The sequence below is a fragment of the Scomber japonicus genome, chromosome 11, assembly GCF_027409825.1.
Source record: "Scomber japonicus isolate fScoJap1 chromosome 11, fScoJap1.pri, whole genome shotgun sequence".
In the NCBI taxonomy this organism is placed as follows: Eukaryota; Metazoa; Chordata; class Actinopteri; order Scombriformes; family Scombridae; genus Scomber; species Scomber japonicus.
Window position 1 is genome coordinate 26,849,472 of NC_070588.1, and position 144,179 is coordinate 26,993,650.

The 144,179-nt window shown below is 39.8% G+C and overlaps 2 protein-coding genes across 2 annotated transcripts; both read right to left on the bottom strand.

Moving 5' to 3' along the window:
• Positions 1-46,781: 46,781 nt before the first annotated feature.
• tbx15 (T-box transcription factor 15) lies at positions 46,782-83,115 on the bottom strand. The gene is made up of 8 exons (XM_053328008.1): positions 82,929-83,115; positions 75,394-75,601; positions 72,523-72,624; positions 63,467-63,638; positions 57,429-57,596; positions 57,035-57,099; positions 51,244-51,341; positions 46,782-47,696 (listed from the first exon to the last, which is right to left on the bottom strand). Exons 1-8 carry the CDS (start codon positions 83,113-83,115, stop codon positions 46,861-46,863), a joined length of 1,836 nt encoding a protein of 611 aa, XP_053183983.1. The 3' UTR covers positions 46,782-46,860.
• Positions 83,116-89,607: 6,492 nt separating this feature from the next.
• Positions 89,608-116,616, bottom strand: wars2 (tryptophanyl tRNA synthetase 2, mitochondrial). Its single transcript, XM_053328014.1, has 6 exons — positions 116,503-116,616; positions 102,332-102,592; positions 97,452-97,532; positions 95,360-95,442; positions 93,651-93,769; positions 89,608-90,456 (listed from the first exon to the last, which is right to left on the bottom strand). Exons 1-6 carry the CDS (start codon positions 116,614-116,616, stop codon positions 90,008-90,010), a joined length of 1,107 nt encoding a protein of 368 aa, XP_053183989.1. The 3' UTR covers positions 89,608-90,007.
• Between the last annotated feature and the right edge of the window lie 27,563 nt (positions 116,617-144,179).

Here is a 144,179-nt window from a genome sequence, read left to right on the forward strand (position 1 = left end):
CACATAAACAATTATTTGAGACAGATCGCTGCTTGTGAAGACAAATAACATTGGTTAGGGTATAGGAGTGAACTGAGGCAGGTCATTTTTGAGTTGGAGGGTTACTAAAGTGAAGCTGGAGCGTGGGCTTAAATGATGACATTTCCAATTTTTCTCAAAAAAGGAAGTAGACTCAAAATCAACATGTAACATGTATATAAGAGTAAAGCAGCCGAGGAGAACAGAAGAATATGAACATCATATTCTCAGTTGTAATAACAGTGAGGGGTTGACAGTGCACACAGATGTATTATATACAGTATGCTCATGCAGATATACTGTACATGCAAAAGACATGCAACACAATAGTCCTATGAAGTTTCCTGATGACAACTTGTTCTTAGCTTATCTTTAACTCTGTTTTATTCATTGCCAGTTTGAAACTGAGCTAGTCACTTGGCATCATGTTGCTGTTTTATATTTAGTTAGTTATATTCACTGATAGATATTGTGGTGACTCTTTGGAAATAGAGACGCAGCCAAAAGATGGGCATCAACAAGACAAAAAAGAAAGAAAAAAAAGAGGCATTGAAGCCTTTTGTCAGATAAAATGAAGCTCTTGGGAGTCCCAGGCATTAGAAGTGTTATTTCCTAAACTTTACTGTTTGATGACACACTTTAAGGATCATAAACGTTATTAACAAATAAAGAATTATATTTGAAAAATATTTAACTTTTTACAAAATGTATATATTTTATTTATGTTTTGCAAATGAAATATATATACTGATAAAACTGAGTTTCCATGAAGGTATGATTAATCATATTTCTACTGCATTTCAAAACATGACTCCTTAGCTATGTCACCTCTCCTCCTCTCAAGAGGTAATAGTTGTGTTACATGATGCATGTACAGTGGTTGCCACTAGGGGGGAGGTGTGAGTCTTCTGAACTCTCTGCAGGAGCGTCTGATGCATCTGACTCAGGATGAGAGAGCATGCCAGGAAGTGTGTCCCATTAAAATTTTGGGGGACAGACTGAGAAACTACAAAATACTGTCTTGTTTTCAGATGGGATGCCACACATCTCCCAGCGTTCCCAGGCCTTGGGGCGCACTGGTAAGGGTTCCTACCACTGCTGGTAATAGCAACCTCAACTAATTAACCACAGGCATTTAATTTGAGCCAGAGGAGACTTGAGCCTCACTCCTAAATGTCCCTGGAGGAAACAGGGATGAGGGAGAAAGGCAGAGGAACCAATAAAACAGGCAGGATTTAGGTTCAGGGGGCCATGACAGAGGTTTGGGCCGGTGCACCTGTCACAGCCTTGGAGCAATGAATGCTATTGATGAGCCGGGCAAGGTCAGCCCCGACCGCACCGGGGGCCTCCACTCAGCCTCTTCGGATCTCCGGCGCAAAGCCAGGGGGATTGTTGGACACCTGTCAATCAGAGCGGGGAGGGAAGCAATCTGGACTTGGCTACTGTGCCTCAGCTGTAAGACAGCTAAGCCGGCCCAAGGCAAGCTCATGACATTCTCACGGAAACTCCTGTAACAAGATAATGAGCTTACAATATTACACCGACATTGAGAAACATTTTGCACACTAGCACATTATGAACGGTGAGATGAGTAACATACTCTCAGGCACTAAACAGACTATTGATTGTTTGCGGGGCTTTTGTGGGGCAGCTGAGCCATCCCACCAACAGCGGGTGTGTGCTCGAGTATGTGTGTGTGTGTGTGTGTGCTTGTGAAGAAGTGAAGAATGAAGGGAATACAAGCACTACATGGGCAAACCCATTTTTATTTGAAAAAAAATAAATCAATATATAAAACACATCAAATTCAACAGCTAACTTAATAAAGACTAAAATTAAAAAACAACATAAACACAAAACAATCCTCTCAAACTAAAAACAATTACCTCATTCAAGGAATCTGTCTAGTTGGTTTGAACCTGTGACTTTTGATCAGCCACGAACTGTGAAAGTCCATTTTGTTTTTGACATCTTGATAAGGGGAGGAAGACGATACTGCGCATACGGTATTTTACTTAAGGTATAAAAAGGCACAGTCATCCTTAGTACCAAGTACAGTAATCAGGAGTATGCCCATTGATGGTTAGGAATTCTAATAAATACTGAAATCATCAAATAGAATAGATAGATTAGATAGACTAGATAGAAAGATGGATTGATAGGATAGATGGACTTTATTCATCCCCATAAGGAAAATATATACAAAAAACCTAAAAGTTAAAAGTAATATATACAATAAACCAAGCAAAACAGGTGTAGACACAATCAAGGTTGCCCTACATACCCCACATGGTCCACACAGGTGTTACGTATTTTTGACTAACATCTCTTTGCACTTGCTACATAAAGAGGAATTACACCTTACTCATTCTTATTGGCTCATGACATTATATATATATATATATATATATATATACATATATATATATATATATATATTTAGTGACATTAATTACTGCATAACTCCACCCAACAACCACATGAGCGGAAGTCTAATAAGGTGTAGGAAGTGAAAACACCTGTGTAGGTATGCAGAGTAATCAAAGACTCTATCTATTCCATGCTCAGGTCAGTGTTTTTATTTCTCAAACCATCTGTTATTCCCATCCCTCACGCATGCTCACTCACTATTGCCTTGCTGTCATTGCCTGGGGTCATCAATTGAGACATCAGCTGTTCTCATCAGCTGGTCTTATCTAACTAATAGCACAGTGACACACCTTCCATTGTCAGCCTATCATCTTGTGTGTCTTTTTTTAATCTGATGTTCCTCGATTACAAAATCTCCCTGTAGAGTTTTAGTGCCACAGACCTATGACAAGACTTCATCAATATCATGTGTATAATAAATGCTTCTTTTTGCTTCATTTACTTGTCTCTTCTGATTGAAGTGTAATTTATCTCTATTTTCAATGATTCAGTCTAGTTTCTACTTCTAAAGTTTACTTGTACTTTTAGATCTTAATATCTTAGCAACAGTTGTCATGGCTGTCAACTCTCAATGGACCTACAGGTGGTAATCTGGTAAAACACAAATATATCCTGTAATACACTAAACACATTTTGTCACCTGGCCCTATTATAAAACAGGTAGTCATGTCGGGGCCACCTTAAGATTATACCAGTTTTTGCTGGTATTGTTTCTATACAGGGAAGTTGCTCACTATGCCTGTTTAGTAACTAAGTCTTCTCTCTTGAGGTATGGTCAGACAGGAAGTTAACGTAAAGTTAATGGGGTGAAGCCATGTCCACTTGAGCTGATAAAAAGCTTAAACTTGAGGGAAAAATTCATGCGTATCGCAGGTCTTAATGGCCTTGTTCAGACTGCAGGCCCAAATCTGCATATCCTGATTGTATGCAAATTGATTTTACAAAGTCTGGGAAGCAAAAAAAAAAACACATGAAATGCAACTTTCTTCCAAATCAGATCCTAGTAGGTGGTTTGAAACTTCCTACAGATACATCTCAGTCTGGGTGATCTGGCTGCTCAAATCAGATTTCAAGATATCACAATGTGAGACACAGAGACCAACAGTCCGTGAACAGACACTAAAATAAATAGTCTGCTGACACTTTCGGTGGGGGGGGGGGTGGATCCCGATTTCTCATGCTTCCATGTTGGAAAGCTACGTCACCAGCATACATCGTTACTGACACATAAATCCAAACGGATCACTTGCGGTGCGGACAGTCTGTCTTACAGATCGGATTTGAAAAACACATCTGATTTGCCAAAGCTTATGATTTCATAAACATACAGAGACTAGAAGAAAAAATAACAGAGATGGAGCTCCTGTGACTTCAGGGGCGGGCTGAACTATCTCAGGAACACACACACACACACACACACACACACACACACACACACAGATATACATGCACATATACAGGCAGCTAATGTCTGTACAGATGGTACGTTGGCTTAACAGCGGTCAAATTTGAGCAAATGAACAAGGTGAAAATTTGCTTCAGTTTCTGTCTGAACACAACAGTAGCCACGATTTAATTGTTACTGTTCAGGAATACAGTATATTATCTAATTTAACTTATGGTCATACAGACTCAAACCATCATAGACTGTTTCAATATATAGTCTATGTGTGTGTGCGTGTGATGTGATGGTGGATGACAACGTGAGCACATTTCACACAGGGGAGGTCTCACAGTTCTTCTCTAGCTGTTGGCTAAGCTCCCCTTAGGAAATGGCATTAGTTCAGGGAAAAGATGGGACGCCTTGTGAAACCTGGGTGATCCCATCTGGGACTGACCCCTGACCTCCGTCTGAGAGGTAGGGGGGACAGCCGGGTTGTATTGAGATGGGGATAAGAGAGCGAGAAGGACACCAAGATGATTGAATTTTGTTTTTCAGCTCAAGGAGGGGGGGTGGGGGGGTTTGAGGATTTAGTGAAAAATAAAAAAAAAACCCTCCTCTGCCTTCTCTTCTTCCCTCTGTCGTCCTCAGGACCTTGCAGCTGTCCCTTTTCCCTCTAATTTTTCTCTGTCAGATTTCTGCCTATAATTAGCAGAAAGACCTCAGTGACTCTCCGCACACATGTGAGTGTGTGCCTGGGCAGCCCAGAACTAATGGTCTAAATCCACCCCCCTGCACATACACCCCTCCACCCCCACCAAGCCTCCAGATTGCAAGAGTGACAGGTTCACATGTAGCGACTTCAAGCTGAACTCCTTTCTCACTGGCCGTGCAGCCTTAAAGGGCAACCCCGCAGAGGTCTCCTCCACGGTGCCAAGGGGCATCTTTAAGCCCCCACCGAGTCCTTTCCCCTGCTCGGCATTCCTGGCGTGGCATGGAGCCCCCCCACCTGCTACCCGCATTGCGTTTAAAGACCTGTTTTATAGAAGCGGCTAAGATTCAGGAGTCTGTGAAGTTACAAAAAGGAAAGCAGAGACCGCCGAGCGCGCACCGGCCGTGCCTGTAAGCGGGAACGAGGGGTGGCAGGAAACGCAGAGAACTTTTTCCATTACATCCCAGCCTGAGCTCATCCGTGTCGAGTTGGCGGTTGTATAATAAAAGAGCAAGGTCGTGGTGTTATGGGTCAGCAGTTTGTCCGCAATGAGTTGACGTACCCGTCCCACTCGTGTGACTAGGCAGTGCCGTCAGACCCAGGGCCTTCCCAGAAATCCATCAACGTCACTGTGATTTAGCCACCTGTTACTATTCGGCCTCCTTAAAGCTTGAGAACACAAGATGAAAAAAAAGAAAAACAACACTGGACGTCATCTTTGTTGTAACTGACCCAGCTTAATAAATGAATTCATAAATCACTGTCAGCTGCTTTCAAGCTCCATTATAGGTGTGAGCAGGAGGAAATTAATTTTTCTGACCTTCTTTAATTGGTGATGGAAAAATATTTAGACAAGTAAAATAAGAAATAACAAGTTACAATATCACACACAAAAAAAACTTTATTACAAGAAAAAGTCCAGCATTTAAAATGTCACCTGCTTCACCGAATCCAACGGTTTTTAAAAAATGATATGAAATATCAAAAGTGAACTTAAATTTGGGGGTAAACTGACTCTAGGGGGAAATTCAAAACTGACATGGCAGTGTTCTTTAGAAGATGATAATTGCTACTAAATGACAATACATCACTCTAAACTTTATTTTTCAATCTACATGGTAAGGGTTGAAAGCTGTAGTGGGGTAAAAAGTACAGTATTTGCCTCTGAAATATAATGAAGTGGAGGTGCAAAATAATATACTGTTATAAAGTAACACTGAAGTACAGTACTTAAGCAATTACAGTAAAAATATGGAGCAAAATATCAATGATATGCATGTTGTAATCAATTAAATACTGTTATCAGGAATGATAATAATCGCTTTATGCTGGGAAATCAAATAAAAATAGAAGCTGCTGCACAGAAATCCCTTCCTTGCCAATAAACACATACTATGGGAGTGCAGTATATTTTTAATGGAAGTGAAAGAAGGTCGGCGGAATGGGGCAACAGCTTGAAATCCAAGCATAACTATTTCCAGTGTAATACCAAAGCATAAGTCAGCGTGCAAAATGAGACAAATGCCGCCCCACATTTCGTACGCAGCAATATTTCCGAGGAAACACGACACTCATCCTAGAGTAAACCGTGTCGTTAAAGGTATTACAAAGTCATTCTTTTCTCCCTTTTTCTCACACTTCATTTGGGCATTACTCTAGTTTACGGAGGCTTTCTGTGGTTATGGTGGATTTGTGTGGTTTATCAAGTTTTCCTGGCTTTTCTCCCCTTAAACCCACAACACTAAATCACACATTTGTCTAAACAGATGTGTTTTTTACCCGTGACGTGCGATATTTGCAAAGCACCTTTTTCAAGTCTTTGTTACATGCGAAAGTTTTGATCGATTGGGTCACACCGGCACCAATGGGGGGAATGCATAACTGTAATCTGTTATCATATTTTAGACAAAAGCTATTATTCATTGGCAAATTCTGAAATCCTGCTGGCTTTTAGTCTTGAAAAAATATTACGTTCCTCCTCCTTTGCTTTGATTAAGTCTAAGCTCTGAATCACAGCCACGCTTTAATGAGAGCGGAGGCATCTAAAGTTAGCAGAGAGAAGCTGTAAACAGATAAACACTATCGACCTGATCAGGCAGTGAAAACCACAATGTGAGACGCAGCACTAAATTCAAATAGGAGGTTAGTGAGACGAGCGAGAGAAAAACAAAATAATAAAAAACATTAAGTCAGCACGGTTTGATTGACAAGTTCATGTGGGGAGATCTTTACCATAGCAACATAACTTTGGTTGCTAGGAATAACATAAGCAGATGGATGGAGTGTCTGATTTTCCGTACTGACCCACAGTAAGAGACGGCATCTGCTACTGTGTTTGTTTGTGTGCGTCACAACTTGTGCACTCACATCTGAGTTTTGTGTGTGTGTGTGTGTGTGTGTGTGTGTGTGTGTGTCTATATGAGCCTGTGTGTGTGTGTGTGTGTGTGGATCCTGATTCTACATGCCCACAGTTTTGGCACAGAGAAAAAGTATTAGATTCAGGGGGACAAATAATTAACTGACATCAGCTGGTGAGGTGCTGCTTAAAGGTTGCCACTACAAATATAGCCTATTTTTTTCCCAATAAATCGTCGACGGTATAGGCAGAGGCTTCTGGATTGACAGAAAACACTGCCTGGTATTCGCTGCAGCCCTGATTAATGTGACAGAGAGGTCTTTCAAGTGTGAGCGGAAATAGAACATCAAACAGTTCAGAGAACAGCAAAACAACGTTGTCTGGACCAGCCGGCCCGCCTGATATATAACAGGAGAATTTATCTGGTGTCCTGACACGCTGGAGGACACAACAGTCCCACAAGTCCCCACATTTTTACTCTGCAACGCTCGGCTTCACAAATGAAGAATTATTATGAAGGATTAAGTTTTGAACAGTATTGAGTTTCTATTAAATACTGGCTGGTCTAATTGAGATTACTGTCTGACCCAACTTAGCTAAACATAGATAGATAGATATTATAAAGAGAAATCCACAGAGACAGTACCATACAGACAATGAACAGATACATAAATAGATAAAACACTATAATACAAAAACCTATTCCAAAACAAAAGACCTATTCTAAAATAAATATATATATATATATATATATATGTATGTGTGTGTGTAGTACAATACATATATTTTTGGCATGAAAGTATCCATTTAACTCAAATAATAATAACACATATCTAATTACTTTCAGTTTAAAGATTTTTTATAACAACAGAGGACAGAGTAGTTTTCCCATTGTACACTTATATTAATTTGCTTTTATATGTCATGAATTTAAAATCATTAAACACTATCTAAAAATGTGACATTGAAAAAAATTTACACTGAATTTCACTTTGTTTAACATTGATAGAGTGATTTGCATTTGTTCATTTTTTAAAACCTCAAAATACTGAATCTTCAAGAAACATGATTTCAATTTAGATTGGCCCTCATTTACAAAAGAAACTGTCTTTGTACACATCACTTGAGCCCGTATGTTGCTCCGTGCTTCAGGCTCTCTGGTATCACAGGAAAGAAGTAATAAAGTTAGGTGCGTACACATGCAAAGATTATCAGTTGTAAAAGTTCTCATAGTTAAGAGAGCTACTATAGTAAGCTGCTAATGAAATGCATGTGTGAAGACTGTCAGTAAACACCTCAGTGCATTAGAGTGTTGAGAGACAGTATTGAGATGGTCTGGGCACTATCAGTCAGTAGCCGGGTGACATGTGGGAAGCTGCTCAGGCCAACATCACGGACACAAGAATGACCCAAAGCTGTGACAAAAGAGTAAAAAAAAAATTTAAAAAAATGCAACACCAAAAAAAAAAAGCAATCAGCAACATGCAGCAGCCCAGTTTTTCCAATCAGGCTTATTGGTGCTTTATAGGCTGCTTTGCATATCTGTGGGTTTAAACATTCTGGTGTCATAAAATTAGCACCTTTCTAAAAGACGGGTGGTGATGTTTGGAGAGAAGCCGGCCAGCGCGATGGAGGATATTTTGGCAGCTGCCAGTTCCGTGGTTAATGACGAAGCTGATGATATTTCTGCTTTTATTGACCTGTCAGTTCTTATCAGACACTTTCTCTGTAAACAGCTGTGGATGCATGGTGGGGGTCGAGTCCCTAGAAAGATGAGCAGGCCTGCAGTGGTGACAGTATCTAACTATAGGTGTGGAAAGAGCCGTTTCACCTCCGAAAAGGAAAAAACCAAACTGTTAATGAAATTTTCGATGCTGTAAGTGTGAGCCAGATCAGCCAGAATAAATTTACATCACAGTTGGATGTTTTGGTCAACTATTGGCTGCTTCTGCTGGTTAAATATATACAACTACTGGAATCACTACTGAATTACTCTTAGTAAGCATTTTCTAATCATATCAAATCGAAGCCTTTTCTATTCTACTTTAGAAACACATCCATCATCCAGGCAGCACCTTGCCAGAGTCAGGCTCCTTTTTTCTTAAAAATGTGAATAAAAACATGCATGTTCTTACTGTACTTGTAAAAAACAAAAAAAATCTCCTTTATAAAACTTATAGAATACAATCAATGTCCACATTCTGATATATCCACAAGATGTACACCATGCCCACATGCACGGACAAGTTCACAAATGGGTTATGCTCTGTAAACAAGGTACAAATCCTGACAACTTTGCACACAAAGTTGAGCTCAATTTTAGCCTCCAAAGTAAACTATCATTCCTGGGCCAGCACTTGGCCTTCACAAAGGCCCACTGTAGTTATCACCTAAAGTGTGAACGGACTGCTCTCTCTGCTTTTTTATAAACAATGTGGACGGCCAAGAAAAACATCATAATTCCATTTATTTACTTTGAAAAAGATGTAATCTCTGGCGCTGGATATCTCTGAGTGTATCTTTGGCCAAAACAGGGTGAACTTTGGTGCCGCTCATTTTTTTTTTTACACACCTCCTCCCCACAAACCAGACCTCTCTGATTCCTCAGCGCTTTTATTTGGCTTTCGCATTCCTACGCCGTGGCTCACTGAGATTGAAAAAGTCGAGGGGGCAGCGGTAGCCTAGAGGTTAGAGAAGCGGGCTTGTGACCAAAGGGGCCAACAGTTCAAATCCTCAGAAATGTCGATGGGTAACATGGCTATAGATGGGAGAAAATGAATGGACCTGCAGTAGCTCTTGAGGCTAACAGAGGAACACTGTGGCTGTGCTGAGCCGCTCTCAGGTGTGAATGTGTGCAGTTGTGTGAATGTGAAGAAGGGAGGAGATTGTGAAGTAGGTGCTCCTGTAAGTAACTTAACACTCCAGCAGCTCTGAACATCAGCCAAACACCAGAGCTGAATCTTCAGATGGGTAAAATGAAAAAAACAAGAGAAGATAGTCCATCATTTGATGTTTTGATGATGGTGGTAGAAGTCCATCCAAAATCTCAAATGGCAACAGGTCATCCAACCGTTTAGTGACTTCTCGTGTTCTGTGAGTAACCATCTAATTTTATAATGTTTATCTGCTGACTTAATCAATGTTTCTGTTAATTTAACACCAATCAATGTAAACTGACTCCTAAGAAGCTCTGAACTGGACTTGGAGCTGGATCACAGCTGAATCTGTCCTGGATCTGATGAACACTGGAGGTGATGGATCACATCATTTAAGCACTAAAATTAAAGTTGACATATTAAGAGGACCTGAACAGAAAATGCATCAATGAGAGAGTAGCATATATACAGTTTTCTCAATTTTTCTTCAATTGATTAATTTGGACAAATCTATTATCTCAATTAGCAAGAATGGGGAACAGGTATGTTTAAATGCCTTTTGCAGCTATTGTACCACAAAAAATGCTTTTAATGTAGTTTTTATATCCACTTGTTCATCAGTCATATCACACACACACCCTCCCTGCTACACACACACAGTACCAGCCAACGCAAGAACACTGGCAGTTGTGTCACAGGTCACAGTAAGTCACCCTGGTGAGAGATTTATATGCGCTGGCGAGGAATCTTCATGTGATGTGACGATATCTGGAACTTGCAGCGGCTGCCCACCCCAGCATACCAGGGGGTCGCTCCCCGTCCTGCTTTTAGATGTCCAACTGGCCTTTAATGTGAAAAGCCCACCCGCTGTAATTTGCGCTCCGCTAAAACCGAGAAGTGACCCAATGACGAAAAAGGTTGTGCTGACCCCTGTTGCGGCACCAACAGTGCAGTATTAAAATGCTACTGACTGGGAATGTAGTAACATAAACTTTATTGCAACCGCAAGCATTCCCAATCTTGGAATATACCAAGTCAGGACAGTTCATCTTTCATCAGTTTACAGGTTGCTTCATTGAAATGTGTAATATAATATAAATAGAATGAGATGACTGATACAGTAATAATTATATAGTAATAATCCGATGAACTGCCTTCATTAGTAAGATTCAATATATGACAATGGATATACTTCTGCACAAAACACACATAAATCTTTCACCTTTCCTTCCAACTGCAAACTGTATTACTATGCAGCCTTACTATTTATATACTGTATGTATTGTACGTATGCCCTGTACCTTATGATCTATCTATATCTCCATCTGGTAGAACAGGTGCAACCTTACACGCAGTCAAAGTGTTCTGGAAATGTATCCCCATAAATCAATTTAGGTATAATTACAGACAACACTATTCATCAGTCAGCATGGGCTCATATCATGTCTTCTGAAATGATTAGCATAGCGAGCTATTTTCACTGATGGAGTGATCAAATCATGAACTACTTTGGTCTTCTTTCATCTAGGTTCAAACACTTAGGTACATTGGAACGATGAGCCAACTGTTCATTCATGTTTATAATTATTATGAGGAGGTTACTATGTGTTAATACATATACAGTAGCTCGTTGCGTACAGTAAGGTACTGAAATATCTGAATCTACCAGGAATAGAAATTAGATTCAATAATGATAAAATAGGTTATTTAAGATATTGCAAGATCTTCATAGATAAAAACCAGTGACTAGTTTCAATTACTTAATTAACTGTTGGGTTCTTATAAATTCTAGTTTAAAAAAAAGAAAAAACAAACTAATGCTAACAAGCTAGCTTCGTATTGTGTGCGATAATCCACAATTTTAAGAGAAAACCCTACTGTACACACTGTATACTGTGCATACATTTCAATATGTCATGGTTTTATTCTCTACAGGCATAGTGAAACAGTATGACACAGTCATTGCTACCACTCACAAGCTAATCTAGTCTTGATTAAACAAGGGCCATGCACAAAAAGAAAAGAGTTATGCTAAATTTAGCTATTAGCTCATTTTTTTACTTTGGGACATTGAACACAAAAGCAATTAGTATTCAACTTGGTTTCAAATCTAAACCATTCTTTATAATATTATGACTTAGTAAGTAACAATCTTGTTACTTATGACAGTGGCCTGGCAGCATTTTGACCTGACAAAGACAATCCAACTTATATCAAAATGTTGTCTATCGATTTGAAAGCAGGGTTAAACATTGCGTGACTCTACGCTTTAATTAGTGGCTCGATTGCAACAGCAAACTACCGATATAACAAAGAAAGTCACAAAATACACACCTGCTCCTGCACATCCCATTATTAAGTTAAACCTATTTTAATATAATTGTTTTGGCTGCATATGTATAACGTAAGATTAGATATACTTAATGGATAGGGTGTATTTACAGTGTTTCGGGATGTAAGTGGCTTTCCTATTGACTGTGCCCTACCAATGTGGGTCCCATGAATAAAATAGTGAAGACCACTGCTGTATATTAAGTGTGCAAACATTACTCTTTATCAACTGGCAGCATAAGCAAGCACCTTTATAACTGAAATTGCATTTTGATCCAAATGTTGCTAAATCATGATTGGTGTAACAAAACAAAAAAAGTCCATAAAATCACCTTCTTTCCAGTGGACCCCCACCCATTTCAAACAAAGAAGAGCGCAAACAAAACTACATAAACAGAAAGTCTCTCACGTGAAAACTGTTCCATTGTTGGCAAAAGAAATGATATGTTTAGTACGGTGGCCCTGAAGTGCAAAACACAACAGCAAATCAGAAAACAGGTACCTACCATGTACCTACCTTGTTGTTTGCTGTTGTGTTCTGCGATTTGCTGCTGTGTTTTGCACTTCAGGGCCACCGTAGTTTAGGCATAGCCTATTGATTGACAATATATGGTCTTCAAAACATTTAATGAAATATGTTCCTTATTAAAATGAAAATAGATAGCCTACTGGTGGTGTATGATTGCTGGGAAATCAAGTGTTTACAGCCACTTGGTTAAGAGCTGCAGACTCCCACATGGTGTGTTACATGGAAAAAGTGATCTGCTACAATGCAACACACATATTGAAACTATTATTTCTTCATAGAAATTAATTAATTTTAGGGAAAAAAAGTAATGACAGTGACTCCATTATACATGGGATAAATTTCAACATTGACAAGAAGTAAACTTAATTTTCTCCATGCAGGAAACTTAACATGTCACAGCATGAGAAAAGTGCAATATTATTGATAGTATAGTTTAAAAAATAATGTGTATGGCTCAAGGAGTAAACACCAACAGAAAGAGAGAGTATAGCATTGCAACACACCCAACCCCATAAGCACACTGTCCACAACAACAAAGATAAATCACATACTCTTTAGTTGACAATCATAAAGCCACAGGCCCAGCCCCACCGTGGTGATGGAGCGAACTTGTGTGACATGTGGAATCAGGGAGAGTGCTGATTAATTAGAAGCCAGCTAATTGGTGGTCATCTCAAATAAATGTAACGACCTGGTGACACACAGTATGAGCGGTGTAAACGATCAGGCTCATGGCACCGTGACAGAGGGGTGAGGGAGGGGAGGGAGTGGAGAAAGAGAGAGAGAGGAATAGTGTATAATATTACATCATATTTCACAGAAGACTAATTTAACAGCACCAACAGGCACACAATCTGCTGTAGATGGATGAGATCTGTCCTCAAATAGACGTCCTGTTGTTGGTGTAGTTAGATTTTAGGTTGAGCAGAACATGGAACATTAGCTGAATAATGGCCAAGCAGAGCTAACTTACATGCTATTCATATCGTTGAGTCAGAAAACACATGCATACACTATTTTTGTTGTTGTTTGGTAAGCAGCACAGCTTATACCACTGTGCTGTAGATATAAATGTAAGAAATCATCAGGAGTACTTTTTTTTCTTTGGCAAAGGTAGCAGAACAGCTTCAAGAAGGGCAATTTTTTGTATGTATCAATCTGTATGTGTAACAAAGCACAGCTGAGTAAAAACTATCAGGATTTAACTGTTCAGGTTGATTTGATAAAACTACAGTAGGGGAGACCGGGGATGGTTGTAACACTTTTTGACTCAGCTCTTATAACTTGCAGAATGTTTGTGGTAGGGCACTCAAATTTTGACACAAAGTACCCTCATTTGTCTACTACAAATAGCAATGTTCTTCTCCAACTATAACACAGAATTCATTATTTGATGTCAAATGCAAGGAGTGCCATTGTTACAACCTACCCCACTACCAGGGTATGTTGTAACAAAACCTGGGGTAAATTGCAACAGTAAGATTGAAGAACTAAAAACTGAGACTACACCACAAAATATGCATCTATATAAGTTTATTGTTCATGTGCCAACACTAAAGCATCTTCCTGTGCTTCACTACTCATCACTGATGGCTAAATGAAGAACAGTGTCAGTGGTATGGATCCTAACATTAGAAGAGCTTTCTTAAAGAACATATTCTGATAATAACTATGACTGTTACACATACAAATGGAAACCTTCAGCAGGAGGTCAGAAGTAGCTCATAATCCACATAAAATTACAGGAAGACATTTGACAATTAGTAAAACAACAAACTTGCACACTGTGTCTGTCTTAAATGATAAAACATGAACCTTGAGTGTGTGTATCTGTGTGTGTTGTCCATTTAATCAGAGTGATCTGAGTCACAGTGGTGACAGATGTATGTGGGTTTTCCAGGGGTGCAGTTTTCATGGGCCCTTGCAATTTACACATCTGATTCACTTTTCTTTGGATTTGGAATTTAATACTTAAATTTAATCCTAATCTACACCTGTCAAATGCTCAGTAGGGCTACCTCATGTGGAGTGAGTCCATAGTACAAGTCTGCTGCCTCAATCAAGTAACCAGTCAACACCTCCTCCTTTTTGACTGCTGTGATAGCCCACACTGGGCAGCTTTCTTGAACCTTGTTCTCTGAGGTTCTGCAATTTCTTGCAGTATCTGCTCAGTGTCACATGGCAGATGGAGTAGTCTTTGGCGACTGACCTCACTGTTTCCCCTGCCTCACTTCATCTGATGCAACTTTAAGTACATGTGCAGACACACCCCTATTCGTTTTCCTCACCCACTGTCTTGGCATATTGAAAAAAAGGAGCATGATAGAGAAAATATGTGAATTGTGATTATGGGGATGGTTGTAACATTTTCTTATATGGTGTTACAATCATCCCCACCCCTGTCAGCCAATGTTTAGCTAGCTGTATCAGCATGGTGGTTTGAAATTAGCATAGATGAAATGACTCACATTTTGCGTAAGAACCTACTCTCTTACCTGATACAAGTTACCTAATTCAAACTTTAACAGTATCAGTACTAATCAAAATGTAGACTTCCAAAAAATTACTTTCTTACCTGAAAATGTATGTTCTGGCTGTAAAATTGGCACACTTCTTCTCACAGCCATGCAAATTCACATGCAAGATCAAGGAGGGAGTGGTTATACATGAAATTGATAACATTTATGTTATTTCCTTTTTTACAACCATCCCAGGTCTCCCCTACAGAGTTACAGCTATGGAAAACATAGCATTTTGTATCACTCAAAATAATCTTAATGTGATAGCAAACCTGTGTTTATAGGTCTTCATGGTTGTAAACAAACACCAGATACACAGAGCACCTGCATAGCACAGCAAGTTATGCAGCTAACATCAGCTAATGTTTGGTTGTACGTTAGCACACTGCTAACATTAGCTGCCGTGTTAACATGCAGAGTCAGACAGCAGTAGTAATAACTCTACTGCTACTTTACAGCTAACATCACAATAACAGCATATCTTAATAAACTAGACAGTGAGCTGAATGTCCAGACAGGTAACATTACTGTTTATGTGAAGCATAGCAGAGCTAATGTTACTCACCTGTCCGCTTTCACTCTCCGGTCCGTCTATCCCTCCGCCAGTTAGAAAACCACCGATGTGTCTGCCGGTCCTTGTCTTGTCAAAGTTCTTGTATTTCATTTTTTGTCCTTCTGACCTTCTCCTCTCTGGATGTTTCTCGGTCACTCTTCTTCTCCACTTCAATTGTCCGTACCACATTCAGCGTTTCTCGCTCTGGCCTCCTCCTTTTGACCCGTGCCCGTCTACCTGTATTACCCAATACCTGGACACAGCTGAGAAGGCACGTGACAAAGGAAGACCCGCCTTGATGAGAGAACTGACAGATTGCATTCTCAATTTGAATTTTGGTGCAGATAACGTGTGTGGAAATTCAATCCAGAAAGCGGGGGCGCCGTCGTATTTCATTGTGTTGTTTAACCTATGAAAATACAAAGTGATGCGAGGATTGCATTGCCACTTAGCAAACTGAACTGTCAATTGCCAAAATGCATTTTCAAATTGCATTACAAAATTGAAGATTTAATTGCAAAATTGAACATTGAATTGCCAATTTGCAAAATGCATTGCCAAGGTGCAAGAACACCATGTTGAAAATGGAATTCGCATCAATTTTAATTCCTAGTTTTCATTGAGATAATTAAAACTGTATTGAAGATTGCATTATCACTTTGTATATTGAATTGTGAATTGCCAAATGCATTTTCAAATTGCATTACAAAATTGAAGATTGAATTGCCATTTTACAAAATGAATTTCCATTTGAATAAAGGTGCAGATACGCTTCCATATCCCCAAAGGATGAAGCTTACTACCTTTGGTGATCCATTGACTTTGCCCCTGGTGCCACCAATGTGACACATTTTCACTTATTCAGTGAAAAATCTCCACACCTACTGGATGGATTATCCTGGATTATTGATTTTTTCACTTTCCAGGTTCAGGTCAAAACTCTAATTTGTCAAATACTATAGTTTATGACCAAATACCTAGAAAAATAATGTAATTTCCATCTTCAGTTGTATTTTGTGTGTAGGTGCTAATTTGCAATTGTTAGTATACTAATATGCCAAACTACAATGGTGACCAGACTAAAACTAGGGCTGGGCAATATGGACAAAATTAAATATGACAATATTTTAGACCAAATGCCTCAATATCAATATTGCAACAATATTAGAGAGATGACTAAATATTTATACTATGACATTTTTGATAAATAATCATCAGTAATGTGGATATAATGACAAAGTGAGTAAAAGGTACTTAACAGAACAGCTAGAACAGTTTGGTAAGTTCAGAAAATTATATATGTTACTGTAATGCAGCATTTAAAACCAGGAAAAGACACCTCTGATGACATTGCGATATTACGATATCCAAAATCTAAGACAATATCTAGTCTCATATCACGATATCAATTTAATATCAATATATTGCCGAGCCCTAAGTAAAACCATTCAGTCCAACAGTCTGTGGACTACTGGCACAGAATCCTGTACCATGACAATAGTTAGTTACCACTTCTATAACCGTAGCCACTTCTTTTTCAATAATCTTATGTTTTTGTTTTCCTGTCAATTACCTTTTGTGGTCATATGAATAATGACTGATCCATCTCACAGAGGCTCCACTTCTTCACCCCTGCTGGACATCCCTTTTGCTTCTCTTCAGTCTGGACAACATAGAGCGTCATGATGCAGTCACTGCTTCATGTTTACTGCCAAGACGTGTTGTTCGGTGCCCTGATGCTGGATGCCTTGCAGATGGATGATGACGTTATCCACTTGTCTGTGTCTGCAACATCGCCGACCTGTTCATGTGCTATGGATAGGAAATGGTTGGGAAAGCCTTATCCAAGAAGCAGTTTGCTAGTTGACTTTGAGAGTGCATCTCCCAAACCTACAGGCAGGTAGGCTTGGACCCATACTGTGGTCCAAGTGCATTCAACACATGGGGTAGCAGCATCTATAGACTTATTCAGTGGGGTGAGTGTTGAGGACCTACACACGGCAGCATCTTGGTCTACGCTTTGTTAGTTCATAGGGTTATATCTCTTAGTTACAGTTACATGCTCTTTTTCAAGGACTTGTGAAAAGGGTGGGCAAGTGTCAGCTGTTGTACACCTGACTCTCCACCCCCAAGCAATATATGCCTGCATTCTCCCTTGATCCAAGCTGACTTGGGGAATGGGGTGTGTACCCCTGCAATAAGGCCATGATTTCACCCAGTTCATGCTAGCTGGGCCGGGTCCCCTCATGCTCTGCTTAAGCAGTTAGGATTATAAAGTGGCAACTAACCTATAGATGGTCAGGCTCAGTGTAACCAACGTTACGATATTGTAATACTAGTTCTACAAGCACAGGCATAGCCCTCTACCTATGGACCCTGCCGCTCCGATGTCGTTCACTGTAGTGGTTTCTGGATGGGAACTTTAGCGAGATGCTGCCTTTTATACTGAATGAGACACAAGTAATTTGTAGGTGTGTACATGCAAATTTCAGTAGGCAATTGCATGCATGTGATTGGAGTATATAACCTACTACCCAGTGGAGTAGGTAGTATTATCAACCTTAGTTCTCTGCCTCTGCCATGAGCAAAAATGGAAGTTGTGTAACCTGACCACAATACTGTTTTGGAGGATGTTGGGGTGAATGGTTGGGTTGACACGGAGTGTGTCATCAACTGTTAAGACGGATTTCTTCTTAACCATGACCACAATATTTTCCTAACCTCTTTTGGTAACTTAGACCCAGCCAAACCTTGACCAAAGAGATGACAGATCAGTAGTCATATTAATCAATGTAACAATCAGTTTTGGGAAACACAACAAACAATTACAATTGACCTATTTGTTTCTTGAACTTGTTGTATAGTGAATGTAGCCTTTAGTTTAAATGTTAACTGGTAACTGGTTAATTTATCAGACAGGACGATTTTGTTCGAAGTTTGAAAAAAATCACTAAAAAAGTGCAGCCAGTGCCAGTGGACATTGTATGAACAATCTCTGACCCTGAGAAACCTTGCTTGGACCAATGATGGAAAAGTAATTCTGAGGTCCCCCCTCTCTCCCTCACTCTCTCTCTCTCTTACTGTAACTCTATATCTGCAGCTCAGCCATTGCTGAAGTGATTAAAGCAGATCTGAGCCAACTGAGTGAAATGCAGTCTGCAGGAATGTTCCACTTGACCATCCAGAGCATACCAAGTGACAACGAGAGGTGATGTTTGGTAGGGGGTTTAAGTTTCACTGGACCTTCTAATGTTGTAGCAGTCAACCAAACATTTAAGCTAATAAAAAATTAGATGGGCGGTGACGTCGGCCAAGATAGTCAGTTGATGTGTGAAGTGCCGTTGCCATATTAATGGAACCTTACTGGTGTTAAAGCATGAACATACAATTCCATAAACTTACCTCCATGTGCTTTCATTATAAAACTAGTTTTGTAGGCTTAGGCTTATGTATTGATGGCTTGTCACAATGACCAGTGAAATTTACATTACATGTAATCTTTTGATTAATTGTTAATATAATAAATATTAATTAATGAAGCTTTACACTGATTTTCTAAGTAACTGCAGCATTTGTGTGCATATTAAACTGTTCACAATCAAACAACAAGTGAAAATTACTTTTAAGCCAGCTTTCTGAGACAAGAGACAAGAAAAAAAGGTGCTTATATGATCTTGAGTGTTTCTGTGCACAATTTTATGTGCACTGTGTATTTTTCCACCTGCCACATGCATTCCAGAGCTTTGGACAAATACATCAAATAACAGATTGAGGGGAAGTAAACTACTTTGTAAGAATGGCTCATATGGATGAATTGTTAAGGTGATTTACAAACTCGACAGGTGGTTAAAGTAAATACTGACTTAATGAAGATTCATGTGCTAATATCACATAAACACCACAGATGGTCGATTACGGAGAAGTGTGCCGACAAGCCAATCAGGTTAAACAAAGTTCCCGGTCTGGAGTCAGGTTTTGGTGTGACTCTCTAACCTGGCTGGATGACAGTCAACTATAACTCTGACAAATCAACAAGTTGTTTGTGAGTCCGTGTGGAACCAAATACAACAAAGTAAGCCTTTCAGAGGCGGTTAAGAAGTCTTTCATTGTACAAGACAGCACAACGGCTCAGGTTTGTTTTCTCCAAAACTTCTGCATTGCAACAAGATGCCCTGTCCTCCTCCCCATCTGATCTGCTCCTCTCCAACTGATCCATCATCGGATGACAGTGTGTGTCCATAACTGAATTTCTGCTCCACAAATAGCCCAGCCAGACAAGCCTCACTTTTTTTGAGCCTCTGCAATCTCCTGCTATCTACAGTAAGTCATGCGTTATGTGTGCTGGTCTGTGAACAAACTCGGCCTGCAGGAGAACACAGCAACCCCCATCGCTGCCCTTGCCGACCCCCCCCCCCCCCCCCACGCCAGGATATTTTAAGCCCAGAGCCCCCTGCTCTCCCTCTGTCTGTCTTCTACTCTCTTTCTCCTGTTTCTCCCTGTTCATGCTACCTCTCTCCCCCCACAACCCCCCCACCCCACCCCGACACCTCATCATTAATCATCTGCCTGCTGGAGGTGAAAAAAACAAACAGTACCCCCTCTAGGACACAAGGGGCAATTTTCAAGTGGTGGCAACAACTTTGCGACTTTTCAAAAATATTCTTTCCGCAGCGGGAGGTTTCAGTCCGCCATGAATCTGCCAGCTGACAAAAGTTAGCACTCAGCGGAGTCTGTCAGTAACCTCAGCCCCTGTCTGACGGAGAGACATCCACACCAACAATTAGAACTTAATAAATCAGTTTCCCATTTTAACACCTTGATTCTCCACGCCAAGGGGTGCCGCCGGAGCATGATGTCTTGGTTGGAAAGGTCTTCTTTGCTAATTAACTGTTTAGGAAGGTGGGGCAACTAAGTAGTGGATGTCGATTGAGAGTAAGTTTTAGGATTGTTGGAATGTTAAGGGTAGGGACTTTTTAAATGACATCACTAATTTAATTATAACGGTCTGCTGCATCAACATTAACTAAAAAAAACCCTATATAATAAAAAGCATAATGAAGTATGGTGTCTATTTTCTAAATCCAAATCTCTTTTATAAATCTTTAAATGATTTTAAAAAATTGGATTCATATCTAATGATAGTGATCATAAGTCCTGTCATCCCCCAAATCAACTCCTGCTCGAAGTCATTTGTTTTAAAGTGATATTCAAGCCAAAATCTGTCAGCTGAGTAACGTAAACTCAATTATTAAATATCCTTAAACTTTAGGGAAGTTGTGTTTTTAGTTATATTTTGGCAAACTAGTTCAATACAGATCCAGATTATACTCAAGGAGTTTCTCTAGAAATCTGACCAGACTATTTTAATCTATTTTAACAGGCATGAATTCAAGCTGATCACAGCTGCTGATCCCTATATAAATATGTGACAGTTACCTTTGAAGAGTATTACTATGTGATACTGTGTCTCTCCTGCACTGCAATGATGAATGTTCATCTGTAGCTGAGATGGCACAAGGACAGTTAGGTTTGCAATGGTATGCATGTGCGGTTATGTGTGTGTGCATGGGGGGGAGTTGGGGTTGTTGGTAGGGGGGTGGGAGGGTGGCGGAGGGTTGTGAGGGGGCATGGGAAGAACACCTGTGCGACAGGCAATCTGTCTCTGTCAAAAGAATGTGACTGTGACCCCGGGATGAAGGTGAGTGTGTGTCTCTGTGCTTTCTGCGCACAGAGGCAGGTGCTCAGTTATTGTACACAGCAAGTCATATCTGTTTAGAGGCAATTCCTTAATGCAGTGGTGAGACTGCACCATATTAGGTCAATAGCAATGGCAGAGCCCTGGTTTGCATTACTTTATATAGCACATGTCATTACTGTCTGCAGTCATGAGTAAGATGACAGATGTGGTTGTCTGACAAATATGGTTTTATCATTTTTCTCAAAGTAAACTTGACATTGTGTGTAATTAATGTGTCTGGGTTTAGTGATATATTAATTACATAGACATCAGTTAGACTCAGCTTGGTCTAGAATAACTCTGAATAACCATTTTAGGATAAACGATGGTCACAGAAGCTACACTTCATTGAGGCTAAAGCAATAGTTGTATATTAATAGAAGCACGGCCAATAAGACAACATTAAACATGTTTGATGAGTCATGTTTCTTGAATGAATGAGATTTAGATTCACCAACAATGACGTGAAACCACTCCACAGACACCACAGTAGATGCTCCATCATCTTTGCTGTAGTTAGACATGAAGAAAATGATGGACTGGAGGTTTAAGTTACTGTTCTGTAGATTCTAGAGGCAAAATAATAAATGATGTGAAGTTACATAGAGTCATGTATGGTGATATGTCATAGGATGAGTATTTCTCAGCAAACTGTAGTTTTTCTACCCTTAATTGTCTCTTAAATGACTCTGGTAATGTTTCAATGGGTTTGATCATCATGTTTTATTCTCAGTGTCTTGAAATAAGAGAAGATACAGAAAATGACTGCTAGAATCAAGAAAATGATGCTTGACTTCACACAAAATTAGCCACTTTCATACTATTCCTATTATAGTGTAGAATAAAAATGTGTTGTTGAGGTGTTTTTTGTGTGTTTGTGTTTTCGTCTTCCTATCCACCTTCAGCACAGTTGCTCCTTCCTCCTCCTCCTCCTCCTCTTCCAACCTCTACCCCCACCCTTCCTCGTCTTCCCATCAGTGTTTGAGCGGCTCGACTGGGTTTGGAATAGCATCAGTGACCCCTGGGGCAAAAGTCTGCAGACCCCGTCATGCCCCCCCCCCCCTCCTCCCCTTTGCCCACAGTGCCCTCAGTGATTTATATATCTGCTTTGAATTTACAGCTTGTGAAATACTCTCCGTTAACAGCAGGACGAGGGAGTACTGTGAACCAGGCTGGTGGAAGCTGAGGGAACAATGGGCCTGTCCAGTGGGACACGGATTTGTGCACTGTACAAATATACAATGATGTGCATTCCATACCGTGTGCGTGTGTGTTGTGAGTGTGTGTGTGTGTGTGTGTGTGTGTGTGGGGGGGGGGGGGGGGGGGGCTTATGTGTAAGTATGTGTGTGTAACATGTCTTAGGCTGTACAGTTCAGTTTTAATTTGAGATTCATGTGAATGACATATGTCTGTACTGTAAGTGTATATATATATATGTGTGTGTGTGAGTGTGTGCGCGTGTGTGTGTGTGTGTGTGCGTGCCTGCAGACTCGCACATTTCTGTGTGCATGTTTGCCTTCCCCAGTTGGAGCACCTGGTGCGGAGGAGAGCTTATAAATTCTCACGATAAGGAGAGGGGAAGTGTCACATAGCTGGGTGTCATTTTTTTAAGCTGTGAAGAAATGCCACCCAGTTTGATTTCCTTTTGAAATACAGCAATGTTAAAAATGGCGATAAGTTTCCCATACTGCATAAACTTTTGTTGCAGAGAATTTGGAAATGGCAGAACATTCTGAAATCATCAGCTGTCAATGGCAAATAAAATGATATCCTTACTTTCCTGTCCTCTTCCTAGCATTTTGCCTCATTAAGTAGAGTTGTTCTCAAAAGTGTCTGTGTGCACAAAAAAGCTGATTTTGGCTAATCCATGCTTTAAAGTCTCCCTTCACTCAAAAATGTGTTTTCTTCATTGGTACTTAAATTAGACATTTGAACTCCACTGTGCAGAATGATGTATGTGCACTGGAAGGTTGTTTTCATATTAATCTCCTGAAGTTGGAAAGTTTCTCTGTGCACACTGAAAATCTGAGTTTAACAAATGTATCTATGATGTCACAACTAGTTTGGAAGCCAATCGTGGTCCAGTGTGCTACTTACACTATTGTGATGCAAAGCCTCTAGTACACATACACTGAGAATGGACATCTTCCAGTACTTAAACTCTTGAAATGAAAACTATTTGCGTATTATAAGGAGTAGATGTAATTCCAGTGACACCTGTGGTCAATAACAACTTCATTATGAAAGATTGCTTGGATTACCTTCTAACCAATAATCATAGGAAAGGAACTATATAAAAGCTTGAATATTTTAGCTCATTACAAATAGGTTAGCTTTAGACACTGACAGATTGTTATACTGAAACAGAAAAATATCCTAATGATTCAACATGACTTTAGGCAAGGAACAACGGTATGGTCTCAGCCTTGCCTTGCTATTGTGAAACCAAAAGTTTCACAGTCATTTCTCAATGCTACCTCCAAAAATAGCCCCCACCCTCCTCCTGGTGATGTGCCTGGGTGACTCCTGTATAACAGCCTCTCTGCATAACTGCGCTACCACACAGCGGTCCAGATATTGATGATACTCTGCTATTAAAAGAGATGTTCCCACACATAATCTCCTCATTAATTGGTTGTCAGGGGAGATATTTTGTTATTTCATTCAGTGGTCAAGTGACACATTGCTCTACATGTAATATCTAAATCAGTCTGTTATTCAGAATAGGTTTCTATGTACGTGATAGGTTCGGATAATCTTTAATTAATTGAACTGGCCTGGAAAGGGATGAGGGTTGAAAGGAACAGTGAGAGTCAAGAGGCCAGTGAAAAGGAAACCTTGCTGTGTGATCAAGGCAAGGTTAAAAGCTGACACCTGCAATGCTCCATTTAGTAAAAATGTTCAGTTGTGCATGTTCAGTACAAAATGTTTCAAATCTTAATCATTTTTACCTCATGTAGACTAAGAGACCCAGCAGGTCCAACATCTGTCCAGTGTCCTTGAGCATGACATTGGATCCCTATTAAACAGAGGACAGAGAAATTATCATTTCTTTCCGGGGATCAAATGTGCATTTGCAGAAAGAGCTGAAGGTTTATAAAACAGCTGAACCACTGACAATGAAAATGTCTGCAAATATCCCTGCTAAACAGATTTTGTGCAACTTTCACCGTGAACGTTTCCAGAAAAAGTTCAAATATGGCTTTATATTCATACTTTATTTATTTATAATCACACTACATTACTGTAAAATAATAACACAATAAAGGCACAGTCCACATGTTTTCATAGACAAAGGAATGGATTTTTTTTTAAAGAAGGTGGTTCTTGAACAAATGTGGCCTCATCACGTTGATTCTCTGATATTAACACAATGTTCAGTTCTATGACCTCTACTCACAAATACGATGGCGATGAAGGCTAGAGTTCCTTCCAATTTTGCCTATCATATTTTTAGTCGTACAAATATAAGTGGGAGGTAGATCAGTTGGAGATTACAGTTCAATCAGGGAAGATACACTTTATTTGCTAATCTTTGCTGTGGTTACCCCGTCAATTAAATGGATATATAGGGATGGAGACCTATAAATACCAATTAATTGGAGTAACCCCCCTCCCCCGAGGAGCAATAGCTGGGTCCTGAACACTGGGGTTGGTGGCGTAGTGGAGGAGTGTAGCAGCAATGCAGCATAGATGCAATTACAGCAGAGAGAGTCAGGTAAGGTAGTTTAAATACTATTTGGCTGAGATGATCATTGGACAATATTGACCATACTCAATGCCTAGTGAAGTAATTGGATAATATTTGGGAGGCAGAGTTCAGTGTGATGATAAAATAGGCTAACAGATGTCTTCCTACTTGAAGGTGTGCTTAAAGCTTCATAATGCTGATCTTATGGATAAGTTCAAGATACCCGAACTCAATATCCATTGGATACCTGCCATCAAAGTTGCAATCAATTAAGGCTACATCTCTCTGTTTCACTCTCATCTCCTTATCTACTTTCATAAGCTTTCCTTCTGTGTTGTATCGCAGTGTTGAAGGTAACAGTGTTTTTTATAATTCAGAAAATGTAGTCAACAAAAGTCTAGTTTTAAGCATCTCTGTGAGGCCTCTTGCTGTTACTCATAAACTCACTTTGATGGGCATTTTAATCATGGACAAATTATGCAAAATTTGTTTTTCTCCTTCTTGTTTGGTGCCATTCCAGCTAGCAGTGGCCTACACCACTGTCTGGTTCACCTATCATAAAACAAGCCTGTGTTTCATCACACTGCAGAACATCAGACTTAAAACTGCTGCAGGTGGAGTTTGCCCCTTGATGCTGAAATCAAATATTATTTCTTTTTTTTTTACTCTGAAACTCCACCTGGGTGAGCAACGTGAACATACAGACACTATGAACATCAGTTTAGCTGCTGGAATGGAAACAGCTGGTGTTGATGTTTAGCAGGACCAGGGCTTCATGCTGCTTTTACTGTTTCATTTCAAATGTGGTTTTCCTTCCACATTTCATTGTTCAAAGGCTCAATTTATTTTCAATTAGCACAGAAATAAAGCAGAGCACATGTTTAACACACTTATTTATTTTCAAAAAATGCTTTGAGATTGGGTGTTTTTTATATAAAACCATAGACAATTTGGTATAAAATAATTTAAAGATGGACATAACTGACCCTGACTATCATAATCATCGAATGGGTTCATGACACAATTCTGAGTCAGAAAACTGATATCACTTTTCATACCTTTTAATTTCTGGTATTTTAATAACATGCTTTTTAGGTTGAAACAGCTTTAAACATCATCTACATCTGAATAAAGGCTAGATGGTTCATGAAAGGGGTTTCTTCTTCTTCTTATAATTTACCCAGGAAGTGTTGCTGGTGTTACTGTGTAGTCCATGGTGTTGGTGGGAAATTGATCCTTTGTGGTGAAAGTAAGAGGTAAACAAACAAACAATTTTGCCAAATGTCATCGTCTCCCTGCTGGCCGTTTGTCGGTGGGGGTCAAAGTGGTAGAGGGGAAAACAGGAGTGGAAATGTCATAAATCAGGCGGATTTTAGAATCTGATGACAAAACTAATTCCTGTCTGAAAAGAGCCGAGCCGTCCCCCCCGACTGTCATCGAAGCTGGCCTATAAACATCGCAGCTGTCACCCAAACTCGCCTGGACCGCGAAGGACATGCCATCGTGCCTCTCACATGCTCTTTCTGTGGGCCAATTCTGGACTGGAGGGGCCGGCGAATTCCACTTTGCATTTTGTCACATTCGGCCATAGTGGGGGCTGGACCAGGACCCCAACTGTAACCCCCTCCCTTACCACCACCACCACCACCACCACTACAGACTATCCCCTGTCATGTCTGACCATCTGTTGAAGGGCATTTACTCCTGCAAAATCACTTTATCCTTCTATCACTGCAGAAACAGGTTGTGAAGCCTTAAAAAGGGAAATATGGGTGAAGGGAGAGAGAGGTGGGGGCCATGGGCTGAGGGTGGTGAGTGGGTGAGAGAGAGGAGCGGGGGGTTCGGCACACCGTGCTAAATGTTGTCACTGCGAAAGGTGAGTAGAGGAGCTTTAGAGGCCATTTTCCACTCAACAAACGCTCCGCCAACCCCCACCACCCTCTTCTACCCCCTCCTCCCCACCACACTCACATAAGAATACACACACACACACTGCCAGTGGTAACTAGATAGCTTCCAACGTGCCTGCTCTGTAACCTATACAACTATAGCTGGCAACTCACTCAGTAGAGATTTAAAAAAAAGGAATAGTATAAAATTACACTGGGACATCCAGGCATCTGAAGAGCATGTTGCACTGTTCCAAAACTGTTGCATTAATTTAACCTACAGCAAGATGAGACCCTCCATACTGCATCAGGTATATTTATAATACATGCAGTATATAATCATTTAAGAATTAACACCCAATCCTGAACACAATATTTCATAATGACTTGCCATTCTTGGATGGAACCGTATGACAGCCATCTTACCTGGGTCTAGTTAAACTGTAGTTGGAACCTATAGCCCAACACACCAATAATATTTTTTATTCAAAGGACTGATCGTAAGACAACTGTGCCTGTCTAGAATGAAGAAAATAAAAAGAGAACACATCTTTGTTTCAATTTTGCCTAAACTTAATATGTAAGAATTTAAATGTCTTTGGTATTATTGGTAATCTTGGTATTCAATATTGAGTATGTAGAAAATACTGTTGAGATGAGCTCATAGGTCTTACAATCAGTCTTTGATTGGGGGTAGGGTTAAATGCTTCACTGGAGTCACCAGGTGGGCACCCTCCTTCCTTGGTGTTTTGTTGTTCGGTCCACACAGAGTGATTCCACCACAGTGCTGCAGTGGCTCCATTCTGACTTCTGCCACAATAAAGTCTTTGTCTTTTCCTGGGTCTCAGTGATTTGTGTGTTAACAAATTTAGAGCCTCTGAGATATGTGAAGCTTGCTCTTTCGTCTAAAGCTTGAAGCTGAGATCCTTCTCTTGACAAAAGCCCAAAGAGACAGCTTTCCAGCAGTACTATTAGCACTGCAATCAGAGAAGCCTCTTCCCTCTGCCATTAAGCTATCATCCCTGGGCGCCCAGGTGGTCGAGTCGTTAAGAGCGCATGCCATTTACGCAGCCGACCACGGTTTGAGTCCCGGCCGGTGGACCTTTCTGCATGTTACACAACCTCTCTACCGTAATTTCCTGTTTCTCTACTGTCAAATACAGGCATCTATGCCAGAAAAAATCTAAAAAAGATTTAAAAAGTTATCATCCCTGGCACCAGAGCTGGATCTGGCATTATCCAAGTTGGGGGAAGGCTCAGGAGACCTCATCCAATTGTGGCAGACTCGAGTTACCCTATTGCAAAACTTCGGATCCAGGAGTATGATGAGAAACAGCAATCCGTCAATACCCATGGTACTGTCAACAAAGTAAAAAGTGATGCACTTTGCCTAATATTCCCAACATTGCAGACTCACCACCGGATAGACTCTGTCTATTCAAGCCAGCTTTCTGGTCCACTGGTGTAGACTTCTTCATACCCTTTGCTTTAAAAGCAGGCAGAGAGTTCCTGGTGTGAGATCTGAAAAGTGCTTGTGAATGATATTCACACATATGACCACGTGATGTGTCCATTTGGACATCCAGGTAGGTCTGGACTCAGATGCATTCATAATGATGTTCCAACATTTTGTGGCAAGGAAGGGTACTAAGTTTAGGCAGCCTGTGGTGCCAATTGACCCCTGCACTTCAGGAGCAGCTGCAATCACAATAGGTCACTTTCGAATTTAATTCTACCACACTTTGGCAGTACCTGGGAGGGAGGGATAAAGGCTGTTAAAGATGCTCTGAGGGTGGTCATGGACCACTAATCTGTACCTGTAGCAGTCCTGCATACTGTCCTGGTGGAGATAGAGGGGATCCTGAATTCAAAGCCTCTTGGATGTGTCTTCTCAGATCCCAAGCTTATTGGAACATCATACTCAAGACATCAAGACGTCATACTCAAAACCTGGCCGAGCACCTCTGGGCAAGCTTTATCAGCCATCACCTTCCAGACCTGCAACCAAGACCAAAATGGAACACAGACAAGGAGAACATAAAACAGTGAAAAATTGTTATGATTTTCAATCCCCAACTGACAAAGACCCACGTACCCATGTGAGGACAGCTGAGATCAAGGTAAAAGAACAAACTTACCTCTGTCCAGTTGGACATGGCTAGCACCTCTCCTGGAGACTAAAGATGATTGTTAATGTGGATTCATGTTTTAACTTCTAACATGTTTTAGGGCAAGCTGTCAAGAGGTTCCCATCTAGGAGTCACATGAGGCAGGCAAGATCGCACTAGCACTCCCACCTGGAAAGGAACTAACTGTAAAGTTACCTGTTCACTAACTTTTGACCACTATGTAAAAAATAAAGCTGACATGTAAAAAGCGATGCTAGGCTCTGTGGTTTCTTTGATGCTTGTAGTAAAGCAATTAGGTGCTGCACAGCAAATGTAAATAATACCAAGGTAAGACGGTTAGCCAATGAATTAAGAAGTAACGTAGCATCCTGTTTTTTATACTTATAAATATTAACCTCTTTGCAGCTGTTTCCAGGACACATTTGCAACCTGGCCAAGACTAAAAGGTGAGTGAATATTGTCCAGAAATATGACTCCAACTAGATGCTAATGTTGCACTCGTCAAGCTTGTTAGCTAGGTTGCAAGAGAGATAAATGATGCAAGTGGATGATGCAACACAGCTGATAAGCCATCTTTCTCCATTGTGGACTCTCCATCGCTCATGGGTAAAAGCCAATTCATGCTTTCCGTGTTCTGCGTTCATGGACAGCTGCGTACTTGCACGTGTACCGCAGACACACAGGCAGTTCAGTTCATACTTTCAGGGGTCAGTGGATTCAGACGTGTTCCACATGTACATACTAGTTAACAGGATAGCAGTGTGATAACTTTCCAGAGTTGTAAAATCCAGTCTGAGAGTATTACAAACCACTGTGGAGTGTTTTTTTATAAGTCTTTAAATGCAATAATCTGGACTTGCTGCATTGTATTAAAGTGTCTCACCGGCACTTTAAACAACATGACCACACCAACACAGCCCCTTGTGTTGTTTAACACAGGACTGTTTTCAGTCTGAATGCAGCTGAGGAGTTCCTGTATGTGGCTGAACAGCAACAAAAAGTAAAAAAAATAAAAGTGACAGCGTAATAATAGTAGGAATACAATACATACAATAGATGACACAGGTATTCCTATAAATTTGACATCAAATATTTACTTTTCCCAAGCAAGTGATGCCACAGTCTGCTGCAATTTGAAATATAATGAATTTGTGGAAATTATTTTTTGCTTCGTTAGAAGCATGTCCATGCCTTTTAAATGAGAAGTGAAACCCTTTATTGATTTATTTATTTACTGACTTTAATACATTTTTCATAAAATTAAAGTTAACAGAAACAAAGTTGTGTATATTTATAAGTTCTTGTTAGTTTTACGATATAGGCAGCCTGCCAGTTGGTTTGTCCACATTCCCATTGAAGGTTTGTCCCTGCTCTTTCATAACAGTGCAATTATTCTTCTGGCTTATAAAAGTCCAATGTCAATGAGCTGCGACTGTTACAGTGTTGCAAAGTCTTCGGGGTATATTCCAAGAACACAGAGTTTGGCTCAAAAATGAACTTCTTTTCCAGGTATAAAGCTTCAAGAACACTCCTCCAGAATTGCTTTAGTTTTGTAGATGCCCATAAACAATAAATTCATGTACCTTTTTCCTCCCTACACTTCACACAAATATCATTTGGAAACATATGACTTAACCTGTCGTGGGGAAAATGTGTTTGCATCAATAATTTGTATTGTAGTAACTTAAAAATGTTAAAATAAGCCATTTTCCAGTCTGTTTCATGAATATCCTCCTTCATTCTCTATCTTTCTAGCTTTTTGGAAGATGAATCTTTTGAATGTGTTGTGGGTAAACCATACAGTAAAAGAATGAGAACTGACCTTTGCTTGTCATACTGGTTAGAGTTAGCTCCTCAGTTTAACACAATGAAGAAACAGACAAAGGTTTCTTATGTGTCGCTAGGATAAAATGTTTCAGTATCAAGAAAGTTTTTTTTAAGGATACCATATTTCTCACACAACTGAATGTGCCAATAGATTACCCTTCTATATTTAGATGTGAACTTTTCTCCACACCTTGGTACAAGTGAAATCCACCATCTCCTCTCAACAACTATTGCCCCATGTAGGGGAGAACTGTGACAATGCAGGTATGTCGCCAAAATCTTGATGTGCAGAGTACCAAACAGAGATGGTATGTAACACGATTCTTTGTCTGTTTGATTAGCTTTTCAAACCTAGCTGAATATAGATACAGCTTAAGAGGAAGTCCTGATACTGATATGTGCTCTGTAGTCATCCAAGCTGACAAAGGAACCGCAAAGAAATAATACATTGCTGACCTTAACCTGGCAGCAGAATAATACCATTTTAAATTAGGAATCTAGCTTGTTTATTATTCCACATGGAATTGTTAAATAAATCATTAGTACTTTGAAAGGAAGTGGAAGAAATGGAAGCAGAAGTGATTGAAAAAGATATTTAAAAATTGGGTCATTTTTATTTAGGCAACCAATGCTGATTTTGAATTGTTAATTTAATACCCTCCAAAAGTCTTGATGAAATTCACTTCCTTTAAATCTGAAAGAATCCTTTAAATTTGAAAGAAGAAAACTACTATGTCATCTGCATACAAAGATATGTGATGTTCATGACCACCATTAGTTATTCCTAAGAGCTTATGACAATAGCTAAAGGCTCAGTGGCTAAATAACAAAGACGATAAGACACAATTATCTGGCGAAATACTGGAAATGAAATGGTTGAGAAACATTATTACGGGTCAGTAGCTCAGCAGTTGTGTCTGTGTTGAATCCACTTCAAAAAAATGTATACCAATCCCAAATCTCAGAAGAACATTGAAAAGATATTCCCACTCTACCCTATCAAAGGCTTGGCGCACAAACAAGATGTGAAAGATACGACTCTAGTCTTCTGGCCATGGCCTTACAAAGTATTTTATCACATCCCATTACAGTAATAGAAGAAGAAAGAAGAGCACTCAGTTTTGATTTTGCCTGCATTTAGGACTACAGTTATCACTCCATAAAAATGAACTTTAAAAATGTTTTTGAGGTAAGTGGATATTGTATAAGTTTAACAACATGTTCCAAATAAAGTGAGTTAATTTTATACATCTTATGCACTATTGTTCCCTCATTTTTGTTGAAAACTGAATTAATCACATATATGAATACAAATGAGTTAGCCATTAAAATAATGAATGTGTTGATCAGTGTATTTGTTTTTGTTTTCATAATGCACATTTACTGTAACAGAGTGTTTTGCAGACATAAGTGGTTTAAATTCCTGACTAACTGCTGCCCTGGGTTTCCCCCTTGGTTGGTTTTGACGTTAAAGGCCGCAACACATCATAAATAAAAAGAAGAATGTCACAAGGCCTACTTCCTATGTAATTAAACCAATGTGCTGTACTATATGTGATGCTGGAGAACGCCTGTGTGTGTGCTCCCCATATGTATGATGACACGCTCTCTGTCTGTCTACTGTACTTCACACACACACTTGAATGTGTTCTATGAGTGAACATTAAACAGTATCTGTATTTCTTAATGAAGACCGCTGAATGTTCACATACAGCTGCTGGATTTATTGACCGCTGCTGACAATAGTGGGAAGAAAGATCCTCTGTGGTTGTTTGCAGTTGGCGTTAGATGAAAAAAATCGGAGACATTCTTGAAGAGTGACAAAACTGAATTTCACAATAGATTATTAGGTTACGTATGTATACACACATACTGTTTGTGTGCATACATGTATGTTTGTATAAGAATAAAACAAAGAATATTTTACCTATGCATATATAAGAAACCAATGCTAAAATGTTTTCTCATCCAATTGTAAACAGTTTAATCAAATCAGTTCATCTTTATTGTTGATCTATTTTTAGATGATGAAAAACAATATTGAACTTCCTTCTAAAATTCTTGCATTGTATATGAGGTATGATGTCACTAAAATGAAGACAAATATTATGGATCCCACAGATTTCCACCTTAAGAAATTAAAAAAGTAAATAGTAATCAAGGTTTTATTTTAGTTGTGCTTTTTTAACACTAAAGAGGAATTTGATGTGTTTAAAATGAACATGTAGCAAATGTGATTGATGTGTCTGGCCATTTGCCCTTTGACCTTAAAGCAGTGCAACAAAACACTTTCCAAATCTCATGCACCAACGTAGGAACTCATCCTTCAACACCTTTCGTCTCTGTGTAGCCAAAACAGTGCTGATATTAATTGCCGCTGCAGCGCCTAATGGAGATAACAGCAATGCGGGAGGGAAAGAATTAAGTCCAGAGCGGCTAGAGACATGCAGGAAGAGGACCAAGGCTAAAGGCTTGTTCTGCTCTCTTGCTGTCTATACCACACGCTCCATTGTCATTTTCTGGAAGGCGATCACAGTAATAGTCTTGTAATTGGCTCTAAGTGGATTAAATACCAGGCAGGGAGAAGCAGCTCTGGCCAGAGACATGCAGTCCAAACACAACCTGTTGCCCAGGCCATTTCAGAGCGTGAGGTCTCAATCTGGACAACAGACATAGTTGCTCGCAGCATGCTTCCCAGTCAGCGTTCATTATAAAACATATTGCTCCAGTCCTCGCTTCTTCCTCACAATAGAAGACTTTGTAAAATACACAATAAGCACACCCCTGTGACCATAACTATGTTCATTCACAAAATCTAATGTGCTGGTTAATTGAGCAGGAGAACTATTTCCACTTTTTATATATATATGAGTATGGCTCCAGTGAAAACAGTTGACAGTGAGCTGAGGTCTGTGGATTACATAGAGTAACAAAGATATTTCTGGAAAGAAAAGTAGTTGTTGAATGGTGCATAAACACTCAAAAGGTACATTATGATTGTTTGAGCACCACAAAAGAAATTTGATCAGCCTACGTTGTGGGTGGCAGCAGAAATCTCATATAAAAGCATAACTTTCTGGGTGGCCTGTTACTACTAAGACAAAATAGCAAACTATGTCCTTTAGTAGTTTGAGTGAACATTGCTATTAGCTAATGAATGCCAGCTAATAGCAATAAAAACACACATTTATAGATTTGTTAGCCATGCAATCAATGTGACGATTAACCATACATAGTGCCTATTCTCTCTATGATAGTTCCCAACATTTCTAATCAGGCTCCTGGATCTAAGACTTGATTTGAAAAGAAGTTGGCAGGTTACAGCAATAAACTGTCAAAGTAATTCATACAACTGTGTTATACAGCCCAAAAGTCATAGAGCCATCCTCAATTAAAATCTTCTTTCCACTGGGTCTTTAGTCGTGGTTGTAAATTTAACTTGGCATTCCTTTGTGCAGCAGGTGTGAGGGATTAGGCTGGGGGGATTGAGGAGGGGGCGGGGGGGGGTGTTGAGTATTCACAAACTGTACATGTTGTGAGACATCTGAACTTGAACTCTTCCACACACACAGATTGATTCACACACTTGATGTGTGTGAACAGCAGAAGAGGCTATACATACATTGCTTTATGCGGACATTAAAAGACATTTACAGAGTAATCGACAATCGGGCAGCATGAAGACAAAAGGAGTTGTTTTTCTGCAGAAGAAGAGTGGGAATGATAGACAGAAGTACATACAAATGGATAGAAACTCAAAAGATGTATATCGAAATTCATTGAACTTGCTCCCTCACCAGCTGTTGTCTATAATGAGAAGTGCTGCTGGTGAAGACCTCCTGCCTGTCCAAACCTTTACAGTTTCCTTTAAAAGTCCTATGACCATGAGGGGAAAACTGCAGATGGATGCTGGGCACCCGCCTGTCTGAGCATCCATATAATGAACACCTGAAAAGCTGGGATCACAGCTGGGTTGGCTCTATAATGTCAGCTTTGACTTCCATTAATTGTCCATAAGAACTGACTACATCCGTATGGTCGACATGGTGGGAGAGTCTCACAAACCAGGCCAGCTGTGTAGGAAGAAACTGTTGAAAATGTTTGAGATTATGCAAGCAATTAGACAATAATGTTTTCATAGTTGTGATGTGAATGTGCTTAATCTAATTAAGTACTTATAAAATATCGAGAATTCTTTGGATAAGCTGCACATCATTTATCCTCCATAACCTCTACTCTTTCAAATAGTAATTTGTGCAGCAATGAAATGTGAGTCAGCAGAGATTTGCTAATAGTATGATTAATAAATACACAAATACAGTTTATTATTAATAAGGACAAAAGAAGAAACTTTAGAAGCAATGCAAGTGAGAGATCATCAGTCTTGTGACAGAAGTTGCTACTACACCTGCTCTCTGGTCAGCTTGCAACAATAAACTTGCAGACATGTGAGTTTTGATTTTAGTTTTAGGCTAAATGAATTCAAGACTATGAATGTCAAAGTATCCATAAGTAAAAACTGACCCCAGAAAAACTCCCATGAAACACCCACAAGTAATAAATCCTGATCAAGTAAGTGAAGAGGTCTTCCTTGATTTACACTCTGCTACACACATTCAACTCCTATGATTCACTCTTACTATGTTACTATGTTCTGTTTCTGTTTGTCTACTGAAGCGTTGTAACTCACACTCACATCAGCAGCCTGCCTTTGTCTTTCCAGCTGTGCATTTCAGGGACTTAAAAGAGGTTTTGGCAGAGTTCAAGCAATTGGTCAGTGTGTGTTTTGACACAGGTTTTAGGGGCTTGCTGAACATGTGCAGCCACTACAAATTCCACCAGGGGAAAGACAGAGGAGCTCGGCTTCCTGTTTTCCCCTCTCAGCGCACGTCGCAATGCGACCCCAGCCAAGCTGCTGGGCAGCACAATGAGCGCGGGTGTGATTCAGCTTTCACCAGGCCTGTTACCGGGGATTACCCCAACGTTGTTTAATAGTGTTATCCGGACCACAATAGAATGTTGTTTTATCAGAGTAGTAAGTCAGATACTTCGCTCACTGACGGCTTCAGAAATGTCACCGTGAAATTTGTTCCAATCTGTCCCTGGCCTCTGCCCAGCCAGTGCAGGTGAGGTCCATGGGAGAATGCAGCTGCCACTCTCAAACTTGCATTCAGACACGCACCAGCAGGCATGTATGGCCCCCATAGATAGATTGATGGAGGCGGGAGGGGGGACCGAGGGCTGCGTGGCTGTCCTGAAATCAGGCCAACTTTAACACAGTGGACACGCTCTCAAGCCCACAGTCGTAGTAACATTTTATGTGACAAGCATTATAAAGGTGATTTATAGAACGCATGTGTGTTGGACTGAATATTTTCCAGAATATTTAGTCGGGGGTATTAGGTCTGCATTTTCAAATCTGTCTGGTTGTTCGCATCGTCCCTACATTGACCGTTAAACAAACTTCCTGTGAACGTAATGACCGTAGCAAATGGAAAACTCTGAATCCCCACTCAGAAGGCCTGGCAAGGACGAGGGAAGCACACTGTTGGAAGCACACACTTAGTAACATTGTTACCTTTTTATGTATGGCACTGACCTCTGGCTTGTTCTCTTTTGTACCCTTTCATTTAGAGCAGACCTGGACTAAATAGTGCCTGCAAACAGTTGATAGCCTTGATGCTTGGAGAACCAGTGAGTGGAGATGGCCTGAGCTGTCATTCACAGTGAGGTTTACTCAAATAACCCGAACCCAGACACTTTATGTCATTTCTTGTGTCAGGCTGTGAATAAACTACATTTTGTAGGTACAAACTCCCAATTCTACACAATTACATCACTTTTATGTAGTGAAAGTTCAGCTTAGTGGATGCGTTTGAGGAACATTTAGAAAGGACACCACTTGAATGAAAACAGCAGTGCTTATAAACATATTGTAAGTTATTGTAGAGTGACAACCTGTACCTGTGTGTCAAGGTACATATTAAGCTCTTATACCTATACATAAATCAGATTACAAAGTGGTACTAAAATTGTTCCTTCTATAAAATGATATAAAATGTTGCTACATACTGAAGATGCAGTGTAACAGGATAGCTTCCTACTCCACTCCCCAGTGTATGTATCAACAATGTCCATTTCATTTTACTATTTGTTCTTCCCAAATATTCAAAGTGCAGGATTCAAGCCAGCAGCCATCAAAAGCAGTGGTGGAAGAAGAATACCAATACAGCAATGTAAAAATATTCCAAAATCCTACTACAGTAAAAGTACTGCAGTATTATGAGTGATGTACTTAAAGTATTACAGTAAAAGTACTGCAGTATTATGAGTGATGTAGTATGCAGTATTACAGTAAAAGTACTGCAATAGCCTATTATGAGTGATGTAGTATGCAGTATTACAGTAAAAGTACTGCAGTATTATGAGTGATGTAGTATGCAGTATTACAGTAAAAATAGTGATATATTATTATATATGACATCATTAGATGATTAATAGTTAAGCATCAGTGTTAGAGCAGCATGTTACTGTTGTAGCTGCTGGAGGTGGAGCTAGTTTACACTACTTTATGTACAGTTAGCTAGTTTACACTACTTTATATACAGTTAGCTAGTTTATACTACTTTATATACAGTTAGCTAGTTTACACTACTTTATATACAGTTAGCTAGTTTACACTACTTTATATACAGTTAGCTAGTTTACACTACTTTATATACAGTTAGCTAGTTTATACTACTTTATATACAGTTAGCTAGTTTACACTACTTTATACAGTTAGCTAGTTTACACTACTATATACAGTTAGCTAGTTTACACTACTTTATATACAGTTAGCTAGTTTACACTACTTTATATACAGTTAGCTAGTTTAGTCCAGTGGTTCCCAACCTAGGGGTGGGGCCCCTCCTAAGGGTCAGCAGAAAAATGTGAGGGCTGGTGAGGTGATTAATGAGAGAGGAAAGAAGAAAAAACTAAGTTCTGATACAAAAATGTGTTTTCAGTTTTTGGACTTTTTCTCTAATCTTTGATTTTTGGTCAAATATTGGATCATTTGAACATTTATTGAAATAAAACCATGTGAGAAGTTTAGAGGGAAAAATCACTATTTGGTGGAGCTGTTAACAACTCATAGACATCTGAAATGTGAGCCCGACTACACACTGCTTTTAGAAAATGGTAAATGGACTTCATTTGTATAGCCCTTTTCTCATCTTCCAACCACTCAAAATGCTTTTTACACTACAAGCCACATTCATCCTTTCACACACACATTCATACACTGATGGCAGGCTGCCATGCGAGGTTCCTACTCATCAGGAGGAGCTAATCATTCACACACCGATGGCACAGCCTTCATGAGCAATTTGGGGGTTCGTATCATGCCCAAGGAAACTTTGACATGTGGACTGGAGGAGCCGGGAATCAAACGCTTGATCTTCCAATTAGTAGACGATCCGCTCTATCTCCTGAGCCAACAGACTTTTTGGCTTTTGGAAGACGTCAAAAGCCAAAAAAAGTTTGGAAAGCACTGGTTTCATTTTTAACAATGTGTCTTCAAAAGTTATATTATCCATTGTGTCAAGTCTCCATCTAAAAATTAACTATAGCTGTCAAATGAATGTAATGGAGTAGAATGTAGAATATTTTCCAACATAGTAACATCACATCTAAAGTAAAGTACAAGTATCTCAAAACTGTACTTAAGTGTGGTACTTGAGTAAATGTACATAGTAACTTTGACCACCATTTATCGAGTTCACTCTCTCTGAAAAACTGCATGTAATCTCTAGTAACTGTAACTAGTTTCAGTGTTGGTAAAGCTTTTTTCAGTGGCTGGAACTGATCATACTAACTAGTGAGCTCTTTTATTTATTACAGACCAGAGCAAATAAAACATGACTTCCTGTGAAGCGGTTGATTGGAGCAGAGTGAAGAAAACAAGACATAAATGCACATGAAAAGGTCTTTGACTGTTTTCCCTGACTACAACTTTTCAAAGGTTGTCAGAAAACAACAACAGAATTAAGTAATTGTGTATATCACACAAATAGAGCCAGAGATAGATGTCACGTTGAAGAAGCGGGAAATCCAAAGCTCTCATATTTTATTACCGCCAGTCATCAGAGTCAGATAAAGTCAGACTGGAGAAAACGAGCCGCCGTTCCTAATTTTCATTCCTCCTTCTCGAGGCCTGCGTGAGGACACCTGTTTCACTGTATCTGAGCCCACAACCCAACCAGCTCTCTCTCTCTCTCTCTCTCTCTCTCTTTCCCCCATCACCCCACCACAGCCACCCACCCAGCGCACCACATCTGTGTGCTGTTCCACCCATCTCCTTCGATTCCCTGCCAGCACGCACCCCTCCTCCTGATGTTGGTCTCACTCCCAACTTCGGGGCCCCCCTGATACTCAAGTGCAGGTTTCCTCAAAGCCAATCACACAAAGGTACTCAACGAAGGGAATGGTGTGTTTACGTGTCATATTATAGAAGATAACGTGATTTAATATCAGTCACAGTGTTTTTGATGATGGAGAGCAGGATGTTTATTTACATTAAAATGTCTTAGACTATACATCATTAGCTTTTATTCTACACACAGTACAACTAGTCTATTTAAAAGGGAAAAAAGATAACTTAAAGTCCTTTAAGCTCTTGATGATGAAAAAACTGGTTACAGAAAAGAAAAAGGTGTAAGGCAAAGCATAGAGAGGACTTACATTAAAAATATTTACTTACCTTTATTTAGTCAGGCATCTTGGTTAAAACACAGACCGGCCTGGTGCTCAGAGGGTTAGGGTTATGGTTATCATATCAGGGCTGAAACAGTAACAAATAAAAACTGATTGTTTGCTCCAGAAATAAACAATATTGCATCACATAACTAAGTAACCAACAGATACAGAGAACATGGTTTAACAGTGACATCAAGGTAGCGCTATAATCAGTATATAAACAGTTAATAAATGGCTTATAACACACTATAATTGACTTGTAAGCAGATGTAGTTGTCAGCTACACCTCCTCCTGTGGGCAGCCATTAGTGGTGGGTGGTGTGTAAACAGATAATGAATGGCAATGTAGTAAAACTCAGTTACAACAATATGAAATATCACAATTATGAATTATTCATGGAGAAGTTATAAATGTTGACAAATATTATACATTAATAAACGTAAATATGTGCTTATATCTGCTTATAACTGCATTATACTGTAGTATGTTATTATATGTTTTTTACAGTGCTTATGAATAATAAATAGGGAGACTTGAGGTAAATTATAAGACATGTAATATATAATATATATAGTATTTTGTTAAAAAACAAAAGCAATTAATGACTATGAAAATCACATCACTCAAAATGATGCAGCCTCATCAATAAGAGCAACACAAGCTTGGTCCGACTTGATCAATCCCGGTCGGGTCACCTGGAGGAGGGCGTATGATTGTTGAAAGACCCGAAACGTCCAATGAGTCCAGGCACATCACTGATGATGTGTCCAGAGTAGGCATTAGAAGATGTATGTACACAGATGATTGTTTATCAAAAGGATTTAAAGGATTGTACTGTAATGTCCTTTACAGTTTGTCAAAGCCCATGTTATGGTGTTTAAATTGCTAAAATTCAAAATATTCTGTTTTTAATCGTATAAAAAGAAAACTAGATCTGGAACTAGTGAATGTTTGTGCATTAAAAATCCCTTCAACAATGAATCCACTATCAAAATGCTTGCTGATTCATCTTCTGTCAATCCACTAATCATTTCAGCACTGCTCCACTCAGCCTACCTTTACAACTGCACACCCTTCTCACACGCCACCACTCCAGTTCTCACACTTTAAAATCAACCCTCGACGGGGGTTTCAATATCCGGGTCACCTGCCCGGTCAGTCACACTATCCGCTGGATCTCTGAGGACCTGACTGCAAACTGCCATACAGCACCGGACCTGTCTCATTTAGACACGGCGGCTTCCCAGCGGGGAGTCTTTGTACTCAGCAGGCACGGCTCCATGGGACAGCCTGGGCCGGGTCTGTCTCCATCTGGGCCCGGGGTTTTATCAGAACCACCTGCCTGTTGGGGGTTGACCATATCTCTAACATCTCTTTTCCCTCCTGAGGAAGAAGAAAAATCATTTAGACTGTTTCCTGTTGACCTGCATGCCATTACTGAGGCCGTTCTCTGAGTGTGAGAATATGTGTGTTTTATTACTTTGTGTGTGTGTGTGTGTGTGTGTGTGTGTGTGTGTGTGTGTGTGTGTGTGTGTGTGTATGACTGTGCTCTCTAAAGTAAAGGAAAATTGTACCCCAGCAGGCATTGTAGCCAGTCATTTGTTCTTAGATCTGTTTTAGGTTTTGGTTTGGTGTTAGTTTAAATTTAGGCTTGAGGTCGGCTTAAAGTTTGACTTTAGGGTTAAGTCTAGATTTCAACTGAGCATACAGGTTGAGGTTTACCATGTACAAGGTAAAATTATGGTCAGGTGTAAATGAAAAAAACATGTCTCTGGAGCCAGTGATACAGTAGCCTATAGCCTGAAAATGCATCTGTTTATTCACTTTTATTAAATACACTTATAGCTCCAATATTATAAATGCATGCACTGACACTAAACAATGCTTTAAGTCAAGTTAGGATTTTAAATTCTAGTCAAAATAGAGAGAAAAGTATATAATATGCAATATGCGTAACATGATGCACAAGTGAAATGTTGCAGCATAAGGGTTAGGGTTAGGGGTCAGGGTTAGGGTTAGGGTTACATCTCAGTGTATGGAGTTTGAATGTTTCACTCAGTATCAGCATCACATAACTTTTTTCATTTGATCTTATTTAAATTACTATTTTATTGTCACTAGATAAATTGTAAATGAATTTTTATATAGCATTTTCAATCCTAGGTCAAACTATTATACACATAATGCATTATATCATGATCAATCAGTCTCGACTAAGTCATAGCTTCCTACAGTAATGACACACCTGTTACTATAACTATAGGGGCAGATGCAGGTATATTTAAGTTTGAAGAAAAGCAAGAAGCTCAAATTGTCACTCTTGATATCCCATTAAATGATACCTGCATTGGGAGCTACAGTGTGCAGATGTTTTTGGGTCATTCCAGATGTGCACGTCTACCACACAACTTTTTCACACCTTTAACTATAAAGAATAATATTTCACAGCTTGTTCATCTTGTAGTTCAGAATTGTGTTATTTTGTTTTTGTAAGGATATGAATGAAGGTATATTGAAACTGATGTTATAACCATATTCATAAGCAAGTGATTCTCTTCTTTATTTTTCATTTGTACATGTGTTTTACACAGTTTATCACTGACTGATAAGATTGTGTGTATCCTGGAAGCTGTTCATCTCTTTCCAGATCTCCCAATCTGTCCACTTCATATCTGTTCTACATCTAATGTCCATATTTCTTCCATCCCGAGAGGGAAGAAAAATAATGTACGAAGAGACAAACTAAAGTTTTACTCTTGGCAACGGTTTGATTTTTCTTTTTTTTTATGGCTTCAAATGTTTTGATCTGCAGTGAGAAGATCTGACTTGGACTGGAAGGTATTTTTAACTTCTTTTTGCTCTAAGTGTAAATAAAGTGTGTCAGGGAGGATGTAGAGGTTCACTGGTTCATGCTTGTTTGCTGACAACATCAACAGCAGCTCACTAGTTTATTGGTTCATTCAAAGTGGGGGAAAATGCAACATGATCTCTGACAAATCATTGCAGACATCACTATGAAACAAAATGCATTCTTGTATTTTGAGTCTATGCATGTATATTTTAAAAGGTGCCAAATCTCTGACACTTCTGTGATGATTATTAGATTTCAATGCAAAACAGGACGCAGGATGTTACTAACAGTGGTCCATGCTCCAACTCATAGTGCACTGAAGTAAAGATCTTGTCTTTCTTGAGTTGTCTTCATTACTTTAGACATGTTTAGACTTTAAGACTGCAATTAGAACCCAAGTGTGTAGAGGATTTGTGAAAACCTGGAACCTGGATGTGATTTTTCACCTAATCACAGAATAATAAAATTTTTTTGCTTGTCTTGTGACCATGAAATATTTAGGTAATGACCAAAAATTATTATTTTGTCATCTTTTTGGGATCGTACGATTAAAAAACATGATTCTGATGCTGACATTTAGTCTATAATCAGCAGGCAGAGGGAAGTCACTGACAGACTCCACTTTTCACTCACAAAACCAGTCATCATGAGACTTTTTCAACTTGTATTTCATCAAAAATAAAAAATAAAGCTATGATATTGGGAGTTGTAATCTTGACTGCAGGCATGGATATGTACTGCGCTGTAGCACATCAGAGCGGGTCATAAACTTTTTACTTTCTGAGTCATTACGATGAACCGACACAACCTTGTTTTAGACATCCGTCGTCTGTGACTGTAAAAACATTGGCCACATCAACAGAGCCTGCATGTTTCTTTTTTTAAGCTTGACATCTGTATCATGACTTTATCAATCCTAAAATAGTTTCAAGATGTTCCTTGAGGGAGAGGAGCACTGGCGTAAGGCGGCTGAAGGTATGCAAAAGCCCTTTGTGAAAGAGCAATGATTTAGTGGTTCAATACACATGTCAGGCGCACTGTAACACCTCAAAGAAGTGGATCCACGTCTCCTGTCAGCAGTGATTTACAGTGGAGATGAGTCAAGCTGAGGAATCTCAAGCATAAGAGTGGAATAAACACAAGAGGGCAACAGTTTACCAGGAATTTCTGATTGTGATGCACTCTGTATCAAAACCAGACCCACACAGCTCCCAGAAATTAAAGGGATGTTTTTCCCCTCTCTTCTGCATATGGCCGCTGACCCCCCCTCCCCCTCCCTCCCCAACTCCGCCGGACTCGCATCCAGTAGAATTCCCCGGAGAGCAATTCTGACCCTGTTAAAACGTCTGAAACGTGGTTGGAGGGAAAGATCAATGGCTGCAACGGTGGGGATTATGGGATACCCTCCAGTCAGCGTGCTGTCACTCAAGATTGGCTCAAAGCGGCAGATTAGGCACCAGATCCCTCTCATCTCTGTCAGTGGACCTCGTTAAAATACCCCCGGTCCCGTATCTACAGTTGTTGCAGTTTCATGTTTTACGGCTAGCTTGGCCGCACTCTGCCATCGATCAATCAATGAGATCATTTGCATATTTCGTTCCCTAATGAAAGACGGCACGATGAAAGAACGAGAGTGGCTGTTACTCAAGCCCGGCCATTCTTTTCCACTTAAAGACCTGATGGATATTTTACAGTACAAAAACAGACCTGCTGCGCATTATGTCATGCTGCTGCTTTTTTAGGCCCATGTGCACTACCCCTCTTTACAAATGCATCTCCTAATTTAACAGGCCCTGAGGTAAATTTGCGGTGAAGGCGGGTGGGAGCATCAGTGAGTGGAGGGGTTTTATATATATCAGACAAATAACGTGCATAATTATTGGAAATAATGTCCAGATAGATGGAGCGGAGCCAAATTATGAAATCATGCGCTTCTCTCCAGTACATCACTCTGCTCATTATTTGAAGTCATGCTTTTGGAAAAACAGGTGTTTCCAATACTGGCTCGCTGTCTCCACGGTCCTGCAAGCCCTTCATTTTCTGATGGTGGTTCAGATATGATATTTCATGGCCGGAGCCGTACACTTGATAGGAAGTGATTGGGGAGAGCCGTTCTGAAGACATCCGTGTAATGGATGCTGATTGGCCTCGGCTAACTCCCCGGAGTCTGTGCCTGCATGTGTAACAAGAGGGATGGAGGAGGGGGGGATGAGGGGGGACCACAAAGCTAGAGGAGGAATTATCCTAAATGCAGCATGTTTTCCCCCCTGTCTTGAAGGTTCGAATGATTACAAGGGGATTTCTCTGTCTCTTTAAACAGGTGCCATATTTATGTGCATCAAGCACAACAGCAGTGCAGCTGAGTGCAGTTGGCACAAGAGCTTTATTCTTCATTCTCGTAATAAACAGAACCAGCAGGGAGAAAATTTGTCTTTTTTTTGTGTGTGTTTTTTTTTTTTTTGGGTCTTTTTCTTCCAGTTCGGTTTATGATCGATGCATTGCGTCAGCGTTTGAAGCCCGCGCCTGTGATGTGGAGGAGAGCAGATGTGTGTTTTATAAGCAGAGAACACTCTCTTGTGTGATTAATATTCATGTCATTCGTAGTTATTGTAGCCTAGAGGATGTGACTGACTCCACTCCCACAGTTATAAGCTCCAACTCTGCTCCAAAAGACCACATCATTTGTCAATAAATAAGAGAATCTGTAAATAGTTGTGTAATGTGGACCATCAAGCGTGTGAAAGCATCACTCTTTTGTTGATTATCTTCTGTAAACACCATAACCCGCTTTTTGTGCATATGCTGCAAATTATTTTCTGTGTCCAACTCCTGTTTCATAGTGGGGTTTTTTTTTTTTTTTTGGGGGGGGGGGGGTAATTCCTCCACGGCATCACCAATAACAAAATATATTTTCCTGATGATTTGAGTTGGAAAACGCAGTATGTCGTTACCTTTTCTAGAATAACTGCTCTTTAATATCAAGTTTATTAAAAAAATCACGTAACAAAGAGAAAAAAATCAAAACCATGTACATGAATTAAAACGTTTATTGAGCTTTTTTATGTGCTTGGCACCTGTATTTACATTTTTTTTAAATGCCTCCAAAAAAAAAAGAATTATTTTGCTATTTCCCTTTTTTTCCACACATTTTTTAATAACAGATTGGCCTGTAAAATTGTTATATTGCTCAGCACTTAAATACACATCTCTACAACACACCAAAAACTTACTTTAATTACTCTGTTTTGCTATTGCTTCTTTTATAACTTTTCACACAACAACTTTTAAGCTTATGTTATTGAATTGCATTCTCCATCTTATATATATATGCTTAAAAACATAATCCACTCAAAAATAGTGAAGCCATTCCAGTCTATGAGGAAAAAAACGGATGATGATGACCATGACGATGATGATGATGAACGTTGTGTGGTGGTTTCCTGAATTCTCCAGGAAGCATTGTAAGCCTGCCGGGAGTTTTCAGGATGAAGAGTTTCTCAGTTAACCTGACCTCCGAACGATTGAAGCTTTCCTGCGTTGGTGTGTTGTGTTCACCCTGTTTGACACATCCGCCGGCCACCGCAGCATCCAGATACTTCATCTCCTCACATGTATGTGGAGCAGTGAGTCATTCAGTGCTCTTGTCCAGTTGTCCCTTTCATTCCAGCCAAAAAAACTTCAGACCCTGATGGCGAACCGCTGAAACCCCCCTCCTACCCCCACCCCACCCCCCGACATTTCTAAAATGACACGGCACAAGTGCTTTGTGAAGTTAAAAAAACTTCTGGCTCAAAGTGAAGATTCTTTGGTTACATGATGTCATGTCCGGACGGCCTTTGAGTCCCGAAAAAAAAAAAAATCAAGAATGAGTCACTCAAAGAGGGCTGTTGCTACTATTGCACCATAACAGATTCTCAGGTTGATAAGCCCTTTTGAACCAGAGCATGTGGACTCCTTAACCTTCTTACACTGATCTGAGAGTCAGTTAGAGAATCAGGTTGCTTTATTAATAAAAGAAAATTAAATAATAGTTTTGACTCCTTCTATAATGCTTTTTTAAGTGGAGGAGTGTCTTGAAAAACTAAAACATGAGATGATATCCTTTTTCTGAAAGGTTTGCTTTGTACCTCAGTTCTTTAACACTTCATGTAAAAACTCCGGTTCAACATCAACACTGTAAAAAAACATTGTTGTCTTCACACCGGGCTCGTCGATTTTTTTTTTTTAGATTTGCTTTTCAGCTGAAAGACTTTGGACATGGAGAACTATGAGGGCTCCCTTGTTTTTTTTTTTACACCATGTGCATTGACATCTGAGAGGTGGAACTATACTGACGGCCGTCGCAGGAGCCACCGCCTTGCTGACCGCCGCTGGTGTTGCCGATCATGTGCATAGTGTCCATGCCTCCGTTGGACAGGTACTGGCGCTCGGCGAAAGCCCCCGCGGGAGAGGAGGAGCACAGCAACCCTCCCTGGGGCTTCTCGGGGCTGGCGGCCAGGCGAGGAGAGGTGGGGAAGTTGTATCCGTACAGGTTGTAAGGGTTGTGCAGGGAGAAAGCATTATAGGAGCCCTGCTGCACGTGATGGTGGCTCCCGCTGAACATGTGAGCGGAGGAAGGTGAGGATCCGGATGAAGAGGATGAGGCGGTGCTGGAGCTACCCCCCGCCTGCATCACATACTGAAGCTGCGAGGCTGGGAAGGAGCCCAGCTGACCGCTGTAGGCATCCATCTTTCCTCCGGTGCTGCTGCCGCCACCGCCGCCGCCGGTCAGGGAGGCGTGCGGGCCACCCTGCATGCCGGCGGCAATCAAGGAGGAAGTCCTCTGTGGCAGGAAGGATTCGGAGGGCTGAGCGGAGGCCACAGCGCCCCCTGCGGCCTGGAGGCGTCCGTAGGAACTGTCGGCCAGGCCGCCGTAGCCCTGCAGGGCCGCCATGTTGCTGCGGGCGCAGGCTGGATACTCAGACAGCCCCAGGTTGCAGAGCTGGCTCTCCCTGCAGCCTACATTAAAGGTGTTGGGGGCCAGGTGGAAGGTTGGAGGGGAGCAGGAGGGGGACAGGAGGTGTGCCGCACCAGATGGGGACGGGGTTCCTGTGCTGGAAGTTGTGGGAGAAGTTCCTGTGCTTCCACCTGAAAAAAAAAACAAAGACAGTGACAAATAGAGTTCTATTTGACAGGTGCTTTTATCTTCTTATCACTCTCACTCTCTAGTGGTTGACAGAGAAGTTGGTCCTTCAACATCAAACTAATGGATGCACTGAAGGTTGATTTTGGATGCAATCAAGTTGAGGTGTTGTTTGGGTGAATCATCAATAATGGCTAAGACACAGATAACTCCAGAGAAGAGCAGCACCTGTTCCAGGTATCATAATGATTCATGCTTAAATATCAAGGTCTTTAATCTGTTAAAATGATTGTTTGCTTAAGCAGTGATGAGCAGGGCTGTGGTGATCAAGTCATAATGGAAAAAGCAGAGAAGTGGAAGAACATCTTATTTAAACAATATGTAAGCATCCAAGTGTTCATAATGAAAGTTCATACATTGAATTGTACTAAATGTTCTTCAATCTCTTCTCTTGTTTTCCCCTCAAATTGTATCATTTGCTATGTTAGTTTTGGGGGGGTTTTTTCTAAAATTTGATATGATGGGAAAGTGACATGAATCCCCGAATGCCCACCTCTGACCTCTGACCTTTGACTTTTCTGTGGAGGGCTGCAAAAAACAGAAACAGTTTCCTGTGGGGAACTATTAATCTCTCTAGTGCTAGACCTCCACATCCTCTCTACACAATGACAGTGTGGGCAAAACAGTCTGCCACAAGTAGTTGGAACACTAAAGTCTCTCGTTCAGACGATTTTTAAAGCTCTACATGTCAAATAGAAGCTTTTGTAAGTATGTTTCACCATCAGCATGAAGGAGGCAGAACACTATAGTGGGAGCCTGTCAGAACATTTCCCAGCGGTCCATATGCACTGAGAAGTAGCAAAATTAGGAATTCACCTGTCACCAAATGTAACATACAACGACTCCCACCCTCAGACTAATTGCACTCTTTGAAACTACGCTGGAATACGAGATTATGAACCGTTTCATAAAATACAACCATGTCTGGTCAACAGCCACCAGCTCTGGGTTTAGACATGTAGTATAATAATTCAGATGAAGAGGGAGGGGGAAGGAAAGGAAATATATATACTATATGACCAAAAAAAAAAAAGAAGGATGTTGGCACCAAGTGTGTCCACTAAGCCAAACCTTTCAGAGTGAAATGATAGCTGTGGGATATCAATCGCATATTTCTCTATTAATGAGAATTTGGCGTGGGTTCATCTTGCTGCTGGAGAAATTCAGTTTGAAATCAGAATGAGGAGGAGGCATAACTAAATGATCCAGGACTCGCTTGGCTGGGGTTCTGATTTTGCACCATATGCCTTCGATAATATCACTACGGCGCTGTGCTTGAGGAGACGAGGAAGTAGGGGGTTGAGGACGGGGGTTTGGGGGGGGGGGGGGGGTGAGGGGTGGCTTGCAGGGAGGGAAATAAAGAAAAAGGGGGGGGGAAGAGAAAGCAAGGTAAAGTAGAGAAGAGGAAAGAAAAGAAGAGAGGAGGATAGTTTGGTGATGTCATGTTTTCCTTTGGTTGGAAGGGCTCGAGGTGCTTCAATGCCGAGGGGGAATAGCTGATTACTTGAAGGGGAAAAGGGGTGTCTGGTGCTTTAAGGGCAAGTCTACACACACACACACACACACACACACACACACACACACACACAGCAGTGTCCTCTCAGGGTGACACAGGGTTCATTGGCGGCGCAAGGACTTTAATTAAATCCTAATCACTTCGGAGGAGTTTAATGATAACAAACACATGTCCGCCGGCTCAGACAAAATACGGAGCGTCACGTCATGCCGACCTCCAGAGGTAACAGAGATAGGGGTCAGGGAGGAGAAAAAAAAGGCACGTTGCTTTACAACAGCGGCGAGGCCCTTGATAAGAGCCATGACTAAGATCTTGTGCCGACGCTGGAGCGGAGACAAAGGGAGGTGGCCCGACTGACGCTGACTCATGTCGCGAAGCCGTCCAAGAGCCACAGGGATTGTTTAACGATTTTTTTTTATATTTTCGAGGGGCTGTGCGTGATGTGAAAAGTTCAACAGACACAAAGCCGACCTGCCAGGAGCAGCGTATGGCCAAGCTCAAATGAAGGACAACCATAGCGGATGCAGTGCATGGTGATATATGCAGGGAAAGTATGCAGCAGGAGAGTTCAGGTTGGGACAGCACACGCACCAAGGTCCACTAATTAACTCTATACAATGGAGAAAGTCCACTGTAGAGTTATGTACTGCTTACAACTCTTTAAATCACTATATATGATATAAAGTCAGTCCTTTCTGAGAATTAGCAGGAATATTGGATTATACATTTTCCTGCAACAAAAATAAAGCATATTGACATTTAACACTGTGCCAACTCATAAGCATAAAACTGTGAGTGTGTATTAAGTGTTAAAAAAGGACATTAACACAGTCTAATCTCACTATTATCCAGTTTAGTGGAAAAGATCCTGATCAGTGACTGTTCTAATCATGGGTTTCAGTTTCATTTCTTCGTGTTGAGAGCAGACAGTGCTACAACTCACGCACAAAGATGTTATCATGTAAGGCTTATTTGGAATGATAAAGATCAGATGGGTTCAATGAGCTCTAATTTGTCTGTTTGAGGTCTGAAAAGTCTTCTGACGTGAGGTGACTGACTATAACACTGAGGATTGTGCACAATAATTCTAATATGAGCAATATTTATAATATAATAGATAAGAAGTACTTAGGTATTGTATAGGAGTCTATAGACTGGAATTTTAATCCTCCATGAATATCTGGGATTATTTCTTTGGTTTGCTGGTGGATTTAAATTTTTTTCCTCCAATGGGTAAAAACCTGAAGGCATGTGGTCAAACAGCAGTGTTGGTAGGTTCAATCTTTACATGCTGTTCAGGATTAAATTTGACCAATTTTGGAGCCGTAAAAACACCATAAAAGATTTCATTTAGCTGGACTTTTCCTAACCCTAACCCTGACCCTAACCCTGACCCTAACCCTAACCCTGACCCTGACCCTGACCCTGACCCTAACCCTGACCCATGGACCAACAGTATACAAACACGGAAATAAAGCTCATCTTTTAAATTTTTGAGCAGCTGATACACATTTTTATATATGAAAATGTACACAATTGACCTGTTTATTAAAAAACATCAACATTCAAACTTGTTCTATTCTTCATATTCTATAATATGTTCACCCTGATCATAAAATAGTGACTGTGAATATCTTTTTTCCATAAGATTCATCAAACATGTATTAATGAATGTGAATTGGTGTAGAGACTAATTATGAACAGAATGTAAAGGGTTAAGCTGTCAGTCCTCCAGAGTAAAACTACATGGATTTCTTATAGAGCTGCTACTTTGCACTAATGTTCAACAATTATACCATGTAGACATACATCACACAGGACACACACAGATGAATTTATACTTTCAGAACCAAGAGTTTTCACTGGCTTAAAAAAATGTTTTTCACTTTAACTATCCTGCTCTAAATCTCTATATTCACAAATAAAGTCTTATAGAAAAATGAGCAAAATGTCAGAGATAATATGCATGTACACACCTTGCTGTTTCTGCATATTGGTGAAATCTTCAAACGTGAGGGTCCTCACAGGAGGTCTCCAGAAAGCATAGGTCTCCATGATCGCCTCCAGGCCGGTCCTGACGGGGAGGGGAGGCAGAGAAACAGAGAGAAGAGAGAGATTTATTTTAACATAAGCGATACAGAACAGAAACAGAAACAGCATGAGAGAAGAAAAAAAAAGAGACAGATGACATGAACAGAGACAAGTGCGGGACCGAGACTGATCAATTTTATTTGTCTTAAAATTGATTTTTAAGATTGTATTGCTTGTTGGCATTGTCAGACTCCTACTCATATATGTGATAAACTTATTCATTGTGAGGTTGAGATGTCCTGGCTGTCCCTCAACCTGCCTGTCAACAATCCAGCCTCAAAACACATCTTCATCTCATGGCTACGTAAATAAAAGTTACTGTCATAAAATCTCAAGAACTTCAACAATGACTACAGATTGTATATCCGTGTGTGTGTGTGTGTGTGTGTGTGTGTGTGTGTGTGTGTGTGTGGAGAAAGAGGGATGCTGGTGTGACATGAAGAGAGACTATAAGTAAGTGAGAAAAAGCACACAATATAGGCTGCAGAGAGAAAGGAAGTGTGCTGCTTTCTATTTTTTTGGTGTGTGTTGAGAGAGGTTAATGGTGAATGAGCCAGACTGAGAGAGAGAGAGAAAGAGAGAGAGAGAAGGAGAGAGAGAGAGGGAGAAACTGGAGTCCTGCTCAGAGGAAACTGGAGCCATTAAAAAGGGGCAGGTTTTTACTGTGCACATAAATCTGGGTGACGTTTCATCTTGAATCTGTACATGGCTCTCCTTCCTGCTTGATTTACTTCCCCATGCGGCACTCTCAGCCCCCGTCCCATGAAAACCAACCCCCCCCCCACCTTCCACCCTCCACCCTCCACCCTCCACCCACCATCACTGCCGCTTCTCGCCATGTTATTTTAGGGCCACTAATTCCCTGGCCGTGGCAGCTCGTTAGTGCACCACGCTAATCGGGGGACCCGGCCCCTCGCCATCACTGCACTCATTCATACACTCTCGACACTGCCGCGGGACCAAAACCCAACAAATGAGCTGTATCCCTCCGCTACAGGCCATAAAGGCAGGTCACCAGACACAAGTGACGACACCACCGCAAACTTAAAAACTTAGGAGGGTTTTTATATTAAGAGGGCCACTAAAAAAAAATCTGAAAAAGGAAAACACGTCGGTGCTTAATTTGAGAATTAGCAGCGCAGACTTGCCCTTTCTGTTAATTTTAAATTTCCTCTTTATGTGGAACTAGCTGGTCAGGTCATACAGCAAACAGGCTGCAGTCACTTTACGGCTAAAATCCAAACCATACTGCAAGTGGGGTGTTTTTTTTTTCTTTTTTTTTTTAATGGTTGTTAATGTCACTCAAATACAGCAGTAATATAAAAGACATGATTGACAGAGTAATGATAACAAAAGATGTCACACCTGTTCTTTAAGTCACAGTACGTGACTTCTACGTTAGCGTTCAAACACGAAGTAAAAAGTCACTTATTAAAGGATTCTTACGTCAAATATTTCCTTTAGATTACTAAACTTCTGAATTTTTGTTTTTTGGGGTGTTCAGAATTTTTTGTTTCTGCAAAAGGTGACAAGAAATAAATCTTAAACTTTGACTCAATGGTTGTGACACACACATATCTCTCATATGTCATATATCTAATAAGAGAAAACAAGTTTTTGCTTATTTCAAGACTTGGATCAAACCTATAACTAAGAAAGAAAAATTAAAAACTGCAAATATCTTCTTTTTTTTTACATCAAATTATTTAAAGGCCCAGTTCATTTGCTGTGGCAACTATATCTAAATAAGTGGTATAATCTCATAATGTGCTTTAACACATGCTGGTGTTAAAAATTGCTACACTGGTACAGTATTAATATATATTACACAGTTTTTCCCATTGTGTAAAAAGGGATGTTTTACCGTTTTGAGTCATTTACCAAAACCTCAATGGCACCAAAGTGTTTACAGGTGGTAAATAATAAGACGTATTTGTTGTCATGGCAACAGGACATTAATAAGAGAATGGGTTACAAGCTGCTCTACCTCTTGATTTCTTTTAACTGATTATTTACGTTATTTATTCATGTGTATTTGAGTTGCATATATTTAATGACCTAAATGAAACTAAACTAAACAACCTGTGCTCTCTCTTATTACATGATATGCATCTTTTGTGTGTTTCTTTGTAGTGGCTGTAGTTACATCAATGTGGTGCTTTAATGAGACTAAAGGAGAGGATACAGAACGATGCGGTCTGACAGGGTGGAACACTTTTATTCAGCTCACTTTTTAACCTCACTTAAAAGCAAGTGAAGGAAATAGTTAAAAATAGCCGGTGTGTGTGTATGTGTGTGTGTGAGTGTGATTAAAACCAAAGTGGTTGGAGCACACACACAGCACAGATCATAAACGGAGCTCAGAGAGAGTTGAGTCACGAAGATGACATTCTTTCTCCGTCATTCATTCGCTCGCTCTCAGCCACAGCTCTTGGCTCTATCGTCTATCACATATCTTCATGTTTCACACAATAAACCCTACGAAGTTAGAATCGGTTGGACTCGTAATATTGGGGCGCACCAAAACTCACCAGGGTAGCTGGAGTTAAGCCCAAAACGAGCACTTGACCCGGTGAGACCTCGCTGCCAAAAACCAGCACAGACTCAAGAGGAAGAGAAAAAAAAGGAAGCAAACAAAGCAGAAGCAAAGACTCTGTCACTCTGTCATGTCCCTCACATGAAAATTTGGTGCAAAATTAAGGTTTTCATTTTCATTTTTCCCCCCACCGACTTTTCTACTCTATCCTCGGTTCTGTGGCAGCCGTTCATGTGAGTGACAGTGAGCCAGTAAGCAACCAGGACCCCCGAAACTGAAGCAGCCGTCATTCATTTGATTGTTTACATCTGTGTTTTTCTTTTTGTGACATGTCAGAATGTCTTCTGTGGAGAAGGGCGTATGAGAAGAAATAAAGGGGGGAGCGAATGTTGGTGCGAGCACAGCTTTGGAAGCCAATCACGAAAAACACAGATCCCCCCCTTTATTAAAGCAGCTGCACCTGGATACCAACAACAATGAGCCTCCATCCACATCAGTGATTATAGTTTTGGGGTTATGTTGCTGATTATTTGCTTGAATTGTCTCTTTTATTTGTTAGTTATCTTTTTTTATCTGTTTTTATTCTTTCTGCCTGTTTTTATTTACTGTAAAACATGTTATATTGTATTTTTTGCATGCAATGTGTGATGTACTGTAAATACATTATGATTATGCTTGAATTTATTATGATTATTATTATTGCCAAATGTAATTGTCATTTATATCCACAAAATTGTTTTTATTCTGATTAAATATGTGAAAATATGAGAGAGAAATAAGACAAATTCCAGCTGTGGTGTTAAAAACAAATAAATTGGGAGAAAGAACTTAAAAAACAATCTGTCTTTATATTTGATGTTTAACAGACACTCACAGTGGTCACTTCCAGTGTGCGAGTGATTAAACTCCTAAATCACCCAAATTATGCAAATGCAGCAGTACAGAGGTCAAGGGTCAGAGCTGCAGCTCATTAACAATATTCATGACTGACTGAAGTTAAAAAAGCAGCTCTAGACATGAAAGTGTGAAACTGGGAATAAGTGGAAAAGGGTTTTTTAAGGTGACAGAAGCCAATTTCCAAATGATCCGAGGCCTCCGAACAAAACAAAGCCCACAAGGGAAGAGGAGTAGGAATCAACGAGCGGTACGTGAGGATAAATTCATTGTCTCTCTCTCCCTGGACAAATATCTCATTCGCCGTTATCTTTTCATCTGTAGCTTTTCTGCAATGAAATTCTAATGCCAGTTCATAAATCAAACAGTCTATTGTTTGAAAAACGAAAAAAGATGTCTCAAATATCTGTGTGCCAAGAAATGCGGACCAGATGAGGGGGCTGCTTTCATGTGCGGAGGGGTCTGGTGGTTCAGTGCAACCCCCCTCCCACACCCACCTCCCCACCCCAACCCCTCCCCTCCTCCACAAATGTTATATATGATAATTCAAAGACTGGGCGAGGGCGAGAGAGAGAGAAAGAGAGAGAGCGTGTGAGTGAGACGGCTCAGAAAGAGGAAGGAAAAGGAAAGAAGGAGACAGAAACTTAAGGAAAGGAAGAGAAGGCGAGGAAGCATCATCACTAACATAATCTAACTTGTTTAATAAGATTTAGCCGCGTCACCAAAAAAAAAAAGGTGTGTGACGATCAGTAAAATGATTCATACAGTGGCAGCGACCAATAGGAAAGCTCTGTCTGGCTGACATCACAGCACGCGATGACAACACAGCTGATGCAACAGCTGAAAGAGCAAGCAGGAGGATCAGACCAGTCGGGTGTAGTTTTTTTTTGTTTTTTTGTCTGTGTCACACATTTTGACCGTCACAGAAAAAAGTGTTACACCATTTCTCTATCTCTCTCTCTCTCTCTCTCTCTCTCTCTCTCTCTCTCTCTCTCTCTCTCTCTCTCTCTCTCTCTCTCTCTCTCTCTCTCTCTCTCTCTCTTCATACATGTTGTGTTTCTGTGCTGTCTGTATGTTGCTTCCTGTCTTTGTGATCTTTTCAAATCCCCCCCCGCCACCCCCCCCCAAAAAAAAAACCCTTTTATAGTCCTATAATGATTGATGATGCATGACTCGCAGTCCTCACTGAATCTCATGCTGTGTTGGAGTGAGGAATGAAAGAATGCGTGTTAATAATCCAGTAAGAATGCATATGGTGATTTTCTGAAGTTTTCTGAAGTAGGCGTTAGATGGTTGTTTTAAACCATATAACTATTGTTCCAACCGCATTTTAATATATGTATAATAATATAGAGAAGGTGCAATAATGGCGCTCACTGAGGCTGAGGTGCACATCTTTAAAGGAGCAACTAGAAGCTGTGGCTACTGTAGCTATGGAGATACCATGTGGAGATGGCAAGGACTGTGATTGGTTAGTTTTCTCCTAAAAGTCTGGTTAAAAAAAAAAAAAAAAACTGTTAACGGTGAAAACAACATCAAGCAAGCTGACTGTAAACCTGCTGCCTGCCACTATCATCCTATTACAGCATAGTAAATGCAAGAATGTACACACTGTTACTCTGCGGTGATCTAATTAGAGCACAAAATAGCCTGATAATGTACAACACATCTGTAACACATCTGTCCAGTGCTGTAAACAACAGATCAACAGGTGAAATCTGACACTGATTCCTACAGTGAAGGCATCTCAAAGCATGATCACCATACGACTTGTAGCATGAGTCCATTTGTAAAGCAGCTAAAACACTGAGGTACGGAGGTTAAATAGTGAAACTGAGCTGAGATGAACTCTTTTATCTTTCTTTCCCCCGCTTCTACGTTTTCACGCTTGAGTGAATTTTGAGACTTCGCAAGCATTTTTTATTTCTCGAGATGAATGAGACAATAATAGAGATAGGACAGATAGGTGGGGTGTACAAGTGACCACATCCACCAATGACTCCCTCTTTGTGCTGCAGATCTGAAGTGTTCCTCTTGGCAGCAGATATAGCAGCTGTTTTTATATGGAGCAACATATGGTACTAAGTGTTATCTACAGAGGATTATTTCCATATTAAAGGCCACAGATTTAGGAAAAAAAAAAAAAAAAGACAATGGGTTTTTTGTGGGGCGCATTACAAACACCCCAACGGACTGGACTGTGCGGCTGCACACTCAATAAGTAAACAGATGTTTTGCTATCGTACCTGTTTCTGCCTGAGTCTCGGAAACCTTTGGCGAACGGGTTTCGGTCGATCTTTAGTCTGGTGATCTGCAAAAAAGAAGAAAAGAGAAAAAATTGAAACTATTTCTGAGCCATTTTTTAAATAAAGAGTAGTAATATTTGAAAAAACTGCACATCTGTTTGTTTTTTTCCCATAAACTAGTCGATAAGCACCAATACACTCCAAACTGCAGTTATAAGCAAATAAACGTATAATAAACTTTTTGATTTAAAAAAATGACAGGTGTTCTTTCAATGACTATTTCTTGCAAAAACAATTAGAAAAAAAAGTTTAAATATTTAAAAGACTGGTTGAATTTGTGAAGGATGTGAACTCAAAGTGAATGCATGAATGTGATGATGCAGTAGAATCATACCTGCTGGTTCTGGTAAGCAGTGACAGTAGTGAAGACCGTCTCAGGGAAGCTGAAGGTCTTGACTCCCTCCCCGCTGGGCACCGGCTTGTTGGGCGACAGTTCGCTGCTGAAGTCCTTCCTGATGACATGAACGCGAGGCTGGTACTTGTGCATGGAGTGGAGGATGATCTGAAAAAGTGGAGGGAAAGAAAGGAAGATGAGATGCAGCCAATAGCGGTAGAATTTTTATTAAAAAACTCAAAAAAACTTAGAAGGGATATACATCATACTGCATATATACTGCAGTGAATATACAGCTTGTGTGCATGCATGTGTGCGCCTGTGACTAAGTGTGTTAGTCATTGTGTTCTGTCTTTGTGAGAACATTTGGAAAATAAAAAGGGAAAAAGTTGAGGGAAATCATCCAAATTGAAAACATTTTACAAGTCCAGTTGTCGTTACTGGAGGCAAAACCAAACACCCCATTTTCAATTTATATGATTCTCTTTTTTGTTCCTAATGCAGCATTTTCTGTGAGGTTTATGCGAGTAGCTGTGAAAGATTAAGAAGTGAACTTGTTGACTGACGGCCCTCACAAGTTTAGTAGGATAGTGTGTGTGTGTGTGTGTGTGTGTGTGTGTGTGTGTGTGTGTGTGTGTGTGTGTGCTTGTGCAAAAGTGAACTCTCAGCCTTTATTTGTCCTCTCTACAAGCTCACAACACACGCGCCTCCTTCCATAACAGTAATTAGCTGGGCTGAATCTCTATCACAGCGACGCGACGTCGAGCGGAAACCGAGTTCACACTGCAGTGACGCTCGCGGGAGGGCCGAGGATTATTTCACAGCAGAGCGGAGGCGTCAGACGGTGTCGGCCCCAGCCTCGCCTCAGGGCCTCAGTCTGCTCTTGATTAATCTGAGGGTGAGAAAACCTCCCCAGAGCCAAACAGCCCCAGAGCCCCTCCCTCTACACTACAACAGAGGGGGTCATTTCAAACCAGGGCCGTGGGGGAAAACGGCACAGTTTCAGAAACACTAGATTCAATATCCAAGGCATCAAAATCACAGACACACACACACACACACACACACACACACACACACAAATTAGGACTGGGTTTCTGCATACACACACACACACACACACACACACACACACACATATATATACACACATATGAATGATCTAATCTGCAATCCTCATTTCTAAAATTTTGTCTCCATCTGTGTCGCTCAGCGTTTATTTCTGTGGGTTTTTTTCCCAGCACGCTCTGCCCAGAGAACACCTGTCAATCAAACGGCGTGGGCGGTGCTGTGGTGTCTAGTTCCTCTGGTGCTCAGTAGATGTGCAAAAATTGTGTTTTCGCAATGAAAGACTTAAAAAAACATATATAACTCTATCTTCGTCTCGCCTGTAAGTTTCACATTAGAAAATAAATAAAGTAAAAAAATAAGTGGGTTGTTTGTCAAATGGTAAAAGAGCATTTGGAAAATTGAAAGCAGTCAATCAAATGTAAGAGTTTGGTAAGTTTTCAGTTTGGAAAGAATGAGTATAGTGGTTTTTTTTTAAAAAGGATAGAGAACTTGACAACACATTTGTATTATCTGGTCAGCCAAGGTAGCTAAACTCACTTCTTCAATTTATTTAAATCTTGTCACACACACACACACACACACACACACACACACACACACACACACACTCACACAGCTGCCTTACTGCCCAGAGGAGTCATGCTTCTAGTCCCCAGCCAGCCTGAGGTGATGTAAAGTCAGAGCGGATCACACATCGACACGCTGAACTCAGAACAAACGACGGAGGGAGCAGCCAGAGGACATCAGCTGACAGTTGTTCACGCTCAAATACAATTAAGCTAAATAAGTAATGTTTTCAGTTTCATGGTAGATAATGACGTCCTTTGAAAATCCTCCTGGAAATTCACACCAGGAATAAAAACACAAAGCGACACATCTTTCACATAACAGATGTTGCGAAAAAGTTCATTACATTTTGTTTATGAAGCACTTTTTTACACAACATTGTGGCTTAAATTGATTTTTTAAACAGAGCTGATTGAAAGAGTGTGATCCAACTGATGATTTAGTGTTTAAACCAGTGTTAATGCTTCACCTGTGGAATCACAAGCACAAGTCCAATAGGAGTGTCCTGCTTTAGGCCATCAGTAGTAACAGTGTTGAAGGTGTATAAGCAGAGCTACAATGCATCACATATAAGACTGCTGTTCTGTTCTGTTCTGTTCTATGAAAAACTTGCAGCTCTGAAAGATCCGCTTCGTTGGATTGAATAAAAAACAGACGCGTTTTCTGAAAGCACGCTGTGAAGTCACAAAATGTCTTCAGTGGAGTTTTAAAAGTTACGGACTCACACAACAGCATTGATACATTATAGTGCAATGGATCATTAACAACAAAGCAACTATAAAACAAAAGAAAAAGTTAAAGAAAGAAAGAAAGAAAAAAAAAGCTTTTGGCCAGTCCAGGCCAGTTTCAGCATTTTATTAGGTTTTCCCATAGACCAGAGAGGACAGACAGGAAATAGACGACAGGCGAGAGTGACAGCATGAGGCGGATCTGAGGATGAAGCCTGAGGCTAACGAGTCCAGCCGGGCACCGAGGAGTCCCAGAGACAGAAACGGGTTTTGAAAAAATCTCTTACTGTATAACTTATGGTACGGTAATGTCTTTGGCCATGATGCGATGATAACTTCAAATCCCTGACAGAAAAAGTTTGGTGTTGCTGAAGTGCGGTGCTGCTGATTGTTTTTCTGTAGAACAAAAGGTCATACTGTAAATGTTGTAGGAAGCCAAAAAAAAGTTCTATTTTCCATCTGCTTGTGAACTTTTTCCCCTTTTTTTATACTGAATTCATACTGTGTCTGCTATATGTTAAACTCATCTACATGTCAGAGGTAAACACTCTACATTTATTTGGCTGCTATATATATACATATATATATATATATATATATATATATATAGTAGTTATATATAAAGCTATTTTGCAGAGAGAAGATTTACTTAATATTATGATGCAATGCTTAACAGTATGAATAATTAATATTAGCTCCAGCTTAACCAGCTGCAATATTAAAATGAAACTTACAAAGTAAAGCATCAGTAATAATAACCCTGTATTATAATATAACATACAAACAGCTACAGGGGACATTTGTCTGCATAATGAATACTTTTATTTTGATACTTGAAGTACATTTGTTGATAATACTTCCATCCTTCTTCTGTAAACTATTAAATGAACTTTTTTATTTAAACCTTGTTGCAATGTTACTTTTACTGAAGTAAAGGCTTCTGATACTTATTTCACAATTAACTACAATGGAAATAAGAATTTAGACTTTACAGTGTATTAAAAATGAATCAGTACTGAAATAAGTTAAGAATAAGTGTTTAGTGTAAGTATACATACGTTATACTTTATAAAACAATCATACAGTATGTTTTGTATTTTAAACAAATGAAGCATTTTTACCCAGAGTTAAATATACAATATGTCTCTCTGAAATGTAGTAGAATAGGAGCATAAAGTAGCATTAGAGTGGAAATCCCTCTAAATTGTACAGTAGTAGTGGTAGTAGTAGTAGTAGTAGTAAATGTACCTCCCCACTTTTATAAGTTTTTTTAAATAGCAGAGAGTAAAAATACAATTATCCTCTAGTTGTGAAATGCGTCATTAGACCTGCTGTTTAACTAGTCACATTGTCACTCTAGTCTTTGTTGGTGTTTTAAGGTTTTATTATAATATAAATGCAACTATCAGTCAAACCTGCAAATCTCATCTCATCTCAAATAACAAAGTCCTAGGATCTGTTTGTCTGCGTGAGACATAATAAATGTGTTTCTTTCTCACAGACTGTGCTTCTGTTGTGCGCTGTGACGTCTGGTGATTCATGACGGTGTCTGTTTCTGATGAGGCAGACATTTCGCGACACCACAAGTCGAGAGGATGAGCGAGAAGCGGTGAGGTTTCCCACACAGGAAGCTCTCGAAATGAATTTCCTTTGGCCTCTAAACTCCTTCAGGGAAACAAAGCCCTTAAACTAAGCAGCGGGAGAGGAAAGACAAGCTTCTCCTCGCTCTGAGACAGCGCTGCATGTGAATCCTCGCCCACTATCACCCATATGTTATTACATTTGTCACCACGGCGCTGATGTGATCATCTACAGAGCAGTGACAGAGCGGGAACCTTCCAGCAACACGCCCGCTCTCTCTAACACGGGCAAACTGGACGCCGCCATTTTGTCGAAAGCTCTCGTGGTCGTTTGTCCGTGCTGCTTTTCTAATCATCGTATCACCTGGCATCTCAGCGCCAACGCTACGCTGAGGCAGAAATTGATTTATAGCAGCTCTTCACCCTGTTTTCAACAGTATATCAGAGTGCAGCGGTCGTAGCTGTCTGCTAGATCGTCACTACAGGAGTCGCTTCATGCACACTTCACGCACTCTTTTCACATTGAGGTCAGGTTAGAGCACAGAGAGCAGATCCTCTCCTGTTTGCACCAATCTCCATCACTAACTACACAAGCAGCTGAATCGCTCCTGGATGTGCTATTAATTAAACCCACCTTTGTTTCCACAGACAAGTATGACACTGGAATTGATGCTCTGAGTAGTTTTGCACCTTTTGCAGAAAAGATTATATATAAAGTTGGACTTCAAGTTTCCATTATTCAGATTTTTATGATCTTAAAGCCTTTTTTTTTCTTTTAAAGGCCATTCAGGATTCATTATTTAGAGACACTTGCAGCCTCTTACTTTCCAGTTGTATTTTTTTTGCATTCCTTTCAGATTGAAACATAAGGGGCCAATCAAAGCTAATAATGAGAAGCTAACCTAGTTTCCTTTCACCTTATATTGTCCCTTTCCCAGGAAACCCCTTTCCTAACTACGGTGCAAATAAGGGACTCACTTTAGCCGGGCTTGCCCCACTTGCTCATACACATAAGGGAAGGCAGTAAATCGAACAAATTGTGGTCTAACTTGTTGCATTACAGTTAAATATGTCACCTCTGAATTCTACATTTCATATTTAAAGCAGCCAAGAACCAATAAGAGACTTACTTTAGCTCACCACCTCTGTTAATGACCGGATACGAGCGAGGCAGTAAATCAGACAGATTGCGGTTAGCCTTAAATTTTAGCTCAATGCGGCTGCTGGAGTGTACTACAAATCAAATCCAATCATTAAGAGCCTTTAACGAAACCGTTTCAGTACAAAAAAATGCTTCACAGAGCCATGGAGGAAATGAATATTATATATTTAAACAAGGGCAACGGTTCAAATCCCAGACCTCTAATATCGCTCCACGCTAATCCACAAAAGCTAATAATATTGGGTCTGGGGTGGAACATCTTCAAAAAGAGCAGTGTGTGTGAGCGTGGGAGGGCAGTGTGTGGCAGAGCAGACCGTCACGTATCGCAGAAAATCAATTCTGAAGTCTCATGGCTCTGCGAGTCATGAAATTCACCCAGTGCATGAAGAGCCGTGTCAACTTTCCTTTCAAGCGAACGCATCAAAAACATTTCTTATCCAAAAAGTGCCTCACGGCTCCCAAGAAGTGCATCCACTGTTACCATGAAATAAGATGAAACTTAAAGCACAAATGAAACTAATGAATCACAGCTTCAACGTTTAAAACCCAAAAGTGTCTCAGCTGCAAAAGCGATCATCTTTGTTGCAGGACTGTGTTCACTGCCAGCGATTTGAAAAAAAAAACCCATTCACATCTGATTGGTGAGTGAGTGCAGGGGATTTCCCATGATGCAGCTTATTGAATACTTCTGATGAGTTACAGCTTAATCAGTTTATTAAGTGAAAAGTAATATAAGTGATGTGTAATTTATTATTTTTGCTCCCTCTGTCAGAGGAAGCATGGACATATTTTACATGAATTATTCTGTCTTTTTATAGCGACACGTGCTTTAAATATGAGACACAAAAATAAAAACTAACCATTGCAACATGTAAAAACGCATAGTTAGAGAAAGGGTTTGTTTTTTTGAGGAGTGGGGGGGTTTCTTACATGTCCCTGGTCGTCCAGCTCGTTGTTGGTGAGTTTTAACTTGTCGAAGCTGACCACCTGCCTCATCCAGGTGTCTCCTGAGGCCAGAGAGTCCGGGTGGATGTAGACCCGCGGTGGCACGGGGGAGTCAGCGTTTCCCGCCACCATCCACTTGGAGCTGTGGTACACATACCTGAAGGGGAACAAAGAGGGGAAGTGATTTAAACTCCAGGAAACACACACACAATATACAACTGTAGGATGAGGATTAGGGTTAGGGTTTAAGACTCAGGAAATGGAGATCAATATAAGCAGCTGATGTTATAAATCTTTTTTTGATACTGTACACATTTATATAAAGCTTCAGATTAAAAATAAGCGCTGTATGCTGTATTAAGGAGGCTAGATCCATCATGAATGATTGAAAAGAAGAATATGAGCGCTCACAGTGGATCACATGATATAACGTGAAAAGTTATGCACTTTTTGTGTGATGGAAAGATTTCAGATGACTTTACATACACACTTAAAAATGTGGTAATTCACAAACCTTTAATAGCAATTTTAGTGATGCTAATGGTCAGTTTTGGTAACTTGGGAACAGTTAAAACCATATTTGTTAAGATGTGAGCCAAATCTTTTTCTATAAAATGGTGATGATGGTAATTGTATTTTTCTCATTAAATCTTTCAAACATAGTGGTTACTACAGTGGACAATTAAAAGCTGTTTTCTTATAAATATCTACATGGATTTTTGGCATAGTTGCACTCCAGCCACCACAGTGGACACTAGTTCGTCATCTCATACTACCTACATACATACTACCACTTCATCTGCAGCAACTTTTTGGGTTGTAAATGAGTTGATTTATGTTATTATAATGTCATGTAAAAAAATCAAATGTGTTTTTTCATACCTAAACAGAAATAAAATCCTGACTGAGGTTATCATGATTCTTGCATGAAAGGATTAAAAACCACTTGAGTACACACATAATGAAAGTTCAGGCCCAACTATCCTCTGCATCCCCAAATATGTCAGTTCAGTTACTTCATATGTTAATGCAAACCTGAAAATGGAAATGTAGTCACTGTTTACAACACTTTCTTGTACTTTGCTGCATGCGTCCTCATGGACCTGACACGCTTTCAAACACATTCGCCAATCACATCTTTGTTCCTCACAAAGTTTGGAGGGATCTCCCGCATTCATATTCCCTGGTCGCTTTGCTGTTTTGAAAACTCATTCGGAGCGGCGAGGTTACTTCAGGGTTATTATAAAGCTTGTTTGGATTTCTACGAGGCTGGAGCGCACCCTGCTTTTTTTCACTCGGCTGGAAAACAAACTCCAAACACTTGGCCACGTTGCCACAACACCGGCTTTTTAAAACTCATCTGCTGTTTCTTCATTGTGCTTGAAATTTCTAACAAGAGCGACATAAAATATTCCATATGAAGTCACACACACACACACACACACACACAAACACACACACACACACACATTCGGCGGCATAGTTTCAATTAAAGCTCGGCCACAATATTTGATGATGTATGTGACTGGGTACAATGGGGTGTATCGCCCATTAAACAGCAGGGAGAGAGAGAGAGAGAGGGATGGAGAAAGAGAGAGAGAAAGAACTTTACTGTTTTTCTTTAAAACAAGTCCACCAACTGACAGTCAAAATGATATATTCCACACTGTTTGAGAAAAAAAGAAAAGGAAAGTAAAGACCACAGAAAGTGTAGCAACACACACACTCAGAGAGAGAGAGAGAGAGAGAGAGAGTGTGAGAGTGTGTGTGTGTGTGTGTGTGTGTGTACATATAGAAGAAAAAAGCATATGAGAGAAATGAATATAAGTAGAGTGATAGAGGAAGAAGAGGAGGAAAGCGAGAAATACAGAATGGGGCGAGCGAGGTAGAGAGTAAGTGGTGGGTGGGGGGGGTTTGGGGGAGAGTGGAACAGCTGTTTGCCTTTAGTTCTGGCCCGGCGCTCAGTTGAAAGTGTTTTATCTGAAGTGTCTCTGCCAAAGTCATCACTCACTCCTGAAACATGGACAAAACGCTCATTTGGTCCTTTTGTTATTGCCTCCAAGAGCTGCACCACCCCGTCACAAGCACACACACACACACACACACACACACACACACACACACACACACACACACACACACATAAAGCCTATTTATATGAGGTAAATTAAAAAGCATTTTGTAGGAATCTGTGTCCGTGTCACTACTTCATTCACTCACTTCCTATATAAAAGACAGTCTGTACTTTACTTTATAGTGAGCAGTATAGAGATATTAGAGGCTTATGAGTCATTTTGCTTCATCCCTGCAGGTGTAGTGTCACGCTACTAGCTTTTGCATTTAGAAAATATGACGCATTGCATTGTGGGGCTTGTAGTGTGTCGCTCAGGTTGATGTCTTGATTCAAATGTGTGTGCTTTTTATGCATTTCACTGCCACAGAAATAACAATTATAATCCCAATTGAAGTTGAACATGAAGCCAGTTAACACCAAAGTCTTTTTTTTTTTTTTTTGTTAACTGATTATTGGTTTTTCCAGCTATAGTTTGGAGATGGAGAACGCACTATCACACAGAGATCCAGTTATACTCTCCACCTCCATCATTGAGCTAAATGAGGTTTCTGTGAGTTCTGTGACACAACTCAAGGCCCCCCTGTTGGAAGTGTGTTCACATTCAGTGATCTTAATTAAGCCTACGCTGGATGATGATGGTGATGTTTCAGCACTTTCCATAAATCAGTCAGCCAAATAGTGTGGTCTTCTTTTTTTTAAATTTGAAATTGCTGCAGAATCTCGTTTATTTGTCTTTTCCAGCCGTGGAAGCTGCTCGTTCTTTCTTTTAAACAACGTGGAAATGAGAAACACACACTTAAGTTTAGTTTTAAGAGCTGGCCGGCTAATTCCTGTTACCGCGGCGGCGTATCAGTTCAAATAAGAAGTGACATTTATTTACGTGAAAATGACATTTCTTACTGTTAAAAAGTGAAATACGGACGTAATGAACTACAGAGAAGGATCATTTTAACTACCTGTTTCGCATTTTTTACTATATGTAATACCGAGGGCACACCTCCACACACAGCTCTGACTTTTGACCTTAACACTCACGCACACACTCATACACACGCATGAAAAAGGGTGCCAGGCGTTTCTGTAATTTCCTGTTTGGAGTGCTGTTTAGGGTTATGCTCAGCGTAGCAGGGAAAGTGTTAAGGAACGAGGAAACTTTAGCCCCAAACACAACTGGAAATCTGATTAGTCCCCCCGCTTTCATCTTCCATAAATCTGCCATCTGGCACCGGCACGATCAATAAAGACTGGACTTTATGTGACACTCTTACTGGACAGATGGGGGTGAAGGGGAGAAAGGAGGAGTCTTTTCCCATTCTCAGCCAACACCAAACCATACAGCTGACAAAACCTAACTGCAACACACACTCTGAAATACTCTCTTTCTCTCTCTCACACACGCACACAAAATTACACCCGCTGTGATAAACACACACGCATGTTACGACTTAAGACACACACAGAGAAAGACACAAACCGGACAGAAAGTAAATACATGCTGTCAGTGTGTTTGTGTGTGTGTGTCTGTGTGTGTGTGTGTGTGTGTGGGTGTGTGGGTGTGTGGGTGTGTGTGTGTGTGCATTCCCAGCTCATCACGAATATATTCAACACAGGCAGGCATGCATATAAACACACAGACACACACACACACACACACACACACACGTACACACTTGCCAAACCCAGGCTGTATATTGGGTTACTGTACTGACAGAGTAAATATTGCTATTGAATTATCATTCAGGGTTGACTTGTGTGTGTGTGTGCGTATGTGTTCTGAATTTGTACGAGAGGACCAACAGCTCTGTGCGAGCGTGTGTGTGTGTGTGTGTGTGTGTGTGTGTGTCCTTGAATTTCAATACTAACGACAGCCAAATGTCCTCACAAAGACAGATACATGATGGCATGTTGTTAGTCCTCATTTCTACACAGAGACATTTCAGATAAGAGAGAGTGTTTAAACAAGAGAAGTTAGAAATTGTTATTATTATTATTTTTATTTAGGCTTGTCAAATTGGGTTTAGGGTTAATTGTAGTGGTCATGAATAGATTAAAATGTGTGTTTTATCCCTTTAAAATGTGTTTTATGGGTGTGAGCGCTGTTCTCCGTCTCTACGGAGGACCAAACATCTTCACTAAAAAACATAATAAATTACAACATTCATGTCATACGTTGTTTATGCTGTACCGATAGATTTTAGTGATTTTCTCATTTAAACTGTATAAATAAAGTGAAATAAAACTGACTTTGCTGTTGTGTGTGTGTGTGTGTGTGTGTGTGTGTGTGTGTGTTTTTAAATGTATAATTCATGTATTTCTATTGAATGAGCTCAGTTTGAAATTAGATAGAAAGTTAGAGCCTAAATCAGATAAATAGGATAGATATCAGTTAAATTAGGGTTAGAGATTGAGGGGATGTATTGTGTCCTCACATGTATAGTAACATAAATCCGTGTGTGTGTGTGTGTGTGTGTGTGTGTGTGTGTGTGTGTGTGTGTGTGTGTGTGTGTGTGTGTGTGTGTGTGTGTTTTATCATTTTCAAATGAGTGTAAACTTCAGAGTGAGTGAATGTTTTCCATTTCTATACATTTTTTATCTTTGTGAGGAACAAACAAAAAATAATTGTTCCACTCTACCAGCTCTATTAGATTATAACTTGAGTTTATTGGATTACAGTTTATAGGATTATGTTTAAGTGTAGGTTAAGTTTGTGTTGGGGGTAACAACTTTGGGTGTGGGGTTAAAGTCAGGTTAGGGTTACCCTCCAGAACCATTGTATTTAGTGATTGTTCTCACATGTGTGGCGACATAAACGTCTGCAGATATGTTAGTGTGTGTTTGATTCCTTTTGAATGTGTTTCTGATTGCATGTGGGCACCTATATGAGTATGAGCGAGTGCGTGTGTGTGTGTGTGTCCGGAACATGCTCTGACACAGTTGAAGGAACGAGGTACGTCTGAGGAGCCAGACGGCCCCCACGTTCAGCAGCTCGAGCTCAGCACAAACCAACCGACTGTCCACATAAAAGAGCCGTAATATATGGAGATTTAATGAGCGTGGTACCAATGAGACGTTCCTAAAGAGGGGCAGGGAGCCCAAGTAAAGTAAGTTGATTCCAATAAAGATCAGGTTTCCAGACCCCAACCTCTCCACGACTCTTGAGACACACCAGTGACAGCTCCCAGCTCAGTTTGCAAAGCCCTGTGGTAAATCCCCCAGCCAGGAAGAAAATCCTATTTAATTTTACAAGATATTCTGGCCTCTAAAAATCCTCCATGATGTCTTGCTACGGCTGGTGGGAGAGCGGAGAGAGAGGCGGCAGGGTGGAACGTCCGCTGCGCTTTAATGGAAAACTTTACATTAATAAACAACGATATAAAACGAAGACAGGAAATCAAATCAGATCACAGAGGTCACTTTGTTTTTTATTCACGGCTACGACTTGTAACCTGTTTAAATGAATCTGACATAACTCCACACGAGGGATCTGAACCCACCCTCCGGTTCCGTTTGAGATGACATGGTATTGTTTTGCAGAGAGGGAGAGGGGGAATATATCAGCAGCGCTCAGCCTTTAATCAAATATTCACCCTCGCATAGCAACGCACGAAAACAAAACTGACTCCCTATAAACATGTTTTATGCTGTTGAACTCTCTGCTTTAAAATATGCTCAGCAGCTGCAAAGAGAGCTACGAAGGCTTCTAAAACTCTGTTGATGCACTTTATACAACAAGCTGAACTTGTTTCATTAATGTCTCTATTACTTCTTTAAGGGAATTATTTTAATGATATTTTAGGATATGTTTTTTAGGGAAATATTAACCCTTACATACTGTTCATATCTTTATGGAGCTGTGGGGTTTATTATATAACCATTAGAGCCATCAGTATTCACTGCTACATCATTAAAAGAAATCCTCATAACTACTATCTTATTAAAACTATTAACTATTCATTTCACTAAAAGACATGTCAATACATAAAGGTCAAATTTGACCCAGAACAGCCTCAATTGTCAAATATTTGTAGCACCTATACAAAAGTATGACATTTAAAATATTTTCATTTTTGTGCATTTTGGGCCACTTTAGGAAAAGTTGTCAATTTCAGAGTAAAAGAACATTTGTGGTGTTTTTACAGCTGTCAAATGTCAAACAGTAATGTAAGGGTTAATATAGTGGATCAGGTGTTAATCCACTTCCTGGTTAGATTTAGCTATTTATTTTGACATTTTTAGAATTTAAATGAGCATTTTGTAAAAGTATTATTCATAAAAAGTTTTCATATATTCCTGAGTTGAAATATCCTTAAAGAGTTGCTACAATTTTCTTACCATTAAAAGGACTTAGATTTACATAAGAAATAATACTATGGAAAAAAACCTGCATTCAAATACACTTCAAGATGCTGTAAGTTATTTCTGGATCATATGAATTTGAGATATTTTCACAAATATAATTTTGATTATGGGGTAATGCTTTTGTTTGGATAAAGTATAACTATCGTCTTACATTTGTCCTTAACATGTCTGGATATATTCAATTTTTATACATGTTTCTATTCCATAACACCCCCAGTGTCCAAAAACCATTCAAACACATTAGTGAGCCACAGTTTCCATTTACATGCACACTGTAGTTTACTTTGAATCAAACGCACCTACACCATCCTGCTGCTGTAAATATGAGCTAGTGTCCCAAATGTGTATTCTTCCCCAGCAGAAAATAGTCCCCCGAAAAGGCACTATTTACTCCTGTTTGAGTCATATTTGCTAAAAACTACAAACCACAGCTGCTCTCAGAAATTCAGTCTTTAAAATATATATATATATATATATATATATATATATATATATATTTATGAACTGTTTTGAAAGATTTTACATGTCTATTAGGAACCAATTGTTTTACAGTGTGTTTTCATGGGATTTGTTGTCAGTAACAAAAACATAGACTGCATCAGTTACTTTCCACCTGTGCTAAATGAAGTTCACCCATCTGTCTAAGTGTCTGATGATTGCCTAAATGCTGTTCTGAGAGCAGTTTTGGTTGAACCCCTAAAAAAAGCACGCAGTCATTTCAACCACAGTCTACTGGCAGCTTTTTAGGATCCAACACTGGTAACACTCTCAGTTAAATACACACATCTCTAGGTTTATTGCCACATTATCAGTTTGTAACACAGCAACTAGTATTACAGTCAGCATCTATAAAACCAATAGCGGGTAAGCTTCATGAATTTCTCTTATCATCCTCATCTTTCTTCCTCGTTTCTGTCATAATACCTGAAAAATGATACTCAGCCATTAAAGCAACCCTCTACAACCTGCACAGTGCACCACTCCAGCAGCAGGTATATACCACATCACAAATTTTCTTTCCATCTTTACCCCCCCCCCCCCCCCCCCCCCCTATTTCCATCATTAGACCTGAATGTTGAGCGTTATCCTATTTGCAGGCGGCCTCTGGCTCCGGCTGCTCAGCCAGTGGGATGATGAATACATTTCAATCTCCTCTCCCTGGCTCGGACTTCAGGGACTAGTACCGTGGGCCAGGATATCAGTCTTATTGCATATCCAGAGAAATCCATCATATACAAGCCTTCCCCTCCAGCACATGCACACTTTAATCACTTTCGCTTCACTTCACCGATGTAAATGATTCGAGTAAATACTTTTTTTTTCTCTCTGCGTTGTCGAGCAGATGACAGGAACACCTCTCGTAGAAGTTATAAGAAATTAGAAAAATGGGGAGAAAAAAAAAGGATGGAATACCTTCATCCAGCCCACATCCTGTTACGTACCAGTCTAACATGAGAAATGACATTAAAGATTAGAACAATCCAACTAGGACCAAAGGTTTACGCTCTGTCTGACTTTTGAGAAGCATCCAGGAAAATAGTGTTTGGTGTCCAGCTCGCGGGGGCGCAGGAGTGCAGGCTCGCTCATGCATTTGCACACGCAGATACGGCTGTGCGTGCGCATATTATGTACAGCTGTGCATTTATTAAATCTTTTTTTTTTCTTCAAGGGCCGGTTTCACTGTTTTCGGAGCTGTTCTTTTGTGCTAATGTATGTGCTCCACATTGTTTCAGGCCTATTGAAGACAAAATAGCATTATTCAGCGTTTCCTCTGCAGTTTCATTCTTGTCATGGTTGAAAAGCATCTGAAGCAGCATTTTAGACTCCCCACTGAAACCCAAAAGAATTAAAACATTTGGGTTTAGCAGCAGATGTTGAGAGAAATGTTGGGTTTCTGCATTTGGATGGAGAGGAAAATGATAGGGTACATAAATAAAATGTGCAAAGATAATTACATTTCATATAAGTTTTACACTGTTTTCTGTGCGTCCAAGAGAAGAACCTTAGCTCTGGACCACACTGACTAGCTGATGTCTGATAGGTCATGTATTTCTGAGCTTGTCCTCCCACGAAAAAGATCGTAAATTCAGTCGGCAAACACGACCTACAGTTACGTTAGAGTGGCACACGCCATCTAGTGTCCGTATTAATTATGACACGTGCATGCGACGCAGTTCAGATGACATCAGCAGGGTTGGGTAGATGTCCAGATAGTTATTTAGATGGCAAAAAGTGGACTTAGCAGCAGGAGACCACTGTTCACATCCCATTTCCAACCACGAAAAAAAGAACTGTAATGTGGTTTCTTACTGTTGCCATGATGACAAAAAGTTGCCTAACTTTCAAGGAAGTAGTAACCATGTCTCAAGTGACCATTAAATCTAAACCATGATCTTCCGCTAACCCTAACCAAAGGTTTTTTGTGCCTAAATCTAACCAATCCTCAACCACAGCAGTGCCACATCATAAAATATCATTCTTTTTTAACAGTGATTGGGAATGGTTTTGGAAAGCAGCATATTAACCCTCCCCTCCCCCCAGAGGGTAGGTACAAATGAGCTATTCAATTTAGAGGACTTGTTAGTATGTATACATGTCAGGATGGTACCTGTATCTCTTGTTGTCCACGGGTACGATGTCCATGGCGATGTAATACTGCTGATGAGGGTCCAGGCCTGCTATCTTTACTCTCATGGCAGGAAACATCCTCCTAGAGTAGAAAAAACAACACACGCTCGTAAATCTGATGGAGTCATGGTAAACTAAAAAAACCTTCAACACTGTGATATTTGTGCATGTTCAGAGTAAACATGAGGCAGCAAGCAGAAACACGTATAGACTATTCACTATGTTCATTAAAGCTGTTCTGTGAAAATCTCCCAAAAATGTTGTTAAAACAGCCAAATATGTTTCTGTTTTATTCTGTTGAAATTCTATTTTATTTTCATAGATTGCTATTATTGCTTGATTGATTGCTTTTATTTCAGGATAAACTGAAGGAAACATCATACGTTTGCTTGATAATGATTGGCTCCTTTAACTGAAAAATGACTGAACTCCATCCATCAGGCCAGTTTGCAGCTTGTAAAGTAAGCAGCACATTTAACTCATTTAAAAGAACACGTTTATTTAATAAAAATCCAATTTTGAAAACATCTCGAACATAATTATCATGAATATGAATCTTAATCAGATCTCAGTCATCACTCTGACTCCTCAAATTTAAAAAAATACATTTAAACAAATTGCTGTTTTTGTAAAGTGTTCTGTCTCTATTTGACTCATTTCTTCACCTTGCACATTTTTACTATTTTCATTTAAAAGGAAATCATTTGTTCAGTCTGACCTCTGACCTCTGCACTTCTTTCCTATTGTTTCCTGTAATATTATGGAATATATTACTATTCTTCCACTGTGCCGGAATCTTTTTTTTTCTTCTTCTCTTTTTTTTAGGAGAACATTTTATAATGTGAGAAAAATCTTGGCTATAATTTGAATGCAAGTCTAAATGTATTTCCATGTTTTAAAATATTTTTAGCATCCAGCTTCTTCTTCCATTTTGCAGCTGCAGTCTAAAGCTGGAGGCTGACACTGATGCAAACCTCATGAAAATTAAAATTAATTTAAAAAATGGGGTAAAAAAAAAAAGAACTTATATTAAATAACAGTCTGTATATAGATGGAGGGGGGGGGCACATTTTAACTTAATTCCTCGTTCTGCACTTCAAAAGCTGCATTTTTCCCTTTTCATTTAAAGGTCGTAAATCCGGGCCTGACTAATGAGAAAAGAGGGCTGTTTTCTTGCTTCCCTTCTCTTCTGGATTTATGAGCTTATTATGAGCAGGCCGTGAAATACACACGGCGACGGTCGTGTGCGCCTTCACCCTGCCTCAGCGCAAACTGATTGCTGCTCTATTTATGAGCTGATTACCAGTTTAGACCCAATTCATAAAAATAAAAAAAAGGCAGGCTCGCTGTAGTGTGTGAAGAGGAGAGAAGGGAGACATTATAGTGTTGATTTCAATCTCAATTCAGAGCTGAGAGGAGGAGCTGTGGTTTCATTGAAAGGTCCAAAAATAAAAACTCAACATTTTAGACATTAAAGTGAAGAAAACAGCTGCTTTCAGAATCAGGAGGAAATTGTGCAAATCTACTATAGCTGATTTATATATTAGGAAAAATAGGAATAAGCTCAAACTGAAAAACATACAAATAATTCTGTAATTAGTTTATTAATCTATTTAGATCCCTGATTGAGTTTAGGTAATTTTCCACCTTAATAAATACATTTTTAATAAGACTGACCAATCTCCAACTTTTTTTTTAGCCATTGCGCAAGAAAAATATTAAATGTACTACATATCATTCATTATGTAAAACGCAGAAGTGTCCAACCACAAAAATGTATTTGATTAAGTCATCAAACCACATTATAGTGTTTATTTTAAATTTTAAAATAACAAAATAGATCATTCATGTCCTCCCAACGCAACTTACGCCATAAAAAACGTCTATATTAATAATAATAATTTGGATATCTCCGCCAGAATTCAGAAAAGTTTAGAATAAATATTTTTCGTATCAGGACAATCTCTCAGGAAATGATGTGACCTCACTGACTGAACAATCAGCAGCTTTAAATACTTAACACCATAATAAAGATCTTGTTAAGTGAGACGTTATGTGAAGCTGGAGCAATAATAAGCGCAGTTATCAGTCATGCCGATTGATCTGAACACATGTGGGAAATGTAGGTGGAAATGTGCGGCGCCCCGGGCTCGTGGAGGGGAGAGTTGGAGGGTGGAAAGGGGGGGATAAGAGAGGGAGAGGAGAGGAGGGGAGGTGGGGGGCAGGACCTCCCTGAGGATCCGCACAGGTCAACTTCTGCTCTTGCTCTGAGTTTGGACTGTTGACCCGACCAGAGCGAGAAAAGCCGGAACATGTTATAGAGAAATGAATTAGAAGCAGCTTCACCTTCTAATCCCACATCAGGAATAACCTGCCGCGTCATCAAGGCCTCAACCCAGCGGAGCAGCCTGCACGTGCAACACATTAACACCCCTCCAAACAGAGCTCTGAGAGGTAGGTGTGTGTGTGTGTGTGTGTGTGTGTGTGTGTGTGTGTGTGTGTGTGTGTGTGTGTGTGTGTGTGTGTGTGTGTGTGTGTGTGTCATAGAGTCTGCAGATTTAAGGGCCTGCGCATTTGATAAACGTCTGTATTTGTGTGTGTGTGTGGCGACTCGAGTCTGAGTTGTAATAATCTTACCTTATAATAAATAATTTCCTCTCCAAAATATGACTCATAACAGACCTAAGTAGAGACTCACTGGGCCAAATAATTGAGAAATATTTTTGTGTGTGTGTAAAATTTCGCAATTTTTTTTTTACGCACCCTTGGGCAACAATCTACCTGCGCCATGGGTGTGTGTCCGTGTGTGTGTCTGTGTGTGTGTGTGTGTGTGTGTGCGCGTGGCCTATACCTTCCCGCCTTGGTGATGATCATTTCAGTGCCGATGTCATGGAAGCGCTTCCACAGGTCCGCGCACTGCAGCTCCACCTGGATCTCCTCCATGGAGGCCGGGGGAGACGGGTCGCAGGGGCCGGGGGCAAGGTCGGCGGGTGAGCCGAAGGAGCACGACGTCCTCTCGGCCAGACCCTCTCCGTCTGAGCCGGGACTCGCCTCCGAGTCTGAGGGGGGTTAGGAAGAAGAGGAGGAGGAGGAGGAAGAAGAGGGGAAATGAATGAGATGAATGAGAAAGCAGCTCTGAAACAGTTGAATTAATACGATTTTAGGCTTTACGCAGGAAACTTGGCACGCTGAGAGAGTAACAGCGGCTCTCTCTCTCTCTCTCTCCCTCCCTCCCTCTCTCTCTCTCTGCTGTATCCAAATCACCTGCCGTCTGCAGCTTGGAGGGAAGCGGCAGAGTTTGGCTCGATGGCTCAACCCGTCATGGAGTTCTGGGTTGATGTCAAAAGCAGAATAAATGCTGCGTAAAGCCTTTGAAATGCGATGTGGAAAATATTAAATCTTAAATTGGGCCACACAATGAAGAATTCCAATGGGAAGGGTTCAGCAAATGAAGTCCCTGCACCCCCACCCCCACCTCCCCCTTCACCCCCCACCAGTGCTTCTTCTGGACTGCCCATTAAAAGTCATCAACAGGGTCACAATGTTAGAGCGGGATAAAATAAAAAATAAAAAAACACACATTCCCTCCATCCTGACAGAGATCCAGACCTACAGGAGAGGTTTCCATCGGTCTGAGCCTCCCCGACAGGGACCAGGGTGACCTCAGTCTCCTTTTAACATTCATCTTCCCCCATTTATTTTCAACCCAAATCCTGCGTATCCTATTCACAGCGGGTTGGACAAAATAACTGGAACACCTAGACAATCATATGCAATCTTATCTACGAACTCTGCGCAACCGTTTTGCTCTTTAAAATGCATCATAAGGTATTCCTATTATTTTGTCCACCACGTACATTTATCTCATAGCTCCTACACTGAGTTATATCTTTAAAATAAAAAAAGGAAATTACAAATGACACCATATTTCACATTAAAATCCACTTAAAGAGTAAACCAGGAGAGAATTACTGCGTCTTGACTCCGACCTTTATATCTAACCTAATGCCTGCTGTCTTTAAAAAAAAAAAAAAATCTTTTGGGGTTAAATATCAAAATTCATCATCGATTTTCCAGCCGGGATGCGAACCTTTAACTTGCAAACACCTTTTAGAAGTTCACTTTACCCAGATACGAGAAAAAAAATCCTCCATAAGATCAAAACATGCAAGCTCTTATTTCACTTTTCTCAGAAATAGTTTACAGCTGAATATCCTACACCCCCTCCAACACCACCACCTCCCCACCCACCCCAAAAAAAAAAAAAAAAATCTAATAATGTATTATTTATTGAGGCCCGACACGAGGAGGTTGACTTGGCAGACTAAGGGCACACAAATATGGTTATGCAAATGCAGAGCTGCTGAGAGACTGGACCGCGTCCCAGGCGAAAACCACCACAGCGCGGGCCGAGCCAACCCCGCTGGAAACAAGAGCAACAGGGAGGGAGGGATGGAGATAGGAAGAGCAGAGGGGAGGTAAAAGAGAGGAGGAGGGGGGGCTGTAATGAGACAGAGAGAGACTTTCCATCATCTTCTTGGGGGATCCTTACAGTGTCAACTGTCGCGCATGACTCTCTCTCTCCCCCTCCCTTGCTTTTCCTTTTAACTGTGCGCGCACACGCACGCACGCGCGCGCACACACACACACACACACACACACACACACACACACACACACACACACACACACACACACACACACACACACACACACAGACACGCAGATATATACTCCCAGCCAGTCAATCACTCTTTATGAACAAACTCGTGACGCCTACTGTTAGAATTAAAGGGATAGTTCAAATTCCAGCAATTAAAAAAACAATTAAACGTCCTCACTGTTGTAATGAGTCTTCAGATGAAAGATTAGATCATGCAAACTGAAGGCAATTAATGTGAGTAACTACCAGAGGGAGACCAGTGATGTTGCCAATACACTGATCTACTGTATAGGATATACAGGGTTGGAGTAAAACCACTGCAAACCCAGGGTTACCTCTCTGTTTTGGTCATTTGTCTCCATGTTGCCAATTTTTTACACAACATTTGATGCTTTCCATGAATTGTTATATTCATGTTGCAGCACTGACACGGCAACAAGGCTCTGAGTATTTCACCTTCGAGTTGCTTTGCACGAACTGACTCCCAAGTCAAGTCTTGCTAGTGTGAACTGGTCGTGGAACTGCATAAATGTTGCGCATCATGAGGTTTTAATGAAAGATCAGCTGTTTCCTCCCTGATCTAATCACCAAAATAAAAGTTGTGATCTTCAGTGGTGTTGAATTTTTATGATTGTATGCTATCTGTTCATTTAAGTGCTTAAAGTACTTCCTCTACTGCCAGTGAATATGTGATGATAAGTCTAAAAGAATGTCATTAGTCCGCTTTATTTTAAAAAAGTGACTTTCAATCATAAAAAACTGAGAGTTCCTTGAATGTTTGCAACCAACACAGCCTGAAAAGCCACATTCAGCGCCCCCATATCTGCTAGAAGCATCTCAGACTGGATGTTAGTGTGTGAAACGGAGGCGTCTAGAGGAAAGAGAAGCATTCCAGAGAGCGAGAGGCGGCCCGATCAAAAACGAGATCATTTGGCAGGAGCTTCCCTACGAGATGCGGGGGAGAGAAAAAAAAGGAAAAAACTCCGGGCCAAGCGGGAGCCTGTCGACTCCGCCCGGCCGCCCTGTCATCAGGCTGGAAGACCTGTCCTCCCTCCACTCACCATCACACACACAAACACACACACACAGGATTCCAAACCAAAAGCTGGATTTGTGCAGACAGACAAACACACCACCTAGTAGCAGCTTATATGTGTTTGTTTGTGTGTGACATCAAACATCAGGCCTGGAGCCAGTTCATTTCTAAAAAATCCAACGCTGAGAGTCAAAAAATAGGGGGGTCGGGGGGACCCAAAAATATACAGCATAACAGCTTTGGTCCAATATAACACAGCATCAGCTTCATATAAAGCTTTCATTTTCAGCTTCGGAGCTTCAGTTGAGGGTTAGTTGCGAGCAAAATGAATAAAAAGTGACATTTACTGATGAACAAAAATTTGTCCACTCAGCAGAACGTTGGTCTGACATCTGCTGTGGTTAGCTTCACACACACACACACACACACACACACACACACACACACACACACACACACATATATATAAAACACACGGGCCTGTATTTTGCGGTCCAAAGGCTCCCAATCAGCTCATGCCAGGCCTCCTTAAAATGAAGCTGACATCCATTGCAGCCCACTAATTGGTCCCAATTCAATCAAGTCAGTGCTGCACATCACAACTGATGTCCTCAGTGTCACACCGTACACACACACACACACACACACACACACACACACACACACACACACACACACACACACACACACACACACACACACACACACACACACACACACACACGAAAGGCTGACTTACTAAGAAAATGGATCTAATGCACATCTACACGTACATTAAGCAAAAACAGTATGCTTTTAATTTGGAAGTATAGGTAGAAATGTTACTTGCGCATGTATGAGTTATATTAATATTTAAATATACGTTTTTACACGTTTAGGTTAACAGTGAACAGTTCATGCTTACATTAGATGCCTCCGCTGTGTAGATGGTTTTAATGATGCAGCAGAGTTTTTGTTTTTTTTGTTGTTGTTTTTTTAAAACTGGTAGCCAGCAGAAATTTGTGCTATCTGTTACTGAGTCTGACATGCAGCCGTGACCATTTTTGTTTTGGTAGCGAGCAGGAATTCCACATCTGTTTTGGAATATTTAATTTTCTTTACAGATGCCTTTTTAATAAAGAGAAATAACCTCTCAAACGTGCCGGTGGCTTTCCAAATGTGCTGTACGGCCAAGTGCTGTTCACTTGATTTTTTACTTCTAGTTCAGTTACTAAATACATCAGGCCAAAATATTATTTCATATAAATTCAGCTAAAATAATTTGGAGGAAGTGTGTATAAAATGATGCTCATGTCATAAATGATGCAGGGATGCAGCAATAAAAAAGTGAATATTTGAGTCAGCATCATGTACATTCAGTTGGAATAAGCTGAAGAAGAGCGTGCAGTACATGAGATACTGTATCCTTAACTTTAAGGGGTAAAATCAAGAGTAAGAAATAAGAGGTTGAAGTCATAGTTTGAATTTGAAGTTTGGCGTTTGTAGTGAAATATTTCTCTAATGAATGAAGTTGATGTATTTAATGAAGCTGCAACATATTTTCTGAAGGGAACAGTAGCAACCTGCCAACCATGAAATCACAGAGTGGTTCAATCCACTGAGTGGGAGCACCTGTTCCCTCTGCACTGATGGAGGCTCGGGCACGAAGGAAGCAGTAAAAGCTTCAGTCCCATATCTCTGTTATCATCCTGCGTGCTCCAAATGGACTGAGTAATGACTCTTTACACAAGTGCAAGAATCAGCTTTTTGGTTGAATTTCAATAAATAGTGTACAAAAAAAAAATCTTAGCAGGTTTTAATTAGCAGCTGCCTGATGAGACGTCAGGTGTTTGTAGTGAATTAGTTCTGTGCGTAATCTGTGCGTAAAAGCGAAAAAACGTCACCTTGTAAAGGGGTAAGACCTTTTATTAATGACATTAAATATAAAGTTATATTGGATGTAGTTGAACTTGTTCATTGTTGTCTTTAAGGATAAATACTATGGAAATGTGGTTGTAGCAGTTTTGTGAGGTCTAACAAAACTACTTCATTTTCTGTGCTAACTCGACTGTTGAGCTCTTACTGCAGACTGTTAAATGCGAACTCAGTTCAGAGCCTGTGCATGTCTCAGTCCTGCCCTTGTCTTTGAGGCTAATAAACGTGTTATACGACCAGCCGGCTTCCAACCTTGCCTGGAGTTGAGTAAAAATAAAATCACCCTGTTAAGGATTCCTCTAAACCACACGATCTGACCACAGAGACTCGCTGTTCTCGGTCACCCGCCGCCCGACGCGCCAAAGCGGAGGCATTAGGCCCCGAGTAGGACCCTCTGAACCTGCCAAGAACCCGCCTGCTAATGAGTGGGACCAGAGGTGGAGGTGGGGGGTCGAGAAACCGGGAATTGGGTTATTAATTCAACCGAAAGCCCTGAAACTACCCGGGGAGAATCCCGGGAGAGGATGAATAGAACGACTTTTCTGCCTAACCTAACCAAAAAAATGAAATGACTGAATGGTTGTTTAATGATGTCTAAGCTTTAATTACTGCAAATTATTTTGACCTTTTAAAACACTCACAAACAAGCTGTTTTGCTACTGGCAACATTATAATCAAGGTTTGGTCTCTTCTCCCCCATTTAACTACAGCAGAGACAGTTCAGCACTTTAATATCAACAACAACAATCTTCCCATGGGAGTCCCTGCTGAAAATTCCCCTTCTTTAAATACTTCACCTAATGATTTATGCCTCTTTTTCCACTTTGTACAGTTTGACTTTTAAGTCTGGCAGAGGCCACCACAGGCCGGAGTGGAGCCGTGCGTAAAGGCGCTGCGCCCCTGAGGTCAGACTGCAGCAGGCAGCGGGAAGGAGCGTCAGGCTGAGACTGTCTGAGCAGCACACAGAGGTAGAAAGACTTCACCTCTGCCTGTTTCTACAATCTCTATAAATACCTCATGACATATGATGTACAAGATAATATGATAAGTATATTTCAAGACATATTTAATAAGTGAGAACTAATCTAATTTGGATACATTATTCCCTCGATGATCATTTAAGTGTGTAAATAAAACACTAAGACGACCAAACTCAGATTGTCCTCGAGCACTGTTTGGACTGAATTATGCTGAATTTTTTTTTAAAAACAGAATAATATTCAAAATGCTCAAAACTGTGAGTCCAGCAGGACGCGCAGCTGTGTATCCGTCAGTTTCAAAAGCAGCCAAAGTGTCTGCGCTCAAAGCATGGAGGTTAAAAGTCAGGTCAGGTCTGATACTGCTCAGCAGAGCAGCAGATTTTTCTGTAGAGCTCAACGTGATCAGTTCATCTCTAAACACTCAAATCAAAGAAGAGTGGGATGCTTGAATATTGGATTACACCTGCAGCTGATTAACTCACTAATGTCAGTAATACTGTACTTTATATGCAAAAATTATATTACGCTCATATTGGTGTAAACAGGCCGGGAATTCTAAGATTGCTACAAAATATCAATGGAAGGCTGACATAATAATTACAATTTCGGCCGAATGTGACCAGTGTTCATACATCGCATGCTTGTTATAGTTTAAATTATTTTTTTTAAATTACACATAATTGTTGCACTTATTTTGTCTTTCACGATTCGTCATTTCTTTTACACGAATCCAGTCAGCCAATCCCCTTAAATTCCTATTTTTTTCCCTACTAAATTATTTTACTTTATGTGATTTCTTGTAAGTCTTCTTTTTTACGCACACTGTGTATTTAAAGTATTACAGTGTCCAATCTAAACACATTTTACGCACAGGCCTAGTTTGGTTAATTTGGATAATTGGAGACTATTTTTACTTTGTTTTATATCTTTCAAAGTATGATTAGATATCTTCACTAGTAGAGACTTCAATTCTACCTCAAAGTTCTTTGAGCGCTTTCATACCTGGAAAATATTTGAGATTCTGTGGAGCAAGACGCACGTTTTTACTGCGCAGTTAATCCCGAGGCCGCGTAAAGCCTGAGGTTTATTATTTATAGAAGTGTGACAGGATAAATATTCTAAATATTATCTAAGGTATACTTCTCTTTTAGAATGAACCGCCTTAGATTAGATCGTTTATTTGACTCTGTGCCTCGGTGCAACAAGATGAGGCCTCTCTGCAGGCCTGCAGCCAAACTCTCGCTGAAAAAGCGAACAGCAGCACAACTTTACCCCCTGACTCATTAAAGTGTTTTCATCATGTCATTTAGATCATATTTCTTTTACTCATTAGAATCCACCAGTCCTGAGTCAAAACTTGGAGATGCCAACCCACCATGACAAAAAAGACACGTTTACGTCATCTGGTCTAATGTGGAGCCTCAAAATATTTTTGAAAGCTGTTTTTGATGCTTGGATTTAGTTTAGAAGCAAACTTCCTCCTTTTAATTTTCTTGATTTATATTCAGTATTGCTCCAGCTGAGCAGCATGACTGACTTTCCCTACAGGCCTGCATGCATCAGGTTTATAAGCGTGATCTACTTCCCTCTTGAATCACTGAACAGAATCTCTCAGTCGTTTTTAAAAGAATAAAAGACTCCACATACACATGTAGTCTACATGAACCTTCGGGGTTGGGTCACTGAACGTGGAGCCATGTTTTGACTCAGGACTCGTGGGTTTTGCTGTGCGCAGCAGTGATATAACGGAGATCCGGACATTTGAGCGATGTGGTGCATGTCTGCGCACTGACCCGGGTCCATATCCAGACAGTGCGCCGGGTCCTCTCCGTCCGTGGCGAGGCTCTCCATGGACAACTCCAGCTCCTTCTCCTCCCAGCCCCGGAGCTTCCTCTTCTTGTTGGAGCCGATCAGGGCTTCCACGGAAAAAGCGTGGGCTCTAGAGCTCAGAGCTGCGGCAGATCGCCTCCTCTCACTCATTTCTCTCAAATCCACCCGAAGGGGAGGGGGGCGCGGCGAAAAACCCGCTCCGTCCGTCCAACGCAGCGAAGCAAAACAATAAATAAGGCACACGTCAGTGTTTACAGCGGGGCACAAACTCACCGAGTGTCCAAAGTAATCCCAACTGTGACTAGAAACGCCGAGTCAAACTTTGGAAGGCAGACTGTGCCATCCTGGCTGCGCGTGAGATCTAGTGATTTTGATGCGTCCTTCCACTCCGCGACTTTCTTTTTCTCTTTCTGTCCCTCAACTTCTCTCTGATTGATACTCACTTCTGGAGGAGTATTTTTCCAGGCTCAGAGGGCGGCCCTCCTGCTCCCCGTCAAACCTGCGCGTCCAATGAGAAGTAAGAAAAGACAGGGAGACAAAGTGTTCGGACCAATAGCAGAGGAGGGAGACGCGCGTCCTGGAAGAGGAACCGTCACCCGGATTGCAGACTAAAAGAAGTGAGTCTATAATGTAGGCTAGCATATAGATAAATACATTACCTTATTATTTTATTCTCATTAACCATGTGCTTTAAATGCAGAATGCGCCTTTAATCATCACATATTAATAAAATAACATCCTTTCAAGTTTAATTAGGCCATAAACGCATAATTGACCAATCCTGCTTTATCTCCTCTATACACTCAGATCTTGTAAGCTCGCTTCTCTTCTTTACTGAAGGTGGATCACTCAGGTTTTGGACCATCATCCAGCCACGGCTCGTGCACTCTATAGGCCCCGCACGTTCACCCCCCAAAGTCATTTTAATATGTCTTTTTCTACAAAAGTATGCCTTGAGCCGCTGATTCCATCATTACCAGGGATTGGAGGAAAAGTCCCATTACAGCTTCATTGTGTGTGTGTACTCCACCGACAGCTGAGGAACCACAGCAGAAGCCGCAGCAGGACAGGTGGGCTGATCTGAGAGCTGCGTGGTGGGACACAGAAAGGAACGAGAAGATTAGCAAGTGGAATGGTTTTGGCTTTGCTCGGCTTTGTTGAGCGCTTATTTCAGCAGATCTGCAGGTCGGTAACAGAAAACATTCAAGTGTATTTAAAGCGTTTATATAGATGTCATCAAACACGCTTCAAGTAGAGAAAAAGATCAGTGTATTAATGTAGAATTCAAATGTTTACCAACGTCCTATCAGCTGTCTATTCACTTATTAATTAACCAATAGTCACTTATTAATCAATCCTTATTTTCTTATTATTGCCTAGGCTACTATTTATTAGTCATGATATGATTGTACACTGACCAAACTACTAACGGGGGGAAATGACCTTGAAATAACATGTTTAATAAAGGATATAATTATTAGATTAATTCATAATCAATGACAGGATGTAAATATATAAAAGCATTTTTACGCGCGAGGTCGTTTTGGCTCAAAAAGAACGAAATATTTGATTTTGGTCAAACTCAAATAGGATTTTTGACATTTTAATAGCGTTGTAATGTAACATAATGCTATTAATAAAAACACTAGGCTACTACTAATACTACTAGTAATAATAATAATAATATTAATAATACTAATATTAATAATAATAAGGGCAGGTGTGAGGCCTTTTTGTTGCAACAGGTTTTGGTCAAACAAGTAAAAATTATCAAATATGAAGATCAAATGATCAAATATGGCTTTCTTTTAATAGTCGGAGGTGCTTTGCTGACACTTCAGGGCTGATGCTGAGGAAGAGGAAGGTGATCGGGAGAGAAGAGCAGAGGATGATCGGTGGTGGAGAGAAAGGTGAAGGCTGCTGTCGGCACGGAGCAGGCCTCACCTCAGCCTGCGGCACCGCGAAACTTGGTGAAGGTCACCGCTGCGCATTAGTCCATTGAAAATGAATAATGCACATCTGGATTATGACTCAGCGAAAACGAAAAAAAAAACAACCTCCACTGGAATAAATTTAAAAAACAACAAATTATATCACAGGAAGTAAAAATAGACACGTATATAAAAAAACACTTTTATTGTCAGAATGTTTTACCGACTAGTGTCTCATTTTAAAACGTGCGTTAGGAACGTAAATGTCATTTAAATGCGTTATGTGTGGACATCAAGAAGTAAGGAAATCTTTAGGGAATAAGTGACATTTCATTGGTGAAAGCTTGTGCGGGTTATCACTATTGGATGCCATTATTCACCGTGTAGATACTGACGCTTTAATAGAAATAACGTCACTTCTTACTAGGGCCAAAATATATTTGACATTGACTAAAAATGATTGAGTCTCCAGTCAAATAAAGTATAAATATTTAGGAAGAATTACGCAAGAGGCCGGCCAGTTTTACATGATTTGAATCCTATTTGACTTTTAAAGTGTACTCTTCTACACTTTAACAGTGATGTGAATGGGTGAGTTGTTCGTAACGTTCCGGAGAGGTAAACAAGTGGTAAATAAATAATCTCCGTGCTGCTGCTGAGTATATGTGTAGGTTGCACTGTATTTGAGGCTGGGGAGTTAAATCCCTGTGGGAGGAAACTCGTTAAACACGAGCAGTAAAAGCTAAAACCAACTGTTTGCTGTTTAGATCCCAATTATAGAACCGAAGGCATCTTATGCACCTAAAACTGGAGCATGAAGGCTCACTTTTGAATCCAAACGGGTGGATTCTCTTTGTTATCCCAAAAAAAAAAAAAAAAAAATCAGACAAATATCTCCAGCGGCTTGTATAAGAAACTTTTATAGGGCTCAACTCCTTCCAATATTGAATTCCTCTATTCCTCCCACTTTAAAAAAAGAAGCAATTTCTCCTCTCACTGTTTGTTTTTTTCTGTTTTGTTCTCTCTCTTTCTTTTTTTTTGTTTGTTGCTTTTTTCCCCCTAGACTGAAGACTGCCACAGGAACCACTTTTGTTTTCTGACTCCAAACCTAAGCAGACAGACACGTGGAAGGTGGGCAGAATCGCCGAAACGCGCCGTTAATATTCAATTAGAAGGGGAAAAAAAGCCTTTGACCCCGACTGACCCCGGCAAATAAAGCGTGTAGGCAGCAGTAAAGCATCCGAAGTGACAGCAGCTCTTGGGGTGCTTCAATACCCCGAGCCCCGGGCCAAGGATACCAACTCCCCCCCTCCTCCTCCTCCCCTCCCTCTGTACGCAGGAATAAACCCTCTAAATATAGTGCAGAGGACAACTGCAGGAACAACGTACACCTACTGAGGATGTGAAGATGTGAAGTTCAGAGGCCTGTATCCAGACATACACCTGACTCTCATTTTTTTAGGTGGAAAATGAAAATGTGGTTACTTTAAAAGAAGAAATGGCGCTGTTGTGTGATGAGGCCACAGTTCCTCTTCTACACCTCACATGTGTGTATCCAAACGAGAGATTAGAACACTATTATACATAAAGAGGCTGCGTTTTGGTTGTTGTTGTTTTGTTTTAGCAAGACAATTTTTCCTTTTTACCCCCAGGGTAAAAAAAAAAGAAGAGACAAAAACAAAACATCAAAGCAGGAAATAACATTCATGTGCGCAAAGAAAAAGATGCAAGAAAGAGCGTGCATCTGTTTTGTTTATCTGACACCATTAAATAGATTTTTACAAAGACATTTTTACAACTGAATGTATTTTAATTCAAAGCACTCCAGATCGATTTAGTATGACAGGAAGAGGAGGGGGGAAAGTATTTTAATGAGACCGGAATCTTTCTGATTTTCCACCCTGAATGAATGTGCTTTTTTTTTTTTAATTTTTGCGAAGCCAAATAAATTTAACACCGATGCGAAGCAGATGTCATCAAAATATCACGCAAAAACTATACCACAAACATTTAAATATGATATAAGATAAGTGTCATATTCATTGATTTGACCTGCGTACTGATCAACGTGATTTAAATGAAACTAACTCACCATCCCTGCAGCTGGAAGAACCGAAATGATCCTGTAATAAAATTAGAAAAAAAATAACTATTCATTTCTGACAGCTGAAGTCTCTTTGGAAATATTTAAATCTATAAATAGCCGAAAGAGACATAACCCAACATTTGTCCTTCACACACAAACACGCACATTTTATTGCCATCTTTTATTAATCCAGTGGAAAATACGCACAATTATATTCTTAATGAAGTATAGGCTTATATATATCGCGTCGGATTGCGTAATGGCGCAATAAAGACGTATTTAATTAACACATTGAAGTGTGTATTAGATCAGTGCGTTCAGATCAGAGGAGGTTGAGAGGTTTTAGGTTTACTGCTTTCCTGCGCTGCTCGCTCCGTGCACGCGCACCTTCTAAGGTCAACATCAGTAAAATGTCTCGTATTTATTTTGATTTTTTTTTCTACTAGCCAGACTGTTTCCATGTGACACCATTTCCATCGAGCACGATTTCTTTAAAAAAAAGTAACATTTATAACGACTCTATTAAATTTTTTATTTCTGCGCATAAAACGGTTCAGTTACGGTCTCGCTTTCATATTAAAACAGGCTACTTATTACACCACACCGGTATCAGCAACACGCATTAGTCACAATGCTCACAGGTCGCTGTGATTTACAGCCTGGTGCTGTGTGTATATGTAGTCCATATATTTTTATTTATATTCTGTCAGCTGCTTATGCCAACAGAAAAAAAGGACCAAAGGGAAATAAACTGAGCAAGGATACGCTCTGTTCCCAGGTAAACACCGAGATGGAAAAACCACAGCACAGTCCAAAGTGTGTGTGAGTGTGTGTGTGTGTGTGTGTGTCGCACGCACAGGTCCCAGTGCGTGGTGTGAGTCCCCAAAGGAATATTACAGTACTAGAGAGAAGTGCGTTTTCAATTTAGAAGAAGTGTAATGGCAGAGAACAGAAAGTTAAGCCGTAAAAAAAAGAAAGAAAGAAAGAAAGTAGGAATGGCAGGAGGAGGATAAACTGTGCAGAGAGTAGTGAGGGCAAAGGAGGAATGAAGAAATATAGAATGAAGGGATGAGAGGAGAGAGAGTGTAAAGGGCAATAGAGGGGAAAAACAACTAAAATGGAAGGATAATGATAGGAAGTGGAAGGAGCAAAAGGACAATAAGAGAAAAGGGGGAAGGGAAGGAGGGATAAGAAAGAAAGAAAGCATGGAAGAAGAAAAACAAAACACTACACTGTGTCATCATGTCTGTGTGTGTGTGTGTTTGTGTGTGTGTGTGTGTGTAATCTGGTTTATTTTTTGCAAGTGTGCGTGTGTGCAGCAAGAGTGTGCTGTGTGTGTGTGTGCCTGATGATGAAGTCTAACAGTGTGAAAGTGTAAGCCTGTGTGTGTGTATACTCATTATTTACATGTATTTGTGTCTCAACATGTCAAAAACTTATCATCATTATTTAGACAAGAGAGGGATAAAAACTACTGAGTTGCAAATGCACACAATTTCATGTCTGTGTGTATTTTTTAATACAGGAAATAAATTAATGACAATAACAACATGTGTACAAGCTCACTGCCCCAATAACACACACACACACACACACACACACACACACACACACACACACAAATCCCATCACCTCAGTGTCAATGTTTAGTTTAAGTCTTTTTTTTTTTTTTACCTCCGATTCCTTTTTTAGATGGCATGATGAAGGTGAGACAGTTTCCCTGTACAGCAGATAGGATGATTAGTTAGTTACCATAGTAACGGTATGTCGAATAAAACTTCTATTGTGTGTGTGTGTTTTTCTAACAGTTACATGATGCCACACCACTGTAAAAAAATAAGGAAGCAATAAAAAGTGAAACTCTTTAAACCCTGCTAGTCACTATTTTAGGAAAAGGTGACCTCCACTGCCCCTCTTCATATAACACAATGAATATAATGACTGCCTACGATGACCTATAATGAACTCAAATGAAATCCAGTGTCAGTTCCAGCACAGATCATCTCTCTCTCTCGCTATTGTTTTACCACTCAAAATGTTTTCTATGTCCATATTAAAATGTATTTCTATTGTTTTGTCCACTTCTATCATCACACAATACATGAGGAGGCAGAGTATTACAGGCCACCCTCAGAATAAGTTAATCCACCACAACATGGTAAAAAAATGATGAGTCAAAGTAAAAGTAGTCAGTCAACAAAACTAAAAAAAATAGGTCTGTTGTATCAGATTGCGTTCAACTGCACATGAAGAACATTTTCTTTTCTTTTTTTTGGCAGTCCAGACTTCACGTGACCTTCATCATGCATGTGTGTGTGGCCATGACAACACACGCATCTGATAAACACATTAAGAAGCAGGGATAATTATGGTGGCGAGGCAGATTGGCTAAGCACAGAGGACAAGACTCAGAACTAATATGGTTTGCATGGAAAGACATTAAAGTCTAATTCTGGCTTAATAAAACTTGGATGTGATTTTTTAATGTTTTTGGCCAGTCTTTCTATTAGTTATGATAACATTGTACTCACCAGAGTCATTTGTGAGGTCTTGGAACAAGGTGACATCCCTATAACAAAGTCCAATGGGCCATGAAACACTTTAAGCCACCAGTTTAAATGGAATATGAAAATCACTTTATTTTAAGACAAAATAATACAGTGAGTGAGATATGTTGAAGTGATTCTGTGAACTGGGGATGGACAGTTTAAGTTATTATTTTACCTTTATTTTCTCCATTTAAATAAATACAATCAAAACAGAGGTTTAAACATCTGCTTGTGTTTCTTGCCTTGCTGACTTCTTTTTAGTGGTGTTGCAGCATTCTGAGATGCCAACCTGAAGTCAAAGGTAAAGATAAATATACATATATAAAAACAAAGGCTGACTTTCTTCTGTTTCTCTTTTCATTTGGGTTTTTTCCACAATGTCTCAACTTTTTTTTATTATTAACAGAGAGTTACATCCTAGAATAGATGTAAACAGTCATTAATAGAAGTTGATGTCCACAGAGTTCAGCTTCTTATCAGCAGAATCCAACTCTCTGTCGAACCTCTCTGAGCACAGGCGCAGCCAGTTCCCGCGCCCTTTGTGTCCCGCGGGCCAGCACCCCCTCCAGGTGAGCCCGGTCCGCCCTCAGCCTCTCTATCTCCTCTCTGATGGGCGTAAGCCTCTGGATCACCGCCTCTGTCACCAGCTTCTTATACACTCCTGTATCCAAGCCTCTAGCCTGGGACACAGCATCTTCTACGCTGATGGTTGCCATGGCGGCGTGGATGGTAACCAGGTTGGAAACCCCGGGTCTCGTCTCCGGGTCGTAGGTGACCTCGGAGGTGAAGTCGGTCACAGCGCGGCGGATCTTGAGGGCGATGTCGTCGGGAGAGTCTGTGATGGTGATGGTCGCCATGGCATTGGGGTCGGACTTGGACATTTTGGCGGAGGGGTCACGGAGGGATTTGACTTTTCGTGTAGAACCTGAGGAAGGAAAGGAGACAGAGATGATGTACTCATTTCAATATGAGGATTTGGAGACTTTGACACATTTACATTATCAATACCATTAATCAGTTTCAAACTGAACTCACAAAACTGTTGTAAATGGTCACAGAATGAAATAATAGGAAGCAGGTTTGCTTTCAGAGTAAAAGAATATAATAAGAAAAAAAACACTACTTAAAAATCACATATTAATTTCATTGTTAGAGACATTTTATATATGTGTGGTATTTGCATCTTCTTGAAAAAAAAAAAGAACACCATCCATTACTGCTTTATATTTAATTGCTGATAGATTTTAGCATCCCTTTTAGGAACCTTAATTAGAAATAAAATGTGATACAATAGAATAGAGCATGCAGAGCTAGGAGCAGTGTCGGCAAATCTTCACTTTCAAGCCGTGTGCACCTCCAATACAGAAGGTAGCCTACAAGGCAAAACCCTGGGCAAATACGTAGCAAAAACACACATCATGTAACACAGAGTATTAAAATAGACAGGAAGGGTTTGATTTGGCTTTAAAGAGAAGGTGGTGAATGGCCAACTCTGTTTCGCCTAAGACAAGAGATGAGGATAGGATCCACCGGCCTGAGCCAAATGCTGCTGACCTCCTTGGCAGCACACACACACATACACGCATACACACACAAGATATAAACTCATCCCTGAAGTCATCTTGAGGGCATCCCCCAAATCTATTATCACTCTATTATGCTGATACAAGAGGACGAAAATATTTCTTTAATCAAAGCTGCGCGGCACACATGACTGACTCTGTCTCTGTGCTTTTATGATACTGATAATCAAGGAGGATGAGACTGGGGGGTCGGCGGGATCTCTGAACATGTCGACCATGTGTGTGTGTAAAAACTAAACTGAGTAATCTCGGACAGCGCGGAGTAATCATTAGAAAATAAAATAGTCTCGCAGACGCTTCGTTGCGTTTTCATTTCTTTGCCGGAACGGTTGGTTACTTTCCTGGATTTCCCCTCACACGCAGTCTTAATATATGTCTTTTAATTTAACCTGCATTTACTGAGGTTTGGAGGGAGATCTGGCCAACGTGGAAGGCAGAAAAAAGCTGCAGTCAAAACATAATAAAGTCAGTCAAACAGGAAACAATACAATAACAATAATTACTAACAGATAACAATAATTAAAGGGCCAAAAAAAGAGCAGTGTGCAGAGAGAGAGAAAGCTACAAGTGGTAATCATTTATCGTGGCTGGAAGAGAAAATAAGAAGACATTCTTTCCTGTCTCTGTCCAAGAGTTAAAGACAGACAGCATGTAGCATCTCTTCCTGTGAGGTCAACACTGTCAAATGATTTAAGTTTATTTTGTAGAAGATAGGAAAGATGTGTACCCAGAATTTGATTAAAAATGAATCCTAAATCACACTTTATTTTTCTAGATACAGTAGTTTGGCGTTTTGGAGAACTGTTAATGATGCTGACTCATCATTATGAGAAATTCATAGAGTTTGATAGTAGAAATAATGAAAAGTGATGTCATTCCCTCCTAATCCAAACACAACGGATTCTGTCTAAAGCTGCTGTTGAGGAAAAATAGTGAGTAGGAAAGGCAGGGAGAAGATTTTATACATGCACTAAAGCTAAAACTATTAAAAAAAAATACACAGTAACAAGATGTGATGTAATCTGCACTGCAAAAACAAATCAAATCATTTCTATGTGTTCTGTTTTTTTTAATCAGTAGCCTATTAGAATATTTTCATCCTGTTTCCGATGCAATTCATCATTTTTTACAAAATTCTAGAAAAAGGTGATTTCTATTAAATATTGTTTGGTTGGAATATGGTTGGAATATTGTTACAGTAGGCTACTGGGATTTGTTTGTCACTTTTCCTCAATTTTATATATTAAAAAAAAGATAATTTAAAAAAAAATCAAACATTAAAGAAAAAGTCCAAAAACTGAAAACATATCAGATTTATCTTGTGACCCTTTGGAGGGGCCCCACCCCTAGGTTGGGAACCACTAGACTAAACTAATTAACTGCATATAAAGTAGTGTAAACTAGCTAACTGTATATAAAGTAGTGTAAACTAGCTAACTGTATATAAAGTAATGTAAACTAGCTAACTGTATATAAAGTAGTGTAAACTAGCTAACTGTATATAAAGTAGTGTAAACTAGCTAACTGTATATAAAGTAGTGTAAACTAGCTAACTGTACATAAAGTAGTGTAAACTAGCTAACTGTATATAAAGTAGTATAAACTAGCTAACTGTATATAAAGTAGTATAAACTAGCTAACTGTATATAAAGTAGTATAAACTAGCTAACTGTATATAAAGTAGTATACACTAGCTAACTGTATATAAAGTAGTGTAAACTAGCTAACTGTATATAAAGTAGTGTAAACTAGCTCCACCCCCCTATTAATAATCTAATGATGTCATATATAATAATATATCACTACTTTTACTGTAATACTGCATACTACATCACTCATAATACTGCAGTACTTTTACTGTAGTACTGCATACTACATCACTCATAATACTGCAGTACTTTTACTGTAGTACTGCATACTACATCACTCATAATACTGCAGTACTTTTACTGTAATACTGCATACTACATCACTCATAATACTGCAGTACTTTTACTGTAATACTGCATACTACATCACTCATAATACAGCAGTACTTTTACTGTAATACTGCATACTACATCACTCATAATACTGCAGTACTTTTACTGTAATACTGCATACTACATCACTCATAATACTGCAGTACTTTTACTGTAATACTGCATACTACATTTTGGTATAAATACTTGTAGTTAGTAGGATTTTTCATGAAATACTGTATTTTTATATTGCAGTATTAGTACTTTTACTTTAGTAAATGCTCTGAATGATTCTTCCACCACTAGGTGCAAAGGATGATTTCTCGGTCAAACAGATGTTGACACTAAAAGAATTTCATCAGTGTGTATTTCAATAGTGAGTTAAACGTCCCATGATGCTCTTAATGTTGTTTCAGAGGAGTTTTTTCACTCTGTCAATAAAAAATTAACTGCATAAAACTAAAAATGGAAAACAGACGTTATCTGACTTCTTAAGCCTTTAGAAAGTCTTTATCAGTTGTTGTAATGTGTGTGTGTGGGTGTGTGTGTGTGTGTGTGTGTGTGTGTGTTCTTACTCATCAGGGCTCGGGGTTCAGGGAACAGGTCCCCGTAGCGGTTGTTGAAGATGCGAGCGAGGTCCTGAGCCAGCTCCAGATGCTGGACCTGATCCTCTCCCACAGGGACGTGTGTGGACCTGAGTGACGATCCAGAACACAACATGAGCTTCTTTCACAACTGCACACGGTGATAGCAGAGGAGCTCAAACACATAACAAGATGTGAGCTCAAACTGGAGGCGTCTTCAGTGCTGCTTTATCAACTTTGTATCCGTCACTAGGGAGGAAGCAATCCATTCATTTCTTTTTTTAATAAAACCCAGAAAGCATTAGGGATGTGATTTTTCCCTTTTCTCAAAGGAAATAAGCTTTTGGCTATTTGATGATTCAACTAAAAACAGCAGGATCTTCTAAATTTGTTCAGAAATAGAAGTATTCTTTTTCACAGCGGAAACACTAAAGTAACAATAATTCACCCAACAGCAACAGCAGAGTTTCACTTGACATCGATCTGACACAAGTCTTAAATTTAACTGTGTCAGAAATGTCAGAAAGATAATTAATAAGGTTTTACTGCCCGTTAAATATAGTAAGGAGTGTTAAAGGGCTGATTGACACAACTTATATAAAATCATACATTCTTAGTAGTAACTACAAGATAGATAGACAATATAACACATTTTGACATATCAGTTTTGTAATTAGGGTGAATGTCCCTTTAATAATAGTTATTACTGAAGTGCCTCGGTAGCTAAAAGTGGTTAAGCACATAATGGCAGCTTCCCTGGTTTGACCTTTGCTGCAGGTCATTTCTCTCTCTCTCTATGTTTCCTGTCGGCCTCTATGACATCTACTAGCAAATAAAGGCAAAAATGCCCCAAAAATAAATCTTTAAAAAACAAAACCAAAAGAAAGTGAATACTTGTATTGTGACTCCAAACAGTCAGTAGTCTCACTGTGCCAGCAAATCAAGCTTTACCCAAGAAAACGGTTTAATTGAGGTGGAAATTCACTCAGATCCTGATACTTCTCATTGTGTGACATTTAGAAGATGCTGACCTTATAACAGTCACACAATTGTAATTTGCTGTATGAAACATCATATCTGCTATTTGAAAGTTAGGTTTTATTTAAGAAATTATAATAATTGATTATGATGTCTTTGCTCTCAGATGAGGTGGGAAAAATCCTTTCAGTACTTGATGTTTAAAACTAATATATAAGATTATAATTATCAAATGTGTACCTTATTTTTGATCAATGCATACTGCACTCTAATATACTTTATATCATCATTTATAATCATCTGCAGCAGCTTCAGCTTACAGACAATAGTGACCTTGCAGCAGCATCTCACTAGACTTGATTTGGCTTTCGAACGCAAACAGAAATGTGATTGTGGACACACGATGGTCGTAAGTGTCTGTATGTAACATAAAAATATGGCTGCAAACCCTCCTCTCTAAAGACTTTATTCTTCTTATTTAATACCACACATAGAAATGATAGGATAAAAACATTTTGATGGGCTCTGGTTTAGAATTTTGTGATCGGTCTTTAACAAGTAGTAAAACAACAAAGCACAATATGATGACATCAGAGCAACACACACACACACACACACACACACACACACACACACACACACACACACACACACACACACACACACACACACACACACACACACACACACACACACACACACACACACACACAACATCCTACTTGTAGAGGAGTATATCAGCAGCCTGGAGGACTGGATATGTGTAGAGCCCAACGCTGCCTTCATTTTTTTGTTTGCTCTTCATCTGGAGGAGAAGATGGAGGGAAGGAAAGGTGGGAGGAAAAAAAAAGGAAGAACAAAGAAAAAAAAGAAAAGAAAAGAGGACGTGTTAAAGACTGACTCCAGCCAACTATTTTTTATTCCGCCACCCCCCTCCTCAAAGAGCCGTTTTCACTTTTACGACTCATCGATTCTCAGATAAACGGAGGCCACGGGTGAGTTCACCTGATATTTCCCACCGTGTTGGAGCTCCACTCATCTGTTGGGTAAACAAAAAAAAAGGTTGTTTTCCATGTAACAACAGAGACCCCCCCCCCATTAGGGGAACGGCTGGCTCTCTCGCCTCCTCTCAACAAGCATTAAAACTGCATGTGGTTGGGAAAATAAAAGTGATCGTAAGACTTCTGAAAAATCTGGCAGGTGGAATAGAAGAATAAAAAATAAAAAAAAACAATAAAAAGAAATGAGATGCTGGATAAACGCCGGAAATTTAGAAGGGAGGAGAAAAAAAGAATCTTCGTTTGCCACGTGGCGATAATTAAAGCAACATCTGGACTGGCAGGGGAGTACGAGGACAAGAGGTCTAATTTTTGATAGGCGTGTGTCATCAGTAATAATCAAAAATATATATAATCAACTATCAAAAAAAAGGTTGTGTGATTTGGCTGCACAGAGAAATCAAGCCTTCTTCTCCTGATTGAATGATCTTCAGTAATAAACAGCATTCATCCTCAGCTGATGACATGGGAAGTCAAAAAATAAGACTTGGCCGCAATGAGAAATTGGATATGTGGTTCTGGCTTAAATTGTAATTGTGCATTACTGGAAATCAGAATATTATTTGGGTGGAGTTTGTTTTCTCATGATAGTCAATTTTGGATAGAAGTATTACATTTGTCACTAAAGTTTCTTTTTTTATCTGTTTGTTAAGTAATCTACGACGCTGATGTATCTCCATTACTACTCTGCTACTAATACTTGTTATTTGTGTGTGATAAAATGAAGCTTTCACTCTTTCAGCAACTTTTATATTACAGTTTATTATCCTTATTGATTATGTCTAATATTTTTTAAGTCTTAAATAGTTTTTAATTGTCCTAAATTGTATCTATGCATAAGGGAGTGCCGTCTAAATGTAGTTATAATGTTATGTGACCCTCAGTATAATGACAATAAAGCTTCTACTACTACAGATAATCACATTTTAAAACAACATAAAAATGTCCCAAAATTATTTAATAGTATTAAAGTTTGATTTTGTTAGATGTTGAATATTTATTCTTGTTGTTTAACAGAATATTAAATAAGGGATAAATTAGCAGTCACTATATATTCTTGCTTTTATTAATGATTTCTAAATGATTCATGTAGAAATTCATTTGTATTATTTGGTGTTTATTGCAGTTAACCCTTACATACTGTTCAGAGTCAGATTTGACCCATTTTTTACATTTGAAAGCTGTAAAAACACCATATACACATTTCTTTTAGCTGGACTTGAAATAAAATGGAAATTAAATGCATCTTTCTCATCTTTCTTTTTTAATTTTTTGTGCAGCTGATACACATTTTTGTATATGCAAATGTACAAAATTAAAAATAAAACATGTTTCTGTATTTTTTATATTCTGTAAAACATTCTCCTTTTTTACATAAATAAAAAGATTACACTCTGTTCACTCTCTAACAGTTTATGAATGTGAACTGGTGTAGAGACTAATTATGAGTCAGAATATGAACAGTATGTAAGGGTATTGGTTTACTAACAAATCGTATATCTATATTTAGTAAATGTATGTTAATAAAACTGGTGTGAAAGGTGTCATTTTACTGTAATGAACCCACTGAAATGTTTAAAAGGAGCTTGTTAAAATAAGACAACTTGACACCTATAACACAAAATGTTTTAAATAATGTTCTATCAGTTTATAGATAGTTTCCAAAAGGCCACTGAATGTATAGAAACTTGCATTGTGTGTATGTGTATTTGCCTTTTGACTATTGAATGAACTTTTGCTTTATTTAAATTCCAACCTTCCACTGTGGCAGGTGTCTGAGGCGGGGCATGCTGGTCAGACAGCCCAGGATCCAGGACAGCTCGGCGTGCTCGGACACCTACGGGTGACAGACACAGACACAGACACAGACAGAGAGAGAGAGAGAGAGAGAGAGAGAGAGAGAGAGAGAGAGAGAGAGAGAGGGAGAGAGAGAGAGAGAGAGAGACACCACAGGACAATGTCAATCACACACACAGAGACTTTTAGACACACTCAAAAACAAATTAGCTGTAAAGACTCAGTAAATTCTTCATGTCCTGTAGATTTATTCACTTCATTTGAAGGTGTTATATAATAATACAATATGGTCCAGTCCTATTTTAATATACAACAAACATCTTTAAAGTGATCTTATAAATCCACACACACACATGCAGTGTATTATTTGTGTTTGTGCTTCATGCTGTCTCAAGTCCACTTATAAAGAAATTCTTGCAACTACAGAGAAGAACTGTGGAGATGAATGGAAGGAAATAAATTAAGCAGACAGATTAAACAAACAGATGAATGGAGGAGAGTTCTGCTATGAGACAGCAGTGATGCAGGGTGAGGGCAACTACCTAGCGCCTCCATGTGGCAGACAAGTGTACTGCCTGTCTGTTCATCTCTCAATGTGACTTTCACTCCTAAACGTGGGGTCACACCTGCCCTCCGACTATTAACATAATACCAAGATAGACACATTTCTGATATTAAATGAGTTCATTTCATCTTTTTCTTTTTCTTTTGTTTTGTTTTCATTTTTTATACATCTCAAAGAGAGGGTACACTTTTAAGACTATTTGTGAACGACAAGTGCGAATAGAGCAACTTTTACTTTTGCAATGGAGAAATAGAAAAAAAATATGATTTATCAAAAAAAAAAAAAAAAATTCTACATATTAATGAGTTTGAATGAAACAATCCTGGATTTCAAATCAGCTGTGGTCTCACTGGAGTCATCATTATTATTATTATTATTAATGCAAGTCACATCAGTCACTGATGATTATTTAAGGGAGATCAAATGTATCCAGTAGTCATTAATAAACTATAAATCTATCCATCAAGTTCTGACATCAATCTTTATTATTAATAATTATTATTTTACCAGGTTAGTTTCACAAGATCGGGTTTTCTTTTTCGAGAGTGTCAGCCATAAATTACAGCCAATCACAGTGTATGTGAGTGTGTGAATGTGAGCATGTGTTGCAAGCATTTTAAAGCTTCACTTTACCTTTTTAAACTCACCATATTTTTATTGTCATTATTTATTTACACGCATTTGTCCTTTAAGTTGGACTCTAGTTGTGTTCTAGTGAATCAGTGATATATCTATTAATCGTCATCAAGCTCAAATGAAATTAAAAAAACAGAACTGTTTTTGCATGTGCTAGAATAAATGAATATTAATAGTAGTGTAATGGAGTGATACAGTGCATCCGGCGTGGTAAATTAATTTCAACCTATCCTCTTTCACTCAGTCCTGGATGTGAAAAAAAATGCTTGTGTGTGTGTGTGTGTGTGTGTGTGTGTGTGTGTGTGTGTGTGTGTGTGTGTGTGTGTGTGTGTGTGTGTGTGTGTGTGTGTGTTTTCAGGTATCCTCACATTGTCAGGATGTAAATCTATTTACACAGCTGTGTTGTGTGGACTCACCTCACTTATGAGGACAAACAATTTGATGAGTGATTAATTCTGGGGTTGGGACCATAGGTTAGGACTTGGTTAAAAAGTTAAGGTGAGGTTGGTTTTTTTTTGTTTTGTTTTTTAAAATTGAGGTCAAGGTAAGGATTAGTAATTAGGCATGGGGTGCTTAAGGTTAAGGTTAGGTCAAGTGTCCAGGAAATTAATGTAAGTCAATGTAATGTCCTCTGAAGTGATGAAAAGATGACATGTGCATGTGTGTGTGTGTGTGTGTGTGTGTGTGTGTGTGTGTGTGTGTGTGTGTGTGTAAGGATTAAAGCAAGAAAAGATGTATGAGCCTGAAAAGTTGACCATGGGAAAATGTGTACAATGTATTGACTTAAGTATGACAGTATATACATTATAAACTGCTCTATGCCTAAAATCAGGCATGGGAGCTGTGAACTTTAACCCCTGGTGTGTGTGTGTGTGTGTGTGTGTGTGTGTGTGTGAGTGTGTGAGTGTGTGAGTGTGTGAGTGTGTGTGTGTGTGTGTGTGTGTGTGTGTGTGTGTGCGCGAGTGTGTGAGTGTGTGTGTGTGGGGGGGATGCAGGAAATATTCTTCTGCTTCAGCATATTAAACTTTATAGACATCGGCTATATTGGCATCCTCTTTCTCACTTGTTGCTTGAAAAGCATTCTGGGGAGCGTGACGTCAAGGGCCAGACAGCGGGGACATAAACCCGGGATTTCGGGGCTAATATGTAGGGGGCCCGGTATTCATTACATACTGCGGACAAACAAGAGATGGGACAGATGTTGATGACAGCGCAGAAGAGGATGGATATGGTTTTGAAGTGCAATAAAACTCTGGATATTTAAAAGCTCGGGGAGAAACAAGGCCTCTATTCATGCTGCGTGGCAAGAATGCACCGCCAAGACAGATATGCTAATGACACGGATCATATGGGCATTACACTGATACTGACTTATACAGCCGTGGCAACAACTCCTTCACATTATAAAGGGGGGGGGGGGGGGGGGGGGGGGTTGGAGAAGTGCTAGCAGTTGGATCTTTAGAGTAAACATACTTTCTCCACAATGCTTTCATAAAGCTCAGGGGGGTTTGAAGGATCTGCTGATTCATTAACTTCGTTTCTGATACCGCTGACTCCGGCTCGTCACCCGTTCTGTTCCTTTTCCTTTTTTTTTTTTTTTTTCAATGAAGTCAAGTATTTTCTTTGGGCGGCCGTCATATTTTTACATGTGGAGCAGGCGTGTTTAGGAGGGTCTCCTCGCTGCCAAGTTATGTGGCATGAAGCTAAACAGGAATAAAAATAGGACTGTGTGTGTTTTTGTGTGTGTGTGTGTGTGTGTGTGTGTGCGTGTGTGTGTGTGTAGGGAAGAGGGTGAAAGAGAAATACAGATGGACTGGACTTCACTATTTTGCGCTCTCTTTCTCTCACACACATTTCAAATTCTAGACTTGTGAGGGAGGAAAACACATTGAACAGATTTTTCTTTCCTAGGGTGGCGACGGAATATTCTGTTAAGTCTCGCCCTACTCTGCCTCTGATTGGCTCGTGCCCGTTGTCTTCATTGGCTATATTGGTTAAGTTTAGGCATGAGGAGGGAGATGGTTAGGGAAAGAATATCAGGGTCAGAGCCAATCAGAGGTAGAGTACAGTTGGGTCTTTGCAGAGCATTCCGTCACTATCCTAGGAAAAAGAAAACTCACCACCAGCTGTTCTGATTTCCCTCTTTGTCGTCACTGTGAATTTAAACCTTCAACCTGGAATCTGTTGAAGTGCTGCAATTGTTAAAGCTGTCATTTACCCTCTTGATTCCTTCATGTGGCCTTAGCAGGACGTATTAGTGGTTTACGGTTGTGTGTCTTTCCATACTCCCTGTCAATGAGTGTGTGTGTGAGAAGGGGAGATAAGAATCAAGAGCGATCAAATAAGCGTTATGGGGCCGGCCAGCATGTCAGCAGGTAAACATTACAGAGCTGACAGAAGTAAAATAAACTGTCAAAGACGGCTGACTGTCTCAATGACAAACCTGGAAGGAGACTAGAGGCTGAATTGAAACTAGAAATACCTCTTGTACCGAGGTTGTACGCCTCCGTCAGTCAAGTTGAAGTTTCTGTCCAGACTCATATAATATGAAGATTTTGAAGGACTTTAAATACATGTATTGAGTGTTTTTACTGGCAAAATGAAAGTTGGCATTATATTGACATGTATGATTGCATTGAGAAACATGCTGTCTTCACTTAGAGACTACTTGGATATAAACAGTCATCACTTCATCATTTTATCCTATTAGATATTTGTGTGAAACTTTGTCATGATGAGTGTATGAATTCTTGAGTTATGGCCAAAAAGCATGTTTTGTGAGGTCAAGTTGACCTTTGACCACCAAATTCTAATCATCTAATCAATCATTCTAATCAGTTCATGCTTGAATCCAAGTGGACATTTGTGCCAGATGTAATGAAATTCCCTTCAGCTGACCAGCTGGCCAGTTGAATAGTAATATAATATAATATAATAATCTTTTGGTCCTTTTCACCATTCTTTATTTCCATTTAGCACAAAGGGGGACAATTGGCCCTTGAATGCATCATAAGACTGCATTCAAGGGCCAATGCCAAGTTGAAAACTGCAACTTCCTCCTGAGAAAAATATGTCAGAGCCTGACCAATATATTGGTCAGCCAATATTGATCTTTCACAGATATATCAGTATTGGTGAATATGTTAACCGATATGTATTTTTTAATTTAATTATGTAGGCAATATTTACTGTATATTTGATCTTTTTCTTAATTCAATTTTAATATCATTACATATCTTTGTTTTTATGGGATCATTGCAAAGTATGTATCTGTAAAATTATCGGGTGATGTGTCGATATCAGCATTTTTTTACTCCTTAATATCGGTATCTATATCGGACCCCAAAATCCAGTATCGGTCGGGCCCTAACATGTATAGCCCTCAAAATAATAATTTGGAGTAGCATCCTTATCATTTAAGAAGGATTTAACTAACACAATGTCAACATGGTGGCTACACAACATTACTTTTGTCAAGAAAATAAATCTGGTGTCTTCCAACAGTCTTGAAAGACATTTTAAATATATCATAGCATCTGCACAGTCATGGGAAAACACTAACAGTCAAAATATTCATTAAATAAATCTGAATCCCAACTTTCCACCATCCATCTATCCCTGCCTTCTCTCCAGCTCACTTGAGACTGTTGGAAGAGTATTGCTCTCTCTGGGTCGATGCCGCAGGCCAGCAGGCTGGCTGCCATGTCCACGATGTTGTTCCTAAGCTGGGCTGGGTCCTGAGACTGGGTAATGGAGTGCAGGTCCACGATGCTGTAAAGCACTGAAGGGTACTGGTTCTGCAGGGACACCCAGTTCTCTAGAGCACCTAGGTAGTTGCCCAAGTGGGGAACCCCGGTCGGCTGGATCCCAGAGAATACACGCCCACCTCCTGGAGGTTCCTAAAGAAGAAGAAGAGGAATACATTTAGGGTATTTTTTATTTTAAGAAAACAAAAAAATGCAGCATAGACATTGATAGACTAATATACTGTCAGTCTGAGAAGAGAAGAGCAGTATCAGTATGACAGAAAGGCGAAAAGGTGAGAAAGTCACAACTAGAAAGAAGCCTGCAGAGACACAAAGTGTCAGCCTTAAACTATTGGCAGGTTGGACGCCAACAGCGGTCATGCTTGTATTACCAAGATGCTAACTCCATGGCTAGCACTTCTGTTCTCTCCCAAACACATCCAGCACAAAGAATGCATCACCTCACTTGCCAACGATAACACTTAACATCTGTCCGGCCAACTTCAGGGCCGCTGTTACCACCACAGAGGAAGGACACTGGAGGTGCAGAGGGAGGCAGAACCACAGAAATATATCAGATGTACCATACAACATGCAGCCCACCGTATCACCAACATTTAAACAAGGGCCTTATTTTACAAAGCTGGAGCTGGGACAGCAGCGGGCCTTCCTTTAAAAGGAAAAGACGGGAGATCACTGGTTTTGTTTGTATGCTTGGGCAAACACAGTGTTTCTGTTTCTGCAGAGCCTGGCCGGGCCTGACCACCTCGTTTCTTCTGGCACCGGCCTGCTCCACTGAACCTTGGCTTTCAATTGGGCCTGCTGGAAGAGTCCTAACCGCCGCCCGTGGCAGCGAGCACCGCACGATACAATTAGAGGGCAAGCAGAGCGGCACCTGTCATGAGACGTGAAACCGCGCTGGTACCAAAACTCAGGGCTTCCTCACCAGTGCCTTTTCACAGTACATTAGCGTTGGCGGAGCAGAAACACACAGAGACACAGACTGGAACTCTGTTGTTTGTGTTGGGAAGTGAGAAAGACCCAGCGTTTGGCTCATGGGTGACACACACTCATCAGCCTACCATGGGGACCAAATGTTCAAATGCCGGCACAGAGGTGCACAGCTGTGGCTTTGCTGGATGCTCCAACTCATAGGTGAGAAGGTTGTGAGGGATTATTTTGTATGTGGAATATGTGGTAGGACTAATATGAACCTTTACTTGCACTAAGATTAACCCAGGAGCTCTAAAACCTCCAGGGAAACAAGGCCAACACCACCATTTGCTTCTGTACATACTAAGAACCTGTTAAGGTGGGCCAGTGTTGTTTTTGGTGGAAGACCCAGATTTTTGGTGAGGACAAGACCTTATTGGTCTTACTGAAATGAATGAGGAGTCTGCATTATTTTGATCACAGCCTAAACATGGGACTGAATGAATTGGTGAGAAAAAAAAGGTATGGGGTTCAACACGTATAGTTAACAAGACAGTGCTATTGTTGAAAACGGCTTAAAATCAAAAGAACAAGCAGGCAAAATAATGGAATAAAATTTGGTCGAATTTGTTTATTGAAACTTGTTTTAGAAAGTAATGTATGCAAAACCCAATGAAGAAGACATGCAGTGTTTATCAAAGGGAAAAAACTTGTGTTTCAAGTCTCAAGTCAACTACCCATTGAAACAGTTTTTTTCCAATTTTCTGATTCAACAAATGTATACATCAAGGTTGACACTGTAACTACCCTTTAATCACTTTCAAAGAATATGAAGCACAATTATGATGAGGTTGGGTTTGCTTCAGTTCAATAGGAGACGTGTCGACGGGTTGTAAACAGCAGCACTTGGACATTTCAACAGAGAAGCTGGTTTTTTAAACTTTCCCCCACCGAAACCCCCAGGATCTCTTTGTTATCACCTGACATCTGACCGGCGATCATATGTTCCGCGCCTGCACCCTTCAAGGTTATCATAACCAGTCATTAAAACCTGAAGCTTTCGGAGGATATCCTCTTCGGTCGCTGCCGAGAAGCCCGTTATCTCGACAGCTTGCTGAGCTACATCACATTCAATCTGACTGAGGGACAGGCTCGGCGCAGCCCCCGAGATCGGGTAACAGCTGCTCTGTTACCAGCTTGGCCCAGAGCCTCTCTCGCTCACGGCCCTGAGGGATCGAATAACAACTGCTCTGAGACCAGCATGGTCCACAAAGCCTCCGTCTACTGGCCTGAGGGAGCTGGTTGCTGCCCGGCAAGAGAGAAGCAGGAAGGAACTGGGTGCTTATGTCATTACCGACGGGGTAATTGCGCTGGAGTGCCATTGATGCTGAGAGCCTCTTAAGAGGTGTCAGGATTGATTTGGGTGCGGACGGGGCCCCGAGTCTGGCTCATGTGTGTTCTCACCTCGAGCTGACACGCCAAACGCATGTTCCCCCTCCGCTCCGGCCCCCAAGGGAAGCCATTAGCCATGCAGACATGGTAATGGTGTCATTTGAGCCAATCGAGTGTCAAATGTGAGTCAACGCCACAGCTAACCAGCCACTGGGCAATCAGCGGCTATCACGCATCACGCTACTTCGCCAGACACCTCTGTGTTACTCTTGGTGGAGGGAAAGTGTCTTTAAACATGTTGTCTCTATAGTCGTTGGAAGAGAAAGTAGGTTACACAAAGATGTAAATCAGCTACAGCATGATGACAGAGGAGACAGCAAATGTTGTAAAGCAATTAATGTTTGTAATGAATACTGTGCTGCAGAGCCAAGAGTTATAAAATATTATCATCTTGCATACCTTTGCCGTGGACTACATTAACTTGTACAACTCAATTCATTTTAACATTTAAATACTTGTAAAGTATTTGATTTCATATTATGGAGGTGAAATGACACCTTGTGGCTTGTTAAAGATTACTCGTAAGATAAATCAAACGTACCTCACATGGTTCAAATAACTGAAAAAACGTGGCTATAAATACACGCAAAAAGGAACACGTGAAATCAAGGACAATTTTATTTTACTTGTGCTTTTTATTTTACTGAAACTGTTTTCCTTTCTTTTATTTCTTTCTGTCTGTCCTGGACAGCACTTTGGATCAGCTACGTTGTGTTTAAAGTGCTACATTACATAGATAAAGTTGAGACCAGTAATTCAAACTGAATGTCAGAGCAGGGAGCTGTTGACACAGCGCTCTCTGTGGGTTGAAATATTCCAAGCATGTTGTGCTTTTGGCCACACCCTTGTCAGTGATGTCACAGCGGGTGTTTTGCCTTTGACAGCCTATGATGAACACCTGCTGTGACATCACAGATTAGGGTGCGGCCAAAGGTGCTAGGCTAGACACTTGAAGGCTTCAGTCAAGTGCAGAAGGGTTTTCTGTCCTGAGTAAATGTTGAATTAACCTTAAACACAGTAGTAGACTATCTACAGCCATGCTAGCAGCTCTGTGAGGCTGTACTTGCAGTGCTTAAAGCTAAATATTAATATTAGCATGCTAACTATGCTGACTATGACAATATGCTGATGTTTAGCAAGTATTGGTCTATTTCTAAGACACGGGGTGAGACTAGCACTAGACTAAAGACAAGATTCTATGAAAATATGCATTGAGACAAATCTAGTCTTGGGCTAGCCTTAATGACTGTCCGGGAAATCGGCCTACCATCTTAAATATGTTCTTCATCAAAGGTTAGAGTTTTAGCATGCTAACATTTGCTAATTAGCACAAAACAGAAAGTACAGCTGTGGCCAATGGGAATGTTCTGCCAGTATTTGATCATAAATCAAACTATTAGTCAAATTAAAAATGTTGACCTGATGATTACGCCAAATGAAATGTTCACCAAAGTTATTAAAACTCATCCTGATGGGAAACATTAATGTCTGCAAAAAATGTCATGGCGGTCCTTTCAGTGGTTATAACAACATTTCACTAAAAGCCAGATAAAGGTCAGGTAAGGAGGATTCATCGTTTGGGGATGATTGATGCCGGTATAAAATTTCATGGCATTCCATCATCTAGTTGTTGAGATATTAAGTAATGGACAAACCAAGAAAACAACAAAAAGACATCATGACCCATCGCTAAAAGCCAATTTTTCCCCTTTTTTTTTTGCTTTTCTAAGAAATTTATTAGAAGCAAGTAAGACTCCTTGTCCAATTACAGTTACATAAGAGTGGATCAATAAGTAACAGCATCATTTACCATAACATATTATCTCTTTACTTTCCTTTCTTTCACTTTTTTGTCTCACAGTCGTTGGAGGCCTGTTGATGACACGTAGCAGACGTGGAAAGCGCTGGTTGTTCTCTCCTCATATTTTACACTGACAGGAACGCCGCTGTCGTACCACATCGCAGCTAAAGTGACGAAAGCTTTCTTCATCCACGTCTGCCAGATGCTGAACGCATTACGCGCCGTGTGTATGTGTGTGTGACATTAACGCCAACAGCTAGAAGGTTACATACACTTAAAGGCCATGTTTTCACACTTGCAGTACCTTTCCGGGAATATGTGTTCATTGTGTCTGTGTGTGTATGTGTGTGTGCGGTAATATCCGTAGGGATGGAGGTCATGTGCAAACACAGACATATGTCCACACGTGTTGTAGTCTTTGCCTACATCAACATCGGCGAAGCTGTGAAGGTGTCTGTCCGTCAGAATTTGACAGCTCACGTTAAAAGGATCAACACTGGTGCGAAGAAAAAAGAAGACAACAGTATCATGACTAGATCCTTTGCACAAGCTGCATAATTAAATGGAAAACAATAGTCAACTGGAGCCGATTCACTTCATTTGAGGACAGAAAGACAGTCCCTCTCTTGGAATGATCGCCGGCTTTCCCAGAATTCCAGAAGAGATCCATTTCCAGGGTTCCATGGAAACAACATTTCCCTTTTCTCTCCAATGTCTTCCAGAGCTTTGGAACAACTGCATGGTGGGATACGGATGACAAATGTTGGATTTATCAGTGAGAGCAAGTCACAACCCCAATGACATCCTTGCAGAGGAATGTGTAAAGATGACAGATAGTCCTGGAGCCAGATGCATAAAAACCCTGTGTAGATTTGAGACTGTAAGCACACAGGCAGATATATGCGCACACACACACACACACACATTCTTTTCATCACATTTTTAAAGCTGTGCATCTTCGTGGTTTCGACTCCCGCAGTTAAGCTGGGCAGACACTACGATTTCATTAATCTTGTATATTTAATTAAATCGCGCTACATGTTTAATCATGCTTTCTGTACGCCCAAAATATACGACCCACGCTCACGCTGAACAGTTAAATGAAAAGATGGATGTTTGAGGGGAGGCAGACAAGCTGTTGTGTGTTTATAGCGGATCTAATCGAATCATGGAACTGCTAAAAGTGCAAGACAGCAGATCAAAAAAAGGCAAACGGCCTAAAGTCAGTCGAATTATAAAATTAGTCTGAGACTAATCGGAGCACTGGGGAGCAACTAAAAAGTACCAATGAGGTCTTGTGGCAGTGCCAGCTCAGCCATTACCCATGACTGCAACTACCTACAGCACCCGTAGTGTCTGATAATGCACCAAACATATAAACTATCATCTGTAGTGATACTATACTTGAGCATCATCATCCAACTACGGCACCGGTCTAAAGTTTAGACAGTTTTTCATTCAAGTAAATGGGAATGTGTGTCCAAACTTTAAACCATTATTGTATATTGTAGTACAATACTAAAACAGAGTTTACGAGCGATTAATAATAAAAGTTTAAATGGAAACTAACCCATGAACAGATGGGGAAAAATAACATTTCAATACGCTGCTGTGTAACTGCTATTCTATTCAATTCTCTTGTATCCTTTTTCCATTTCCACTCTACCTTACTTCTACACTCAGCCCAAGCTTGTGAACGCCTTGTGTGCACCTGGTATGTATATGCATAAGGTGCACACATTCTCACAGCATGTTCTTCAATAAATACCAGTTTATGTGTGGAGATGGCATATGGATGGTTTTTGTGCATCTGACCCGTAACTGAATCTCACAGTCTGCTGGGGGAAAATTTGTTTTTTTACTTTAAATACTTGGAGTCACTTTTAGAAATGGCTGCGTTCAAGTTGTTGCACAAGCGTTGCTGTGAGAGGAGAAAAGCAATAAAAAAAAAATAGACCAGATATCAGCCATCCTCATTATTGAGCGGTTGCGGCTTCCAGCATGTGCGGCCCCCCTAACATCCTCGCAACAGTCCGTGTTATTAATCACAGCCGTGATTTTGGTGAGCTAAGACTTGCAAAACTGTGCATTCCTTTTCTCAGATCTGCTCTGGGCTGCTTTTCAGGACTCATACATCATATCAGAGCCTGCAAGCTCCGCGGAGTGGCCCACTGACATCTCTCTCACTGAGGGGTTGATGAGCGAGGCCGACGGTCACCGCCGTTTTTTAACCACGCCAATTTCAACACGTTTTCGAATCTGCCTCTGGGATCGCCGCTTGCTTGACCCCGCTGTGAGTTACCATCAGTTCATTGTGAGCTGCGGAGGAGCTCCAGATCTTACAAAGACCGTGCCGAGATGGGCCTGCTGATCGAGGGTTTTCTCCTGGTTGCCAACCGGTCCTCCCGCTGGGCTTCGGACATACAAGATCCAGTGTTCCTCTTCTGTCCCGGGCGCCCCAGGCACCTCATTAACACCGGCATCATGCTGAAATGCACCTTGACATACCCCCCCTCCCGCCCCCCCGCTCCTCTGTATCCTCACTTCATCTCTGTCTTTCACTCACTTTGGGACCTGTTAACGCAGGCGACCAACAGAGCCGCACTTCAGTAAGGTATCGAACAGGAAATGGGCTTTACAGTATTAACCCCCCCCCCCCCCCCCCCCACCCTCTCTTCTCCATAAAGCATGTGTGTGTGTGTTTAGTTGATGTGGGAACACACCACAGCTTGAAACAAAGTGCATATGACCACAGAGAAAACACGCACACACGTCAATATAATAAAGTACACGCAGGCAAGAAAACTGAGCGATGGAGCGCTGGATAAAGCAGAAGAAAGAAAAAAAAGAGAAAAGAAAGTGATGGAGGAGGCAACTTAGTAGAAAAATAAATAAGAATAAAAGAGTTGAGTCAAAACTTGGACGGTTTTTTCTTTTTTTTCCTCCCAGAGAGGGTGTTGGAGGGGGAGCAAAGGGGAAGGCCCAAAAGGAGCGTTTGATTAAATCTGCGGTTGACGTTTGGGACAGGTGAGATTGATGAGGTTCCTCTGAGCTTCACACTGTGCAGAGAGCGGGGGTACAGGAACAGAACGCTGCAGTGTGGCGGGCCAGGGCTCGGGGCCCGCTCGCGCCGTGGGGTCCCCAGGCTGATTAATGGGACTGGAGGCCCTTCAAAAACAGCACTCCCCGCAGACAGGGCCCGACGGTGCTCCAAAAATAACCAGGCAGGGGAGGCAGTCCCGGCCCGCGGCCCTAACAGGCTGCAGCTTCTGAAGGATCCAGACTTCAAGACAGCCTGGGGGGAGATAACCACGAGGAGCAGCGCCTACTCAAGACAGGAAGCTGTAATCTGGCTCATTAGAAACTCAGCGTTTAATGACTTTTCTGGTTTATGTGACGCGATAAACGATACAAACACACAACTGATACTGTATCAACTATTATATAATAAGACCTGCTGATGTAATTATGCAAATGCAATAAGTTTAATACAAAATACACACTTAAGATAATGTGAAACTACTGAAAGTGATTTTGAAGCTGGTTCTCTGACTTCTTTCAAGACTTTATAATCCAGGATGCCCAGGTTTAGCGATAGATGTATGAGTCTAAAGACATTCCAGATGCTGCAACACAAAAAACACAGCACACTGGTAGTAAAGGTAATAGTAATGACACCATTACCTTTATTACCAGTGTGCTGTGTAGAGGATTTTACTACTTTGGAAGTTAACAACAGCAGAAAACCTTTTTTTTTATCTCCATTAGAGCTGCAATGATTAGTCAATGAATCAATTAGTCCGGTGACAGAAAATTAATCAGCAACTACTTTGATTAATGATTTGTTTTGAGTCTTTTGTTTTATTCTCTTGTTCCTTCTGGTTATTTCTATTTAGCTCTTAAATGAAAGCAAAGAAAATAATTAGCAGATGAATTAAATAATGACTGGTTGCAGCCCTGTCCATCTTCTTTAAAGTTCACTATTTAAACTGAATAGTACACGTACACGGTACATGTTGATAAGTGAACTATGAGAAATGTGAGCTTGTATGCATTTGATTCACAAATGTCATTCCAATCAATGTTGCCTGGAATTGAACCAAGGTCAACTTTTTTACAGATGATCCTGTCTTTTATTTGTTGGCATTCTTTCAAGTGGTTTCATAAAAGACTGTCTGGATTCAGAGTAAAATCAAATGTCTATCCGGTTCTAGACTAAAACATAAATGTCTATCAGCATCTAGACCAGGGGTCTCCAAACTATTCCACAAAGGGCCATGTGGCTGCAGGTTTTCATTCCAACCAAGCAGGAGCACACCAGACTTGATTCATTTAATCAGCTGATCTCAGTCTTCAGACAGCTGATTGGTCAAATGGTGTGCTCTTGATTGGTTGGAACTAAAACCTGCAGCCACATGGCTGCAGATCTAGACTATAACTCAATGGACTATCCAGATCTAAACTAAAACTCAAATGTCTATCAGTATCCAGACTTAAAACATAAATGTCTGTCCAGATCTACACTAAAACTCAAAAGTCTGTCCAGATCCAGACAAAAACTGTCTGTCCGGATCCAGACAAAAACTGTCTGTCCGGATCCAGACAAAAACTGTCTGTCCGGATCCAGATGAAAACTCAAATGTCTGTTGGGTAACCGAAAATAATTTCCAACAGCCCGTCCCTTGATAGTGACAAACATCTAAAATCAGCTAGTTAGAAACCAAGTCTGATGCTGAAACAGTTTTTTAAGTGTAGGCCTATTAAAAACCAAAATAATGGTCCTACAATATGTCAGTAATCACATGTAGAGGAGCAGCTGGGCCCAGCTGGAAAATCTAAGACTAGCCTAATTTATATGTAGCTATTTTTCACCGTTAAATAAACACATTTGTGCCAGATCAGCTTGTGTCCATGCAGCGGGTTCCATTAAACCACTTCCTTCTCCTTCTCTGTCGACAATGGAGACGTTTAATTTTATTTCTCATGCAGGAAACAAATGAGTGACAGGAGAACTAATAATATCTGTAAAAAAAACATCAAAAGTCACAACACAGCAAAAAAAATAACTGGCACACACTTCATAAATTTATCAATATGTAATTATGGTAACATTAAAGGGAAAACCTCCACCAGCAGCAGCAGTCCGGTCATTTCCTCCCACACAGGCAGCGTCTGTTGTTGAGTGCAGCTCAATGGCATGATACCAGATACTCGCTACGTTTTAATTAAAACTGTCAGACGCTTAGCAAAAAAAAACGCTGAATCAAGCGCGGAGTAAAACTAGTACGATTCCCCGGACACTAGTGTGGACGGCTACAAACCAATTCTGTAATTCGACAATGCTCGATATGAATTTTCAAAAAAGGAATATGTTGACATAAGGGATTGTTTTTTAAGAAAAGGGTAATGTGCAAAGCGCCTGAACGAGAGGGCCCCGACCTGGAGAATGGCTCCGACTCAGCCAATAACACAAGAGGCTGACTGCTGAGAATTAGCGGCCTATTCTGACAGTTGAAAATAAATAGGGCAGTTAATGAACATCCTCAAAGGGGAGGCCATGTTTCCTTCGCTCTCGCCGGATTCTCCCATGTGGTGCGGGAGCCGCTCTAATGGTTTTAGCTGACACCCGCATAAGCGAATTTGGAGCCGAGGAGAACAGAGAGGCAAATTAGAAGTCACTTCCTCTTTCCTGGAGCCTGGGGCTGACATGACTGATATCAGCCAATAACAGGACCACAGGCGACGGACGGCTGGACATGTTTCTCACTGTATTTACAGCTGACATGAGGCAAGAGTGTGGGAGAAGGGTTATGGAGCGTGCACACACATCAGCTCTAGCCATATACCAACAACTGACTTCACTACTTAGGTCAGATTAGTTCAAGTGATTAGATATTTACAGTAACAGAAGAAGTTAATACATCTCAAAATTACTGGATATCAAGTAAAAAAACAAACATTTCCTCATCATTGTTTCCTAAATGTTAAATTGTTCTTTATTTACTTGCTTGTTTTAATTAAATAAATAAAAAAACAGGGAATATGGCTGCAATTTAATATTAATTCATCTACTTTCTCAAATAGTTGAAAATAGTGAAATCTGCTCACCACAATTTCCTCAACCCCAAGATTATGTCATCAAACTGTTTGTTTTATTCAACTAATGATCCAGAACTAAATGCTATTCAATTGACACGTAATGTAACAAAGATGACAAAGAAAAGCAAATAATCCTCACAACTGAGAAGCTGAAACTGGTCAATGTTTGGCATGTTGGCTTGATAAATGACTTCAAATCATTTCCTCTCTAATGGGAAACAGAATTAATTACAGAAACAAAGTTAAAGCTGAACATTACTGCAACTCTAAGAAGGACCAAGAAACAACTGCTTTTTTTAGGCTTAAAAAGTCGATTTAACGTGTAAAACATTAACTGGAATATAGATGACATTGTTTAAGATGTGTTTAGACAGAGCAGCAACTGTTTTATCACCTCACTAATGCTTTTTAGGCTGACTGGGAGCAAATCTCAGCAGCCAGGAAAGTAAAAAATAGCTGCCTGCACTACAAAGAGAAACTCATGTTACCTTTTTTCTTCCTCTCAAGTGCATGTTGAAGGTTATATCACTGACATTTGTTAGTGTGAACACCACTATAACTACATATTTCTACTACAAGACACAACATTTAAGCTGCTCTTACAAACATCCCTTCAAAATTCAGATCGTCTGACAAAGGTCTCACTTCATCTTTGTATCAGTCCGGTAAGGTTCGATGACTTTTTTTTTTAAACACATATTTTCCAGTGCATAAAAAAACCCTTTTAAAAAAGCGTCTCGTTTGACGCACATCACACCTCGGGGCTTTGTGAGCGCGCTTGGTGTTTGCGCTCCGGTCGTCCACATTTGGAGAAAATTAAAACAAATGAAAACCAACACTTCATTTCTGATGTTATTGCTGGTAATGAAGCACTGCTGTGATGTGCTTTTTGGAGTCCCCCACCTCCTACCCCCGTTTCCAGCCCTTCCTCCCCCCTCTGGTCGCACACCTCTCCGGCCTCTCCAGAGACTTGGACTTAACAAAATACAGACGGGGGACGGAGGTTGAACGCACATACTGTATTACAGCTCATACATCAAGCGGCAACGGGGGCTTTGGGCAGATGGGTGAGGGGTTTTTAACTGTGCCGTAATGCAAGAACAGCTCAATAATTAGCATCTCTGTTATATTGAAATGCACTGGTTATTCTTACGCGTGCCAAGGGACTCGTTGTTTGCCTTAACACCCCATTTGCTTCTCTAAGGCAGCCGTGCAATGATAGGAAACCGTAAGCTGAGTTATGGTGGGCGCCTTTCTTGAACCAACTGAAGTAAAAAAAAGTGGACTGAAGGAGTGCTACTGAGAGCCTGATGTCACATGACTAGAAAAGGAAACTGCAGCAAAATAGATAAGAAAAAACCTTTTAGTCACCATGAAAGCTGCTACAGTCAAAGAAAGTAATTTACCTGTCACAATAACTATTTTTGTTGGACGATATATCGTCTCAGAAATAATCGCGATACACAAAAGGTCATGTCCATGTATCATACGATAAGTCCATATATAAACGTGATGATGTTGATAATTGCGTTATTGTACGATAAGGCGATAACGTAATTACTGTGACGAGCCTATTTAAGATGTGTGCATTGCTCAAAGAAATAAAGAACATGCATTTAAACTCATACATGAATAATAAAGCTAAAGAAAATCATACATAACATTTAATAAGAATATTATTTTGTGGCTGATCTCAGATATAATCTATGTATTACAGGAAATACAGATTTTGTGGCGACATGTGATTTTATTTTATGGTGAACTACATTTTTCTTCAACTGGCCTTTCCTTCTTCAACATCAGTTTGTGATTTCCTCCATTTCCCAGAATGCCTTTCTTCCAGGGATTTGGGACATAACCATGTTTGCTTTCATCTAAAGTCCAGAGGGGGGGATGTTGATTAATCTGTTGATTATTTTCTCAGTTAATCAATTAGTTATTTGGTCCATAAACTGTCAGAAAATTGTGAAATAATGCTCAACACTATGTCCCAAAAGTCAAGGTAATGTCCTCAAATGTCTCATTTTGTCCACAACAGCCCAAAACCCAAACATATTCAGTTTATTATCACAGAGGACTAAATAAATGACTTTTGGGATGCTGGAATCGTTGAATTTGGACATTTTCCTCCTAAAAAGACTCCAAGTGTGTAATAAAGTCAAAATAGTTGGCCATTAAATTAATAGTTGGTGACTAATCGATTCATTGCAGCTCTAGTTTTTATGTGTCTGAAACATTTTCTTTGGTCAAACTGAAAGCAGTTGCTGAAAACATCTGGCCTTAATTGTGAACACATTTCAATTTTCTCTTACAGTTTTTGATACTTTTTTTTTTAAGTCCTTATTTTACAAAAACAGTTTCTTACTGTATATATGTTTTAAACAACTTATACCTTTTGTCTCCCTGCTTAAGAGGAACTGCAGATGAGTCAGGTCTTACACTCAGCTGCTGATGGTGACTAACCAGAACAGCTGTAACTATGTCACAATGGTGCAATGCTCAGGCCAGATTTGACTAATAACTGAGACTGACCAACCACTGATGATCAGTTTTTCAGATGTTGCATATTTATCCTGACTGATCTGACCAAACACCAAGCTTTGGACTCAGCTCAGTTATTCACAGCTGTAGTAATGAGGAGAACAAATATCCAGCCTGCTATAAACTGCTTACTCAGTGCTGATTGTTAGCCAAAAGGTGGACAATGTATCCAAGTGACTTTAATGGTCAAACACCAAACACCACCACATCATGATCCCAGACAGAGATGTACCTTTACACCATGATACTGTGTGTTTATACATGCAACGTTCAGACTGCAGACTGCTGTTTCAAGTCTTATTATGTGTCTACAAACCAAACTAAAGCAGCAATACTGACAAAAAGTAAGACAACTTATAGGAATGTTTTTACCTTGTGCTAAGAACATGATCAGTATGAATAAAATATGTCACATGACCTGTAGGCCAATCTGTGTGCAGCACCATTATGTTTCCCATTATGTAGTGTTGGGAGTTAAACCAGCCTGACATTAGTATCCCAACAATCCACTGTAGTGTAATAAAGAGGGCAAAATCAGTGATATGTAGATTGTACATCTGAGCTCATCCCAACTCACTAACACACTAAAGCAATGTTATTGTGAGACATAAGAACTGAAAAACTACTAATAAGACACATTTAAGCTCAAGATTAGTATACTGAACCATCACATACTGTCAAGTAGCTAAAGCTGCATATTCAGATTTGTACTCTTATTGTCTTAAATTGACCCAAATCAGAATGTTGCACATTGTAGACTGCATTTGATTCAATGTTGTGTTAAATGAATGAATGATGTCTATATTTATCATAAGGTATTGCCAAAGCATTGTATATTATAACATAAGTGACTGGATGCTGCTTTGTTTTGCAATTTAGGCAGTAAAAGTAGTAAATGTGATTTTCCAGCAGAATGGTTGATGTGACACTTCTATAAAGCTTTACTGTGTGTTTACCAAGAACAAGCAGACTTTAAATGTCATTATCTCATCATTATCTCATCTCATGAACATGTTCCGTGTTGTCAGTAGTGACTGGAGCTGTGTGTTAGTAAAGCATCACAGTTACAGTGTGTATTGAGGTAGTTAACAGCTGACATGCAGTGTTATGCTTCTTTAGACACACACCACTCATGTAACAGACACTCAGTAACATGAAGTAGAGCTGCAGTGTAAAGCTACGTTCAGCTGTGACGCGACGTTAAATAGAAACCGAGCAGAAGAAACGTTTGTCTTACCGCAGCAGAGGGCTTGTTTTCCGTGGAGGCAGCACACATATATCTTTTAGGAGCATTTAGTTGATGAATGAATCTGAAGACATGTCTCAAGTTTGTCCGTACTGGAAGCGCCATCTTGGTATGACGACATTACACTACGGTGGCTGCGAAAGGATAAAAATGCATTTCCGCGTTTCAGCTGCACCAGAGCGCCCATTCTCCAACAAAACCGAAGCCTGAGTGATTTTATGTCGTTTATGTGAAAATAACTGCAAATATTAAATGGTGATATTTTTGATAGTTTCCATCTAGAGGGTTACATTTATTAAATGTGACTTTGACTCTGAATATCAGTGTTATGGATTCAAACTGATCAGAATCAGCTTTACTGGGCAGGTGTGTTTACACGTATGACTTACTTACTACTTACTTATATAAAATAACAACACAGACATCTCAGAAATATGTAAACAGAATACAACCAGTGCAAAGTAGTGAAGAGTGCTGGGATGAATGGTTAATATATATATAGTAGCTGTTTATGTACAGTATATACATCCTGTTCAGATATACAGTAGAGAGAAATGTATTGCACATTTTACATTTTAAACTCAATACTATATGTAATTAATAAGTGCAGAGGGTATTATAGTATTTCAGGGTTTTTTGCAGAGTGCCTGAGTTTACTGTCATCTTACATAAAAAGAATTCAAGTCAGTTATAAAGTATTATTGTGTATTATTCAGATATATTGATATGAATATTATGTGATATTATGTAAGGCATGAAATGATAATGTAAGTGAACAAGTCATCTGGATTATTGTGTTTGTTTGTTGTTTTGTAATATAATGCATCTGCTGCTACCCTTATGTAATATTATTTTATATATAGTTATAATCACTATCAAACTTCTTGTATATTTTTATGCTCACTGAATTGGAATCAGTTAAATAAGACACTTAATGAAATTTAATTTATTATATGGTGTTACACAATTTTGGGAAAATACAGCTATGTTGGAGAAGCACCATTATTTCACATTATTTTTTAAAATAAAGATTTGTCATTCTGGAATAATGAATATGAAATTTTAATTTCAGTGTATTTCCTTTTAACCTCTTACAGTAAAATGCAGCCATCGTTCACCAGCATTTAAAAAAAAAAGAGAGAGACCTGAAAGTTTTGTCATATTAAAGATTTAATTTGTAATATTTTTTTAACACAGTAAAAATACATGTAAAAATACAATCATGATGTATTATCACCAGCACTGGACCTATTTGTAACAGAAAGCCCAGCATTATGAAATCTGCATGTGAAATTCATTTTTTTTAGGTGTTTTTACCAACAAATAATAGAACTTGACTGTAAATCCATTCATAAGAAAACAGCTATTAACTGTAATTTTGTAGACAACAATATTCTTTAAAAATGTGAAATACATGTAAAATTATGTGACTCAAATGTACCCTTTTTTCCTCTATTTTTCACACTGTAGTGGAACAACTGGACCGAATATTCCTCCTCAGACCTCGAGGCTCATGTTAAACTGTGCTGGCGTTCATGATATCAGTAGCTGAGATGGTTGTTGGAGGATACAACCAGCACAGCAGCACATTAGTCTTGATCATCTCCACCTTTTTCAGTCTCACTTGCTTTGCTCATGCAGCTACTGGCTCATACCACCCTGAAACCAAACCTCAGTGGCTTACTATGACTGATATAACTTCCGATATACAGTAAGACCTTGAACGTATTTTGGTTTGCTGATTCACACAGTCAGTCGCTGCCTGGTTGCAGTTTCCTGGAAAAACTAGTCGGTATGAAGCGCGGTCAAAAAAAACACCACAGTCATTTGAACTTTGCACCAAACAAACAGACTTAATATTAAAAAATCACACCACAAGAAAACAGAGCTCACAAATCTCAAAACTCAGCCACTGGATCTTTCAACAAGAAGAAAAAACAAAAAAACAACACATCACCTCCTCAACCTTCTCTCTGCTGAACTGTACACCAGCTACCTCTACTGTTCTGTATGCATTTCCCATGCAGTCTATATGGGAAAAGGAAGATATGCAATTACACCCTCTCCCAGCACCACATGCACTGTATAGAAATGTGTCAGACATGTGCGGTTTCCTCATTGTCTGAGGTCTCTTGTCTTAATTGGCTGGTGTTGTGTCTGGCCTGGCTGCTTCCTTAACAGCTGAACTTTCCCAGGGAGCAGCTGCAGAATCCCATACCTCCCCTCATTACAAAGTGGCGATATGTACTATAAGTGATTATACTACACGCTGGGTTGGGTTACAATATGTTTGCAGGGCACACTCACAGCTCAACTCACAGTCCCTGAGACCTCTTGTTTCTGTAACATCTGCTCCTGATCTTTTTTTTTTTTTTTTCTTCTCCACCTCTTGCATCTGGTTGCATTTGCAGCACAAAATACAGACTATCATTCCATATTCATTATTGTTTCCCGAGGCGCTGAGGCCGAGCTCTTTGGTGCGTCAGATTTAGAGAGCTGAGCTGGTATGTTCTCTCACGCCTGGGTGATGGGAGATCTGAACGAAGGAGTAGAGAGAGTGACCGGTGGGAGATGGAGTTTATATGTTTGCTGGTGTATGTACGTGCATGCATGTGTGTGTGCATGTGTGTGTGTATGTGTGTGTGTAAGCCTTCAGCTCCTGTTTCCTGGCCACCCAGTAGAGGTTGGTTTCTGCCTCCTCCTCTTTTCTTCTGCGTTTAAGAGAAATTCCTTTCTTTGAATCAAGGCGAGCAGGACTCTCTCTCTCTCTCTCTCTCTCTCTCTCTCTCTCTCTCTCTCTCTCTCTCTCTCTCTCTCTCTCTCTCTCCCTATGGTTCTTTGAGTCACATGGTCAGATATGTGAATAATACAGTGTGTAGCTCTGGAGATCAGTGAGGTCAGCATGGGAGATACTCCATTCTGTCAAATGAAGAGTTCCTACTGTCACCAGTAATGAAAAAAAAAAAAATTAAGTGTAAAGTAATCAAAGGTGAACTTTTGAAGCATTCACCATCAAATATGTTCACAAATTGTATTTTTCCCATACATGAAGGAATTTATACTCCTTTAACCCCTTACATACTGTTCATATTCTGACTCATAATTCGCCTCTACACCAATTCACATTCATGGATTCCCCATCAGTCATTAATACATGTTTGATTCATCCTTCTGTTTGATTCATTCTATGGAAAATATACATTTACAATCACTATTTTATAAAGAATATGATGAATACAACATGTTTGAATGCTGATTTTTAATTTTTAATTTTATTTGAAATAGACACTTAGGGTCACATTAGGACAGGTTTGACTAAAAGAAATGTGGATATGGTGTTTTTACAGCTCTCAAATGTAGAAATGGGTCAAATTTGACTCTGAACAATAGGTAAAAGGTTAAAACAATGCATTGTGTACTGGAATTACATAACACAATTACTATGATGATGATTAATTTTAAAAAAAACTACATTTCAAACTACTGTTTACAATTGGTCACTATGCTGTGAACATTCATGTCTTTATAAAATCTTTCAAATGGCTCTGATTGAATTAAGTTTGTACAAAAATAGACTTTAAATGAAAATTGGGGCATTTTTCAGTATCTGTTGCCAGCAGATCTACGTCTTTTTAAAGCCTTCCACTGGGGGTGCCAAAGTCAGAAAATTACTTTATTGATCATTATTAATACAGCGACTTTGCTGACATTTTAAAAGTAAATTTTCCCTTTTTTCAAATTAAAAGAAGAAAGGTTTTGTTCCTGAAATCTGACCAAAAAGGTTAAAATTACAACATTTAATTAAAAAAAATAAGACACAGCTGAGTTCTAACATCCTACATGACAATTTCTAGCTCTACATCCTTTTTTTTTAGTAAATGTGGTGATTTCTTTCCCTCTTCATTTCACTGGGAAGTGTTAACACTGTCCATCACTCAGTTTGAAGCAGAGAAGAAGAAACAGAAACTCAGCAGTCGGATCTCAGGAGAGGAGTGAGAGGCCGTCCAGGTGATGAGTGAAGACTTTGTGCTTTCATCGCAAATCCAGGGTGATTCATTTTTCTTCCTCATCAGGTTCTCCTCACCTCTTTCTGCCACTCCCCCTCCTCCTCATCCACCCCTATTCCGTATCTTAAATTATACTCTCACCCCCTTCTTGCTAAATGTCACCACTGTCCTCTTCCTCCTACTTGGCCCTGCAGTCCTCTTAATCATTGTTGCGCTCACTCTCTTCCTCATACTCCTATCTCCTTTCTTCTCCTCATCCTTCTCCATCTTTTTCTCCACTCCATCTTCCTCTATCTGATTCACACACACACACACACACACACACACACACACACAGTCTCTGCAGCAGCCTTCCCAAGCTGCAGAGAGATGCTGGTAGGAGAGTCCAGCTGGTGGAGACCGATGCTCCACCTGTCATAATACAGCCAGGCAAGGCATGATAGGAGGGTTGGGGGGAGGGAGGGGGGGGCTGCTGAGTGAGAGGCCAAAGATGTGTGTATGTGTGTGTGAGCGAGTGTGTGTTCTCAGGATTTTGGATCTTGGCGCTGAAAGACAGGATCTCCCCTCTGACACTGTAGGCATTCAGTGTCCACAGGACGTCCACCACCCAAGTGGACGGATGGATGGATGGATGGATAGATGGATGGATGGACGGATGGACGGATGGACGGATTGATGGATGGATGGATGGATGGATGGATGGATGGATGGACGGATGACAGATAGACAGACGCCTCGATCAACAAAACATGTGTTTGCTAAATAGACAAAGTGATGTAAAAATCAGATTGACTCAAGTATAAACAGGCCAAACATCAGCCCAAACATCTGGGTGAATGGACGAGAACTTGGATTTACAGACGATCAGGTGGCTGGAAGTTTAGAATTTTAACTGGAGGTATAAAACATAATCACACGTGATACCGTGCAGCGTAGAGAAAATGTGCTGCTGATTGAATTGTCGGGCCGACCGCACACAACCTGCAGCGTCACTCCCTCACTGGCCCGCTGTTCTCAGAGTGGGAAGCCATTGCAAGCATAATAAACATTCAGGACTAAGTATTTTTGTGTAAAGCAATGTTTGCTTCCCCAAGGAGGATCTGGATTTCATTACTAATCTGTGTGGTGGTGCGTTCGGGAAAAGTTGGAGAAAGAAGTATGGGTGTTTGTCATGTCTGTGCATTAGTTTCTACATACAGTATATGCATGTGATTTCTATGTGCAAGTGTGTCAGAGATATACATGCTCACCTGCTTAGAAATAAAGAGATGAATATAATCTGACAGTTTGTCTAATTATACTGTGTGTCATTGTCAAGGTAAACAGAAACTACATCATTTATCCAGGGGGTGAACTATGCCGTGGCTTTTAAGGGGAGCTCACTTTGTTTTTTATCAGGACGGGAAGTTTTGGGGTGAATATATGAGTAAGCTTCCTTGTTTTCTTTTTGACATATTTGACATATCTATGTGCTGATAAAACAGAACATTTAGTAATGGCAGTTTGGAGAAATGTGGAGTAATGAAAAATAGAAATGCATGGCAAAAGTAGCATTAATATTTTTGAATCCCCCCACTTCAAAATGTCACAAATCATGTTTTCAGGGGAGTTCATGTCTATGGAGCTTCCCCAGGCCCCCCTGTAGTTCGCACCCTGCATTCATCATCATTTAAAGTTTATGCAAGTTGAAATGACAAACATAAATTAACATAAAATTTGTGTCATGTTTCCATCTTCTCAAAAATGAGGATTGCTATCATTGTAAATTTATTTATTGATTTATTTATTTATTTAACTGAAATGTCTGTTTTTTTTAGTGTTACTTAACTTATGTCTCCTAGCACTTTGATTCCCAGAGAAACATTCTTACATTATGCTTTGCAAAACTGTATGATAGAAATGACAGTAATCAGATTTGATTTGATTGAGTTTATTGAATCTCTGTTAATTGGACAAAGCCATTTTAAAACATCTGGCCAGCCTCTGGAAAACTCTGAGTGTTTCATCAGGCAGGAGCTCACTGCCTGAGTGAGCGGTGTGTGTGTGTGTGTGTGTGTGTGTGTGTGTGTGTCAGAGCTGCTGATGTGATGTCACTGACATGTGAGAGGTCAACTGACAGCACGAGCAGCAGAGATGACAGAGCGTCAGCAAACACTGAAGCACAGAAAGCATCTGTGTTTTCTCCTCTCTTTTTTTTCTCTCCATCAAATACTGATCATCAGATTTTAGAGAGAGGGAATGATTCATGTGTCCACAGGTTAGAAATGTGTCCGACGGCAGACTGGACCTCCACATTTTGAGGAAATAATTTAAACATTTTCAAATTTGGACTCATTTCGAAAAGAGAAAAGGTAAACCTAAAAAAAGGAGCCACAGTTCAGAAAGTGTAGTGATACTGCTGCTAGATAACAACATTCTCTGTCATTAAACACCAATATCTTACTGACACTATAAAAACCATCAAAAATAATCCATCATTAAAACATCAGACATACAGATCATCAGTCGCTTCAGGGAAAAATGAGCCTGATAAATTCCTAAAGTGCTGTGGGACTCAGTCTAAAGAGACACGAGGTCGGGGTGGATGAATCGTCAAATCTTGGACTTCATTTCCCGTTTTTCTACACACAGTCCACATTGGTTTCTTTAAAATATGACCGCAGACATTCCCTAACTGTAATCAAGTGTAACCATGACGATGAAGGACCCAGAACCTTAATGAAGTACCAGATTTAACCCAAACCATGATCTCTCCCCAACCTAACCGAGTTGTTTTTATGCCTAAACCTTAACCATAGTGTTTTATTTTGGAAAAGGAGATGTTGTCCTGTTGACAGTGCTGGAAAATGCTTGCATGTGTCGCTCTGGGAGGCATGGACCTACATCGTTTTTGTCGTTTAATTTGGAGGATCTGTTGCTTTATTGCTGCTTTGCTTTCTTCTTTAATTAGTCCTGGTCTCTCCCCCCATTATTAGAGATGTCTCTGTGTCCTGTCAGTTGGATTGAACTGTGTGTGTGTGTGTGTGTGTGTGTGTGTGTGTGTGTTCTGGACAAGCAGAGAAGTCCTGTGCAGATGTACAATCGTATGTGTGTGTGTGTGTGCTCCCGTGTGTGCGTGTGCATGTGTGTTAAAATCGGGGGTTAGCACTGGGGGTTGTGGGGTCCCTCAGGGAGGCAGTCTGTTTCAGCACCTTGTCTCATTGCCTGTTGTAGTGTTGACAGGAGAAGAAGTGGGGGGGCAGACAGGGTGAAAAAGTATTACAACAGATCAAAGGAGGTCCTGTATGAGGATTTTGAATATTGGTATTATTATTATTCATTGAGTTTTAAATAATAGTTGTAAAGCTCCTGGAGGGTATTTTAGTAAGGCAATATTTGAACAGTGATTGAAGTAACATTAACAGTCTGTACATGGCTTCTCCATATTACAGTTAGGTTCCATGTGCAGACCTCTGAATGTGCCACCCATACCTCTGATGTGTTTTATGCCAGGTGTTATGCTCATTGACTGCTGTTTATAACAAATACATGAGCCAATCAGAGCTTTGTGGCAACCCTTACATACTGCTCATCATAATTAGTCTCTATAGGCAAGCAAGGCAAGGCAGTTTTATTTATATAGCGCATTTCATACACAATGGCAACTCAATGTGCTTTACATAAAACAGAAACATTAAAACATACAATTAACCCCCTCCACCCCCCATAATAAAAACAAAGTACAGAAAAATAGAAAGACATAAATAAAATGCTAGTATAGAGCATTAAATATAAGATTGCAGCATAAAATTATAAATTAGCTTTAAAATCATTAAAAGGACAAAGAGTGCAAATGAAAGATTAAAATTTAAAGTGCTTTAAAAGAGCTCAATCATAAGCACAGGAGAAGAGAAATGTTTTAAACCTGGATTTAAAAGTGTTCACAGTTGGGGCTGATTTCAGTTCTGCTGGTAGTTTGTTCCAGTTGTGTGCTCTCTATACACCAATTCACATTCATAAATTCCCCATCAGTCATTAATAAACGTTTGATTCATCCTTAATGAAGCTGTTAGAGAGTAAACACTGTGTATTATATTTATTTATGGAGAAAAAAAGACAGTCACAATCACTATTGTATAGTTCAGGAGAATATTGTGTAGAATAAAATGGATATAATATGTTTTTAAAATGTCAAATTTGTACTTTTGCACATACAGAAATGTGTATCAGCTGCACAATGTTTTAAAAAGGTACATTTTATTAACATGTTAGTATACTGTGGGTCACATTTAGGGAGAAGTCCACCTAAAAGAAATGTAAAATTGGCCCAAATTTGACCCTAAACAGTATGTAAGGGTTAAGAATGGGTCCATCATACTATGCCAAAATGTCAATGGAAAAAAAATGCTACAACAATTGATAAGAAGTGACTTTAAATGATAATGCTGATGCAGCTATACAGGTTTGTTGTAAGTCAGTTTACAGAAATAGCAACTAAAATGTGTGTATTCCTTTAAACATAAGAATGTAACTGATCCCAGAGATTGTTTCCACAGCCCTGCTGAAAACAACACTGTCCTATTATTTGTACCAACAAAATATTCTCCTCAAAAAACTGTTCACATGGAGGTCTGTGGGACACTGCTGATGGCCGGAGGTGTTGCTGTTACATTTTTTTATGTCGTTTTCTACATTTTGCGTCATGGTTTAACTCATGTCAACATATGAGTCCACTTGTTGTTTTTTATCTTACATCAGCGCTGTTGTAAATGTTTCACAAAATTACATCCACATTTCCCTTTTTTTGCCTGCTGCTAAAAAAAGAAGTCACAACAAAAGCAAGTGTTTGCACTGTTACTATTCCTGTCATTTAAATCACTTTGAAATCCATTACTGAGCATTTAGCACTATGAAAAAAAAGTGTAACTGAAAGCTTTGTGTTAGTTTTCTGGGAAGCGGACACACTGTGTGTTCCAGGAGTTTCTGCCACACACACTCTGACTGAGCTGAGGCCTGAGGAAAGTGTCAAATCTGATGAAGACTGCAGAGCTATATGTGTGTGTGTGTGTGTGTGCTATATGTGTGTGTGTGTGTATGTCTGTGTGTGTTGTGTGTGTCTGTGAATGCATACATGTCTGGTGTGTGTGTGTTTATTACCCGTTTCCAAAATAACAAAGGGATCGGGGGATGAGTGGATGCCAGTGTAGCATGTAATCAGAGCCAGATCCTACAATCCATCAGCGCCGCGGTCCATCAGAAAATGACTGACATCAGTAGATGGAGACTTTCTCCTGATTCCACCGCAGCAGAGACCCAGTCATTAGTCAGCCTGACAGCGCTCATTTATTCCCTGTGAAGTGAAAAATAATGACTGTCTTTTTGGATATGAACCCCCTGCTGTCCCCCTCTCCTCCTCCTACAGCCCACCAAAGAAACTAGAAGTCACGCAGACAAACTCAATTTGGATGACGATTATTCCTTGTTTTCCCTGTAGTGTAATTCCTTGAGACTGCACTGATCCCAGAGTCAGACGCTGCTTCATTTGGTCATCTTTTCCTCCCTCTAATAATAATATGTAACAGTGAAAGATAATGTATGTCACTTTCAATGGGATGCTCCCATGCAAAGAAATTCGTTTTTTATTAAATGTTTAGCCTCTTTTTGATTCAAGTCAGTCTTTTTTATGTCATTTCAGTGTGTTTCTCTGGCTTTAATAAGGAATGAAGACATGAAAAGTATTTTATTCTATTAGTGGATATATGCAGCAAACACACAGATCTCAGCATGGATGTATACTCACTATATTAGATATATAGACACATTATACTGTACATATATACTGTAATGAACAGATTCATATATCAAACTGACTCATAAACATGTATTCACTAAACATGTGCAGACGTTTGTTGGTTAGTTTTTGACTTAAATATAATAAGGAACATAGACACACACACACACACACACACACACACACACACACATATCCAAGCTGAAAACATAAAAAAGTGAGAGTTAACAGTAAGGCTTGCTAGACTCTGCTGCCAACTACAGTTGTTGTTTCAACCAGCAGAGTCAACAGTTAGCGGCTATAAATAAGAAGCTGCTTTTGTCTACTACTGTCTGACAGGCTCATTGCTTTAAAATGTATAATTCAAGCTGTACATCTGCCAGCATTATCACTGTAAGCTGCATTTGTGATGCAGTGTTAGATTTAGGCTTAGTTGCTGTTGCTGTGCTGGTCAGGTTTAAGATAGAAGCTAAATGAGAAGGGCCACTAGAAGAGTTTTATAATTCTGTGTTCCTATTTCAAAAGTTTCACAATGTCCTCAGTATTATTTATCATAAACTGGACTTTCCTAGAAGATGTAATAATCTGATATGTTATGGCCACCAGTTTAAATTTCAACATGTTTTCTCAGTCATCAATACTAGAATCAATGCTAGAAGCCAATCAGAGGAGCTAATCAGAGCAGTAATTCAAACTACTCCAACATTATAAATCTGTTTTCTCAACACCTTAATCTTCAGTTTGCAGTGCATGTGACAGAATGTGAAGCTTTCTACCAAAATGAACATTGGAAGTCACAGTTCATTTCAACTCTAAAGTTTTAATGTACACAGTCTTGTACTTTTGACTTTTTATCACAGAAGCAGATATTTTCTAAGGCGGTAGTTAATCTTTTTATACTGATGCCAATCCAAACCACAGAAATACTCCAACTGTGAGGCATGTAACTTTGTCTGTATGAGAAATGAATGGGATTTTTTTTACTTCCAGAATCACGAGTACCCAATATAAATCTTCACAAAACACAGTCACGCTTCAAACTTCACACAGAGAAGTGTGGAATATAATAAAGACTTTCTTGTCCAGGTCAATAAACACACACATACTGTACACTTCTGCAGACGTACATACACTACTGCATATGCGCCTCTGTGACGCTGGCATCACTCCCTCCCCCACAGATATGTGCTAATAGAGAGAAATGAAACCCTGAACCAATAAATGATTTAATCATTAAAGACCTGCAACATGGGCCAAAGTAAATCCTGATTTCCAAATGTGACCTTGTTATCAGGTTAGCGTGTCCAGTTGTGTGTGTGTGTGTGAGTGTGTGTGTGTGTGTGTGTTTACATATATCGCCTGTTTCTTGAACTTGATGACTGATTAACAGTTAGAAACCTGAATAAACTATTTGCCCAAATATCAGCAATCCTGCAGGGGTGTGCAAATATGTGTGTGTTTGTGTGTGTGTATGTCTGTGTGTGTGTGTGTGCGTGTGTGTTCTCAGCAGCCACTAAAAACAGCCGCAACATTGTAACACCTAATTTACTCTCATTTAAAAGCAGGAAAGAGGAAAGGAGAGGTCGATGTTATTTGCTCTACATACAGATGTGAAACATTCTGTATTCTGTTTCAGGAAGCTGCTTCCAATGAAGAAATTACACCTGGCAGGCTGCTGTTAGTAAAACTGGCTCAAATATCATGACTTCTTTAGATGACTGATTATATATATATTTTTGACATTTGACGTTTTAATCCCGACCAGCTTCATTTGGTATTATAATGATAATGCCAACAGTCACAGCATGGAGAGCTGAAAGGATTTCACTTTATAAATGGAGAAAGGAGAAAACGTGCTGATTTGCTATTTCTTCCCTGAGAGTCAAACCTCCCAGTATTGACATTTTAGTGCAGTGGTCTCACTGAAGTTGCCCATACAATACATAATATGTATATTACGTAATACATGCAAATGCTTTTATATAGGGACAAAGAAAAGAGGCTTTGGGCAGCATGACCAATAAAATGACTGTGTGATGCAAATTGAAATCATGACATAATGGAAGAAGTTAGCATGTAAACGAGTGCATGTTTACATATGTTTATATTTATATATGTATGGTCAGTACAGTAATCTGTGTGTATTGCAAATATATTTCTCTCTGCTTTGAAAAGCTAACTGGGCTTCTCTGTTTTGTAAACACATGGTTTTAGTTTTTTTTTATTTTACTTCATTATCATTTTATTTTGTTGCAGTTTTCTTTTTATGGTGACAGAATCCACTATTCAACCCACAACTGTGAAAATATTATGAATAGGAAATTTTGAAACCAGCAATTATATGATAGAATGAAACAAGATCTGCAAGCTACTTCAGGCAGCTTAACTCAAGTTGCCATTCCACCAACATGAAATACTCCCTCCACTGTAACAAACAGTGTATCCAACATACCCTTATAATCATGGTGGTGTACTTAAACTTTTAACTGGTTATGCAACAGTCTCATGATGCTTCTGGTGCCTCTATATCACCTGCATAAGTCAATCAGATGAAAAAATGTACAGCATGCAGACTGGAAGAACCTGTGTTTCCATGTAGCATTGTAGCATGAGGAAGCACAAACACATTACTGAGATAAGGGGAGGATATTTATCATTATTTACTGATGTTAAAGTAAAGTTAGACTTGTTGTTGGCCTCCAGACTCATTTTAAAAAAAGATGAAAGAAAAAGAGAGAGAGAGCACTAGCAAGCCAAGCAGGTAGCTCCAGGTCTGAAAAGTGAAGCCAATGAGGAAGTGCTAAACCTGCATTCTTTGTCATGACCAGCAGGGGTCAACGTCACTGGCTCCAAAAATATAGAAGTCTATGAGAGAATGACCTTACTTCTCATTTGATTTATCACCTCTATAAACACTTGCCTAACGAGTTTTTGGTCTCAATCCTTAGTTTCAAGTCTTCTTCGACACCCCATCATGTAAGTAATGGCTCCATTTAGAGTAGAATAGGAAATAAAGCAAGGCATGGCTATACCTTGTGATTAACAAGTCACTACCATAGCAGTGCGTGTGGTGCTGTAGTTGGAGGAGCTCCTTCCTAGCTGCATGCTCTCATCCAAAATATGATCACTTCTCATCACTTCTGGCTCCAAAAACTCAAGATGGCGATGGTCAAAACGCCAAACTTCAACACAGGAGTCCACAAACCAATAGGTGACATCATGGTGGCTACATCCATCATTTTTTGACTATGGAACGAGCTAACTAACACACAATTTCAACTTGGCCATTTTTTCAAGACAGTTTGGTGTCAAGCTACCTTCTATAGACCTCATCACCATGACATCATGCTAACAAAACAGTTATTTCTGGGAAGACAACTGCTGGCTGATTTGAATTACGGTATTATGAGAAATTGGCAAACTTGTTGTCATTTTGAGCTGTAACTAGCATTTAAAAATACATAGTTAATCAAACTTTCGAGAACTGTTTTTGGTGCTTCATCCCTTCTCGTCATGTGTTTTTTTTCTGTTTGGTTGATGGGTAACTTGACAGTCCTCTAATCAAATACATTTACACAGGCTGCATACACTGTAAACCATTTTCCTTTTAACCCCCAACCTCAGGCATCTTCTTCCTTGCATTTCCCATGTGTGTGAGCATATGTGAAGAAGAGACAGGCGCAGTGATATGTACGTGTGTGTGTGTGTTTTAGTGCATGTGTATGCATCTGCTCACATGTGTAATAGATGTGTAATATCTGTTCCAAGGCCTCATCACTGCTGTCAGCACGTCAGATCTTCAGCATGTGTGACAGAGGATTGTTTTACTGAAGTCATACAGCTGGAACCGCCCTCCGTCTCTCCACCTCACCCGCTCATTTTCATTTGCATTTCAGCTGAACCACCCTCTCATTCTCTGTGGAAAAACAAAAAAATGGAGCGAGACATTGAGTAGTTTTCATGCTAAAATGTTTGAGCGAGGGAATCCATGTCTGATTGTCTGCCCTGTGATTGTGTTCATTATGACTATACATGTATGTATGTGTGTATGTATGCGTGTACGTGGAGTTTCTGACTGTGTTGACTGATGCAGTGTTTCAGGGGTTGTGTAGGATTCCTGTGGGATAGGAGGACAATTATATAGTGTTTTCAGTACTGGTGGTTGTACTGAGTTCACTTGAACGAGAAAGTGAGTCCAAACTTTTGACTGGTACTGTAAACATAAGTACTGGTAGAAAAATATACTTAACATTTCAAAGTAAAAGTACTGGTTTATATTTCTCGTAAATCTAAAGTTATATTTATAATTTTAAGTTATATTATATATATTTATATTTACTGTTCCATTTATCATAATATACATTATTGGAATAGTTATACTGGTTTGTTGAACCCATGTACATGTAAAGAACATTTTAAAGATGTCAACACAGAGCTAATGTTTAATTATACTGTTGGGTAGGCAAATCTATAACAATTCTATTTCATAAAGATGATCATATGTCTACTTTATATATGCATAATATTGAAAATGATATGAAAAGTAACTTGTATCCTAATTATGAATAGAATAGTTTCTTGTCATTGTACTGGTATACAATGACATTTCTGCTGCACTGCCTCTGCACTTCTCAAATAGAAAGTTATAAAATCTCTCACACACACCCACACACACACACACACACACACACACAAGTAAGACATACATGCACAGTACTTAGTACCTACGTATACAGCCAGATGCTATGAAGTGTGGAATAAATGTGATGGAGTAAATAGTACAGTATTTGTCTTTAAAATGCAGTGGAGCTTCTTGAGTACAAAGTAGCATTGAGTAGAAAAATGTAATTATGTACAAGTACCTCATTATTAAGTACAGTACTACTGTATACTCATAATATACACACATCATGTATTGGTTTATAATGTCAAAATGATGAGAATGTAAGTCATAATTACAATATAAAAGTAACATAAATATGACAACTCATAATCATAAGACAATTTCATCCTTTTGACATAATAAGTTAAATATGAGTGTATAGTACCCCTGTGTGTGTGTGTGTGTGTGTATGTGTACGTACATGCCCCCCCCCCCCCCCCCTCCTCCAGCTGCAGCCCAGACTGAGGGGATCTAGCCACAGATGGATGTTGGGTCAAGTCCTGCTGGAACAGAAAACACACTAATGAGCATGAAGCGCCACAGTCAGGATCAGGTTCACGAGTGCAGAGCCTCACACAGATGGAAGCACACACTGAATGTATCCCAACCAGCTTTAGTTGTTACAGTACGTTACACATTCTGCTAGTCCGGGTGGGATCATTTGATAAATATTTTAAACCAAATGTTATTTAAGAAAAAATACAATGTGATTTTTCTCCTTCGGCTATCACTAGTATAGAAAATGTTTCAAAGTAGTTACTGGCAATAAACTATTTTTTCAACATGTTGATCAGAAGAGCAAATTAGCCATCAAACATGTAAACTTTAAAAGTGATTTTTTTGCCAAACAGTGAGGCATTTTTCTCGTGGTTCCATCTGGAAACAACATCTGAGGACATGAAAAGACTAGAGTAATGCCACACTGCCATGAGAGGAGACACAAGTGCCTCCCAGCAGACATGTTTATGATTAAGTAGAGATGGTGTGACACAAAGATGCTCCTCATCTGTGAAATTATAGATGGTCCACCAGGAACTTCCTCTCATTTGTGCCTTCTCTTCTCTCTCAGGGGGCATTCCCACTGCAGTCCCTCTTGCTGAACTCTGAGTTGGTGTCGCCCTCTTTTTGATTTTCCCTGAATGACTGTGGTGTGGCAGCTATTCTAGGATGTAACCATAAATGACGAATGTCTTCATAGTGGCACTAACTGTTGCAACAATGTACGTGAGAACAAACGGCTCGTTCCTCAAGTTCTTAAAAAAGCAAAGTCCAGAATACATAACACAATGCAAACATGAGACATCACCTGTTTCAGTTGGGGGGTGCTACATGGAAAATATTGCTAAACAAGCAGCTACCAATTTCCTGTGTAAACATCTGCTCCAGAATCACATTAGCTCAGTTTTACTGCATGTGGATTAATAGATTTTAACCTCAGACTGACCGAGGAGACCAAGTGAAGCATCTAGAGAAAATATTCACATAAACTTGTGCTGTTGACTTAGGGTTTCTGGACCCCTTAGATTTGTGGCTGCAATATAGATTATCATTCTTATTATGCTATTAAGAATAAAATCAATTTTAAATTTGATCTTATATTATTCATTATTTCACTTTAATTGTTTTAATCTTACTTATAATGAATTATCTGCATAGTATGTGTGTGTGTGTGTGTACATATACACATACATATATACATATAAATATATATAAATACATACGTACATATACCATTTATATTACTTTTTAAATACTTTACCACATTTTTATTAATATTATTAATAATATTCATACTTTATCAATACATTTGTGATAAGTTGCACTTATAAAATATGACATTTTATAATATAATAATAAAAAAACTATAATTACAATTAATTTATGTAACATTATAATTAAAATAATAAAAACAATTCAATTAAAAACAAGGCATGTAAGTGTTTCTTCAATTTAATGTATTCAATATATTTTTAAATTCAGAATAGTGTTTATCTATGTGATTAATGTTAATAAATGTCAGTGTGATTGATGAGACATGGCTGGTTATTCCACAGAATAACTAATGGTGAGTGTAAATTTAAGAGTTGGAAATGTGAAAGTGGAAATATCATAAAATAAGAAGGCAAGTCTATAAATGGGAAGATAGACAGATCCTTAAAATCACAGTGATTTCTTCTAATGACTTCTAATGGCTGTTTGGAGCCTCGACATTCTTCTGTAGAGTTTATACAGCTGCTTCCAGCCGCCTCAGCAACAAGGGATTCGCACCCACAACCATGCGGGGGAAGACTGAGGAGCCTCTGCTTAGTGTCCGAACTCACCGGCCTCCCACCCACATTAATTCTGATTACATTTCCAGCTTCCTCCTCCTCTTCTTCTTCAGCTTCCATCTGTTCAAAACAACTCCCTGTCACTTCATATATTTGCCTGAATCATGCAGCAACATTTCATTAAGGACAATGATTTATCCCTGTCAGGGAGCTCCAGAATGAATAATGTGCAAAAATCTACTTGTTCTGTTTTAATTGAGTTTTTTTGGATAGAGGGGAGGTGGGCAGCCACTTCTCGGCAATGTTTTATTAGTTTTTATCGCGGCAAGGACAGGAACGTGTGGAGTGAGAGAAATATGACAGCACAGGTCCAGCCAGGAATCGTGCACAAGCAGTCGGAGTGCTTTTTTCCAAGCGAGAGCGAGGGGTGAGGGGTGGTGGGGGTAGGGGGGCAACACTTGTGCGGTCAGTTTTTGCACTGACTCACTGACCAGGGACTTGCAGCTCAGGCTCATCAGTATGTTCTTTGTCAAAGGTTGCACAAATCTTGTTGCAAGGCCGCCAGTGATGCACATTTTGCTCGTTCGCTGGACTGTTAATTTGTATATCTGGAAACTGCAAACACATGTTCTTCTGTAAATCTGTCAATAGTGAGAGTTTCTCTGAGCCCACAGGAGCTCTATATCTTCATGATGAGGACAGAGTATGCTTAATTTTTCCTCTATGTCCTCTTCAGGCATCAATAATGTTCATCTTAAGTCATGCTTATTATGCTTATGTCCCACTACTGACCTTTTATTAAATACCAGATGTCGTCTATTACCTTACGATGCACACGGCAAAAAACAATTCATGTGGCTTCAACCTCAGTTTGTTTGTTTTTTATGTCGGGGAGGATTTCATACAAACCCTTTGGCTTCTTTCCTTGGAGCACTTTAAATCCAAAGTATATTTTGCACATATTTATTTTATTATTCACTTAGTTAAGAATTTTAGGGCAGTAAAATAACTTCTCTACTTTGTGCATGTTTTATATTTTTAGGTCTCTTAACATCAGTTTGCATTTTAGGTCAGCTCTGGCTTTATCTGCATCATGCCTGACAAAAAAACTAACTAAATTGGAATGTTACAATCCTGAAGAGATGCAGTTTAAAAAAATCCTTATTCAGCAATCTTAGCATTCCAAGTAGCTATGAAAAAAAATCTAAAAGATTGCACATGTATGCCTTTTTAGGCCTTTACGCTTGTGATAGCTGTGGCCAGTGGCATTATATTTACAGGTTGTCAGTGTGTCCCATTCTTGTGGACACAATATTCTTCAATTCCTTCAAATTTGGCAAAAATGTCCACTTGGAGTTTAGTGGTTAAAGGTTAAGGTCACTGTGACCATAACTCATGAATTCATACACTAATTATAAGAAAGTTTCACACAAATGTCTAATAGGAAAAAATGTCTAAGTGATGGCATTTTACATCTAAAAGGTCAAAGGTCAACTTCAGCGTGATGTCATAATCTTTGCATTATTCAGCAATTCAATACAGTGCAATTATTCTCAACTCAGGAAAACAGAAAGGGAGATTCTAACCAGGTTTCACTTTTGGTTGGATACTGAATTTGTGACACTAATATTGGTTGTCCACCTTGTAACTGTGGTGATGGTGTAGATCTTCTGTGCTGCCAGGTTAAAGATGTGGGTGAAGATGTGTAGTTTCTTTCCAGCAACATCCACATCTGAAGATCTGAAGCATCGTCTACTATAACTTTGTGTTCTATCAGAATCATCTATATCGGCCAAATGTGTCCACATACAAGGAAAATACACTTAATACCTTTTTATTAAATTCCTTCAAAGTCTTCACTATAAATATTATGAGTCTGGACAGACATGGATGTAAACTGCAGCTCGGTTGGCGGCGGCGTACAACCGCGAGGCTGTATTTCTAGTAAGTGTTATTGATGATACTTTTTTTGAATTATCAAGTTTCAACCTATTATACACTGCTATGAAAAAAGGCTCTTGGCTTCTAACTTTCAAAGCACTGGAATCTTGGCCTTTACCATCAAATCCTGTTTCATACATAAACTGTTTATGCCCACACACACACACACACACACACACATTCACACGGTGTACCTGGCAGCAACACGGCAACAAGCTGTACTCAAAAAATACAGACTTTCTGGAGAACAACCAGGTCTTAACATCCTTGGACCTCCCTGTTTTTTTTTTTGGTATTTTTTTGAATCCTCCGTCATGTCAGAAACCGACGCCAGCCTCCTCCGTCTCGCTCTCTGCTCGAAATGGAAAGATGCATGAGGCGAACAGCCTAAGGGGTTGAATCCCGGCCAGGAAGAGACAGAGGAAGAGAGAGACAGTGAGATTTGGCAGAAGCGGAGAGATCTTCACAATAGATGCGGCCGCCATCGGCTACTATAGTACTGCACCTTTCCAGTTCAAATGGAAAGGGAAAAGAAGACAGCTTTGAAGCATTTTAATGAGGCTGAACAACTTCATGCTGTTTTTTAAGGTTGCAGGAGATGCTGCGTCCAGATTCCACAGCTGACTAACCTTTGATAAACAAGCGAGAGATACTTCTGGCAGCTGAAATCCTCCCAGGAATCTTCTCTCTGCTACCAGCAATGAAAACTTATCTGTCTGTCGTATGTCCTTTGACCCCTTGTGCTCAATGTGAGATCCTGCTGTCACTGTTCCTACATCACCACAAGTTAGCACGATGTCCCTGACCTCTTAAAACAGATTCACTGTTATTGTGATTAAAATGGCAGGAGCAAGCAGACTGGAAGTTAACTTTTTCAAACAACAAATGGTGTACAACCAGATGTTTTTTTTTTGGGGGGGGGGGTTTTCTTCTCATGTAGAGGTCTCCGCCTGCCGGAGAGATTTTGCAGCGTACATCCTCATCCAAGCATGCTGCTCATCTCTGAGCAGAGAAGACAAGGAGAAACAATTAAGGGTCATGAACGGAGCTAACTACCCGTAACCGCACTGAGTGAGTAGACGGGTAATGAGTCCCAAAGATCGTACCGCAGTTCACGGGTGAGCGAAGGGGAGCGAGCTATGCTAATGGAAACGATGCGCGCTGATCAGGGCGTAATGCGTGCTCAGCTCGAGGATTGAATATCATAAGGAAACCCATATGGGGGGAGGTGGGAGACTGGAGGTTTATCCTCTCGAGAAGGTGCGTTGGAGTGACACCACATCTGTGCATCAGTAGCGTAGCCTTCCACGAAATAGATCCATCTTCTTCGGATCCTGCGCTAATCAAGGCTCGGTAAGAAAGAGAGAGAGAGAGAAAAAAAAGAAAGGATTCAGGTCATTGAAGCAACGATTGTAAAACAGAGCAGTGTTGCCTTGGGAACCCGAACACAGCCGATGTAAATAATGTGATCTATTGGTGCCATCTGGAAAAGATTGGGCCGAAGGGTGCCTCAGTCTTTGCCTCTTCTATTTGCTATATGTGAGGGGATCCATTACCGTGTTTATTTGTGCAGCTAAGCCTCGGTCCGCGAATAGGATTATGTAGTGGGGGATTGAGAGTAGATCCTACACAAACAGTGTTATTAAAGCTGGATTTCTGATATATCCTGAACAATAATGGATTTACAAGGCAGGGGTTTTTCCTCTCTCCTTCTCACATCCCCTTCATTTTCCAGAAATTGAAACCAGACCCGTAGAGAGGAGCGTGGCTCTTCTGCTATGTGTGCAGTGAGAAAGAGGAAGCAGGCCAGATCAGTATTTATCATAGCTTTAAAACACTTACATATTGGAGTGAAAGAGGAAGAGGGAGACCTTGAGTCCCCCCCAAAAAAAAAAAAAAAATCCTACTTGATTGATTCAGTGAAGGAATTGAAAGGAGGAGTACGTGTGTGGCGATGTGTGTGTGTTTACCAAAGCTGTAAAGGATAAAGCTGCTGTTAAGTCAACAAATTACCCGAAAAGGCCCAAACCGATAACGTGTTCGTCCATATTTTAATGCTTTTCTAGCTTACCTACCTTGCTCTAAACCCATTAAATCCTACAGTCTACAAACTGGTCCTAAATCTATTGTTTCATCTTGAAAAAAGAAAAAAGTTGTCCTTTACTTTACTTTAGCAAGTGTTGCTTATTTCCTTCTCCGTGGACCTTGGAAGTAGGTGAAGGTGTACCACTAATCCCTACTCAACTCACTATAGATGGCAGACTCATTATATTTTGCACCGAGACCCAGCAACCAACAAGTATTCCTACTTACTACTGGAATATAATCTGGATCCAGCTTTTCTGTATAGCAATTAGAGGTAATTTGAAGCTTTATTTGAGTATAAACCAGTGACTATAAACTAAATAATGAAGGAGAAAAGAACTCGATTTTGACACAAAGCTCCTGTGTAAGAGAGGGCTGTTAGGTTACGTAATAATGCAGGAGTTTGTACTTTAGTGGTGCTAATTCCCCAAACAATTTGCAAGTAATGGAATTACTTATATTACGCAATGAACCTGCAGATTTGGGGGCCCTGGGATGACAGTTGCCTGCTTTGCCTGCTTTGTAATTCAGAGATGTTTCCTGGTAACATTTTACTTTTAACATTTGAATAAAGGCAAACATGGCCCAAAATAAACTGTGCATACCTGAAGCATATCTCTATCTTTCCCTCTGTACAATCTGCTACAATCTATAGAGCAGTGCAACATTCTCTATACTTAGGCCCTCCATTTTAAAAAGGAAAAACTCCCTTCAAAAGAGGGAAAAAAGTGGAAGAAACCTCCAGAAGAGAGCATAGAGATCCCTCTCCTATGATGGACAAACATGCAAGAGTGTACAAACTAAACCAAGAAAGCCAAATTACAGAAATAAAGCCTGGATAGACAGGAATTCTAAAGTATGACGATGGATTGATAGCATTTATGTAGGATGTCAAGCAACACTTCACTCATCCAAATCTGCACCACTATATTACCCTGGAAAATACCAGGTGAACATCACATAAGAGGAAAAGAGTAGAAATACAACAACCTTGATGAGTATCTTGGTGTAATTCCAAGCATTGCAATTTTTCCATCACAATTTAGCAGCTTGTTGGTATTCTGTCATTTATCTCTGTATGTTATGTTACAGTAATAACTCCAGTGCCACCTGTGCCATGACATTTGTAGTGGTAATATTATATATGTGATTATGGTAATGTGTGTGTGTGTGTGTGTGTGTGTGTGTGTGTGTGTGTGTGTGTGTGTGTGTGTGTGTGTTAGAATAAAGCTATGAGCAGTAGGCTATCTTAAATTGATGTTGCAATGCACTGAAGAGTTAATACACACATGTAAACATAGTACACCACATATACTGTATCTATCATAGAAACACACACACACACACACACACACACACACACACACACAGACACACACACACACACACACACACATCTGAGAAAGTTTAAGTTTTCTGGATGTGAAGCTGAGTAAGGATATATGATTCTTCCTGTGTATGTGTGTGTGTGCATGTGTGTGTGTGTGTTTGAAATGGAGCATGGAAGCCCTCCATAGCTTTTTAGGAGTTACGTCAGCCAATCACTCATCATTACCAGTGATGTCAGAGCTGCAAATCTATCAGCATAGATGAACAGACAGACAGAGGAGTGCAGGAGACACAGATGAGAGATACAGATGCTCACATATCATAGGAATCTCAAAAATGAATGGTTACTTTTGTCATGATCACATGCATCTTTATATTGGATAAGTGTGATCAGAATATTGCAAGCAGCACTATTAAGTCAGGTATAGGCTATTCCAAAAGTCACAATTACTTTTGGAAGATTTCTATTGGCACTCTTTAGCAAAGCAAGAAAATGACATATAATGACCCCAGGTAAAGTAGCTGTAACTGCAAAAAAAACAAAAAAAATGCATATTGCTTGGTTGGTTGGATGGTTGGTTGACACGGCAACCACTTTCAACCTCACAGAATCTTCATCAAGCTCAAGTAAACACCTTATAGCCTACACTGATAGTACACTGAAAATAACAATATTGAATCACATAATTAAGAAAGTAACAGAAAAAAATATATATTTACATTAAGAACTTAAATATAACATTAGCTACTTTACATAGTATTTCAAGTAAGTCTAGTTTTTCTTATTCTACGTTCTATTTCAGCTTAACTTGAGCTCAATGGGGAAAAAACCCCATTTTGGGTGAGAGGAGTATTTTGTATCACAGCTGGCAGACTAGCCTTGTTGAACAGATCCTGTCAGCAGTGGAGTCTCTGTCTCTTCTTGTCCTCTGCTTAGTGACCACAGCAGCTTTATGAAAGCACACTGCTACATTCTGTTGGCTCACCACTTTTGCTGCAATCATGCTAGCTGTGGTATTTTTAGTTGTTTTTAAGACGACTCTCTCTGTGACATCTTTGATGTTTATTATGGCAATTATGATGCATTTGAGTTTTGTGGGATTTTCTTTATACTTAATTAGATTCCAAATGGCACCAAACCACAAATCTGGTGGATCGGGTCTCTGTTCTGAAAGATGCACTTCTGTAACAAACAAAGTGTCGGCAAACTCAGGCTGGTATAGGTCTGCAATATAGTGCCATCTAGTGGATTTTTTTTAACTAGTGGACGCTGATTTTTTTGATGCATTATACTGATATAATACTTAATGTCAATATCTGTTTCAGAGACATCATTGTTTTATTGGTTTTGTTTTAATTCTTACATACTGTTCATATTCTACACCCTCGCAGTAGAATCCCCTCATAAAAGGTGTCCATACCCAATTTTGAATCTAGAAATGACCGCCACCCCCCTGCACAGCACATTAGCCTGACAGAGGAGTATGTTAAGTGGCAGACTTCTGTTCAACAGACAGGTTGAGGAGGTCCTTTGTCCCCAGAGCCATCCAGCTGTACGACTCCACACTGTAGGAGAGGGGTGACTGACTTTTTTCTTTTTTTCTTATTTTTGAACTGACTCACTGTGTGACCTGACCTAATATGGGCTACTGGATGCTTAATTTCCTTTGGGATCAGTAAAGTATTTATCGTATCTCTTATCTCTTATCAATAAAGGTGTGATTAAACCTTGATTAATGTGAGCAATGTAATGAGAGCAGAGAGAGTGTATTTTTTAGGTTTTACGCCACTCATATTTAAAGAAAAAACACTACTATCACACAATATCATGTCCTATTTTACCTAAGACATGAAAATATAATGTAGCAATAATGACTGAAATGTATTTTATGTAAAGGTAAAATGAGCAGAACTTTATGGAAGTGTGGGGTTTATTGTAGAACCATTGGAGCCATCAGTCTTCACTGCTACATCATAAAAAGAAATCCTCATAACTACTATCTTACTAAAATTATTAACTATTCATTTAACTAACAGACATGTTAATAGATACGGCTCAAATTTGACCTGGAATGGCCTCAATGGACACAAATGTGTAGCACCTACACAAAAGTATTTTGGGTCACTAACAGAAAGACATTTGAGGTGTTTTTACAGCTGTCAAATGCCAAAATGGGTCAAATGTGACCCAAACAGTATGTAAGGGTTAATTGAAGAAATAAAAAACTAAAATTGGATAATCATTATCAGATTGTGGTTAAGAAACATGCAAAATTTATATTTGAGTTCCAATTTTTAATCATTTTATTTTTATGTTTAGCTCCTTGCTTTTATATTTCATACATTGCTTCAATTTTATCTGCTGAGGTCATCTTTCAGTTTGTTTTCTATCTTATGAATCATTTCTTCCCATAAATAACAGATATCATGATGACTATTACGAACATATCAGTGCTATGACAAAAAGAAGTGAAATGAACACCAAAGACAGTAAATCAGGTCCCTGGTTGACAAACACATTTAGCACCATCAGTTAGAAAACTAACACAGTGTCATCAGCAGCCTGACAGCAATATGACTGGATGGCTTGTGTTGATTTCTGATGAAGGCTGTGGACCTCAAATCTGTCATCTGTGTGTGTGTGTGTGTGTGTGTGTCAGCGCCAAGAAGGACGGGTCATCATATACTGTACGGGTGCACGCGGTGGAGATGAATTGGCTGGGTGACAGTGGCTAGTGTCAGCTTCATACCATGTTAACAATACACTAGAAAAACATGAATGAGTTTATGAACATTTATGTAAAATGTCAAAGAACTCTGAATATCCACAACCAAAAATTTAGGGTATGTGTGATGATTGTGATTTCCGATCTAACTAACTTAACATTAGAACTGGGTTTGTTATTTTAATAGCCTGTTTAAAGATCTACTGAGATTGTGACTTGTTTGTAATGAAGACAAGTTTCTGCAAAAAATATAATGTTGAGAGTTAGCCACTACTGATTCTATTCAAACTGTTAAATGTCCCATAAAAGTCTTATTAACATTTGTCTATTTAAAGGTTGAATATGGAGAATGAGCAGAACACCGCCATTTAGTGTCTCGAGATCGTAGTCGCAACAACCAAAAATAATTCCAGCAGTCGGGTTGCCAGGTTCGTTGCCGAGTGTGTCAATACATAGACATATATATCTCTATGTGTCAATCGATTAGCCTGTGCCATGTCAAATGATGAATCATACAGGGTAACGACTAATTTCGACCAATTAATTTTACAACAGTATTTAACGTTAGCCAGTCTTCTGGAAGTCTTTCTTTGAGTGGTGTGTAATGGATTAGCTAGCTAGCTCCCAACTCAAAATGATTGCTTGTTTTTGTAGCCTGATCGGCATGAGCAGACCGGTCAGTAAACTACACCATAACCCATAATGCATTTCGTTCCTACCCAAGCTGAAATCAGCAGGCTGAAGCGGATTTTATTTTAGCTCTAACTCTGTAAATATACCACTTTATCCACATGTCTAACCTTTTTAGGTGAGAAAGTAGCCCTTTAGATCCACAATGTGACGCTAATTTGTCCAAATAACATCTGCTTAAAGTTTTGTTCCTGCGAATTCGGAGCCACTCAAGTTAGCCGTAGCGAGTAACGCACTTCCGGTCATTTTCACAAAATAAAACACCCGTTGCCATAACGATAGAGTTGGTGCTTTTATTTTGAAAACTGGACGCAAACATACCCTGGCTGTAACTGACTTGAAACCACCAAGGTAAATTACATTGTAACGCCAGTGGGAGTAGCAGTTAAACCTGGGGAGCGTACCTATATTCCCCGATCGCGGCTAACTCGGTTGCTAGCTCGGCGGCTAACTCGGCGGCTAACTCGGCTGCTAACTCAGTGGCTAGCTCATCTGCTAACTCAGCTGCCAACTCAGCGGCTAACTCAGCTAACTGGCTAACTGTAGACGGGATCATCCCTATGTTCCCCGGTCACATACAAAGCTCAAAGCTCATACTGCACATCAAATTAAATAGGAGAAACTCCGCTACAAGCACATCATTTTTACACACACCAAACACAACTCAAACACCAAGCATATTAATGATCAAATATCAAAATCCGAATAGTGTCAGAAAGTCAACCCACTCTCCACATTTCCATTGCTACCGTTTTGATACTTCATGGTACACAAACAAATAGCATCTCATATGAAAGCTAAGACCCTGGCGAGTTCAACAGTACCACTATTATTGCGCTAAAAACTCAGTGAACCAGCAGCCAAATAATACAAAGGTAAACAACCACTTATTTACAGCGACTAACAGATATTCTGTCTTACCTTCGAAGTTTTGTGATGAAAAGTTGTACCTGAGAGCAAAAAACGCTGGTTTTAGTAAGTCCAACGTGGCTCTGCTTGTTTACAACTCCATTTCACCCAGTGCCTGCCTACAGTAGCTGCGCCGGAACAACAGACAACCCTGGCAACCTGCAATTCCGGCCGCTAACTGGCTGGTACAATGTACACAGAACGTGTCAGAACGTCATTGTCGAACCCGTCAAAAAAACTTTAAAATATTAATTCAGACTAAATTTTTTTTTATATAGAAAAGCAATACTTTCATTCTGTACCCCTCAAAACGCCCCGTGGCTGTATTATTTAAAAAAAAATATAGCTTTTAATAAATATTCTACATATTCAACCTTTAACATTGTAGCATCGTTTACATAGCTTTTCAAGTAGCTTTTTCGCCAATAAAACCAGTGATTACAAGGGTTCATAAGTCAACCAAGGAACCATTCATGCCTCATTGGCTGGTTTTTGGTCGCCATTGCCACCATATTGGCTTGGCTGCCCCCGTGGCTATGTAAGACATCAGTGGTAACAAGGACCGCACACATGTCACCGATGGCAACCATAATACTATGACTGCAATGCATGATTCCAACAAAAACATAACACAGGTGAGTGTTTTTCCTCTGAGGTGCCTAAATGAGGACTTGCCTAAGCCTGACAGGACATTTTCCCCTCTGTCCTCCTTGATCAGCTTGTCATGGGATGAAGTGGGACAGGTGGGTCTGCTCTAACTCTCCCAGCCAAATCTGTCGCCCTGTCCCAGAACTCGAGGAGGGGCTATAAGTACATGTGTAGCCCTCTAACTACAGTACATGCCCAGCTGGCCTCAGTTCATTTTCAGCTTCATTTCCAATGGGAGACAGGTTGTGCGTGCACAGGGCTTATATACATATAGAGGGAGGGCATTGGACACCTGCTACCCTAACCCTAACCCTGATTGGTTGGTGGGGTGTGTTGAGGTGGTGCCTTGGAAGTAACCAATAGCAAAGCCCATTAGAGCACTGTGCACATACTCATAGAAGTGGAATTACATCACATCTAGGTAACTACTATTTCTTTATCTTGCACTTGTCCACAACTGGAATTAGATAAAAGAAAGGAAAAGTTTTTTTTTTTTTTAAAGACACAAGATGAGATAACAAGAAGAAGAAAGCAGGAGTCTGGAATCTGTCCACAACTCCACAACTCAGAGCAGAGCTTCACCCTGTCAGCAGCACCATCAGCCTGGGAACCAAAGAGAGCTGTACCGCC

Excerpts from the sequence above, each read along its gene's own strand:
- tbx15 (XM_053328008.1), bottom strand. The coding sequence starts at position 83,115 with ATGAGTGAGAGGAGGCGATCTGCCGCAGCTCTGAGCTCTAGAGCCCAC. Across the intron at positions 51,342-57,034 it reads CGAGACTCAGGCAGAAACAG|GACCGGCCTGGAGGCGATCA; the intron begins GTACGATAGCAA and ends CCTCCCCGTCAG. Across the intron at positions 47,697-51,243 it reads CAATATGCAGAAACAGCAAG|GTGGAAGCACAGGAACTTCT; the intron begins GTGTGTACATGC and ends TTTTTTTTTCAG.
- wars2 (XM_053328014.1), bottom strand. The coding sequence starts at position 116,616 with ATGGCGCTTCCAGTACGGACAAACTTGAGACATGTCTTCAGATTCATT. Across the intron at positions 95,443-97,451 it reads GACACCTGCCACAGTGGAAG|ATGAAGAGCAAACAAAAAAA; the intron begins GTTGGAATTTAA and ends CTTCTCCTCCAG. Across the intron at positions 93,770-95,359 it reads GCTGATATACTCCTCTACAA|GTCCACACACGTCCCTGTGG; the intron begins GTAGGATGTTGT and ends ATCGTCACTCAG.